At 36.4% G+C, this 121,896-nt stretch overlaps 1 protein-coding gene across 1 annotated transcript; it reads left to right on the top strand.

Annotated features, from left to right (window-relative positions):
• Nucleotides 1-472: 472 nt before the first annotated feature.
• LOC311170200 (disintegrin and metalloproteinase domain-containing protein 32-like) lies at nucleotides 473-120,244 on the top strand (the record flags this gene model as incomplete). The annotated part of the gene is made up of 20 exons (XM_084232594.1): nucleotides 473-530; nucleotides 13,512-13,588; nucleotides 15,949-16,010; nucleotides 18,262-18,337; nucleotides 21,130-21,206; nucleotides 22,372-22,549; nucleotides 27,457-27,525; nucleotides 32,565-32,636; nucleotides 32,830-32,996; nucleotides 46,691-46,772; nucleotides 61,426-61,562; nucleotides 65,839-66,028; nucleotides 69,582-69,677; nucleotides 70,747-70,945; nucleotides 78,570-78,675; nucleotides 80,323-80,506; nucleotides 83,271-83,354; nucleotides 98,296-98,404; nucleotides 100,963-101,001; nucleotides 119,811-120,244. 20 exons carry the CDS (start codon nucleotides 473-475, stop codon nucleotides 120,242-120,244), a joined length of 2,496 nt encoding a protein of 831 aa, XP_084088720.1.
• Nucleotides 120,245-121,896: the final 1,652 nt, after the last annotated feature.

The following is a 121,896-nucleotide window of genomic DNA, read 5'->3' as shown; positions in this document are numbered from 1 at the left end:
CTTTTTTCAATTTTAGACACCCAACTTTAGCAAATACAAATATGTATATTTAAGTGTGTACATAGTTTTTACTCCAGAAAGTATTATTACACGTTCGCCTTGTAAAGTACAGGGAAGTGTCCTTTGAAGTTCACCATCACGAAGCCGAAGGCTTGTGGGGCACAAAAACCGCTACGGAGGGGTCTGGAAGGTTGGGTAACTCCACAGGAACTGCGGGCGGCAGGGAGTGTGCAGGTTTCAGCCTGGGGCTTGCACCTTTCAAGCCCAGACGTAACTGCAGGCAACCAGGCCTCACGCTGCCTGCACCGGCGCACGCCCAGGTCCCGCGGCCTGGCGAGAGCCCCGCCCTCCAGCGCGCGGGAGGCGCCCCCGGAGTCCGGCCCGCTTCGCCTGACGGCTGGGAGGGCACGGCGGCTCGAACCCGCCCAACGGCTCTCGCCTCTCTACCGGCTTGGAGCCGGGAAGCCACACCATGTTCCCCTTCTTAATGCTGCTTGCGGGGCTCGGTGGCTCGCTAACGTCAAGACTTGGTAAGCCGGTGGAGACGCTGTGACTCCCCTCTGGGGCGGACGAAGGGCTTTCCTTTTATTTTTTTTCTTTCAAGGCCTACCTGCTTCTGTCAAATGGTAGCTCAACTCAGTGAAAAACCTGGTGCCGTCCGTGCTGTTTGGTGCCTTTTGCCCTTTCTGCCCGAGCTGAGACCGAGCTGTGTTTGGACGCTCCGCTGGGACAGAGGAGTGGCTGCAGAGAGGAAGCGAGCCCGAGGGCTGAGCTCTTACTCTGACGTCTGGGTTTGGGGCAGCGTTTCTTGTACTTAAAACTCCCTCGAAATTTCTTGCACGCGACACCCCAGAAACTTCTTGAATTCCACTCAATTTCCCCAAATCTGACTTTCCTTAGATATCATTTGCTCCAGCATAACTTGTTCTGCATACAGTAATAACTTGATTGGCAATACAATGCAATATGCTGACACTGACAGAAAAGCAGTATAGAAATGCAGTATAGAAAAAACAGTAAAAAGAGTCCGTAAAAATTTAAAGGTATCAGCGGAAGTTTAGAAGCAAGTAACATTTTGAGTTCTGTTATTTTTCTTATACAAGGTTCTGAATCTTGGCCATTCTAAGTGCAGGGACTCTCTCCTGCCCCCTTCTGCATTGTATTCCATTATTTGGAGATACCACTGTGTACTCAGACGCATCTCTTATTAATGGCCTTTGGATTGCTTTGGATCCTACTGCTGTTTTAGTGAATTGCTTACACTCGAACAGCCTTCATACCCTAGGCTGGGTAGCTTAAACAACTGAAATTTGTTTTCTCAGTTCTGGAGTCAGGAAGTGGAAGATTAGGGTGTCATCCTGGTGGGGTTCTGGTTAGAGCTCTCCTCCTGGTTAGGAAGCTATTGCATTCTTGTTGTGTACTCACATGGAACTCTGCGGTGTATTTTGCGAATGGGGAAGTCACCGAAACACTCTGGTGTCTCTTATAAGGACACTAATCCCATCTTGAGAACTCCACTTTTATGACCCCATCCACCCTAATTATCTCTGTCAGCTGAATCCCTGCTGTGTAACCATTTAAAGATAATTATTAGATATGCCTTTTGCAAATATTTTCTCACTGTAGTTTGTCTTTTCATTCTCTTGATGTATTTTTCAGAGCAGACATTTTAAATTTTATTGAAATTCAGCTTACCAGTAATTATTTTTATGCATTCTACCTTTGGCACTGTATTTAAAAAGTCATTGCCATGCCTAAGATCTTCTGAGCTTATTGTTATGTTATGATCTAGGAGATTTATAATTTTGTATTTTACATTGAGATCTATGAGCCATTTTGTTATTTTTTGTGAAGTCTATAAAGTTTGCGTCTAGATTCATTTTTTTAAAATGTGGATACCCAGATCTAGCACCATTTGCTCTATTGTGTTGACTTTGCTCCTTTGTTAAAGACCAGCTGTCTATATTTATGTGTATCTTCACCTGGGCTCTCTGGTTTGTTGCATTCACTTATTTGTTGATTCTTTCCTCAATACCTGAGTGTCTTGGTTACTACAGCATTTATACCAAGTCCTTAATTTGGATAATGGCAGTTCTTTCTACTTCAATATTGAGTTTGCTATTTTGGGTCTTTTGCTTCTCAAACTTTGTAATAAATGTGTTGATATCTACAAAAGAACTTGGAAAGATTTTGACTAGGATTGCACTAAATCTATAGGACAGTTTGGGGAGAACTGAAATTTTGACAATATTGACTTCCTTTCCATGACACAGATTATGCCTCCAAATTGATTTAGTTTTTCTTTGCTATTTTACATCAGAATTTTGTAGTTTTTCCACATAGATCTTATCCATATTTTATTAGATTTATATCTAAGTACTATATTTTTGGGGGCTAATGTAAAACACATTATGCTTTAAATTTCAAACTCCATTAATTTATTATTGTTACATAGGAAAATGATTCACTTTTACATGTGTTAACCTTATAGTCAGCAAACTTGCTATCTTTTAAGTGTACAGTTCAGTAGTGTTAATTATATTCACATTATTGTGTCATTTATTTCTAGAAGCCTATTCATTTTGCAAAACCGATACCTTAAGTCCATTATACAGAAAATTAAAAATTGTAGTAAAATATCAATGACATAAAATTTACCATTTTAACCATTTTCACTGATCCTTCCTGTTTATTCCTTTATAAATTGAAATCAATTGAGGGAACTATATTCAGTGTTCTCTTTATTTTTATGGATTAACTTTTTTCATCTTTACCAGTGAGTTACATATTTTCATATCCTTTAATGTTGTTCATTAGCATCCTTTGCTTTATCATAAAGACTCCCTAACATTTCTTCTAATGCTAGTGGTGATGAACTCCTTCAGCCTTTGTCTGGAAAACTTTTTTTTTGGTATTGTTTTTAAATTCTTTTTTTATTTTATATATTTCTTACATCATTTTTCATTTTTGCACAATGTGTGCAATTTCATCTTGGTTATACTCCCCATACAATTGCACCCCCCTTATTTTGACCCCAATCTCTCCTCTCCCTGCCCCCCCTTCTCCCACCTCCAGTGTGTCTGTGGTTTATACTTGCTTGTTGATTTTGATTTTTTCTTTTTTATAGTTTTTAATTTTTAAAAATTTTCTTTATTATAGATATTCTTTTTCCTGGTCCCTTATTTAAGTTTTCTAAATTCCTGCTATGAGTGAGACCATCCAGTTTTTTTCTTTTTCTTTCTGGCTTATTTCACTGAGCATGACCCCTTCCAACTCCATCCATGTTGCTGCAAATTGCATGTGTTTATCTTTTTTGATTGCTGAGTAATATTCCATTGTGTATATATACCATAGCTTCTTGATCCAGTCATCTATTTTTGGGCATTTGGGCTGTTTCCAAAGCTTAGCTATTGTAAATAGTGCTGCTATAAACATAGGGGTGCAGGTGCCCTTTTGAATTAATGTTTCTGTGTCCTTTGGGTAAACACCTAGGAGTGGAATTGCTGGGCCATATGGAATCTCTATCTTTAGTATGTTGAGGAATCTCCACACAGCTCTCCATAATGGTTGGACCAGTTTGCACTCCCACCAGCAGTGCAGGAGAGTTCCTTTTTCTCCACATCCTTGCCAACATTTGTTGTTGCTAGTTCTTTTGATATGTGCCATTCTCACTGGTGTAAGATGGTATCTCATGGTAGTTTTGATTTGCATTTCCCTGATTACAAATGATGTTGAACATTTCTTCATAAGCCTGTTGGCCATTTGCATTTCCTCTTTGGAGAAGTTTCTTTTTAGCTCTGGAAAACTCTTAATGTGCTTTTGTTTCTGAAGTACAATTTTGCTGGCTAAACTATACTTGGTTGGCATCTTTTTCTTTCAGCGCTTTGACTATATCATTCTACTCCTTTCTGACCTGCAGTGTTTCTCCTGAAAAATTCACTGGTAATCTTGTGGGATTTACCATCTATTGGGTTGTTGGAAAAGTCATGACACATTTTTTCTGTTTTTGTTTTTTTTTTAATATTTATTTATTTATGCATGCAAGAGTTGGGCATAGGCCAACTCTTGTGTGTGTTGGGGGAGAGGATTCACCAGAGACAGAGTGGGGAACAGAACAGGCAGACTGACTGAAGTACACTGCTGAGGGGAGCAGCGGGCGAGACAGGAGAGGTCTGCTGCGTCATATGTTGCTCCCTGGCCATCTGGGGATCGAACTCATGCTTCAGAGGCTGTGGATTGCTTCATAGTGCAGTGCTTAACCCCTTGCACCACCAGGGAGGCCTTCTATGTTCTTCGAAGAAAGAATACATCATGACTTTTCCCACAACCCAATATTAAACAAGTTCCTTTTCTCATCTTACTTTTAAAGATCCTCCTTTTTCTTTAACTTTTAACTGTAATTATAAAATGTCTTAGTGTGAATCTTTCTTTTTTGGGTCCACCATATCTGCTTCCAGTTTAAATTCTCTATAAGATTCTTTCAATATTGATGACTATTTATTCTCCACAAAATTCTAATATGTGTTGTAGGGGGGAAAGACAGTTAATGAACGGTGTCAGTAATGGTTTCAAACTGGGACAGTATATAAAAGTCCAACTACCACAACAGAAGACTGTTTTTGAAGAAATAAGACTCATTAGAGTAGAATGTTTGGCATCTAAATAACTAAAATGCTTTGAGACCAGAAGAATATTTATAGAATTTTGTCTTAGATGGTTTTAAATATTTTACCCTTAATACTCACAGTTTACATTATATGGTAACATGAAACATGAAAATTAAACTTCAGATAGTGCTTTAATTAAAATTTTGAATATATGATATACCCTCATCTTATTCTGTTTTATTAGAAAGGAAGTTTTATTAAAAAGAAAACATTTTTTTAATAGTCTATTTTTTCCTTATGTGTATTAAACTTCTTGATTCTACCTCCACATGCTCACTGAGATGCTCAGAGAAACTGCTTTCAATCTACCTGGATGTTCTAAAGGCACAAGCCAATTCATAATTTCCAAAGTAGGTAGGTAGGTAGAGATATAGATTTTCCCCTTCCACCAAATGACCCATGCTCATACCCTATCTGCTTCCCTCCCCCATTCTCCCACACTTTTCTCTATTCCCTCTGATAACCATTATCTTCCTTTTTCCTGAGTTCAAAATTTTATTTCTTCTATTGTTTGCATGTAATTTTTTTTGTATTTTTGCTCTGCAGATAAATGAAATCATCCAAAATCTGTCTTTTACTTTTTGACTGATTTCACTCAACATAATCACCTCAAGGTCCATCCATTTTGTCCTAAGTCACACTGTTTTGTGCTCACAGCTATAAAATATTCCATTTAATATATTCTCCACACTTTATCCATTTATCTGTTGAAAGTCACTTGGTTTGTTCCATGGTTTGACAGTTGTAAACAGTGCTGCTGTGTATATAGGTATAGATAAAATCTTTTCATATTAGATTTTTCCTGTTGTTTGGATAAATACCTAATTGTGGTATTGCCGGGTCAAACGAAATTTACATAGAAATTCTTGAGTAACTTCCATACCATTTTACAGAGGGACTGTACCAGTTTGCATTCCCACCAACAGTGAATGAGAGTTCCTGTTTCACCACAACCTTGCCAACATTTATTAAATCCATTCTTTTTTAGATGGGCCATTCTCACAGGGGTGAGGTGGTCTCTGTGTGGTTTTGATTTGCATTTCTCTTATAATAAGTGATGTTGAACATTTTTTTTATATGTCTTTAGGCATCGGAATATTTTTAGAAAAGTGTCTATTCAGGTCCTTTACCCATTTTAAAAAAATGGGTCATTTGTTTCTTTGTTGTTAGATTGTGTAAATACTTCATAACTTTTGGAGATTAATTAACCCCTGGTCAGATGTCTGGTATGCAAATACTGTTTTCCATTCTATAGGTTGCCTTTTGTTTTTTGTGATGGTTTCTTTTGAGGCACAAAAGCTTTTAAGTGTGATATGGTTTCTCTTGTTTATTTTTGCTTTTGTTTCCCTTGCTATTGGCATTGTATTCCCAAATACATCTTTGTGGTAGGTGTAGAATACAGCTGTGCATAAATCCTTTCAATTTAGTGTTTTTGCATTCCTTGGGTAAATATCTAGGAGTGGAATTGCTGTGTCATACGGTGAATCTTATTTTCTTAAATTGAGGTAACTTTGGTTTACATCACCATTTGTATATTAGGAATATAAGATCCCGATCCCCATCCCTTCTGCAGCTCAGGTAGTGTTACCACACTGCACTCACACCATGACACCCATAGTTCACCACCATAGTTCATTGTGCTCCTTCCTTACTTGCCCTTGCTCCTCCGCTACCCTTCCTGCTTTGATAGCTTCAGTTTTGTGGTCAATTTCTAGAGTTAATTCTTTGTTTGACATTGTCTCACCCTTTGTTTGATTTCTCTATATTCCACATATAAAATGACACATTCCAATATTTGTCTTTCTCCTTCTGACTTACTTTATTTAGCATAATCACCTCCAGCTCCATCCATGTTGTGCAAATGGCATGAGTTTATCTTTTTTTGATAACTGAGTAGTATTCTATTATATATATTCACCATATATGCCTCATCAAATTGTCTATATTTGGACACTTAGGTTATTCCTTAGGTTGGCTATTATTAATAGTACTGAAGTGAACATGGGAGTTCATGTTTTCCTTCAAATTAGTGCTTTTGTATCTTTTTTGCAGATACCTAGAAAATGAATTGCTGGATCATAATGGTAGATCTATTTTTAATATTTTGAGGAACCCTCATACTATTTTCCATAGGGGTTGGACTAGTGTACATTCCCATCAACAGTGTAAGAGGGCTTCTTTTTCTTCACATCCTTACCAGAACTTAACTGTTTTTTTGTCCTTTTGATATGGGCCATTCTCACAGGTGTGAGATGGTATCTCATTGTGGTTTTGATTTGTATTTCTCTGATAATAAGTGATCCTGAGTATTTTTTTCATGTGTCTGTTGACAATCTGTATGTCTTTGGATATCTGTTTAGCTCATCTGTCCATTTTGATTGGGTTGTTTTCTTTTTGTTGAGTTTCATGAGTTCTTTATATATTTTGGATATCAACCCTTTGTCAGATGTCTGATGTGCAAATATTTTCTGCCATTCAGTAGGGTGTCTTTTTGTTGTAGATAGCTTCTTTTGCTGTTCAGAATCTTCCTAGTTTGATGTTGTTCTATTTGCTTATGTTTTCTTGATTTCTCTTGCCATTGCAGATGCATTCACAAAGACAGCACTGAAGCCAGTGTCATGGAATGTTTTGCCCATGTTTTCTTCAATGTACTTTATGGTTTCAGGTCTTACATTAAAGTCTTTAATCCATTTGCAATTAATTTTTGTGTAAGTTATGAGAAGGTGATTTAATTTAATTTTTTTGGATGTGGCTGTCCAGTTTTCAGAACACTATTTTTTGAAGACACTGTCATTTCTCCAATATATGCACTTGACTTCTTTCTCATAGGTTAATTGTCCATATATATGTGGGTCTATTTTTGGATTCTCAATTTTATTTCATTGGTGTGTATGTCTGTTTTTTTCCCTCAGAACCATACTGTTTGACTATTTGGAGTCTTTTGTGTTTATGTATTAATTTCAGTAATATTTGTTGTAGTCCTTTGAAGAAAGCCATTGTTGCACTGGTACAAGAGAATAGCCTTTGATCCCATATCAACTACAATCCATGCCCAAGCTCATCAGTCTCAATATCTCTTTATAATCTTGTATTTCTATTCAAGGCTACATAACTCTGGTACCAACAGCACATTCCAAAGTTCAAATCCCTGAATTTACTGTAGGTGATCCTCTGGTGCCCTACTCCCTCTGTAGAGGCAGGTTGGGCACAGAGCAGGATCCCTATGACTGGAGCAGATGGGTGAAGGAGGAGTCCTGGAGCCCTCGGTGGCATTTGCAGGCTTTTATTGGGATTTTACCAGGTACACAGCAGGCAGGGGTGCTGAGAGGCCAGGAGGCTGGCAGGTTTCCCAGCTACCGGCAAGTCTTAACTCTTTCTGGGTTCTCCGGTGTTCTCTCGTGCCCTCTGCTTCTCTGCTGGTTCTGCTCTCCTTCTCTCTGCTCTGTTTCGCTCTGCTGGCATCCCGATGACACTGCCCTTATAAGCCCAGTCTCTCAGCCCAGGTGTACCCCCCTATGCATGCCCACACACCCCACTCCAGGTGTCCGCCATCAGGCATGCATTTATTCTAATGGCAGGATGGCAGAACGCCTGATACTTTACTTACCCTATGCCCCTAGTCCTCTCTTATACATATTATCCCTTGCTGGTATTAGTCCTCAGATTATTTCAACAGGTTCAAAGACAACAATCTGAAAAACTCCTTATTAAAACTCATAAAAGATTTAAAATGAAGAGACAGAAGAACATATCATAAATGTCAGACCAAAAATCTGCAAGGAGCCCCACCGACTCAGTGGAACTGCAGAGCATGATAGGAGGGGACTTCAGAGAAACAGTTCTGGTAATATATGGGACTCAAAAGAACAGCAACAACTCAGAGGATATAAAATAACAGAATAAAGATAAGGAAAATCTGAGGTAACTATAATTAGAAATAATGAAGCTAAGAAACACTATGGCTAATTTAAAAATACAATGAAAGCCTTAATAGACAAACAGAAGCAATGAAGAAAATTAAAGAGCTCAAAAGCACAATTTTAGATAACACAAAAACAGAACAAAGTAGAGAAGACAGAATTAAAAAAAATAATGTAAAAGGCCTTTGGGACAACTTAAAGAAAAATAACATCCACATCAACTTAAAAAGAAAGAATATCTGTGTTAGAAGAAGAGAAAGAGAAAATCAAAGAAAATTTATTTAAATAAATAATTGCTGAAAACCACTTAATTTGAGAAACCAGACATTGTGATCCAAGATACCCAAAGAGTTCAAAATAAAATAATACCAGACACACATATACCAAGACAGATACTAAGTTGCTGAGAAACAATGACAAGGATAGAATATTAAAAATGCCAAAAGAAAAACAAGTAACTTATAAGATGCTCACTGGACTTTTCAGTAGAAACATTACAAGCACATGGGAACTGGAAGGAAATATTTAAAGTACTTAAAAAGACTTCCTGCCCAGAATTCTTTATGTAGAAAGATTATCATTCCAGACAGAAAGGAAGAATAAAAAGCCTTACTGAAAAGAAATTATCAACACCAATGTGCACATGAAAGACTTAAAGGGGTTATTATAAAGTAACAAAACAATGACTTTTAAGCCAACAGACACCTAAATCACTTAACATGGATGAGAGAGGAGGAAAACAACAAAGTACCCCATCAGAATGAGTCAGATAAGACTGTCCACCAGGTCATAGAGCAAGATAAGAAGCAAGAGCGAATGACCAGCAAGAGCAAATAAGTTTAATATAGACACCTACAAAATACGCCACTGAAAACCTGCTACATACACTTTTTTTTCAAGTACACTTGGAAAATTTTCAAATATAGGTCAGATGCTGGGACACAAGTCAATTGTCAATAAATTATGAAGACTGGGGCCTCCCCGGTGGCGCAGTGGTTGAAGGCTGGGCTATGAAGCTGCCCGCAGCCTCTGCAGCGCCGGTTTGCTCCCTCGCAATTGGCGAGGGTCCCACATGTCACGCAGACCCCTCCTGCCGCGCCCGCTGCTCCCCTCAGCAGTTCAGTCTGCCTGTTCTACTCCCAGCTCTGGCTCTGGTGAATTCTCTCACCCTCCCATGCTTCTGACTTGTATAAATAAATAAATGCTTGTATAAATAAATAAATGAATATTAAAAAAAAACAATTATGAAGACTGAAATTATACCCAGTATTTTCTCTGACCATAATGCCATAAAATTAGAAATCAATTATAAGGGAAAAAAACAGGAAAAAATATGAGTATATGAAGATTAAACAACATGCTACTTAATAGCAGTTGGGTGAAAGAAGAAATCAAAGCAGAAATTAAAAAATACCTCGGGACAAATGAAAATAAGACAGTCTACCAGATGTATGGGATTCAGCGAAAGTGGTTTCAAGAGGTAAGGTAATTACAATATAAGCCCTCATGAAGAAGCAAGAAAAATTCAAATAAATAATCTGCTATCATACCTAAAGCAACTTGGTAAAGAGGAACAAACAAGACCCAAAGTTAGTAGAAGGAAGGAAATAATAAAAATAAGAGCAAAAATTAATGAACTAGAGATCAAAAGATGGCACAAAAAATTAATGAAACTAAGAGCTGGTGTGGGTTTCTATGAGCTGACCAACTCATGAGCAACTGTGACCTATTTGCTATCTACAAATCACAGCAGAACATTCCTTGACTACCTATGGAGTATGGCGAGGCAGTCCCGGTGACACCTAGGCTGCTTGGCCTGATTACGTGACTATCTTCATGGCGGTCTTGCAATAACTCTGCCTGCCATAACATAATTTGGTGACACAAATGTCTTTTGACATGTCGTCACGATGTCCCCTTCCCTATCCCTTGTAAAACTTTGTAAAATCCCTTGTGAAAAAATCCCCACTCCTATCCTTCCTTCTGGACCCTATTCCTCATACCATTGTCACATGATCAGCTTTTACTATCCTCTATGATTTCAATAAATGGCACAAGAACATCTGCTCAAGTAGCAGAGCCTTTCCTTGCAAACCTGCTTTATGACTGTTGTACCCCTCATCATGTTCCTGCCGCAAAGCAGCAACAAAGTTCCTGTTTCAACAAACTGGTTCTTTAAGAAGATAAACAAAATATATAAATCTCTAGCTATGCTAACAACAAAAAAGAGAGTGAACATTAATAAACACAATCCCAAATGAATGAGAAAAAATTGCTATATATAGCACAGAAATGTAAAAGATCATAACACCTTACTATCAATCAATGTGTGGCAATAAATTTGATAATCTTAAAGAAATGTATATTTCTCCATCAATATAATCTACTAAGACTAACCCAGAAAGAAATTGATGAATTCAGCACACCAGTTACAAGCACTGAAATTGAAACAGGAGGGCCTCCCTGGGGGTGCAAGGGGTTAAGCACAGCACTGTGAAGCTATCCACAGCCTCTGCAGCAGGAGTTTGATCCCCACCATCCAGGGAGCTACCCACATGGCACAGAAGACCTCTCCTGTCTCATCCGCTGCTCCCCTCAGCAGTGTATTTCAGTGTATTTGTTCTCTTTTCTTTTTCAGGAGTCTTATCCTGGGTTATTGGCTCTGGCTACTGGTAGGTGCTTGAGTTCTAGTTTGTTCACGCATTTCTTTGTTTCGGTTTTAGCCCTGGGGAAAGGGGTGGCAGGAGTTTTGGATATTTCAGCCTGGGCTTCAAGTAGTAGACTCTTCTGTAAGGAAACCAAAGTTTAGGATACAGCTGTCAAGTCAAAAGCACTCCCTATGTGCCCTAGCTCTCCAACAATGTACCCTCCATCCTGGGTACCTGCTCATACAACCTATTATACAGTGCTGCTATGATAAAGCAGCCCTGACCGTAAAATGGGGAAAAGACTGTGTCTTTAACAGATGTTGGTGGAAAAATTGCATAGCCACACATAAAAGAATGAAGTCAGATTATCACTAACACCGTGCAAGAAAACAAACTCCAAATGGATTATAAGTTCACATGCAAGACCTCAGTGATAAAATACACAGAAGAAAACAATGGTGATATAGTCAATGATATCAACAGTAAAGATATTTTTGGTGACTTGAACCCTATGATAAGGGAATTAAGACAAAAACATTTGGAATTACCTCAAGTTTAAAAGCTATACAGCAAAAGAAAAAATAAAATGATTAAATGGACATCTTATTGAATGGGAGAAAGTTTAATATATCCAATAAGTGATTAATATCCAAGATATATAAAAACTCATATAATTCACCACTAAAAAAAACCCAATTTAATAAATGTGCAGCAGATTTGAGCAATTAATAAATGAGATATCCACAAAGTCAAAAGAAACCAACAAAAAACCCATTTGTTCCACAGTGTTCATGGAAGCATTATTTAAGATAGCTAGGATATGAAAGCAGCCTAAATGTCCATTGATAGCAATTGGGCCAAGAAAATATGGTATAATCACACCAACGAGTATCATATAGTCAAAAGAAAGGATGAAATGCAGCCATTTTTATTTTTTAATTTTTTATTGTTTTTTTTCCCAAAGATTTATTTATTTATACAAGAACTGGGGTACAGTCAGAAGTGCTGGTGGGTGAGAGAATTAACCAGAGCCAGAGCAGGGAACAGAACAGACAGACCGACAAAATACACTGCTGAGGAGAGCAGTGGACACAGCAGGAGAGATCTGCGCGCCATGTAGTACCCTCACCGGCAGCCAGGAATCGAACCGGTGCTGCAGAAGCTGCAGGCAGCTTTGCAGCCCAGAGTTCAACCGCTGAGCCACCAGGGGAGGCCCTTTTTTATTGTTTTTTTTAAGATTGATTTATTTATACAAGAGCTGAGGTACAGGTTAGAGGCACGGGAGGATGAGAGGATTCACCAGAGACAGAGCAGGGAGCAGAACAGGCAGATGGACTGAGAGCAATGCTGAGGGGAACAGCAGGCGAGACAGGAGAGGTCTGCCGCGCCATGTGGGTATCTCCCTGGCTGGCTGGGAATCAAACCCGTGCTGTAGAGGCTGAAAAGCAGCCTTTTTTTTTTTAACAAAATGAAGGCAATTTGAGAGAATGCAGCAAAGTAATACAGAATGGTAAAAATGAATACTGAACATTTGCAATTTGATAATGTAAAATCCTTTCAGAAATCAGTGGCTATTAATAAACATTCTAAGGGCTCTGAGGTTAAGAGAGAGGAGGGAAAGATAGGGAATATAAGTGGAATACAAGGAAAGGTGGTGGGGAAAAATCTTCAGAAAATAATAATAGAGAAATCAAAGTTTATAATGTTTATTACATGTCAAGTATTTTTAAAAAATAATATTTCTCGGTGCATACTTTTCTTGATTTTTTGGGACTTTTTAAATCAATTTTTAAATGCTTTTGAATACTGCTATTAAATATTCTCAAGTCAGCTTGCTTTTCTCCCTAATGCACATTATGATTTTCTTGTTTTTCTTTTTGCTCCTAGGACTGTAGGATTCTTTATCTTAGTCAACTGACACCTTTACTAGAATATGTTCCAGTTTTGATTAGTTATTATCAGCTATTTCTGAAATTAAGAGTACTTCCTAGTGTATTGTTTCAAATCTTTTATTTCAGGAGTATTTTCTTGAAGTATACTTTTGAATTTTGGGCACCTATTCTATTTTCTGCAGGAAAGCAAATTATGTAATTTGAACAAATATTAAATTTACCCTGCTTTTTTGGGTTCTTTCATAATTATCTTGTCTGTTTTTAAATTAAGCATTTAAAGATATTTTTTATGAATATAAGTGATGACTCATTTGTGTATGTGAACCTTGTAAAAAACTGGAACAAAGTTTTAGTCTTTCTAAGACACTGTAATTTTTTTTTCAGGTTTTCAAAATTCATTTCTACAAATCATAGTTCCAGAGAAAATTCAAGCAAATACAAGTAATTCAAAAATAGAAAATGTAAGAAATGTTTTTATCAAAAATATTATATAAAATTTCTTGTTTTTATTAAATATCAATGAAATGTATACATTCCATTATGATATGTGTATAGTTAGTAATACTACTGAATAGGAATTGAAAAATTTCATGGATAAAGTAAATATATACATCATACTGGTATGTTTTGTCTATCATTTGTCATTTCTTTATGGTAAAGCTTTTTTTTAAATTCAAAATCAGAAAATAATGTAAAAGAATTAGGGTCTTGAGCTATCTAGATGATTCAGATTAATCACAATTTTCTCCACAATGGTTAAGGAAAATCACTTTTAATTGCAAAGCCTCCTTCCTTAATCTTCCATCCCTGTGCCTAACAGTTCTTAGGAGAAACACTTATTATTTTTGTTAGAAAAGGGGATTCTTACTCTTACTCATCAATTTATTTAGCAGATATTTCTCTGGAATTATGTGTATAAATATGTGCTAAGTATCAGGGGTTACAGATATATAGTAAAGCAAGTATGAAGTTGTCAATCTTTTGATAAAACCTTATATATTTAAGCTTTATTGAGGTATAATTTACACACCACAGAATTCGCCCATTGGAAATGTATGGCTCAGTGATTATTAGTACATAGAGTATGTGAACATCACTGAAGTTCAATTTTGGAACATTTCTATTCTCCTAAAAAGTTCTTTCATAACTATTTGTTTCCACCCCAAGCCTGTGATAACTGCTGTTCTGTGTTCTGCTTATATAATTTTGCCTTTTCTGGACATATCATTTAAATGTAAACATACTATTTATATAGACTTCTGCATTGGGCTTCTTTCACTTAGGTTTATCTGTTTTGTAACATCAGTACTTCATTAATTTTTATTACTTAATAGATGTAGGTATATCATGTTTTGCTTGTTTTTCCATTCAGCAATTGATGGTTGGGTTATTTTTCATATATTGTCTCATGAATACTTTTTTTATGAACATGTATGTGTGGATATATATTTTTCTTTACTTTGAGTTGATTCTAGGAGTGAAATTGCTGTGTCACATGGTAAATTTATGCTAAACATTTTAAGAAATGACCAAGCTGTTTTCCATGGTGACTGTATCATTTTCATGTCCCATCAGCTCTTCCAGCTGAAATGAACTGGTGAAAATACACATATTTTTAAGTTGATAGTTGGAATTAAAAAACTGTTTTTAGAGTAGTGCTTTGATTATAACATAAAAACTAAAGGAAAAGAGCATAAAATATACCTACTATGATTTGGCAACAAGTTCACATTTATGCTCTTATGTTAAGATGTGTTGCATTTACCCTCATTTTTTGAGGGTTTTCATCATAAATGGATGTTGAATCTTTTCACATTCTTGGCATCTATTAATTTGATCATATAGTTTTTATCTTTTTGTTGAAATGGTGAATTACATTGATTGATTCTATCTGTTGAACCATCCTTGTGTCTGTTATAAATCCCACTTGGTGGGTGTATAGTCCTTTTAATGCATTATAAGATTCTGTTTGCTAAGATTTTGTTGAGGATTCTTGCATCTGTATACACTAGGAAGATTGGTTATAGTTTTATTTGTTTCTGTTTTCGGTAGTATAGTCATGTTGGTCTCATAAAATGTGTTTAGAAGTATTCTTAAACTCAATTTTTTGGGAGAGTTTGAGCAGAATAGGTATTAGTTCCTCTGTGGAGGTTTTGTAGAATTTTCATGTGAAGCCTTCTGGTCCTGGCTTTGTTTTTGGAAGAGTTTTGATTACTGTTTCATTTTCCTTGCTTGTGGTTGGTTGTTCAGGTTTTCTATTTCTTCACTATTCAGCTTTGGATGATTACATAATTCTAAGAATTTGTCCATCTCATCCCAAAGAGTTTTCAAATGTAAAAGAGAAATGAGAAAGCTCACGTTGCATTTGAGTATCTTATATGGACTCTAACAGGTTTTTGAATTTGTTTCCATGTAATGTTCATAATAATCTCTTATTAGCCTCTGGATTTCTGCAGGGTTTATTGTAACTTTTCTGTAGTTTTTGATTCTATTAATATTTAAGCTTTCTCCCCTTTTTTTTTGATGAGCCCAGCTATAGGTGTGTCTGTTTTATTTTTTCAGAGAACCAGCTTTCAATTTCATTGATCTTTTGAACTGTCTTTTTGATTTCTATTTATTTCTGCTCTAATTTTTAGTATTTAATTCTTCTACAAGTTTTTGGTTTTGTTCTTCTTTGGCATATTGTTACAGATTTTAGATAACATTCTGATTCATTTTAATCAAGACATTTTAAGGATTTTTTGGGAGGGGATAATTTATGTAAATTGCTATTTTTCTTCCATTACATTGTGTTCATTCATAGTTGTTCTGGATTCTCTAGGAACAGATATCCTATATTATTCCAATAGACGAGAAACCATATATTGTGCATCTTAAGCAAAGGTAATATCTTATATTTAGTTTTGGATTTCACTTTATTTATATAAATTTTTAAACTTATATTAAAAATGAAATATTAAGTATTAAAATATATTAGTTATTAACATTTTTAGTTGTCTCACATGCTCATCAGTTCATTAATTAAAATTTTGGTCCTTATACCTTAAGTAATCTTTTGTGAATGGGGTGGTTTAGAATAGAAAATGCAGGGATTTGTCTCCTGAAGATTATGATTTTAAATTGGCAGAATAAGTAGGACCTGGTAATCAGGGCAGAGTGTCAATATAAGAAGTAAGGTAGTGAGTGAATATATAGTTGGGATTTGATCAGGGAGGCAGGTCCATCATGAGGGATATGAATAAGGGATTTAATATGCAAAGCAAATCATACACTGTTATGGGAACTGATGAATAATTTATGGAAAATAGTAGTAACTTTACACTACTTTTCAGAGAATTGAGAAAACAATTGAAATAATTTTCTGCATGATTTACTTATGTGATGGAAACTCAGTTGAGAAAGGTTGACTGAAAGTAATTTGTGACTTTCAAGAGGACAGCTTCAGTTAAATTTTGGGTGTAAAGCTAGAGAAGATGAATTGTGTGTAGCCAGAAGTAAGTGTAAGACACTTTTCCAAAGCATTTGGCAAAGAAAGAAGAAAGGGATTCTCAGATGAATGCTTTTTTAAGAAAGAAAAAGCAAAGTTTTTTTTGACTAAGGAAAGTTTTCTTTAAGACAGATGTGTAAACAAACGATATAATGTGTAAGATGCCAAAGAATGGTATTGAGGAAAAGGATAGTTAACCTCTTTTAGGCAGAAAGGAAGAATATGATGAATGACATCCCAAAGAGTTTTCAAATGTAAAAGAGAAATGAGAAAACTCACATTGCATTTGAGTATCTCATATGGACTCTAAACAGTGTAAGAAATATAGGGGCTGGCGTTTGGGAAATGGAGAGAGCATGTGTATATTGTTTTCAGAAATCACCTATTAATTATGACAGTGCAGTGACAGGAAGTTATTGTAAATAACCTATATGAAAAATAATGAGAAGAACTATGGCTGAGTGGAGGTAGGTGATTTTTTTTTTTGAGACCTGAGATGGCAGAAAAAAGATTAGCTGACAGATTGAATATAGTGGTAGCAGAGATTTGGTGGGGCAGTGAAAGAGAAAGGAAATATAACTGAGTCATTGGAAATATGGGATCATTTCTAGAAGAAATATCCTATTGATAGATGTAGTTTCGAACATGGGAGAAAGGTGTGAATTTCAATGTCATCTTTTTATGTAGGTATAAATGAAGCAGTAAAAATGAATAATGTAAATCCATAGAGGTAGGGGTAAATATTAAAGGTGAGAAGAAAAAGCAACCCAGAACTGAATACTGTGGAAACATTTAAGAGAAAAAACAAGAATCTAGATGAAGGGACTTATAAAAGTAGAGAGAAAGATATGAGGGAAACCATGGGGAAGTTCAAGAACAGATGTTTTAGGAATGGGGGAGATTGTGGTCAATAGTATGAAGTGAATCAGAGTAGTTTTACTTGACTTCAAAGTGCCTTTTGTATTTGACAACTGGGTGGGGAGGGCCATAAGTAAACCATATAATAGCAGTGTTAGTGGAGAATTTCCAGCAGTAGATAGTCTGAGTGGTCATGTTAACATTACGTTGGATACAAGAGTGAGCAATAAGTATGGAAGCAAAATTAAAATGGCAAACTAAGTATAGAGAATAATATCAGAGAAGACTGAACTTAAACTTGTAGTTTTAGTACCTATATTCAGATTAATGGCTTTTGTACAATACTCTTCCACCTCATTATAAAGATATTCATAGTAGTAAAATTTAGGAAGAATGAAAGAAGCAATACACATTGAGTAACTGTGTATTGCTTTGAATAAAAAAATACATGCATACATATATACACTACCTTTGTCAGGGGTTGGCAAACTTCTTCTCTATATCCATATTATAGTGACTACTTCAAGATTTTTAGGACCATACTATCTTTGTCAAAACAACTCCACTTGTCACTGTAGCCTGAAAGCAGCCATAGGCCATACATAAATGAATGGGTGAGGCTCTGTCTAACAAAACTTTATTTACCAAAGTAGAGAGTAGGTCAGATTTGTCCCAAAGTTGTTAGTTTACTAACTGATACTTTACATATTTGTTTTTTAAATATACTTTTAAGAATTAATATTTAAAAAAAATATATTTTAAAAAACTCTTACTCTTTTTTATATTCAGATTATTTTTAGCAGAAAACTTCATGGTTTATTTGTATAATCGAGGATCTTTGACTTCTCATCATTCAGATACCCAGGTAAGTTTTAAGTTCCATGTTTTATCGGATTTTTAAACCTATTCAAACGATATTGAATAGATGCTTTCCTAACATAGAATCCCAGGATTCATTGGGAAAGCCTTTATTGCAACAGGGATTGATTTATTGTCTCACTTCCCTTATTACACTTTTCTGATGTCTTGGTAAATTAAAGCGAACTAGATAGAGTTAGCACCTTCCGTATTACCTAGAACACAGCCATTATTTAATTATTTTATTAATTTATATTTTGCTGAATAAATAATTATAAATTAATTAAAGAATAAAAAAAGCAAACAAATGTTCTGGACACAAAAATGTTAGATGAAAACCTTTCCCTTTTTTTTTTAATTATTATTTTTTAGAGGCATGTTATTTATTTATTTATTTATTTATTTGTTTGTTTGTTTGTTTGTTTGTTTGTTTTGTTTATACATGCACTGGGTACAGTCAGAAGCGCGGGAGGGTGAGAGAATTCACCAGAGCCAGAGCGGGGAGCAGAGCAGGCAGAAGGACCGAAGTACACTGCTGAGGGGAGCAGCGGGCGGCAGGAGAGGTCTGCGCGCCATGTGGGACCCTCCTGTGGTGGCCGGGGAGCAGCCGGGATCGAGCTGGCGCCGCAGAGGCCGCGGGCAGCTTCGCAACCCAGCGCTCAACCGCTGCGCCACCCGGGAGGCCCTTTCCCTTTTTTTTTGACTTCCCATCCAACCCATTTACAAATCCTGTTGACTCTATACTTCAAATGATATAACCAGAAACTATCTTTTCCCTTGTCTCCATCTGCTGATACTACTCTTTTCAAGTAGTTTGGATTATTGCCATATATTTCCTGAATCATTTCCCTACTCCTTTACCTTGCCAACCTCTCACTCAATTCTCAACATGGATCTTGTTAAAACCTCTTCAAATTATTTAGCTTTTCTTCTCAGACCCTCCTGTAAATGACCTCTCATTGCTCACAGAGTGAAAACCAAAGTTACTTTAATATCCTAATATCTCTACACAACCGTGTCCCCTTTTACCTCTCTGACCTTATTTTTTATTCTCTATCTTGGTTACTGTATTCCAGTTACATTGGTGTCCTTGCTGTTTTTCAAATGTACCAGACATGTTTTCCTTTTATAGACTTTGCACTTCCTATTTTTTCTAATCCAGATTCTTGTTCTTTGCTAAGAACTCACTTTTTGCTCACTCCTCACTTTTTTCTACCTTATTCTCTAAAGGTCTTTGTTCAGAATTACTCTATTACATAGTTCTTGACTAATCTTCATTTTAAATTACAGTATTGTACTTTGTACTCTATTTTCCTTACCTGTTTTGTTTTTCTCTATGGTAGTTACCAGTTCATTATGTGCTGTATATGCGTCGACTATTTATTTTGCTTCCCCAGTGCAATATAATTTTCATGAGGGAAGGACTTTTGGTTTGTTTATCCACTGATGTATCCCTATTGCTTAGAAAAATGTCTGGAACATAGTATATAGTAAAAATTTATTGAAATATTGAACTCCATATTATTTCACTTATATTGGATAGGACTATCAGTTTCTTTTTTTTTGCTCCTCCTACCCTTATTTCCAACATTAAACAATGTGATAATAAGAATTCTTACATTGATTTCTATCAGTGTTTATAATTTCACTGAATCTTCAGATGTAGTCTTCTGGTTTTATTTTTGTTGTTGTTGTTGTTTGTTTCTTTGATGATGCTTGCTGTATCTCTAGTTTATTTTTACCATGGTCAAAGACCAACAGTTGTATGATTTTAGTACTTTAAAATTAATGCTGTGCATCATGGCCCAGAAGGTAGTTTCATTTTTTAAAAAGATTTATTTTATTTATTTATGCATACATGAGCTGGGGTGTGAACCAGAGGTGGAAGAATGGGAGGGGTGAGCATATTTACCAGAGACAGAGTGGGGACTAGTGGGCAAGAGGAGGAGGTCTGCTGAGCCATGTGGGTTAGCTACCTGGCCAGGGGTTGGACTTGTGCTGCAGTGGCTGCCTAACCCCTTGTGCCACCAGGGAGGCCTTGCCTATAGTTTCATTTTTGTAAATGTTCATATTCTTTGAAAAAATAGTGTATTCTACAGTCTTAAAATATGGTATTTTACCTATGGTAGGTTGTTTACATACTGTCCAAATTGGCTCTAGATTTCAAAAGCTTGATTTATCAGTTATTGACAGAAATGCATATTAAAAATTTTATTATGATTATGCATTTCTCTACTTTCAACTTTGGATTTATATATTTTGAAACTGTATCACTAAACGAATGCAAAATTGGAATATTTATGTCTTTTTGGTGAATTGAAACTCATCATTATGTAATGCCCCTCTTAATTTAAAGCCTGCGTTTTCTGAATTATTTTATGTTGGGAATCATCCTTTTCATTTGTGTTGGCATGCTGTAACTTTTTCTAGCCTTCAATATTCTTGTGCCCTTCAATTTTTAGATATTTCTTTTAAGCCAAATATTGGGTTTTTAAGGAAAAGCAGAATTCATAACCTTTGTCTTTTAATTGATTACCTAAATTTTTTGTATTGGAAAATAATTTTATCTAAGATATTAGATAATTTAGAAACAGCATAAAATAATCCTGGGCATTAATCTGAAGAGTAGTGAATGTAGCAAATATAGGGAGATTGTTTTCTGAATGTCATGTTATTCACAAATATAAACTATGTAGCCTATCAAAAGTATTTGGAAAGTTTTACTAAGTATAAAATTAAGAAATCATTAGAAATTATTTTTGTCAATTGCTAAGTGGCTTTGCTTCTTTTCTTTCCTAGACTCAGTGCTATTACCAAGGATATATTGAAGAACATCCAAATTCTGTTGTCACACTCAGCACATGCTCTGGACTGAGGTTATATGTTTTCTACCATTGATATGTGAATACCACAGTTATGATATTTGGCTTCAGTAAATTTATTATGTTTTTATTATAAGTGGAGTTAGAAGAGGATTTCTATGTGGAAGATAGTCCTCTAAAGGTCTTCTCTAATGTCTTCACTTTCCTCACTGACTAGAGACACTTCTAGTTTCCTTGAAGATTTAGAGTTCCTGGTCTCCTTGGTCTAGATCTTGTTTCTTCTTAACTACAGAAATGACAATTAAATAGACCTGTGTACAGCGAGTTGGAAGAACTAAATTTCGTATAGCTTATTTCTAGCAAGTGGTTTTGATATCTACCTTATATTAGCCTAGTGTTTGGAGATAAAAAGATACAGATAAAGGTATGCTTTTTCTAAAGGAAAACCATCATTAAAAGAAAAAGGCAAATTTTTTGTAAACAATTATTAATATTATACTCATGTTTTTCTAATAATATCATTGTCTTTAACTCCCTAAGAATTGTAGGTTTTACTCCGAATAGAGTTTTCCATTTTGTAAGGAAATTTTTCACTTATATCTTGTAGTCTGGGATCCTTGTTTTTACAAAGAAATGAACTAATACAACTGATTAAGGGGTGAATAGTAATAACAGTTGTTTACTCTTTAAAATCTTGCTATTCAGACTTGCTTTTCTTATTCAGATGATACAAAATAAAGTTAATAAGAAATACCTTCTCTTAATTACTGCCAAATTTTATTTTCAGAAATAAAATGGCTCATCATATATCTTTTTGTTATACAAGCAATGTAACCATTATTCAAAGGCAGTATAATCCAGAGACAAATTCATGATGCTTTCTATTTACTATTGCTTTTATTAAGTCATTTATTTGGAGGCCAGAGGAATTATTTGATCACTATAATGTTGTATATTTGTACACCTAGCAGCTGGTTACATAATTTTTGTTGCATTTATAACCATAGAGAAAATAAAACAGAAATTTAGTTCTGGGAATTATGGACATCTTTGTCTCTTTAGAGTCTGCAAAACATAGAGAGTCTGGGTCAGAACAACTCAGATATGTTCTGTATCTTTTACCTTTGTCTTTGCCCTCCATCTTTCCCTTTTACTATCTTAAAGTTTTATAACATAGAATTGAGGAAAAGCACTCACATTTTTATTCTTAATTTTACAGAGGAATACTACAATTTGAAAATGTTTCATATGTAATCGAGCCTCTGGAATCTGAAGTTGAATTTCAGCATCTTCTTTATAAATTAAGGAATGAAAACAATGATTCTACAATTCTTACTGCAAATAACAAAGGTATAAAACAAAATCCAATGGACTATAACATTTTTATAAGTGGAAAGGTGAGTTGCGTATGCTTTATTATTAATTTCAAGGAAGTTATTGCTTTTATTAAATATAGTTTAAAAAGAAATTTATTAAACTATTACATACCTATAACCTCTCCTTGAGACTAGTCTTACCTTTTCTTACCTTACAATTTTTTTTAAACCATGTAGCACTATTTTTCTCTTTGTAACATTTAATTATTTACATTTTTTTCTGGTTTGGCAATGACTTTTTAAAAATTGAAGTAACATTGGTTTATAACATTTTATAGGTTTCTCTTGTACAACATTAAATTTGACATTTGTCTCTACTACATTATGCTTTCACTGAAAGTCCACCTTTCACATCTCTTTTTCTTATGATTTGTTTTTTTAATTTTTATTTTATAGTTACATACTTACAACTTTTAGAAAATTAACTTGTGTATATTCAGTATAAACTTAAAAATTTCAGTTCATACTTTTACCATTATATTCTGGAAGTTTAATTTGATAAAGCCAATGTTTATGAAGGGTTGCATTAGTAACTAAATAGTCAGCATTAGTTTAATTATAAGTATAATTAAAGCTGATTATACGCAGGATTGTCACTTGTGGCTATGCAAATTGTTCATTATACACCCTGTACATGTGTTGATCCTCATAAAAGTAATTGTGAAAGATTTTTTTCACAATTTTTATGCCAAATGGCATAAGTATGTATAATTTATATAGGAGGTATAAGCTTAACTATTCCCAGTAAATATGCTCCCATCTTCTGTCAGTTTACAAAAAAATAAAATCCATCATAATTCATCTAGGTGAAAGAAGACTTCATTTTTAAATTTCCCTTGCCATGAGACAAAATTATGGCTAACTATATGTGAGCATATGTAAATATGTGTCATATCTGAATTAAATTATAAAGGAAGGGAGCTTATCCTCTTCTCCTTTTCCCTTTCCTGTTACCTACAGTGACGACATGTTGATACACGATAGGGAGATACCATAAGTTACAGAGCAATGAGGCAGAATGAGCTTGTCAGACTTTAATATGAAAGGAAAAAAATTCCAATCTTGTTTGATGCCCTGTTATTCTTATGTTTTTGTTTTAGTTTCTAACCCTATATCCTAAATAATACAGGACTAAAATACAGGACTATGTAATATCCATGTAGCACCAAAATATTAATGCTATCACACATGTGTTTAATTAAAAAATATTTTGTTGACTAAATACAAATTTACTTTTCCTTCTAAGAATTTATGGGGATAATTTACAATTGCTTAGATTACCAAGTATTGTATATAGTATTGATGCTGTTTCCAGATTCCCTTAGAAGCTCTTTTACCATATTATTGTGGATATTAGGCAAGAGGTTGGTGCACCCCGTCTTTGATTATGCTTTTGCTTTCAATACCTAGAATCTGTGACTCTTTGAAAAAAGTTACTTGTATATAAATTTTTCTTCCAGTTTTATTGAGATGTAATTGCCATATATGTAATATTTCATTAAAGTACATTATATGATTTGATATATGTCTATATTGCAAAGTAATTATTACTATAAGTTTGGTTATCATCAAGTACTTCGCAAATATCTTTTTCTTGTGATGAAAATTTTAATCATTTACTCTGTTAGCAACTTTCAAATATATATCACTGTATTGCTAACTGTAGTCACCATTGTACATTATAGTTCCAGAACTTGCTTTTCTTTTATCAGGGAATTGGTATCTGTTGGCCACTATCATTCTTTTCCTTTTGCCTCTGGCAACCACCAGCTTGTTTTATATTTCTGTGAATTCATTGTTTTTTTGTTTGTGTTTAACATCTCACATATGAGATAATACAGTATTTGTTTTTCCTTTATATGATTTATGTCACTTGGCATAATGCACTGAGATCTATTGTAGTTTTAGATAGCAAGATTTCCTTCTTTTAATGGCCATCATAACAAAATGTTACAGACTAGGTGGTTTAAACAGCACAAATTCATTTTCACACAGTACTGGAGATAGAAGTCTAAAATCAGGTTGTTTGATTTCTTCTGCGGCCTCTCTTCTTAGCTTATAGATGGGCATCTTTTCCCTGTATTTTCACACGGTCTTCCTCTAGCCTCTAGACACCAATGGCTGATTGGACCAATGGATATGAATGGACCATTATTTCTTATGTCTAGAATGTCAGCTCAGGTTTGTACAGATGTTACATAGGATTGCAAATGTTGGGGTGGTAGCATGCAAGACTTCCTGAGATTCAGGTTCACAACTAGCACACCAGCACTTACAATGTATTTATTATTTAATGCAAATAATTCATACAAGGCTTAGCCTATATTAAAGGGAGAAGAAATAGATTCATATCTTAATGGGAGGCACATGCAAAGTCGTGGATGCAGGAAGAAGTGACAAAACAAATATTTTTTCTATTTTCCACCTAAATTATTTTTAGAACAGAAATTTAGTTTATTTCTAATATGCATATATGAAAAAGATGATTATACACTAGTTGTTTTATCTTAAGTCACAAACTTAAAAACTGTATTATCTAATGAACTTTATAACTGATTATCTTATTCCTTGAGTAAACTGCAATGAAACTTAAAGCACTATGTATTGATATTAACCAATTGTAAAGCAAATACCAGTATATCCTGTAAGTACTGGAGTAAAATAAAGATTTAAAATGTTAAAGCCTGAAAGAGTAAAACTCTTAAAAGAAAATATAGGTAAAATAGCTTGTTTTTTTTTTTTAATTTTTTTTTAAGATTTATTTATTTATTTATACAAGCACTGGGTACAGTCAGAAATGCGGGAGGGTGAGAGAATTCATCAGAGCCAGAGTGGGGAGCAGAACAGGCAGAGTGATGAAATACACTGCTGTGGGGAGCAGTAGACGTGGCAGGAGAGGGCTGTGTGCCATGTGGGACCCTCGCAGGCGGCCGGGGATCTAACCTGCGCTGCAGAGGCTGTGGGCAGCTTCGCAGCCCAGTGCTCAACTGCTGCGCCATCAGGGGAGGCCCGGTAAAATAGTTTTTGACATTAATCTGGACAATGATTTTTTTTTTTGATGTTACCCCAGAAACACAGACAACAAAAGCAAAAATAAATGGGAATGCATCAAACTTAAAAGCTTCTGCACAGCAGAAGAAGCTGTCAACAAAATAAAAAGGCAACTTAAGAATGAAAATATTTGTAAACCATATGTCTGATAAAAGATTAATATCCAAAATGCATAAGAAACTCATGTAACTTAATAGCATAAAACCAAGTTCTTTGTAAGTGATTTGACAAAGAATGAAAAAAAAAATGGACTAAGGAACTTAGATCCATTTCTAAAGAAGACATAAAAATGACCAACGGGTACATGAAAAGGTGCTCAGCATCACTTATTATGAATTGCAAGTCAAAAACCACAGTAAGATAATGCTTCACACTTATTAGGAAGGCTATTAGCAAAAAGACAAAAGATAACAAGTATTGGCAAAGATGTGGAGAAAAGCAAATCCTTGTGCACTGTTGGTGGGAATGTACTTTGGTACAGCCACCATGGAAAACAGTGTGTAGGTTCCTCGAAAAAAGAGTTCTATATGATCCAGCAATCCCATTTCTGTATGTATATATACATACATATATACACACATATGCACACATGTGTGTGTATATATACACATACATACATACGCACACACACACCGACACACACACACATATATATATCCCCACAGGAAATGAAATCAACATTTTGAAGAGATATCCCCACTGTTGTGTTCAAGGAAATATTTTTCACCTTGGTGAAGATATGGAAGCAACCTCAATATCCATTGATGAATGACAGAAAAAGAAAATGTTTTATAAGGCATTTATTTAGCTGACAAACCTGGAACAGTTGTTTGCTGCCAAGGTTTCCACTACAGACGCAAGAAAAAAGTGCTCTTGCATTGTCAGATTATGGCAGCAAAGATCGAATAGGTGAAATACAGCAGAAAAGCCTGGAGAGAATTTTTGCAAGGCAGAAATAATCTTGTAAACAGTAGAGTCTGGGGCAGCCCTGGTGGTGCAAGGGGTTAAGTCTCTGCACTATCAAGCTGTCAGTCATTGCACCAGGGAGGTGACCCACATAGCACAGCAGACCTCTCCTGTCTTGCTCGCTGCTGCTTCCCTGGGCAGTATATTGCAGTGGATCTGCCTGTTCTGCTCCCCACCCTGTCTCTGGTGAATCCTATAAACCCCCCAACCCCCTGCACCTCTGGCCTGCACCCTGGCTCTTGTATGCATAACTAAATAAATCTAAAAAAAAAAAAAAACCAACAGTAAAGAGTCTGTTTTGTTTCCCCTCTTAAAAAAACAAGTTGTGACCCCCCCCCCACACACAGAGGAATATTAGTCTTTAAAGTGAGGGAAATTCTGCCATTTGTGACAATACTGTGTACCAGAGGACATTATGCTAAATGAAATAAACCAGAAATAGATTAATATTGCTTGATCTCACTTAATATGTTGGATTTGAACTGTCTGCCTTATAGATGCAGAGTAGAATGGTAGTTGTTAGTAGCTGGAGACAAGAAGAAATGGGGAAATATTTGTCAAAATGTACAAAGTTTCAGTTATGCAAAGTTCTGGAGATTTAGTAAGTAACATTACTATTGTTAACAATACTGAATTATAAACTAAAATTTGCTAATAGAGTTTGATCTTACACTTCATTACCATACAAAAAAGGTAACTTTGTGAGGTAATGCTATATTGATTAGCTTGATTTTGGCAATTATTTCATTGTATGTCTGTGTGTGTGTGTATACCAAGATATCAAGTCCTATATTTTAAATATACATGATCTTTGTCAGTTATGCTTTCAGTAAAGGTGGGAAAAGATTTTAAAAGTTCAAATAATTTGTGAAAGTTTTTATATTTTTAAATGCTGCTTTTCTTTTCTTTAGTCAGAACCAGCTGTTTCAGATTTAATTCCACTTTATCTAGAAATGCATATTGTGGTGGACAAAATTTTGGTATGTGCATTGTTTTTTTCTTTGCTTTTAAATATTTGGTGAGAATGTATGATTATCCCTAACTGGAAAAGATCTTAAATATTCTGAACCTACTCAAATGTCATAGAGAGAACAATGGAAAATTTGCCTTCTGAGAAACTGAATATTCAAATTTATACTAGTTCTGTCAGAAATGTTTTATTTGAAATCTTTATATAGCAGTCCTGCATAACAAATGACTTTTTGCTAGTACATCACATCTTTAGGGTCTATACCAATACACAATATTTGTTGTTAAAATTTAAGTGAAATTCTTGAAGCCTTTAATTCTTGCTTTTGAAGTATGGAGAAATTTGTTCTAAAAAATATTTATTGGCACAAGAGTGATGACCATATAACTACACAATAGCTGCTTACATTAATCTGTCAAGAATTATTTTTCAGCAGGTTTTAATGGTCCACCTTTTCCAGTCTATTATTTCCTGGTTTAAACATGCTTCTAGATTTCTGACTCCCATAAACTAATTTGAGGACCTGGGAACTTCAGGATCTTGGGGTAATAATGTAATTTGTACTCAACCAGGTGTAACTTTATTTTCCCTCTATTTCAAACATATCAGAAAACAGATATAAAAATGTACTTTCCGGGCCTCCCCGGTGGCGCAGCGGTTGAGCGCTGGGTTGCGAAACTGCGCGCGGCCTCTGCGGCGCCGGTTCGATCCCCGGCTGCTCCCCGGCCACCAGAGGAGGGTCCCACATGGCGTGCAGACCTCTCCTGCCGCCCGCTGCTCCCCTCAGCAGTGTACTTCGGTCCTTCTGCCTGCTCTGCTCCCCGCTCTGGCTCTGGTGAATTCTCTCACCCTCCCGCGCTTCTGACTGTACCCAGTGCATGTATGAACAAAACAAACAAACAAACCAGCAAACAAATAGGTAAAGCATGCCTCTATAAAAAAAAAAAAAAAAAAAAAAAAAAAGTACTTTCCAAGCTTTCTTCTGATAATAAGCATTTTTTTAAAGATTTATTTATTTATTTATACATGCACTGAGTACAGTCAGAAGTGCAGGAGGGTGAGAGAATTCACCAGAGCCAGAGCGGGGAGCAGAGCAGGCAGAAGGACCGAAGTACACTGCTGAGGGGAGCAGCGGGCGGCAGGAGAGGTCTGTGCGCCACGTGGGACCCTCGCTGGCTGCCGGGGAACAAACTGGGCAGCTTCGCAGCCCAGCGCTCAACAGCTGCGCCACCGGGGAGGCCCTGATACTAAGCATTTGATTGCCACACCTACAAAATAACAAAGAGAATATGAATCATACTATCATCAATGACATTAATAAGATTGTAGATCATGCCAGAAAGCCAGAATTGAGAATCAGAGACAGGAGAGATTTCAAGAAAGATATGAATGTATTAGAATATAGGAAAAGGGCAAAGGAACATTTAAGAAAAAACTAAGGTATTTCTAGGAAAGATGCCTAAATAATATTTTGGATTATGCAAATCATTTTTTTAAATAATAATTTTATTTTTATATTCCCCATACAATTGCAGCCCCCCCATTCTGCCCCCAATCCCTCCCCTCCCGCCCCCGCCCCCCCAAAAGGGTATGATACCCTTTATGGTTTCAGGACTTAGATCCAAGCCTTTGATCCATTTTGTGTTAGATTCCTGCTATGAGTGAGACCATCCGGTCTTTTTCTTTTTCTTTTTGGCTTATTTCGCTGAGCATGATCCCTTCTAGCGCCATCCATGTTGCTGCAAATTGCATGTGTTTATCTTTTTTGAATGCTGAGTAATATTCCATGGTATATATGTACCACATCTTCTTGATCCAGTCATCTATTTTTGGGCATTTGGGTTGTTTCCAAAGCTTAGCTATTGTAAACAGTGCTGCTATAAACATAGGGGTGCAGGTGTTCTTTGGAATTGATGTTTCTGTGTCCTTTGGGTAAATACCTAGGAGTGGAATTGCTGGATCATATGGAAGCTCTATGTTTAGTAGGTCCAGAAATCTCCACACAGCTCTCCACAGTGGTTGGACCAGTTTGCACTCCCACCAACAGTATGCAAATCATTTTATTTCAGGATTAGTTTACAAATTTTGAGTCATTTTATTTTTTATAGCAGTAAATTTTAATTAGAAAAATTGATCAAATGGATATTTATAAAGCATTACACCTAACAACTGCAAAATCTATATACTCCTAAAGCATACTTGGGTATATTCCAGGATTTGAATCATGTAGGGTTTTAAAGAGATTCTGAAAATTTTCAAATCGAAGAAGACATTCAGAGTAACATTCTCTATTTTCAATGAAACTAAACTATAAGAAAATCCCAGAGATATAACTAGAAAGTCCACATATTTTTGGCAGTTTTTTAACCTATTATTGAGATATTTTATTTTTTGAATGTGGACTTACTTATTCATTTTTAATCGAGGTAACATTATTTGACAACACTGTGTATGATTTATAGATATAGGCACACATCTCTTCAGATATATGTTACCACATCTCACCCACTAGCAGCACACATAATCCTCCCCAAGTCCGTTGGATCCCTCTCACTTCACTACCCACCTCCTGGTCTTCCCCTGGTAGCTTCAAATCTACAGTCAGAAATCTAGGGTTTATTTTGGCTGCATTATGTCTCTTCATTTGTTTTTTTTTCTTTGTATTCTATATATGAAATCATCTAGTATTTGTCTTTGTCCTTCTGACTTACAACATTAAACATAATCCCCTCCAATTCTGTTCCATGTTGTCCCAAATTGCAAGATTTAATCTTTTTTTTTTTTTTTTTTTTTTTTTTTTTTACAGCTGAGTAATACATTCATTTGTCATTGGTCACTTTAGTTCTTTTCCATATGTGAACTATTGTAAATTGTGTTGCAGTGAACATAGGAGTGCAAATATTCCTTTGGAGTAGTGTTTTTGTATTCTTTGGGTAGATGACCTAGCAGTGGAATTACTGCATCGTATGTTTAATCTACTGATATTTGGAGATACCTCTATACTGCTTTCCATAGGAATTGGACCAGTCTGCATTCCCACCAACAGTGTACAAGGGGCTCCTTTTTCCCCACACCCTTGCCAGTACTTGCTGATTCTGGTATTTTTGGTACAGGTCATTCTCATAGGTGAGAGTAATTATATCATTGTTTTGATTGAAAAGTGATGATGAGCTTTTTTTCATGTGACTGTTAGCCATCTATGTATTTTTTTTTTTTTGGTAAAGTTTCTATTTAGCTGCTCTTTTGCCTGTTTTTTGAATGAGCTATTTCTTTTCTTTCTGTTGAGTTATATGAGTTCTTTGTAGATCTTGGATATCAATCATTTGTGCAAATATCTTCTTCCATTCAATAGTGTGCTTTTTTGCTTTAATGATAGTTTCTTTCAATGTGCAGAAACTTTTTAGCTTGATCTTAGTCCCATTTGTTTACTTTTACTTTTGTTTCCCTTATCTTTGGAGTTGAGTCTCCAAAAATATCTCTGAAGCTAGTGTTGAGGTATATGTCTTCCTCTAAGAATTTTATGGTTTCAGGACTTAGATCCAAGCCTTTGATCCATTTTGTGTTAATTTTTGTGCATGATCTGAGTTGTCTAGTTTTTTTCTCTTGCACATGACTATCTATTTCCCCCTATCTTTGTAGCTCAGGTGGCCATGTTATCCCTGAGTTCAGTACATTTATACTGCAAGTGATTATTGTAAATGAGAATTTGCTACTGTCGTGTTTTCTTTAATTTTGTTTGTATCTATTTTCTTATTCAATTCCATTTTAATGTTTCTTTTTTAAAAAGATTTATGTATTTATACAAGATCTGGGGTACAGGCCAGAGGTGCGGAAGGTGAGAGGATTCACCAAAGACAGAGTGGGGTGCAAAACAGGCAGATGGACCAAAAATACTGCTGAGGGAAGCAGCAGGTGAGACAGGAGAGGTCTGCTGCGCCATGTGGGCATCTCCTTGGCCAACCATGAATCGTACCCATGCTGCAGAGGCTGTGGACAGCCTCACAGTGCTGCACTCAACCTGCTGAGCCACCGGGGAGGCCCAAATCTTTTTTAAAAAGAGGTCTAGCGTTGGCAAAGTGCTTCAGTTTCTATTTTCCTGGGAAGATCTTTATTTCTTGCTCATTTCTGAAAGATATAGTATTCTTGGTGGCAGTTTTTACCTTTGAATATTTTGAATATGTCATTCTTCTCAGTTGGGTCATATGCTAAGTCCATAATTTGTCTCCTCTCCCCTGACCTCTGCAGTATTTTTTTTTTTTAAAGATTTATTTATTTATACAAGAACCGTGGTATAGGCCAGATGCGCCGGAGTGTGAGAGGATTCACCAGAGACAGAGTGGAGAACAGAACAGGCAGACTGACGAAATATACTGTTGAGGGGAGCAGCGGGCGAGACAGGAGAGGTCTGCTCGCCATGTGGGTTGCTCCGAGGCCGGCGGGGATTGAACTGGCACTGCAGCGGCTGCGGACAGCTTCACAGAGCTGCACTCAACCGCCTGCGCCACCTGGGAGGCCCCGCAGTATTTATTTTGAACAAAATTGCTAGACTACTTTCAGTGTAGCTGCATGATTTTACATAGCTACCAGCATGTATAAGTGATCCAATTTATATCCATTTTTTAAATTTGTTACTGGCTTATTTTAAACGCAGCATCAAATCTCTGAGAGTAAATGGAGAGTAAATCTCAAATACAGGGGCCTCCCTGGTGATGCAGGCGATTGAGCGTGGTGCTGTGAAGCTGTCTGCAGCTACTGCAATGCAGGTTTGATCCCGGCTGGCTGCGGAGATACCCAAATGGCCCTGCAGACCTCTCCTGTCTCGCCCGCTGCTCCCCTCAGCAGTGTATTTCTGTTGATCTGCCTGTTCTGTTCCCTGCTCTGATTTTGGTGAATCCTCTCACCCTCCTGCACATCTGCCCTGTACCCTGGTTCTTATATGCATGAATAAATAAATCTTTAAAAGCAAATCTATGAAAATCTTATTAAAAAAACCTCAAACACATTACATAAGAAATTGTATTTAAATTTAAAATTAATTTTGTTTTTCAGTATGATTTCTTGGGCTCCGATGGCATGATTGTAACAAGTAAAGTCACTGAAATTATTGGCCTTGTAAATTCAGTAAGTAGTTTGCATTTCATACTAGTTAGAAAAATTCGTATTAGTTTTGAAATTACACTTTAACTTGATATGGCATTTCTGAATAATAGTCATCCATATAAGTTAAGTTTTGATTTGTCAAAATACTGAATTTCTTAGTTATTATAAATTAACAAAGATTAATTTTTCAAGTATTTGTCTTTTCTGTTTTTAGATGTTTGCCCAATTTAAAGTTACTATTGTGCTGTCGTCACTGGAGTTTTGGTCAGATAAAAATAAGATTTCTACAGCTGGAGAGGCAGATGAATTATTATATGCATTTTTAGAATGGAAACAGTCCTATCTTACCCTAAGGCCTCATGATATTGCTTATCTATTCATGTAAGAATAATGTTTCAGTATTCTTAGAAAGAAAACAAAGATATGTGATTATGATGTAGCTTAATTTAGGGGATTGTTATTCATTTCTGACTTCACACTTTGATTAATCATTATGTACTTTTTTCAGGCCAGGTATTTTCTTTTTTGTTATCAGATAATAAAGATTGCTAAAATTTATTTTTGTGCTTATCAAACCTTTACCACTGAGGAGATTGATATTTCATGAAGCTGAGCCACCTTAGGAATCTTGGATCTAGTAGTATGTAGTTTGAACCCAGTTTGTAACTCCAGAGCCCATAATCTTAACTACTACATAAAGAGAGGGGATTTGTCTTGTGAAGTTTATGTTTCTGTTAAGAGTTTTTATCAAAGGATTGGTAATTTATATTAAAAATTTATCCTAAAGAATTTTTCTGCATGATTTTAAAAAGTTAAATTATTTTTTGTCTAAATTAGTTTATTTGTTCACACCGATTCTTTCTTTACATTGAATAAATGTATCTGAAAGTAGCAAATTTGCCTCCGAATGAACAAACTTGGTATGTTTTAAATATATAGCCACAGTATCCTTCATTTCATGAGTTTAGAATTTCTGTAATATAGTTTATCTGTGGAATAAATAAATTCTGTTATTTCATGCATACACAGTGATTAAATAAGGTATAATATGCAAAAAATCACCCAGGAAAAAAAACTGTAGTATTATTATTTTTCTTTTTCTAGGTTTTTCTAATTAATTTGTTTATGTGTATTTTATGTCATTGTTCATTTTTGTACAATGTATGCTTTCTCCTCTCAGGTGTAGTCCCCGTAAAATTTCCAACACCAATTCACCCGTGCACCATCACCATGGTCACTTGTGTTCTTCCCTACCCTGTTTTGATCCCTCTCCCTCCCCTCCCCTGCAGATCGTCTCTGATTTATAGTTGCCTGTTAATTTTGTTTATTTACTTATTATTATTTTTTCCTGATACCTTATTTGGTTTCCCTATATTCCTCCAATAAGTGAAACCATCCGATATTTTTCGTTTTCCTTCTGTCTTGTTTCACTGAACACAATCCCTTCCAGCTCTGACCATGTTGCTGTGAATGGCATGATTTTATCTTTTTTGATTGCTGAGTAGTATTCTATTGTGTATACATACCACATCTTCTTGATCCACTCATAACTCTTAACAAGATGGGAGCAGGGCCTCCCTGGTCGTGCAGGTGGTTGAGCGCTGTCCGCAGCCTCTGCAGCGCTGGTTCGATCCTGGCCAGCCCGCGAGGGTCCCACATGGCATGGAAGATCTCTCCTATCTCACCCACTGCTCCCCTCAGCAGTGTATTTCAGTCAGTCTGCCTGTTCTGTTCCCCACTCTGTCTCTGGTGAATCCTCTTACCCTCCTGCACATCTGGCCTGTATCCCAGTTCTTGTATAAATAAATAAATCTTTAAAAAAAAAAACAAAAAATAACAAGATGGGAGCAGAAGGAAGCTATCTCAATATAAGAATGATCATATATCACCTACTTACAGTCAATATAATATTTATTATGAACAACTGAGAGCTTTTTCTTTATTATCAGGAACAAGGCAAGGATGTCTGCTTTTACCCATTCTCTTTAATTTAATTTTAGAGTTTTACCTAGAGCAATCATAAAATTAAAGGAATCTGATTGGAAATGAAATGAAACTATTATTATTTGAAGGTGTTATGATAGCATATGTAGAAAATCCTGAAGACTCCTAGACACCAAATAGCTATGAGAAACAATATAAAGGAATACAGTAAAATGTCAGGCTGAAACATCAACAGGATTTATTTCCATACATCTAATTCACTTATTTATTGTTATTTTAAGTTTTATATTGAAGTAACATTGGTTTACAATATTGTATATGATTAGGGTCTACTGTATAAACCAGCAATCTCATCAGGGTTCTCTGATATTCCTTTTGTTGAGTTCTGTGAGTTTTTGAAGATGTTACATACTAGCCCCTTGTCAGATATATGATTTGCAAATTTTTTCTCCCACTCAAGGATGTTTTCATTTTAATGAGTTCTTTCATTGCTCACTTTTATATACAAATAATGAGTGAGACTAAAAAGAAATTAAGATTGAAACCACAACTTGTAAAAAGATACGCTACAAAGTGTTTACTGCAACATTGTTTACAATAGGTCATGGAAACAACTGAAGAGCCCACTAATAGAGTTTTAGATTAAAAGATGTGCTATATCTAGACAATGGAATACTTTTCAGCTATAAGGAAAGACAAAATGTCACCACTTACATCAAAATGGAAGGGGTTTGAGGGATTATGCGTAGTAAAGAAAAAGATAAAGACACATATTGGATGTTTTCATATATATGAGTAAATATATGGAATCATAGTGATCGATAAAAAAATAATTATAAACTAGCAGACATCAAAAATGAAATGGTTTCTGATTTCAAGAGGGGGAGGAAGAAAGGCAAGGGGCAGAGTGTGGTTTAGGAAATGGGAAAAAAGAAAATGGAAAGACAAACCAACAATCACAGACAAACCAAATAATCACAGACAATATTTTCAAATCACACATCTCATAATAGACATGGACCTTAAAGTTAAAACAGCAGTTAAAATTCAATAATTAAAAAAAGCCTATTAAAAAGCGGACAAAATATTTGAAGTCAGTTTACCAAAGGAGAATATGGATAGTAAATAAACACATAAAAAAATCCTTAACATCATTACTCATTAGGGAAATGTAAATTAAAACCACAAGAAAATAATGGCAATTAATGGCTAAATCAAAGTGAACAAAACAATTAAAAAATTCTCCAGTGCCACCTTCTGGAGATTATGTAGAACAACTGGAATTGCCATGGCTGCTGGGAACACAAAATGACACAGTTCATTTGGAAAATGGCTTGACTGTTTCTATGAAATTAAACATATATTTAGCATGTAACCTAGTAACTCCACTTTGAGGTATACCCAAGCATAATAAAAACTTTTTTTAACATAAAAAATATGTAAGAGCATGTTTGTAGTCGCTTTATTCGTAACCACCCCAAGCTGGAAATATCCCAGATGTCTTTACTGGTATAAGTAAATTGTGATATTTATACAATAAATTAATACTCATAAATAAACAGAAAAAACTACCACTATGTATAATACCATAGCTGAATCTCAAATTTATTTTGCTGAGTGTAAGAATCCATTGTTTATATACAACACACATAGATACAGGTAGGACATAAAAAAGTATTTTTTGGAAAAGGGAACAAAACAAGATAGAAAACAGGTCAGAAATTTCCAAGGGATTGACATGGGGGGAGTAGTGTAAAGGGGGGTTGATAAAATTGCTCTATATCTTAATTTTGGCAGTGATATTCTTTGGTCAGAAAATACTGTACATTAAACATTGTACATTTTGCTGTAGTTACACACTTATTTTTAAAATAAGAGTTAAAATTGTGAATTTATATAGATAATTCTTTTTTTTATTTTATTTTTTTAAAGATTTTTTTTTTATTTGAAAAATTTTTTTTTAATAATAAATTTTATTGTTATATTCCCCATACAATTGCAGCCCCCCCATTCTGACCCCAATCCCTCCCCTCCCGCCCCCGCCCCCCTAAAAGTGTCTCTGGTTCATAGTTTTTTGTTGATTTTGATTTTCACTTTCTTATAGTTATTCATTTTCCTGGTCCCTTATTTAAGTTTTCTAGATTCCTGCTATGAGTGAGACCATCCGGTATTTTTCTTTTTCTTTTTGGCTTATTTCGCTGAGCATGATCCCTTCCAGCGCCATCCATGTTGCTGCAAATTGCATGTGTTTATCTTTTTTGAATGCTGAGTAATATTCCATGGTATATATGGACCACATCTTCTTGATCCAGTCATCTATTTTTGGGCATTTGGGTTGTTTCCAAAGCTTAGCTATTGTAAACAGTGCTGCTATAAACATAGGGGTGCAGGTGCTCTTTGGAATTGATGTTTCTGTGTCCTTTGGGTAAATACCTAGGAGTGGAATTGCTGGATCATATGGAAGCTCTATGTTTAGTAGGTCCAGAAATCTCCACACAGCTTTCCACAGTGGTTGGACCAGTTTGCACTCCCACCAACAGTGTAGAAGAGTTCCTTTTTCTCCACACCCTCGCCAGCATTTGTTGTTGCTAGTTTTTTTAATATGTGCCATTCTCACTGGTGTAAGATGGTATCTCATGGTAGTTTTGATTTGCATTTCCCTGATGGCAAGTGATGTTGAACATTTTTTCATATGCCTGTTGGCCATTTGCATTTCCTCTTCAGAGAAGTTTCTTTTTAGCTCTTCTGCCCATTTTTTGACTGGATTATTTTCTTTGTTGTTGTTGAGTCTCATCAGCTCTTTGCAGATTTTTGTGATCAGTCCTTTATCATTAGTGTTGGGTGCAAAAATGTTCTCCCAGTTGGTGGGGTTTCTCTTTGTTTTTGTTATTGTCTCTTTTGCTGTGCAGAAGCTCTTTAATTTGATGTAGTCCCAGCTGTTTATCTTTGCCTTCACTATCACTGCTTTGGGTGATGTGTCTGTAAAGATGTCTTTGATGTGCAAATCACGTAGTGTTTCGCCTATATTTCCTTCTATATATTTTATGGTTTCAGGTCTTATGTCTAGTTCTTTAATCCATTTTGAGTTGATTTTTGTGTATGGTGTGAGGTAGTGGTCAAGCTTCATTCTTTTGCATGTAGCGACCCAGTTTTCCCAGCACCATTTATTGAACAAACTTTCTTTGCTCCAATGCATAGTCTTTGCTCCTTTGTCAAAGATTAGTTGACCATAAATCTGTGGGTTTATTTCTGGATTTTCTATTTGATTCCATTGGTCTGTATGTCTGTTCTTGTTCCAATACCATGCAGTTTTGATGATTATGGCTTTGTAGTATAGTTTGAAGTCTGAGAGTGTGATGCCTCCATTCCCTTCTTTTTTTTTCAGGAGAGCTTTGGCTATGCGGGGTTTTTTGTGATTCCATATGAATTTCATCAATAATTGTTCTATTTCTTTGAAGAATGACATTGAAATTTTGATTGGAATAGCATTGAATCTGTATATTGCTTTTGGAAGGATGGCCATTTTAATAATGTTTATTCTTCCAATCCACGAGCAGGGGATGTCTCTCCATTTCTTTGTGTCTTCTTCTATTTCTTTTAACAGTGTTTTATAGTTTTCTTTGTATAGGTCCTTTACCTCTTTTGTTAGATTTATTCCCAAATATTTGATTTTTTTTGTTTCAATAACAAAACGGATTTTTTTTTGATTTCTTCTTCTTCAGATTTATTGTTTGTGTATAGGAAGGCTACTGACTTTTGCGTGTTGATTTTGTATCCTGCCACTTTACTGAACTGATTGATGAGTTGAATTAGCTTTTCTGTGGAGTTTTTGGGGTTCTCTATGTATAATATCATATCATCTGCAAATAGTGATAGTTTGACTTCTTCTTTTCCTATTTGGATTCCTTGTATGTCTTTCTCTTGTCTTATTGCTCTGGCTAGGACTTCCAGTATTATATTGAAAAGCAGTGGTGAGAGTGGACCTCCTTGTCTTGTTCCAGATCTTAATGGAATTGCTTTCAGCTTTTCACTATTGAGAATAATACTGGCTGTTGGCTTGTCATAGATGGCCTTTATGATGTTGAGGTATGTTCCTTGTATCCCAAGAATTTCAAGGGCTTTTATCATGAATGGGTGTTGCACTTTGTCGAAAGCTTTCTCAGCATCTATTGATATTATCATATGGTTTTTATATTTCTTTTTGTTGATGTGTTGGATAACGTTGATTGATTTTCGGATGTTAAACCATCCTTGTGCCCCTGGAATGAATCCTACTTGGTCGTGGTGAATTATCTTATGGATACATTGTTGGATTCTGATGGCTAAAATTTTATTGAGGATTTTTGGATCAGTGTTCATTAGGGAGATTGGCCTGTAGTTTTCCTTTTTTGTGTTGTCCTTGTTCGGTTTTGGTATTAGTGTAATGTTGGCTTCATAGAACGTGTTTGGTATTGTCCCTTCCTTCTCAATTTTTTGGAAGAGTTTGTGAAGGATAGGCACTAATTCGTCTCTGAATGTTTGGTAGAATTCATTTGTAAATCCATCAGGTCCTGGGCTTTTGTTTTTGGGGAGGTTTTTGATTACCATTTCAATTTCGCTAATTGTAATTGGTCTGTTTAGGTGTTCTATTTCTTCTTTATCTAGCTTTGGGTGATTGTAGAGTTGTAGGAACTTGTCCATCTCCTCTAGATTGTTAAACTTGTTTCCATATAACTGTTCATAGTAGTTACTGATTATTCTTTTGATTTCTGCTGTGTCCGTTGTGATTTCTCCTCTTTCATTGATGATCCTGTTTATTTGTGCTTTCTCCCTTTTTTCCTTTGTGAGCCTGGCTAGGGGTTTGTCTATTTTATTGATTTTTTCAAAGAACCAGCTCTTGGTTTCATTGATCTTTTGGATTGTTTTTTTAGTTTCAATTTCATTTATTTCTGCTTTGGTTTTTATTATTTCTTTTCTTCTACTGGTTTTGGGGTTTTTTTGTTGTTCTTTTTCTAGATCTTTGAGCTTCGAGATTAGGTTGTTTCTTTGAGTACTTTCTTGTTTCTTGATGTGAGCTTCTATTGCTATATATTTTCCTCTTATTACTGCTTTTGCTGCATCCCATACATTTAGGATATTGGTGTCCTCCTTGTCGTTCAATTCAAAATTTTTTTTAATTTCTTCTTTGATCTCCTCATTAGTCCAATGGTCTTCCAGTAGTGTGGTTTTTAGTCTCCATGAGGTAGGAAAGTTCCTTGCCTTCTTTTTATGGTTTATTTCTAGTTTGATGCCTTCATGGTCAGAAAAGATGGTTGATATGATTTCAATCTTGGTGTATCTGTTGATGTTTGTCTTGTACCCCAGTATGTGATCGATCCTGGAGAATGATCCGTGTGCGCTTGAGAAAAATGTGTACTCCGTTTTTTTTGGGTTTAGTGTTCTATAGATGTCTGTTAAGCCCAATTGCTCTAGGTCCTTATTTAGAGCTTTGGTTTCTTTACTTATTTTTTGTCTTGTTGATCTATCCAATTTTGATAGTGGTGTGTTGAAGTCTCCCACTACGTATGTGTTTTCTCTGATGTCTGTTTTCAGAGAGGACAACAGTTGTCTGATATATTTTGGTGCTCCTTCGTTTGGTGCGTATATGTTAATGAGTGTTATTTCTTCTTGAAGTATTGTCCCCTTGATCATAATGTAGTGACCATTGGGGTCTCTTTTTATCTTTTTGAGTTTGAAATCTGTTTTATCTGATATAAGTATAGCTGTTCCTGCTTTCTTTTTTGGTCCATTTGCTTGTAGGATTGTTTTCCATCCTTTAACTTTGAGCCTATTTTTATCTTTTGTAGCTAAATGTGTTTCCTGGAGACAGCAAAAGGTTGGGTTTTGTTTCTTAATCCAGGCTGCAACTCTGTGTCTTTTTATTGAAGAGTTTAGTCCATTTACATTTAGAGTTAATATTGATATGTTAACATCTGTATATGCCATTGTGTTTGTCTTTCCTTTGATTTGGTTTATTTATTCTTTTAATAACTTTTTTTTTTTTTGGCCTTCTTTCATTGTTATTCGTCCCTCTGAGATTCTGGCTTTAGGACTCCTTGTAGTATTTTTTGGAGTGGGGGTTTAGTTGCAATGAAATTCCGGAGTTTCTGTTTGTCTGGGAAGGTCCATATTCTTTCTTCAAAGAGGAAGGAGAGCTTTGCGGGATAGAGTATTCTTGGTTGGCATCTGTTTTCTTGGAGTCTGTTGACTATGTCCCTCCACTCTCTCCTTGCCCGTAGTGTTTCTTCGGAGAAGTCTGATGTCAGCCTGATTGGCTTTCCTTTGAATGTTATCTGTTTCTTCCCTCTTGCCAGCTTCATTATTTTTTCCTTGTCCTGATTCTTGGGAGCTTTACTATTATGTGTCTTGCTGTATTTTTTCTTTCGTCGTGGAAGTTTGGTGTTCTTCTTGCTTCTTGTATATCAATTTTCAGCTCCTTCTTCACATTTGGGAAGTTCTCTTCAATTATCTCTTTGAATATTTTCTCTGTTCCTACTTCTCTCTCCTCTCCTTCTGGTATTCCTATAACTCTTATATTTCCTTTCCTCATGGAGTCAGATAGTTCCCGAAGTCTTTCTTCATTCTTTTTCCTTCGTACTTCTCTTTCCTTTTCTGTTTTGGTTCTTTTTATTTCTGTGTCTTCAAGAGCACTTATTCGTTCTTCCATTTCATCTATTCTGCTTTCATTGCTTTTCCCAGAATTCTTTAGTTCTTCCACTAATTCTTTGATCTCCTGCATTTCTTTTACTTCCCTCTTTAGGGACTCAATTTCATTCTTCTGATCGTTGATTATTTTTCCCTTATCATTGTTTTCCTTTATGACTTCTGTCAGTTTTTTAATCACGGCAATTTTAAATTCTCTTTCTGGAAGGCTCAGAAGTTCTTCCAAGTTACTGTCGTTGCAATCTGAGGGCTGGTTTTCTTTTTGTGGTGTGGTTTTTCTCTGGAGAGTTGCTAGGTTGTGTGTGGTTCTTCTCCTCCCTACTGTCTGTTTTCTAATTTGCCGTATGCGTTGGGACACTGTGTAGTTGGGACTGGCCGGCATCTTGGGTGAGCTTCTCTGCTCCCCTCTGGTTCCTCCAGGAGTCATCTGTCAGTTTCAAGCAGTCTTTATTGGAGAAAGGTCCCTGTCCTAAAATGTCGATGTGGGGACACACTCCCCTGTGCGCCTGGTCTGCCCCGGCGGTGGGTTCCTGCTCCCCCTCTGGGCTTGGACTGTAGGCCAGAGGGGGTCTGGTGTGGGCGAACTTCCCCCGCTCACCTCTGGCTCCTGAGGAAGCCTTCTGCAGGTAGTCTTTACTGAAGAAATGTCCCTGTTCTAAAATGGTGATGTGGGACACACTCCCTGTGCGTCCGGTGTCAGGCACACTCTTCTGCGTGCCTGGTCTGCCCTGGCTGTGGGTGCTCGCTCTCCCTGTGGGCTCAGACTACTTGTTCGGAAGGGGCCGGGTGTGGGCTAACTCCCCAGCTGGCCACTAGCTCCTTCAGGAGCCTGTGCTGGCTTCAAGTCGCTAGGTGGCGCCAGAGATCTCTCCTAGAGCCCTTGGGGAGCTGATTTTCCACCCCGTGGGACAGGGAGCAGAGCGGGGATGGTAGGGTACACCTCAACGGCTTTGGGGTGCTGTGTCTGCCTTGTGCCCCACCGTCGTGGGGAACCCACGCCCCTAATTTCGTGCCCCGGGTCTCAGTTCCAAAGCCCTCAGTTCCAAGGACGCGGGCTGTAGCCCAGTTCAGTGGCGCGTGAATGGCGCCTTTTGCACCGCTCTGGTGCCTGGGCACCTGGTTCCTGCTTACTCAGGGAGGGACCTTCACCTCAGTGAGGACCTCCGAGCGTCTCCCCGCAACCCTAGGTCGTCTCCCAAGCCTAGGTCGCAGGCGCGGGGACCTGGGCAGCCGCGATCCTGGTCTGCACTTGCTTTTCAAGAAGCCGAGCGCGCAACTTTCCGCGCAAGCTTACCGGCAGCCCGGGCTGTGTGCGCGTCTCCCGGGGTCTTTGTTCTTCTCTAATGGCGCCCGGAGCCGTTCGCTCACCGCCGCGGCGAATCCTGCAGGGTTCGCCTCAGCTCCCGTTCACGGGGTGTGGTGGCTGCAATAGTTCCTTTCCACTCACAGTCCCGCTTGCTGCGTTGTTTGTTCTTGTTGGCCGTTTTGGTTTGTTGTTTTCCTCCTCTCTGCCGGTTGGAGAGTGCCGCCTCTGTGGGCGGGGGAGGGGAGCAGGGTTCTGGGCTTCCCTCCCTTCTAGTCCTCTTTTATGGCCACTTTCTTCTTCGGGTAGTTTGCTGGAGTCACCCGTTTATCTTCCGTGTCCCAGTTCTCACTGGGACCTGCCGCTTTTCCTCCCTATTAACTTTTTTTAATGGGAGATCTTACTCGCAGCGTCTCCTCGCAGCCATGTTGCTCCTTTTTTAAAGATTTTTTTATTATTTTATTTATTTATTTATTTATACAAGCACTGGGTACAGTCAGAAGCGCGGGAGGGTGAGGGAATTCACCAGAGCCAGAGCAGGGAGCAAAGCAAGCAGAAGGACCGAAGTACACTGCTGAGGGGAGCAGCGCGCGGCAGGAGAGGTCTGCGCGCCATGTGGGTCCCTCCTCCGGAGGCCGGGGAGCATCCGGGGATCGAACTGGTGCTGCAGAGCCTGCGGGCAGCTTCGCAACCCAGCACTCAACCGCTGCGCCACCCTGGGGGCCCTTATATAGATAATTCTAATTAGTTTAACTGATTTAATCATAATTAACATTATAGCATTTTTACATAAATTCTTTAATTTTATAATTGTGTTCTTTCTTTTCCCCTAAAAATGTAGGCTTCTCATTTCATTCTTGTGAATGTATTATGCTTTATACGATAATTGTTTTTTGAGTGTATCTCATAAAATATGTCCAAGGAAATTTGTCTTCAGATAAATTCAAAGAAATAAATTATTAACAAATTTATATTAAATCAGTTTGATTTATTTAGTTTTGTTTCTAAAACTTAATTTTACAACTTTGAATTGGTAACACATTTGCATTATTAAAAAATCAAACCTATTTAGAAAACTATACGCAGAAAACTGCTAAAAACATTTTTTTCTTACAATCTTCTTTATTACCTGTGCATTACAGAATAGTTATCATATCTACTCCCTGAAAGAATACTGTTCTCAATATAACAAGCATTAATGTAACCATCATTACAGAAAATTCTTGCTTCCAGTCTATAATCGCCATTCTTGCTTCTTATTTCCAAGGAGTAAAATGATTTTTTTTAAAGATTGATTTATTTATGCATACAAGAACTGGGGTACAGGCCAGAGATGGGGGGGTGAGAGAATCCACCAGAGACAGAGTAGGGAACAGAACACACTTGTTAGTGCATCAATATGTTAATCAATAATGTTTGAGAGGGTCTCCAGTGTTGCCAAGAAAATGTATAATATACAGTCAGTCATATTTTTCTTTTTGCTATTACAAGTGGGTCTTTTATCTACCAAATACATATTGTTTTTATGTATAAAAATTATTTAAATTTCTAATATTGACCTTATTTCCTACTGCCTTACTAGATTTCATTTTTAATAATTCTTAGATTCATTACCTTGGCTTTTCATTCATACAAAATATACCATCTATAAGTATAGATTGTTGATTTTTTTTCTTAATTTATGTCTTCAATTTCTTTATTTTTATTGCTTTGGCTAATTTAGTACAATGTTAAATAGCAATGGTAATAATGGTATATACATATGCGATATACATAAAGTGATACATACACATATACATGTATGCATGAATTTATTTTTCAGTGGACCCTTAAGAACTAGACTTTTTGGGCAGCATTCTGCATTTATTGGGGGCACTCTTTATGCTCTCATCTGCCCTTTGGGAGAAATCATGGCTCAGGTTGTCTCTCATAGAACTAAGCCCTGTTTGGGGAATGGTAACATGGGTAAGAAAACTGTTCTTACCTTCTGCAATGTGTCTGTCCTTGAAAATTTCCACTCCAAATGGAGTGTTGGAATCTGCTCTCCTGGGTTCCTATAGTGGTACTCTCACCCATAGGTAGTTGTCAAAAATCATTGTTTCCATTTGTAGATGAAGACTGGAAACTCCTGCCATTTTACTAATGTCACTCTGCAAGATTAGTATGTTATCTCTATTTGCTCATAATTTACAGGAGAAACCAAGAATGAGTGTGAGACTATGTGTATGAACATTAGAGGGATAAATATGGGGGTGGGGGTGGAGAGAGAGAAAAAGAAGGGGGAGGAAAGAAATGCATGATATGATGGCCAAATTTAAAAAGTGCTAATTCAATTAGAAGTGGGCACCTGTACCCCTATATTTATGGCAGCACTACTTATAATAGGTAAAACCTGGAAACAACCCAAATGTCCAAAAGTAGATGACTGGATCAAGTAGATGTGGTATATATACACAATAGAATGTTACTCAGCAATCAAAAAAGATAAACTCATGCCATTTACAGCAACATGGATAGAGCTAAAAGGAATTATGCTCAGTGAAATAAGTTAGAAGGAAAGAGAAAAATATCGGATGGTTTCACTTATAGGAGGAATATAGAGGAACCAAATAAGACATCAGTGTAAAAAAAACCAACAAAACAATTATAAGCCAAAGACATCCTGCAGGGGAAGAGGAGGGAGAGGGATCAAAGGGAAGGAGGAAGGAGCACAGGGGACTGAGGTGATGGTGCACGGGTGCATTGGTGAAGGAAATTCAATAGGGACTACACCTGGGGTGGGGAAGCAAATATTGTTTAAAAAAGAACAATGATGTAAAAAATAAATAATTAAAAATAAATAAATAAATAAATAAAAAGAAGTGGGAAGCAGAGATAGGCATCTTTAAATTCAGTAGGTGGAAAAATGAGGGGGGAAAGCAGTCCAGGTAACAAATAATGTGCTTAGAAGCATGAAACTGAATAATTTTGTAGTTCTTTTCTGAGCATGGAATTCATAATTTGCACTGGAACCGAACCTTTGAAGGGAGAAAGGATGCAAGAAAATAATGAAAAAGGCAAGACAGTAGACCTTGACAGCTGATTTTCACAACTGGTTTGATATTCTAGAGACTGGTGATTAGTAATAAGTAAAAAATAACTTTTGAGTGCAGGTCATCAAGAGTATATGTTGCATCTTAGGGGAAATCTTAAAACTTGTAAAGAGGATTCCTTAAAATATCTTTTGGGAGAACTTACTTGGATGAAGAAAGAGTGTAAACATTTAGACATTGGAACTTAAAACCAAAGTTGGGCATTCAGAGTAAATACTAGGAAAAAGTACTGGAGGGGTTAGGAATAAACAATATCAGAGAGACAAAAAGAAAGATAGCAGTAGGGAGATAGTGCAACTGTGAATTCAAGTGCAATTGAGACCAACTGGGGCATTTCAAATTGAGAATTGAGTACCAGCACATCTGGGATCTATTTTTTGGCAGGGCTCTATAATGGCAGGATATGTTTGAAGCACGTATACCTTAGTTGAGAGTATGGCTCTGGATTCAAACTATTCAGGTAAAAATCCTTCCATAGCACCTATTAATTGTGCTGTCTTGAGAAATTTACTGATACTTCCATCTGATGTTTGATTTGTTCACTGAGATAACAATAATATATATTTCACTGGCTTTAATTGAAGTTTCAATTGAATAGCTTATGTCCATCTCTCAGAGTAGTGCTATTATTATACAGCAATTGGTATCCTACTTAACTGGTGTTTTGTTCAAAGAAGAAATAATAACATGAAGTTGTAAAACAATAATGTAATGCTTATCTGTAACTGGTTAGTTTTTCTATATGAATGAAAAATTTTAATCCATTGTCATTTATCAAAATGCTTTTGATCAATAAACTTGATCAAATACCTCTGTAAATCTAACCAAATGTGATAAGAACAGTAAAGCCATCAAAATCTTGGACCCATTGGATATATTTTAGAAATCCAGAGTTCTTAATCTCATTTAATTAAGAATATCTTTCAAATTTGAAACAATTAAGGACACGTGGAAAGATTATATTCTCCATTTTTATGAACTACAATTTTTAGCAGGAATTTCCACATTTAAATTGTTTGTTAAAATTAATTATAAATGTACACTTATTTATTTAGCTATAGGGATTATCCAGAGTATGTGGGAGCAACGTTTCCTGGAAAGATGTGTGTTACTCAGCATTCTGCAGGAATTGTTTTGGTATGTAACTAGTTAATTTTATTATTAAAAATTATACATTTTAAAATTTCCCAACTTCGTAATATGTATTTTATATGGTTCACATCTATATTTATATTTAAGGATTGCATTTCTTTTCCATTTGAAGTGTGTAGAAGGAAGAGTACTTTATAGAATAATTGTTGCATTATTTGGAAGTTAAACTGGATAAAAAATATCACAAATGTACAATCATTTCTTAATATATAGATTAGTGCATGATGAAAAATGATCTGTAAAGAAATTTCTATAACCCAAATAGACTTTTGCTTATAGATACAAAATTGGAGAAATAGTCTCACAGATAAAAATGCTTAAAATATAAAGAAATGATCAACCAAAAAGTGTGATAGTTCTTTTTTTTTAAAAAAAAATTACTTATTTATGCATACAAGAACTGGGGTACAGGCCAGAGGTGCGGGGGGTGAGAGGATTCACCAGAGACAGAGTGGGGAACAGAAGAGACAGATTGACTGAAATACACTGCTGAGGGGAGCAGCGGGCAAGTCAGGAGAGGTCTGCTCCTCCATGTGGGTAGCTCCCTGGCCTGAGATCTAAACTCATGCTGCACTGGCTGTGGATAGCTTCATAGGTTGTGTCTTAACCCCTTGCACTACCAGGGAGGCTCCAAAGTATGACAGTTCTTTAAAATGTTTCAGATCTTCAAAGCACAGTATTTAATAGAACATTTTATGCCTGTTTTGAATACCTTGTGTTATTTATAAATATGATATATATAAATAAATTACTGGCATAAGTAGATGAGCCATTGAAAGATGAAGTAATTCATTGAGCCACCCCATTGATTATTTTAAAAAACAAGTTTAAGTACTCTACATATTAATTACAAAATAATTATTATTCACACCAAATTTTCAAGGTACATGTAAGGAAATTCATATAATCTGGCATCTTCCAGTGCAGAAAGGGGTAACTAAAGTAGTATTTTGATTGATATGTGTATTCTACTTTGTGTTTTTATCTGTTAATGTGACTCTTTCTCTCTTTATATATTGTTATAAAAATGGGTTTTTTTGGCACATATTTTGTATACCCTAAGTTATTTTTTATTATAGAATTTATGCATGTACATGGTAAAACAGTTTCAAACAAAAATTGATAATAAAATCTTCTCCTTTATCCTTGTCATGTACCCTATTCTAGAATTTATAATTTCAATTCCATTCTATTTTTTTTTATTTAAATAATAAATTTTATTTTTATATTCCCCCATACAACTGCACATGCCCCATTCTGACCCCAATCCCTCCCCTCCCAGCCCCCACCCACCAAAAAGTGTCTCTGGTTCATAGTTTTTTGTTGATTATGATTTTCACTTTCTTATAGTTATTCATTTTCCTGATCCCTTATTTAAGTTTTCTAGATTCCTGCTATGAGTGAGACCATCCGGTATTTTTCTTTTTCTTTTTGGCTTATTTCGCTGAGCATGATCCCTTCCAGCACCATCCATGTTGCTGCAAATTGCATGTGTTTATCTTTTTTGAATGCTGAGTAATATTCCATGGTATATATGTACCACATCTTCTTGATCCAGTCATCTATTTTTGGGCATTTGGGCTGTTTCCAAAGCTTAGCTATTGTAAATAGTGCTGCTATAAACATAGGGGTGCAGGTGCTCTCTGGAATTGATGTTTCTGTGTCCTTTGGGTAAATACCTAGGAGTGGAATTGCTGGATCATATGGAAGCTCTATGTTTAGTAAGTCCAGAAATCTCCACACAGCTCTCCATAGTGGTTGGACCAGTTTGCACTCCCACCAACAGTGCAGAAGAGTTCCTTTTTCTCCACACCCTCGCCAGCATTTGTTGTTGCTAGTTTTTTTAATATGTGCCATTCTCACTGGTGTAAGATGGTATCTCATGGTAGTTTTGATTTGCATTTCCCTGATTACAAGTGATGTTGAACATTTTTTTCATATGCCTGTTGGCCATTTGCATTTCCTCTTCAGAGAAGTTTCTTTTTAGCTCTTCTGCCCATTTTTTGACTGGGTTATTTTCTTTGTTGTTGTTGAGTCTCATCAGCTCTTTGCAGATTTTTGTGATCAGTCCTTTATCATTAGTGTTGGGTGCAAAAATGTTCTCCCAGTTGGTGGGGTTTCTCTTTGTTTTTGTTATTGTCTCTTTTGCTGTGCAGAAGCTCTTTAATTTGATGTAGTCCCAGCTGTTTATCTTTGCCTTCACTATCACTGCTTTGGGTGATGTGTCTGTAAAGATGTCTTTGATATGCAAATCACGTAGTGTTTCACCTATATTTCCTTCTATGTATTTTATGGTTTCAGGTCTTATGTCTAGTTCTTTAATCCATTTTGAGTTGATTTTTGTGTATGGTGTGAGGTAGTGGTCAAGCTTCATTCTTTTGCATGTAGCGACCCAGTTTTCCCAGCACCATTTATTGAACAAACTTTCTTTGCTCCAATGCATAGTCTTTGCTCCTTTGTCAAAGATTAGTTGACCATAAATTTGTGGGTTTATTTCTGGATTTTCTATTCGATTCCATTGGTCTGTATGTCTGTTCTTGTTCCAATACCATGCAGTTTTGATGATTATGGCTTTGTAGTATAGTTTGAAGTCTGGGAGTGTGATGCCTCCATTTCCTTCTTTTTTTTCAGGAGAGCTTTGGCTATGCGGGGTTTTTGGTGATTCCATATGAATTTCATCAATAATTGTTCTATGTCTTTGAAGAATGACATTGAAATTTTTATTGGAATAGCGTTGAATCGGTATATTGCTTTTGGAAAGAAGGCCATTTTAATAATGTTTATTCTTCCAATCCATGAGCAGGGGATGTCTTTCCATTTCTTTGTGTCTTCTTCTATTTCTTTTAATAGTGTTTTATAATTTTCTTTGTATAGGTCCTTTACCTCTTTTGTTAGATTTATTCCCAAATATTTGATTTTTTTTGTTTCGATAATAAAAGGGATGGTTTTTTTTTATTTCTTCTTCTTCAGATTTATTGTTTGTGTATAGGAAGGCTACTGACTTTTGCGTGTTGATTTTGTATCCTGCCACTTTACTGAATTGATTGATAAGTTGGATTAGTTTTTCTGTGGAGTTTTTGGGGTTCTCTATGTATATTATCATATCATCTGCAAATAGTGATAGTTTGACTTCTTCTTTTCCTATTTGGATTCCTTGTATGTCTTTCTCTTGTCTTATTGCTCTGGCTAGGACTTCCAGTATTATATTGAAAAGCAGTGGTGAGAGTGGACATCCTTGTCTTGTTCCAGACCTTAATGGAATTGCTTTCAGCTTTTCACCATTGAGGATGATACTGTCTGTTGGCTTGTCATAGATGGCCTTTATGATGTTGAGGTATGTTCCTTGTATCCCAAGAATTTCAAGGGCTTTTATCGTGAATGGGTGTTGCACTTTGTCGAAAGCTTTCTCAGCATCTATTGATATTATCATATGGTTTTTATATTTCTTTTTGTTGATGTGTTGGATAACGTTGATTGATTTTCGGATGTTAAACTATCCTTGTGTCCCTGGAATGAATCCTACTTGGTCGTGGTGAATTATCTTATGGATACATTGTTGGATTCTGATAGCTAAAATTTTATTGAGGATTTTTGCATCAGTGTTCATTAGGGAGATTGGCCTGTAGTTTTCCTTTTTTGTGTTGTCCTTATTCGGTTTTGGTATTAGTGTAATGTTGGCTTCATAGAACGTGTTTGGTATTGTCTCTTCCTTCTCAATTTTTTGGAACAGTTTGTGAAGGATAGGCACTAATTCGTCTCTGAATGTTTGGTAGAATTCATTTGTAAATCCATCAGATCCTGGGCTTTGTTTTTGGGGAGGTTTTTGATTACCATTTCAATTTCGCTGCTTGTAATTGGTCTGTTTAGGTGTTCTATTTCTTCTTTATCTAGCTTTGGGTGATTGTAGAGTTGTAGGAATTTGTCCATCTCCTCTAGATTGTTGAACTTGTTTCCATATAACTGTTCATAGTAGTTACTGATTATTCTTTTGATTTCTGCTGTGTCCGTTGTGATTTCTCCTCTTTCATTGATGATCCTGTTTATTTGTGCTTTCTCCCTTTTTTCCTTTGTGAGCCTGGCTAGGGGTTTGTCTATTTTATTGATTTTTTCAAAGAACCAGCTCTTGGTTTCATTGATCTTTTGGACTGTTTTTTTAGTTTCAATTTCATTTATTTCTGCTTTGGTTTTTATTATTTCTTTTCTTCTACTGGTTTTGAGTTTTTTTGTTGTTCTTTTTCTAGATCTTTGAGCTTCGAGATTAGGTTGTTTCTTTGAGTTCTTTCTTGTTTTTTGATGTGAGCTTCTATTGCTATATATTTTCCTCTTATTACTGCTTTTGCTGCATCCCATACATTTAGGATATTAGTGTCCTCCTTGTCATTCAATTCAAAGAATTTTTTAATTTCTTCTTTGATCTCCTCATTAGTCCAGTGGTCTTCCAGTGGTTTGGTTTTTAATCTCCATGAGATACAATAGTTCCTTGCCTTCTTTTTATGGTTTATTTCCAGTTTGATGCCTTCATGGTCAGAAAAAATGGTTGGTATGATTTCAATCTTGGTGTATCTGTTGATGTTTGTCTTGTGCCCCAGTATGTTAATGAGTGTTATTTCTTCTTGAAGTATTGTCCCCTTGATCATAATGTAGTGACCATTGGGGTCTCTTTTTATCTTTTTGAGTTTGAAATCTGTTTTATCTGATATAAGTATAGCTGTTCCTGCTTTCTTTTTTGGTCTATTTGCTTGTAGGATTGTTTTCCATCCTTTAACTTTAAGCCTGTTTTTATCTTTTGTAGCTAAATGTGTTTCCTGGAGACAGCAAAAGGTTGGGTTTTGTTTCTTAATCCTGGCTGCAACTCTGTGTCTTTTTATTGAAGAGTTTAGTCCATTTACATTTAGAGTTAATATTGATATGTTAGCATCTGTATTTGCCATTGTGTTTGTCTTTCCTTTGATTTTATTTATTTATTCTTTTAATAACTTTTTTTTTTTTTTGGTGTTCTTTCATTGTTATTCGTCCCTCTGAGGTTCTGGCTTTAGGATTCCTTGTAGTATTTTTTGGAGTGCGGGTTTAGTCGTAATGAAATTCCGGAGTTTCTCTTTGTCTGGGAAGGTCCATATTCTTTCTTCAAAGAGGAAGGAGAGCTTTGCGGGATAGAGTATTCTTGGTTGGCATCTGTTTTCTTGGAGTCTGTTGACTATGTCCCTCCACTCTCTCCTTGCCCGTAGTGTTTCTTCAGAGAAGTCTGATGTCAGCCTGATTGGTTTTCCTTTGAATGTTATCTGTTTCTTCCCTCTTGCCAGCTTCATTATTTTTTCCTTGTCCTGATTCTTGGGAGCTTTACTATTATGTGTCTTGCTGTGTTTTTCCTTTCGTCGTGGAAGTTTGGTGTTCTTCTTGCTTCTTGTATATCAATTTTCAGCTCCTTCTTCGCATTTGGGAAGTTCTCTTCAATTATCTCCTGGAATATTTTCTCTGTTCCTACATCTCTCTCCTCTCCTTCTGGAATTCCTATAACTCTTATATTTCCTTTCCTCATGGAGTCAGATAGTTCCCGAAGTCTTTCTTCATTCTTTTTCCTTTGTACTTCTCTTTCCTTTTCTGTTTTGGTTCTTTTTATTTCTGTGTCTTCAAGAGTACTTATTCGTTCTTCCATTTCATCTATTCTGCTTTCATTGCTTTTCCCAGAGTTCTTTAGTTCCTCCATTAATTCTTTGATCTCTTGCATTTCTTTTACTTCCCTCTTTAGGGACTCAATTTCATTCTTCTGACCATTGTTTTCCCTCTTTAGGGACTCAATTTCCTTCTTCTGATCATTGTTTTCCTTTATGACTTCTGTCACTTTTTTAATCAGGGCAATTTTAAATTCTCTTTCTGGAAGGCTCAGAAGTTCTTCCAAGTTACTGTCGTTGCAATCTGGAGGGTGGTTTTCTTTTTGTGGTGTGCTTCTTTCCTGAGGCGTTGTTAGGTTGCGTGTGGTTCTTCTACTCCCTACTGTCTGTTTTCTAATTTGTCGTATGCATTGGGACACTGTGTTGCTCGGACTGGCCGTCATCTTGGGTGAACTTCTCCGCTCCCCTCTGGCTCCTCCAGGAATCATCTCTGGCTTCTGGGGGGGCTTTCTGCTGGTTTTAGGCAGTCTTTACTGAAGAAATGTCCCCGTTCTAAACTGGCGAAGCGGGACGCAGTCCCTGCGCGTCCGGTCTCAGGCACACTCTTCTGCGTGCCCGGTCTGCCCCGGACGTGGGTGCCTGCTCCCTCTGTGGGCTCAGACTGCTGGTTGGAAGGGGCCTGGCGTGGGCTAACTTCCCAGCTGGCCACTGGGTCCTCCAGAAGCCTTCTGCGCTTTTTAAGAAGTCTTAAGAAATTTCTCTGTTCTATGGGGTGTTAGTGACTTTTTTTCTGGTCGCTAGGTGGCTCCAGAGATCTCTCCTATTGTCCTTGGGGGGCTGTTTTTCAACCCCCCCACCCCCGTGGGACAGGGAACAGAGAGCGAGAATGGTAGGGTAAACCTCAACGGCTTTGGGGTGCTGTGTCTGCCTTGTGCCCCACCGTCATGGAGAACCCACGCCCAGAATTTCGTGCCCCGGGGGTCTCAGTTCAAAGCCCTCAGGTCCAGGATGTGGGCTGTAGCCCAGTTCAGGGGCGCGGGAATGGCGCCTTTTGCACCCAGCTCCCGTGCCTGGGCGCCTGGTTCCTGCTCACTCAGTGAGGGACTTTCACCCCCGTGAGGGCCTCCGCGCGTCTCCCCGCAAGCCTAGGTCGCAGGTGCGGGGACCGGGCAGCAGAGATCCCAGTCCGTGTTTGCTTTTCAAGCGCGCCAAGTGCACAGCTTTTCCGCGCAAGCTTACCGGCAGCCTGGGCTGTGTGTGGGTCTCCCGGGGTCTTTGTTCTTCTCTAATGGCGCCCAGAGCCATTCGCTTACCGCAGCGGCGGATTCTGCAGGGTTCTCCACAGCTCCTGTTCACGGGGTGTGGTGGCTGCAATAGTTCCTTTCCACTCACAGTCCCGCTTGCTGCGTCGTTTGTTCTTGTTGGTCGTTTTAGTGTGTTGTTTTCCTCCTCTCTGCTGGTCGGAGAGTGCCGGCTCTGTGGGCGGGGGAGGAGAGCAGGGTTCTGCCCTTCCCTCCCTTCTAGTCCTCTTTTATGGCAACTTTCTTCTTCGGGCAGTTTGCTGGCGTCACCCGTTTATCTTCCGTGTCCCAGTTCTCACTGGGACCTGCCACTTTTCCTCCCTATTAACCTTTTTTTAATGGGAGATCTTACTCGCAGTGTCTCCTCGCTGCCATGTTGCTCCGCCCCCTTCTGATTTGCATTCTTCAGGTTGAAACCTAACAGTGAAATTGCTGCATCATATGGTAGATTTATTTTGAATAGACTGTGAAACCTCCATACTGTTTTCCATAGGGACTAGACCAGTATACAATCTAGATAAGAAATCCTTTGTCAAAGATTAGTTGTCCATAAGTCTGTGGGTTTATTTCTGGGTCTTCTATTAGATTCCATTGGTCACTGTGTTTTTTTTCCCAGTACCATGGATTTTTTTTTTTTTATAGAGGCATGTTTTATTTATTTGTTTGTTTGTTTGTTTATACATGCACTGGGTACAGTCAGATGCGCAGGAGGGTGAGAGAATTCACCAGAGCCAGAGCGGGGAGCAGAGCAGGCAGAAGGACCGAAGTACACTGCTGAGGGGAGCAGCGGGCGGCAGGAGATGTCTGCGCGCCATGTGGGACCCTCCTCTGGTGGCCAGGGAGCAGCCGGGGATCAAACTGGCGCTGCAGAGGCTGCGGGCAGCTTCGCAACCCAGCGCTCAACCGCTGCGCCACCGGGGAGGCCCACCATGCAGTTTTAATTATTATGGCTTTGTAGTATAATTTGAAATCAGGGCGTGTGATTCCTCCATTTTCCTTTTTAGTCAGGAGAACTTTGGCTATTCAAGGTTTTTGTGGTTCCATATGAATTTCATCAATATTTGTTTTATTTCTTAAAAGAATGTTATTGAAATTTTTAGCAGAATACCATTGAATCTGTAAATTGCTTTTGCTAGGATGGCCATTTTAATAATGTTAATTCTTCCAATCCATGAGCAAGAGATATCTTTCCATTTCTTTGTGTCTTCTGTTTCTTTTGACAATGTCTTATAATTTTCTTTGTATATGTCCTTTACCTCTTTTGTTAGGTTTATTCCCAAGTATTTGATTTTTTTTGATTCAATTATAAAAGGGAGGGTTTTCTTAATTTCTTCTTCTTCAGGTTGATTGTTTTCATATAGGAAGACTACTGATTTGCATGTGTTGATTTTGTATCCTGCTACTTTACTAAACTGGTTGATGATTTTGATTAGTTTTTCTGTGGAGTTTTTAGGATTCTCTCTACATATTATCTATCATCTGCAAATAGTGGCAGTTTTACATCTTCTTTCCCTATTTGGATTCCTTGTATGTATTTCTCTTGTTTTATTGCTCTGGCTAGGCCTTCCAGTATTATATTGAAAAGTAGTCATGAGGGCGGATATCCTTGCCTGTTCAAGATCTTAGGGGAAAGGCTTTCAGCTTTCCACTATTGAAGATAATACTGGCTATGGATTTGTTGTATATGGCTTTTATTATGCTAAGGTATCTTCTTTCTGTCCCAAGGATTTCAAGGGCCTTCATCATAAATGGATGTTGAACTTTGTTGAATGCTTTCTTAGCATTTATTCATATGATCATATGGTTTTTCTTTTTCTTTTTGTTGCTATATTGGATTACATTAGTTGATTTCCAGATGTTGAACCATCTGTATGTCCCTAGAAAAATCCAACTTGGTCATAATGTATTATATATATATATTTAAATATTTATTTATTTATGCATATAAGAACTGGGGTACAGGCCAGAGGTGTGGGTGGTGAGAGGATTCACCAGAGACAGAATGGGGAACAGGACAGGCAGATTGACTGAAATACACTGCTGAGGGGAGCAGCAGGTGAGTCAGGAGAGGTCTGCTGCGCCATGTGGGTAGCTCCCTGGCCAGGGCTCGAACTCATGCTGCAGTGGCTGCAGATAGCTTCATAGGTTGTGTCTTAACCCCTTGCACCATCAAGGAGGCACATAGTGTATTATACTTTTTTATTTTATTTTATTTTATTTTTAAGATTTTTATTTATTTGTTTGTTCATTTATTTATTTATTTATACAAGCACTGGGTACAGTCAGAAGCACGGGAGGGTGAGTGAATTCACCAGAGCCAGAGCGGGGAGCAGAGCAGGCAGAAGGACCGAAGTACACTGCTGAGGGGAGCAGCGGGCGGCAGGAGATGTCTGCGCGCCATGTGGGACCCTCCTCCGGTGGCCGGGGACCAGCCGGGGATCGAACTGGCGCTGCAGAGGCTGCGGGCAGCTTCGCAACCCAGTGCTCAACCGCTGCACCACCGGGGAGGCCCCATAGTGTATTACACTTTTGATGCATTGTTGGGTTCTGTTGGCTAAGATTTTGTTGAGGATTTTTGCATCAGTGTTCATAAGAGAGATTGGGCTGTAGTTTTCTTTTTTTTGTATTGTCCTTGTTTGGTTTTGGTATTAGTGTAATGTTAACTTTATAAAACATTGTTGGTGTATTTCTTCCTTCCCTATTTCTTGGAAGAGTTTGTATACAATAAGCACTAGTTTGTTTCTGAACGTTTGTTAGAATTCAATTCATTTGTGAAAGCTTCAGGTCCTGGGCTTTTGTTTTTGGGGAGTGTTTCGATTACTGTTTCAATTTCACTGCTTGTAATTGGTCTATTTAGGTGTTCTTTTTCTTCTATTTTGTTTTGGATGATTGTATAGTTCTAGGAATTCGTCCAACTCTTCTAGATTGTTGAACATATTTGCATCTCACTGTTCATAATCTCTGATTATGCTTTTGGTTTCTGCTGTGTCTATTATAACTTCTCCTCTTTCATTTATGATCCTATTTGTGTTTTCTCCCATTTTTCTTTTGTGATCCTGACTTGAGGTTTGTTGATTTTGTTTATTTTTTCAAAGAACCAACTTTTGGTTTCATTGATCTTTTGGATTGCTTTTTAAATTTTTATTTCATTTATTTCTGCTTTGATTTTTATTACTTCCTTTCTTATACTGGATATTGGGGTTTTTTGTTGTTATTTTTCTAATTCTTTGTGATTGGAGATTAGGTTGTTTATTTGAGTTCTTTCTTGTTTCTTGATTTGAGTCTGTATTGCTATATACTTTCCTCTTATTATTGCTTTTGCTGTGTCCCATGCAATCTGGAAAGTTGTGTCCTCATTGTTGTTCCTAAGTATTTTTAACATTTTCTTTGATCTTCTTATTAATCTAGTGGTCTTCCAGTACTGTGTTTCTGTCTCTGTGACGTAGGAGGGTACCTTGCTTTCTTTTAATGATTTATTTCTAGTTTGATGCCTTTATGATCAGAGAAGATAGTTGGTATGATTTTGATCTTAATGTATCTGTTGAGGTTTGTCTTGTGTCCCAGTATGTAATCAATCCTGGAGAATGATCTGCGTGCACTTGAGAAAAATGTGTACTCAGATTTTTTGGGTGCGGCATCCTATAGATGTCTGTTAAGCCCATGATGCCTAGGTCCTTATGTAGAGCTCTAGTTTATTGTTTATTTTCTACCTCTTGTTTATTTTTTTTGTCTTGTTGATCTGTCAATTGGTGCAAGTGGGGTGTTGAAATCTACTACATATGTATTTTCTCTAATATCTGTTTTAAGGGTACTAATAATTGTCTGGTATATTTTGGTGCTCCTTCATTTGGGGAGTATATGTTGAGTGTTATGTTTTCTTGACGTATTGTCCCCTTAATCATAATGTAGTGACCGTCTATGTCTCTTTTTACCTTTTTTAGTTTGAAGTCTATTTTATCCTATATAAGTGTAGCTGTTCTTGCCTTCTTTTTTGAGACTTTTGCTTGTAGGATTGTTTGCAGCCTTTGCTTTCAATCTATGTTTATCTTTTGTACTTAAATGAGTTTCCTATAGACAGCAGAAGGTTGGGTTCTGTTTTTTAAAAAATTTAGCCTGCAACTCTGTGTCTTTTTATTGATTGAGTTTAGTCCATTATATTTAGAGTTAATATTGATACACTGGTATCCATATTTACCTTTTTGTTTGCCTATTTGTGATTCTATTCCTTACCTTATTCTGTTCTTCCAATTCATTTCTCTGTTGGTTTTGGCTTTAGGGCTACTTGTAGTAGTTTTTGGAGTGTGGGTTTAGTAGTAATGAATTTCTGAAGATTGTTTGTCTGAGGAGCTCCTTATTTTTCCTTCATAGAGGAAGGAGAGCTTTGCAGGGTAGAGTATTCTTGGTTGACATTTGTTGACCTGGAGTTTGTTAATATGTCACTCCATTCTCTTCTTACCTGTATTGTTTCTTCAGAGAAATCTGATGTCATTTGATTGATTTTTCCTTTATAGGTTATCTGTTTCTTTGCCCTCATCATTTTCATTATTTTTTCCTTGTCTTAGACTCTTGGAAACTTTACTATTATCTGTCTTGCTGTAGTTTTCCCCCTTTTCAGGGTAATTTCCTTTTTTGTGGTAATTTCTGGCTTCCGTTGTATTTATTGTCATTTCCTTCTTCACGTTTCGGAAGTTCTCTTCCTTGATTTCTTAGTCCCTCTCCTTACCTTTTTGGGATTACTATGACTCTAGTATTTCCTTTCCTCATGGTGTCAGGTAGTTCTTAAATTGTTTCTTCATTCTTTTTCCTTTGTACTTCTCTTTCCTTTTCTTTTTTGGCTCTTTTTATGTCTGTGTCTATAAGAGTACTGATTCATTCTTCTGTTTCTTCTGTTTTCATGGTTTTACCCAGAATTCTGAGCTCCTCTACTAATTTTTGGATATTCTCCACTTCCTTCAATTTCTTCTTTAGGGATTCATTCTTATTCCTCAATTCATTGTTTGTATTTTTTTCCCCTTTCTACATTTTCTCTTAATTCTTGTATATATAGATATTTATTTATTTATGCATACAAGAACTGGGGTGTAGGCCAGAGGTGTGGGGGGTGTGTGAAAGGATTCACCAGAGACAGAGTGGTGATCAGAACAGATGGATCTATTGAAATATACTGCTGAGGGAAGGAGACAGGAGAGGTCTGCTGCACCATGTGGGTTAGCTCCCTGGCTGGGGATGGAACTCATGCTGCAGTGGCTGGTGACAGCTTGATAGCACTGAGACTTTAACCCCTACACCAGGGGAGGCCCCACCTTTCTTTTAATTCTGTAAGTGTTTTCATTGTGGCAATTCTGAATTTTTTTCTGCCAGGCAGAGATATTCTTCTGTGTTCATATTATTGGGTTCTGGAGGTTGACTTTCTTTCTATGGTGTATTGTTCCCAGAAGGGCCATTTTGATCGCTTGTATTTTTCTTTCTTCCTATTGTTTGCCTTTGGTTTTGCTCTGTTCATAATGCCCCATTACCACTGGTGCTGGCGGGCATGATGTCTGGTGCTGAGGCCTAGATGTGTATGCCTGGTATGTGAGTCACTGTGGCTGGTGAGTAGAGGTGTAGGTGGGGGTTCTTGTATTTCCCCCCCTGTTGTCTTCAGCTGTACCCCAGCTCTAGATAGGTGGTACTTCCTGTTGCTCTTCCTAGGGTGTTGGGGGCAACTGGATTTGGAAGTTGGGGGTTCCTGCAGTTCCCACTTGGGTACATGTCTAGGCACTCTTCTATTGTGGTAGATGTTGTTTTGAGCTGTGATTTGCTACAGGAGCCCTTGCTTTTTTGGTCCCCACTATGTAGAATGGGATCTAAAGTCTCAGCTTGTGGTAGTCAAGAGTCTCTTGTGGACTGCTGTACCTCCAGACACATGCTGCGGCCAAGTCCACTGGAAGGTGTTTCTAGGTTGGGTAGAATGTACTCTGCTGAGCTGCTAGGTTCCTCTAGGCGTGTCTTGGAAAAATACAGGACTCCAAAGAGAATAAGGAGTGACAAAAGAGAGAAGAGGAAAAAAAAGGGTGATAAGGAAATGTAAAAGGGATAAAGGCGGGGGAAGAATAAAAGGGACAAGGTAGGAAAAAGGAGAAGGGAGAGGAGGGGAAGCAACAGAAAGAGAAGAGAAAATAGTAATAATAATGTTAAATGGGAGAGAGGAGAAAACTAGAGTAAACAGAAAACAGAGGTAGTAAAGAGTGAGAGGCACAACACTCAACCAAATGACCCATAAACAAACAAACACTCTCACAGGCTGGGGGAGAGTTGCTCCTCGGGCCTTTGATGGCTCCCAGTGAGCTAGCATCGCTGTTTTAGTCTGTTCCGCTGGGGGGGCGCCGGAGGGCTGTGCGGGATCGTCTTCCCAGGGCCGCTCTCGGTCTTGTGTTGTGTGGAGGGAGGATAAAGAAAGAGCACTGAGTGCGAGGTGTAAACTGTGGCGTGCCCACCAGTCTCTGACAGTGTCCACTGCAGATGCGCGTGTGGGAGGGTCGGCACTCTGGGTCGCTGAGGTAGTTGGGCAAGTGCGGGGGCTCTTGAGGCCTCCTTCCACCTGTGGTCTTGGGGTCTCTAGTGGCCCCCAATGTAGGGACTTGCCCCGTGAGGCGCCATCTGATCCCCTCCCGCTGGTAGGTGCGACCCCTGAAGGGTGTGTCCTTCCTGGAGGCACCTCGGGGACAGCCTCCGGGTTTCCGGGGAGGTGGTTAGTGATGTAGTTCTGATCACTAGTAAACTTAGTAAAAACTCTGGTAAACTTCCAGAACTGCGCAGTTCCCGCCGTCTCTGGAAAAAGGCGGGAGGTGGGAGTGGGGTGTGGGGGGGTTTGGGGGGTGTGTGGGGGTGTGGGGGGCGTGGCGGGAGGCGCCACAACTGAGGGGCTGGCACCCAGCGCTGTGCGCCCACCCCGCGGCCTGGTTTCCCCCCTGGCACTTTCCGGAGTTCTCCGAGGTCTCAGGATTCTCCCGTGGCCTCCAAAACGCCTCGCTTCCTTTTCTGCTGGGTGGACTGGGCCGGCCTCGCGGGTGGTGGGGGAGGATTCTAGATCTATGATTTTCTCCCCTCCCTTCCCCTGGCGTTCCCACCTTCCCTCTGCCTCTGCGCGGGTCGCCAGTGTCCCCAACTTTGTCCAGCACGTCTGGGTCCCACCAGGAACCCGTAACTGCTTCTCCCCATCAGTTGTTTTCATGGGAGAATTTAATCCTAATGTCCCTTCGCCTCCATGTTGGTGATGTCTTCTGTGACTTTTCCTGACACCAGTTAATTGTGTCAAAATCTTGCAGGAAGCAGAGAGCAAACTTAAACTGAACTATTTGGTTATATGACCAATTTGTGAGCTGGGGAGGCAGGGTATCATGTAGGCTCCTAAATGAATATGAGAGCTGTTTATAAGAAATTAGGTAAGTTTAAAGTCATGATCCATATAGCAAAAAAAGTCTAATACAAAAAACAGTGCTTTTATACCAATATGGTAGCTACTTAGAAATGATGCTAGGCATGCTGTTGTTACATTGGGGCAAAACTGGGCATAGATTCAATATGCTTTTATCTCAGAAAATTTCGTAGGAAGAGCTTTAGTTCTCACTTGTCTAAAGAACATTTGTTTATTTTAAAGTATTGGAATAAAAAATGTTAGAATTATAAAAATAATACCACTTTTCAATGAATCACTTTTCATTTGAATTTTCTTTTTTGTTAATGTAGTATACCAAGAGGATAACTTTAGAGGCATTTTCAGTTATTGTCACTCAGATGCTGGGACTCAGTCTTGGACTATCATATGATGATCCAAAGCAATGTCAATGTCCAGGAGTCATTTGTGTAATGAATCCAGAAGCTATGTAAGTTTTTTAAAAAAATAAGGTTTTGTTATTGGTTGTTTTACTTACAACCAATATTTGAAGTGTGAATACTTATAGTATTAATTAGCTATAAATGGACCAAGGAATAGAAAATAGAAACAAAATTTTAAGTATAAAAAGAGTATGGAGGGAACTGTGCCATTAAGAACAGTGAGTGATAACAAATTTACTTTATTAGATACATTAGCAAAGGGATTTTCCTTAGCTGTGTATTTTATGAAATAATTTAGTAAGGATCTCTGAGAATATGTCACTGGCCAAAACAAGTAGCCTTTGTTTTTATTTATTTATTTTCTATTTTATTTTTATTTATATATTTTTTACATCATTGTTCATTTTTAAACAATGTTTGCTTTTTTTTTTTCCTTTCCCCTCAGGTGTAGTCCCCATAGAGTTTCCTTGCTTAGATTAATTTTAGATTAATTATCTTGCTTAGATTAATTTTTCTAGTCTTTAAAATAGGAGTGCTTATGCCTATTCTCTTACTTCACAGAGTGCTATAAAAATAAAATGAGAAGATAAAATGTGAAATAATTTTCAAAACTGTAAAATCTCATGAGTATGTGATGGATTAGTTAAATATTTGTCAATATTCCCCAATTAGTATCTGAAACAAAGGCTACAGGAGGTGTCATTGGTACTATTTTTTTTTTTAATTTGTGGAAAGGACCTATATTAAGTATGACGTATATTCATAACTAAACAATGAAAAGTGAAAAAGGCATTAACTTTGAAAATTTGCTCGTTTCATAATCACTCCTAAGCAGTATTTAAGGGTTAACTTATATAAAATTTAAAACTTGCTTAAACTCACACACATATACATATATATACACATATGCACACATATACCGCCAATTAGTTCTAAGCATATTACATATAAGTAATATTATGTGTGTAAATATATATATATAATTTTATTAAATATATTGAATTAAAATATATGCTTATTGAATCCAATATATAACTTATATAGAGATGAATTATATGAGAATTTACAATTCTGAATCTATTGTCCATTTTGCCAACTATTCTCAATTATGCTGTAATAGATATTTGCATAGGCCACTGAGAATCTAGTATTAATAATAATAATAATAACAAATATTTGCATTGTACTTATTTTGTGCTAGAGATCATCCTGAACACTTACATATATTAATTCATATGATTCTCAAAACCTATCTAAAGGAAAGGTCCTTTTATTCCCATTTTTACAAATGAGAAACAGAATTAGAAAGGGATAGTTATCCATGGTGAAATAGTTAATTTTTGGCAGACCCAAGTTTTGAACCCAGGGGTTCTGGTTTTTGAATCTATGTCAATAAACTTCTAGATTTATATAGTGTTTTATAATATTTAAAATGCTTTTATACATATTGTCCAACTTATAATTGGCTATAATTAGTTCAAAGTCAAAATATTATACAGTTTTTTAAATTTATTTTTTTTCCCTTTACACTGTTGTCCCCACAGTTCTCCCACCACTATATCACCTGGGCATCATCACTATATTCCCTTGTGTTCCTCCCTCTCCCTGTTTCTTTTTTTTTTTTTTTTTATATATATTTTTTTTTTAGAGGCATGTTTTATTTATTTATTTATTTATTTATTTGCTTGTTTGTTTTCTTTATACATGCACTGGGTACAGTCAGAAGCGGGGGAGGGTGAGAGAATTCACCAGAGCCAGAGCGGGGAGCAGAGCAGGCAGAAGGACCTAAGTACACTGCTGAGGGGAGCAGCGGGCACAGGAGAGGTCTGTGCGCCATGTGGGACCCTCCTCTGGTGGCCGGGGAGCAGCTGGGGATCGAACCGGCGCTGCAGAGGCCGCGGGCAGCTTCACAACCCAGTGCTCAACCGCTGCGCCACCAGGGAGGCCCCCTTCCCCTGTTTCACCGCCCCATAAATGTAAATGTATAGGAGGTGACATATAGTCTGGAGTTATTTCCTCTCCTCATAGGACTGAGACCTAGTCTTTGAGCCCCAGATACCCTTCACTCCTCCACCTGCCACCAAGGTGAAAAAAGAAGAGAAACAAACAAAAACTAAGTCTTTAGCACCCCAACTACAAAAAAAAGCAAATAAGACAACAAATGTGTAGGAAGTAAGGAACAGCTAAGAATGAAGCTTGACTACTACCTCACACCATGCACAAAAACCAACTCAAAATGGATTAAAGAGCTACACATAAGACCTGAAACTATAAAATATATAGAAGGAAATATAGGCAAAACACTACATGACATGCACCTCAAAGACATCTTTACAGACACATCACCCAAAGTAGTGATAGTGAAGGCAAAGATAAACAGCTGGGACTACATCAAATTAAAGAAATCAAAACTACAATGAGATACCATTTTACACCAGTGAGAATGGCACATATTAAAAAAAACTAGCAACAACAAATGTTGGCGAGGATGTGGATGTGGAGAAAAAGGAACTCTCCTGCGCTGCTGGTGGGAGTGCAAAATGGTCCAACCACTATAGAAAGCTGTGTGGAGATTCCTCAACCTACTAAAGATGGAGCTTCCATATGATCCAGCAATTCTACTCCTAGATATTTACCCAAAGGACTAAGAAACATTAATTCAAAAGGGCACCTGCACCCCTATGTTCATAGCAGCACTATTTACAATAGGTAAGCAATGGAAACAACCCAAATGCCCAAAAACGGATGACTGGATCAAGAAGATGTGGTACATATACACAATGGAATATTACTCAGCAATCAAAAAAGACAAACACATGCAGTTTGCAGCAACATGGATGGAACTGGAAGGGATCATGCTCAGCGAAATAAGCCAGAAAGAAAAAGAAAAATATCAGATGATCTCACTCATAGCAGGAATTTAGAAAAAACTAAATAAGGGACCAGGAAAAAGACTAATCATATAAAGAAAAATCAAAAGCAACAAGCAGCTATAAACCAGAGACATAGTAATGGGGGTGGGGAGAAAGAGGAGGGATCAGGGCCAAAATAAGGTGGTTGGGAATTGTACGGGGAATATAACCAAAATGAAAATGCATGCACTGTGCAAAAATGAAAAATGATGTAAGAATTATATAAAATAAAATATTAAAAAATAAAACAAAAAAATAAACTTATATCATCATTGTTTTTCTGTGAGCAATAATTTGTAGGCAATCACACACACAAAAATACAGTTTTTCTCTTTGGTAGATATATTTGTAATGCATGTAAAATTAAAATTGATGTGTTCTTAATTTATTCTTGTGATGGGAATACTTGATACTTTTGAAATATGTAAGATATTACTGTTAACTATAGAGACTGTTGTAGAATGAATTTTTAGAATTTATTCATCTTGCGTAAGTGAAACTCCATATTCATTGAACAACCCCGTTTTCCCTAGCTTCTGCAACTACCATTCTACGCTCTGTACTTTTGAATATGACTGTTTTAGCTATCTCGTGTAAGTGAAATCAGGCAGTATTCATCTTTCTGTGACTGGCTTATTTCACTTAGCATTATTATGACCTGGAAATTCATCCATGTTGTTGCTTATGCAGAATTTCCTTTTTTTAAAAGGCAAAACAATATTCCATTGCACATACATTCTACACTTCATTTACCTAAACATCAGTCACTAGACATATAGTTTGCCTCCATATCTTTGCTACCATGAATAAAGCTATAGTGAACAAGGGAGTATAGATTTCTTTGTGAGGTTCTGATTTTAATTTTTTTGATCTGTATCAGAAGTGGAATTTCTGGGTTATAAGGTCATTCCATTTTAGATTTTCTGAGGAATCTCTCTACTGTTTTCCAATTTATATTCCCATCAACAGTGTATTAGAGTACCAATTTCTCTATATTCCAGTCAACAGGTAACTTTTTTTAATGACTGTCTCAGCAGGTATGAGGAAATAGCTCATTGAGTTTTGATTTGTAATTCTCAGATAATTAGTAATGTTGAACACCTTTTCACGTATTTGATAGCCTTTTATATCTCTGTCTTTGGAGAAATGTCTATTCAAGTCTTGTCTGTTTTCTAATTGGATTGTTAATTTTTTGATACTGAGTTGTACTAATTTTTGTACAAAATTTTAATAAGGACATATATTCCAGTGAGTAAAAATCACATGTCCTTTCAAGAGTGATTTTAGCTTGTATTTGTTTTTAAACATTTATGTTAACTACTACATTTAACATTTTGAAATTAATTTGTGTAACAAAGAACTGTGCATATGGAAGTATTCTGTTAATGACATTATATGGATTCATGTTTAGGCAATTCAGTGGTGTGAAGATGTTTAGCAGTTGCAGTTTGAATGACTTTGAAAATTTTATTTCAAATATGGGTGCCAAATGTCTGCAGAATAAACCACAAATGCAACGTGCTCCGCAGCAAGTCTGTGGCAATGGCAGAGTGGAGGGAACAGAAAGCTGCGACTGTGGTAATTTTACAGTAAGTCTGTTAACTAGGAATTGATTAATAAATTTATTGTTTCAGTTAATCTCTTTTCTCTAGCACTATACATCTCAAATATGACTGAATACCATATAGAATATTGGCAGTAAAGGAAATCAGGCTCAAATACATGTAAGACTATTCTGTCTAAATTTTATAGATTGAGGCTTTTTAAGTAAATATAAAATGTGCTCCAAGACAAGATTCCTGATGGGAAAAAAGAGGAGTCCAACGTAACCTTCTAGATTCCAAACCTGTGCTTGATCTTATAAATGTCTTATTGAAGATTAGTATGTCAACAGACCACCGAGTATTGTTGGTATTACACCACATTGGAATCAGTAGTATGGTGAGAGAAGATTGTGTTAATATTAGTCTGAAATTTGGGTGTTTTGGGATGATTTACTTTATAGGGAAGCCCTGAAAAATGTAATTGTTTTATGCCACAGTAATTTCTTTGCCTCCCACCCCCAGTAGTATTTAATTGTTTGGATATATCAAAATCTGTTTCCATTCCCCTGCTAGTGGACAGTTGAGTTGTCAGCAGCATTGAATCATTATGCTGAATTCCTAAAAGAAGGATTTCTGAGTCATGTGATAAGTGTATGTTTGTAACAAACTTTATCCTAAGTGGTTGTATCATTTTACACTCCTCTCATTAACATATAAACTTTTTATATCCCCCATATCCTTTCCAGAATTTGATAATGTCAGCCCTTTAAATATTAGGCATTCCAATGGTTTTGATTTGCGTTTTTTGATAACTGTACCAATGTTGAACATGTTCTTATGTCCTTATTGGCTATTTGTTGTTTGAAAAAATTTTTCATACCTTTTAAAAGTTGGTTTTCGTTATTATTGATTTATAAGATTTTATTTTGGGCCTCCCCGGTAGTGCAGAGGTTGAGCGCTGGGTTGCGAAGCTGCCTGCAGCCTCTGCAGTGCCGGTTCGATCCCCAGCTGCTCCCCGGCCACTGGAGGAGGGTCCCGCAGACCTCTTCTGCCGCCCGCTGCTCCCCTCAGCAGCCTTCTGCCTGCTCTGCTCCCCACTCTGGCTCTGGTGAATTCTCTCACCTTCCTGCGCTTCTGACTGTACCCAGTGCTTGTATAAATAAATAAATAAATCTTAAAAAAAAAAGATTTTATTTTATAGGTTGGATATCAGTTCTTATTTATGTTTATTAGAAATATTTGTTTCCAACATATGGATTGCCTTTTCAGTTTCATCAACATTTTTGAATCGTAGGCATATTTTATTTTTATTATTCTTTTCTTCTTTGGTTATGCTCTTTGTGTCCAAAGAAATCTTTGCTTGTCCAAGGTCATGAATATTTTCACCTATGTTTTTTACTACAAGTTATACAATATGTCTTTCACTCTATTTTGAGTTTGCTTTTGTGTTTGGTGAGAGATTTATTGTAGGTTTATTAACCTCCATATGAATATCAAATTTTTCTAGCAGTATTTGTTTTTTTTTTTTCTAGCAGTATTTGTAAAAGTGGCTATCTTTTCATCATTGCATTATCTTAGCATCCTTATGAAAATAAATTACCAGACATGTATGTGTATCCCTGGATCTTTTTTTAATTTATATGTCTGTCCTTATGCCAATTCCACTCTGTCTTACTTAATGTACATATTATAGTAAGTGTTGAAAACATAGTGTAGATAACTGAACTTTGTTCTTTTTCAGGATATTCTTGCTATCCTAGGACTTTTGTATTTTCATATAAATTGGAGAATCAGTATGTGTATGTAGGAATTTTGCTATATCTATATACCAGTTTTGGGAGAATGACTATCTTACCAGTTTTGAATCTCTCAATCTAGGCACACTATTTCCATATCTTCCCTCCCTCCTTTTTCACTATTATATTGATTATTCTGGGTCTTTTGCCTCTCCATACAGATTTTAGAACCAGTTTGTCAATATTCACAAAACAGCTTTCTGGAATTCTGATTGGAATTGCATTGAATTTATAGATAAAGCTTTATATAGTAACATTTTATGTAATAACTGTTAAGAGTTTGTCAAGTGATTTTTCTTTTTTTTAAGATTTATTTTATTTATGCATACAAGAGCTGGGGTGTAAGCCAGGTGTGTGTATGGGGGTGTGAGAGGATTCACCAGAGACAGAGTGGGGAGCAGAACAGGCAGAATGACTGAAATACACTGCTGAGTGAAGCAGCAGGTGAGATAGGAGAGGTCTGCTACACCATGTGGGTTATCTCCCTGGCCGGGGATTGAACTCATGCTGCAGTGGCTGCAGATAGCTTCATAGTGCTGTGTCTCAACCCCTTGTGCCACCAGGGATGCCCTCAAATGCTTTTTCTACATCAATTGTTACAGTCTTATGATTTTTCTTACCATCCTATTGATATCATTGATTATGTTAATTGATGTTTGTGTGATGAGCTAGCCTTGTATACTGGGGATACATTTCACTTGGTTGTGGTATAATATTCTTTTTATATGTTGTTGGTGTGATTTACTAATATTTTATTAAGAATTTTGTTACCTATGTTTATGAGAGAGACTAGTCTCTCATAAATTTTCCTTTATTGTAATGTCTTTGTCTGGTTTTGCTATTAGAGTGATAATGGCCTCATAGAATGAACTAGGTAGTTGCATCCATCAATGCTAGGAAAATAATGTGTCTGTGATTCCATGGGGTGAAGGCAATTGGAATTCCATGTTTAGTGCTTTTCCTGGATTCTGTCCTTAGTACTTCTTCTTTTGACTGATTTAAGTTTGTATCCTATACCTATAATAAATCATAACTGTAAGTGTAACAGCTTTCAGTGAGGTCTATGAGTGCTTCTAGTATATTAGCAAATATGGGATTGGATTTTGGAATCTGCTAAACTTGTGATTGATATAAGAAATCAAGACAGTCTTGGGGATTGTTTCCTCTAACTTTGCTTAAACTCTGCACACTCTTCTCTCCCCCATCCCCTAAGTTTTATTTAGGTCCTGTTGAAAAATAAGATTGGTATATATTTACAATGTACAACTTGAAAATTTTGATATTTGTATTAAAATACCCATCACCTCACATAGTTATACATTTTTTGGTGTCTCTTGTAAGAAAACTTCACCTGTCCTCTTAGAAAGTTTTCAGTATTACAAATATAATGTTCTTAACTATAGTCAGTATGCTGTACATTATATCCTGAGAAGTATTTCATCTTCTAAATAAAAGTTTGTACCCTTTGATCAATAGATCCCTTTTCTTCCCATTCTCAAGGCTTTGGTAGCTAGCCATCATTCTACTCTGTCATTATTATCCAATTTCTGAAAATATTTGTTTCATCTTTTTTTTTGCCCAGTGTTTTAATTAAATAGAGAATTGGTAGGGTGCCAGTTGCTCTGTTTTGACCTGAAGTAAAATTCCTGCCTTGGTATATTGTTTAATTGTTTAGAGATGCAAAAGTCAACAAATGTCAACAGTATGCATAATCTTATCCTTCCACAGAACTAAAAATGCCCAGTTAATATAACTGCTTCCAAAGTTTATAGTACTGTCATGATGTATTTTTACTTGTGCATTCCTCATCATAGCAATGTGCAGGTAATATCTGTTGTGACCCTCGGACTTGTAAGCTGAAACCTGGAGCACAATGTGATGGAGGACTGTGCTGCAAGAAAGACTGTAAAGTATGATTTAAGTTTTTAATACCTTCCAAATTATGTCAGGGATTCTTTAGAACTCTTGGACCTATATCTGCGAGTCAAAATAAATGAACTTTCAAATAAAATCAGAATCAGTTTCTGATTTTATGAACTTTAATTTGGTCATGGGGTCTCCTTCTAATGCCATTATTCTCCCTGACTTGTTGCTGTCATTTTAAAGCCCTGTTTGAGTGCAATTATAGATTTCTTCAATATAGATGATTCCTATTAAAAGGTACTATTTTAGTTCACACTATCCAGTATTTATATTTTTTTTTAATAAAAATGTTTCCCTAAGTGGGATAATGAAACTCACTAGAAGTAAAACTTTCCAAATGCTGCAGTGTTAGTACAAAAGTCAAGCTATTAACTTACTATGCAAGTTCATTTGACTGAAAGATATTTTAATGGCTCCTGTCACTGTCTTCATTTGATTTTAGTGTCAAGTAGAAGTCATCAAGTAGTGTGAGAGCCCAATATGATTCTTTATACAGATTTCCAGAATTGTATACATAGAGTATTAATGAATTAGAGTATTCAGGAAAAAGGTTACAACTGAGTTCTTTTTCTCCAAAGACTTGTGTAGTTGAAGTGCTTCCTTAATCACTTGTTGGTTTCCCTTTTTTAATTCTCAATTACTTATGTTTCACATCTGTCATAGAAAAACAAATATTTCAGATTTACAAACTGGTTTGAATAAGTATATTTTCTTTGGAACTTGTCAAGTAACACACTGTTTTCATCAAAAATAATAATTATCCCAAGCTAAAAGTGATTTTTCCTCTCGCACTGAAACACAAAAAAAACTTTGACATTCCTCACATCATTTTTGTGCCATAGTTTTCCTTGCACATATATTTTATCTCTTGTTTTAGTTGATAATATTCAAATTTTAAAAATAATTAGTATAATGCTTTATATAAAGAAACTAATAGCCATTATTGAAGAAATAAAGTATAAATGAATTTAATATAATATTGAAATTAATGTTGATAAGCACAGCATTCTTATGTATAGATAATGCTTTTTTTTTTTGTATTCTAATTTCTGTTAGTTTCAAAGTTCAGGATTTGAATGTAGGCCCACAGCGCATCCTGAATGTGATATTACTGAATATTGTAATGGAAGCTCAGGCAACTGTCAGCCTGATATAACTGTACATAATGGACATTTGTGCAAAAAAGGAAAATTCATGTGTTATGATGGAGAGTGCCATGATCTTGATGCACGTTGTGAGGCCATATTTGGAAAAGGTATATGATTCTGTAACATCTAAATAGTTCTTAGCATTTTTACTAACATTACGAAGGCTATGGGCAATTCTTTATTAATATATAGAATTAAAATTTTCTCTATATACAAGTTATTCTCTTTCACGTCTGTTTTTTCAAATTTAGTATGCTATAATATGATTCATTTATTATTATTTATATATATTTGCATCATTATTCATTTTTGTACAGTTTGCTTTCTCCTCTCAGGCATAGTCTCCATAAAATTCTCAGAAACAAGTCACCTGTGAACTGCCATCATAGTCTCTTGTGCTCTTTCTGCCCCTATTTTAATCTGTCTTCCTCCTTCTCCCCTGCAGAATGTCTCCGATTAATAGTTGCCTGCTAATTTTGTCTATTTTCCCCCCATCCCTTGTTTAGTTCCCCTATAATCCTCCTATAAGTGAAACCATCTGATATTTTTCTTTTTCCTTCCGACTTATTTCAGAGGGTAATCCCCTTCAGCTCCAGTTACGTTGCTGCAAATGGCATGATATTTTTTCTTTTTTGATTGCTGAATAGTATTCCTACCAGCAGTGTAAGAGCTTTCCTTTTTCTCCGCATCCTTGCCAGCATTTGTTTTTACCAGTTTTTTTTTTTTTTAATATGTGCCATTCCTACTGGTATAAGGTAGTATCTCATTATGGTTTTGATTAGCATTTCCCTGATTACAAGTGATGTTGAGCATGTATTCATATACCTGTTAGCCATTTGCATTTCTTCTTTGGAGAAGTGTCTTTATCTGGTCTGCCCATTTTTTGACTGGATTGTTTGCTTTTGTTTTTGTGAGTTGTGTGAGCTCTTTGTAGATCTGTGAAATTAGTCCCTTATCAGTTGTGTGGCATGTAAATATTTTCTCCCAATCAGTAGGGTGTCTCTTTGTTTCGGTTATTGTCTCTTTGCTGTTCAAAAGCTTTTTCTGTCCAAACTCTACACAGTTTGATGTAGTCTCAGCTATTTATATTTTCCATCACTTTCTTTGCTTCAGGGGATGAGTCTTTAAAGATGTTTCTGAGATGTATGTCATACAGTGTTTTACCTGTGTTTTTTCTATATATTTGATGGTTTTAGGTCTTATGTTCAAGTCTTTATTTTGAGTTGATTTGTGCATAGTGTGAGATAGTAGTCTAGTTTCATTCTTTTACATAATGGTGATCCAGTTTTTCCAGCACCATTTATTGAATAGACTATCCTTGTCATAGATTAATTGTCCATATATGTTTGGCTTTAATTCTGGGTTTTCAATTTGATTCCATTGGTCTGTGTGTCTGTTTTTGTTCTAGCACCATACTGATTTAACTATTATGGCTTTGCAGTATAGTTTGGGCATGTGATGCCTCCATTATCCATTTTAGTCAGGAGTGTTTTGGTTATTTGAGTTTTTTTTGTGTGATTCCATGTAAATTTCACCAATATTTGTTCTATTTCTTTGAATAATTTGCCCTATTTCTTTGAAAATTTTATTGGAATTGCATTGAATCTGTAAATTGCTTTTGGCAGGATGGCCATTTTGATAATGTTAATTCTTCCAATTCATGAGCAAGGCATGTCTTTCCATTTCTTTCTGTAGTCTTCTATTTATTTTAACAATGTTTTATAATTTTCTTTACATAGGTTGTTCACTTCCTTTGTTAGGTTTATTCCCAGGTATTTAATTTTTTTTTTTTTGGTACAATTGTAAATGGAATGGTTTCTTAAAATTTTTTCTTCTTCATATGGTTTACATATAGGAAGGCTACTTATTTTTTGTGTGTTGATTTTGTATCCTTCTACTTTACTAAACTGGTTTATTATTTTAATTAGCTTTTCTATAATGTTTTTAGGGTTGTCTATATACATTAGCATATTGTCTGCAAATAGTTGTGGTTTTACTTGCCTAGCTAGGACTTCATTATTATATTGAGAAGCAGTGGTGAGAGTTGACAACCTTGTCTTGTTCCAAATCTTAAAAGGAAGGCTTTCAGTTTTTCACCATTTAGAATGATATTAGCTGGGGCCTCCCCTGGTGGCACAGTGGTTGAGTGCTGGGCTGTGAAGCTGCCTGCAGCCTCTGCAGCACTGGTTTGATCCCCGGCAAGGGTCCCACATTGTGTGACAGACCTCTCCTACTGCACCCACTGCTCCCCTCAGCAGTGTATTTCATCAGTTTGCCTGTTCTGTTCCCCGCTCTGGCTCTGGTGAATTCTCTCACCCTCCCGTGCTTCTGACTGTACCCAGTGCTTGCATAAATAAATAAATAAATCTTAAAAAAAAGAATGAGATTAGCTGTGAGTGTGTCATATATTTTTTTTATTATGTTAAGTAATATTCCTTATATCCCAAGAATTTTGAGGGCCTTCATCATAAATGGATGTTGAACTTTAATCAGATGCTTTCCCAGCATCTATTGATATGATTATGTGGTTTTTACTTTCTTTTTGTTGATGTGGTAGATTACATTAATTGATTTTTGGATATTGAACCATCCTTGTGCCCCTGGAATAAATCCTACTTGGTCATGGTGTATTATCCTTTTGATGCATTGTTGGATTCTGTTTGCTAGGATTATATTGAGGAATTTTGCATCTGTGTTCATTAGGGAGATAGTACTATAGTTTTCTTTTTCTGTATATTTTCTTTGTTTGGTTTTGGTATTAGTGTAATGTTAGCGTCAGAAAATATATTTGGTAGTATTCCTTCTTTCTCAATTTTTTGGAAGACTTTTTGTAGGATAGGCTCCAGTTCATCTTTGAATATTTGGTAGAAGTCATTTGTGAAACTGGTCCTGGGCTTTTATTATTGGAAGGGTTTTGATTACTCTTTCAATTTCATTGCTTGTAATTTTTTTTTTTTTGGGTTTTCTGTTTCTTTTTTGTCCAGCGTTGGATGCTTGTATAATTCCAAGAACTTGTCCATATCTTCTAGATTGTTGAATTTGTTCGCATATAAATTTTCATAGTAAATCTCTCCAATTATCCTCTGAATTTATGCTGTGTCCATTGTAATTTCTCCTCTCTCATTTCTGATCCTGTTTATTTGAGTTTCTCCCTTTTTTCCTTTGTCCCATACATTCTGGAAAGTTGTATCCTCCTTGTCATTTGTCTCAGTGTATTTTTTAATTTCTTCTTTGATTTACTCATTAATCCAGTGGTCTTCCAATAGTTTGTTCTTCATTTTCTATGTAATGAGGGGGTTCCTTTCTTTTCATAGTTGATTTCTTGTTTGATGCCTTGTGGTCAGAGAAGATAGTTGGTATGATTTCGATTTTCATGTATTTGTTGATATTTGTTTTGTGGCCTAGTATGTTGTCTATTCTGGAGAATTATCCATGTGTTCTTGAGAAAAATGTGAATTCAGTTATTTTAGGATGCAATGTTATAGATGTGTGTTATGCCCATGTGGTCTAGATCTTTATTTAGGGCTATGTGTCTTTGTTTATTTTTACATCATTGATCAGTCTCTTGGTGAGAGTGGGGTGTTGAAGTCTCCTACTACATATGCATTTTCTCTAATGCATCATGTCTGTTTTCAGAGATGACAGTAATTATCTAACAAATTTTGGAACTCCTTTATTTGGTGAATATATGTTAATGAATGTTATGTCTTGGTGTATATCCCCTTGATAATTATGTACTAACCATTTATGTCTCTGTCACCTTTTTTTAATTTGAAGTCTACCTTATTTTATATAAGTGTGTCTTCTTTTGGGGGCCATTTTCTTATAGAATTGTTCTGCCAATGGGCAGAACTCTGGTATTTTTTCATGAAGTATTTGATAAAGGAGAGTGATGTCAGCAACATGGCTAAATAAAATGTCCCTTGTGTTCCTTCCCCTGGCCCCACAACAATAACTTGGAATCTATCCTTAGCCGAAAGTACATTTGTAGGAGCTCTGTGACCCAGTACCATATGCCACGGGACCTAGGAGGTATCTCATCCCTACCTGTGTGTTGGGTAATAGGTCTTGTGCTTGGACTCTGGTTATGGTACAGCAGTACCTGGAAAGCACTCTTAGATAATCACCAATAGACAAGATAGTTTTTGGGAAGACAAGGTCTCTAGCAGAGAGTTTCCAGTACATCTTTCGAACAAAAAAATAAAGAAAAAGAAAAAGAAAGTGAGTTTGGAGAGCTTTAGTACCACCCTTGGGAAAGCAAAGGCAGACAGTCTGTTAGTATTCAGGCTGGGATGTTGTAGGATGCTTAGAAATCATACAAGCTTAAAAAGTTGGCCACAAGAGGAGCAAGAAGAGGGAAGCAGGTATATCCATAGAAAGTATGAAAATCTCAAGATTCTTGCAAGTGTAATTCATGTCGGAAGTCCTGATTTTGGACCTTATACTCCAGAAAGAAGATAGACTATGGTATATAGTTACCCACAGTGTTGATTTTTTTTATTCAGTTAATATTTATCCCCTTAAATGGGTAAGGCACTCTTCTAACACTGGAATCTAGCAGCAAAAATATCCTATTCTTGTGGAGTTTATATTCCAGTGAAGGATTCAGACAGTAAACCCTAAAAAGTAATAAATAAATAAGCAAATGTAATCATTTTCATTAGTGATGTTACAATAACCGAAAACAACAAATCAACAACAAGCACAAAACAGGGTAGCTGGATGAAGGGAATTTATAGCTTAGGTGAAAGTGGTAACATGAAAAAGGTAGAAGTGATCCTGTTCAAGCTGTTTATAGGACAGAGAATCAGTAAAAATTGGATTAGATATTGAAAGGTAGTGAGGAGAAAGAATCCAGGTTAATTCCTAAGTTATGAGCTGAACATTTACTAATGATTCTTTAAACTGAAATAAGGAAAACAGAATTTATTTTAGAATATGTTCAATTGTAATTTACATATTAGGTCATGAATTGGAGTGAAGATGATGTTAGGTTATGAAAGATGAAATTTTAGTTAACATTTAAGTGGTTTTTTCCAGTTGATATACAGTAGCTTTCTGTTACTCTCTAATAGTTGCCAAGGGCGAAAATAAAGTCAAACTCCCTTTTGCTCATTGCTATTTATGAGAATTTCCTAAATTATTTGCAATAATTTTCCAGCACCCACATTACTGCCCTTACACTAGCCATGTAAAAAATCTATGAAAATGCATCCACCACTTTACTGCCCTATAGCATTTTATACCAGGCAAGAGACTCTAAATATACTATTTGGACAGAGAAAGTTACTTTTCTTTTTCAGTAGACTTGATGAATTCACTAGAGTGAAGAGAACATTTGACATGGGACTTCATCTTTGTAAAATGTTTGCCTTTTTAGTATTTCCACACCACACTGGAAAACTCAGACTTATCTGATAGAGAGTCAATAACACTAATGAGAACGGGGTATTCAAGGAGAAATAAATTCAAGCTAACTTTAGATACAATAAGAAGTCTAATGTTAATTGGTCTATATGAAAAACATAATTTTCAACAGAAATCATTTAACTGTAACTGTGCATATTCTTTTACGTTAACTATCCAAGCTGGACTGAATTATCCAATTTCCCATTTTCCTGGATAACATCTAGGTGTTTAATGAACCCTGTGTTGTCATTTTTAACCTGGTAGCTCAGATTGATAACTGAACTCATTAAACATTGTGAATACTCAGAAATAACATTGTATATTCTCGTGGTATCTATACAATCACCTTTGATGGACCAGTGTTTAAAAATTGTGAATAGAGATAGAATTAGAAGGAAAGAATTAAAAACAATAGAGGGAGAAAAATCAAATTCATGAAAAGTGTAGGAAAACAGGAGAAACCCTCTTGATCTTCAAATGGAAGGTAGATGGGAATTAGCAGTGAAAGATAAATAGTACCTTAGTTTCACACTTGATCTTAGCCAAAAGGCCAAGAAGCGATAATAGTACCTTAGTTTCATAACAATCCATGAGGTACATATAATTGTCTAAAGTAGTTGCCCTTATTGGGGTGGGGGGATGTATTCCAAGACCTCTAGTAGATGTTTAAAACTGTAGAGAATACCCAGCCCTAGATATACTGTTTTTCCATATACATACATACCCATGATAGAGTTTATAAATAAGGAAGAGTAAGAGATTAAAAACAATGATCATAAAATAGAACAATTATAAAATAATAAAAGTTAGGTTAATGTGGTAACTCTCCCACCCTCCCACCACATCCCTCTCACTCTCTCGAAATCTTTTTTTTTTTTTAAGATTTATTTATTTATGCATACAAGAACTGGGGTACAGGCCAGAGGTGTGGGGGATGAGAGGATTCACCAGAGGCAGAGTGGGGAGCAGAAAAGGCAGATCTACTGAAATGTACTGCTGAGGGGAGCAGTAGGCGAGTTAGAGAGGTCTGCTGTGCCATGTGGGTCAGCTCCCTGGCCAGGAATCGAACTCATGTGGCAGTGGCTGCAGATAGCTTCATAGTGCTGTGTCTCAACCCCTTGTGCCACCAGGGAGGCCCTTGTCTTGAAATCTTATTGTAATATTTTCAGTACAGTTATATGGGTAACTGAAACCACAAATAAGGGGAGACTACTGTGCTTCTGTACTTGAGGTAGTTAGGCTTAGAGAGGTTTGTTTTGGAGAAAGTAACTGTATTACTTTCTTCAAAGTGTATTGCTTTTCACTGAATACTAAGACAACCCCCACCCCCTGCCCCAAGACTCTCCAGTGTACACATCTCAGTTTCTTCCCTCTGAGTTGGGGCAAAACCAGTGAATATATGATGGAATGTTATTCATGTGATTATATTATATAGTAAAGATGAAGGGCTTTGAAAAAAATGTAATTAAGGTCTATAATCAGTTTATTTTGATTTAATCAAATGGGAGATCATTTTTAGTGGACTTGACCTAATCATGTGAGCCCTTAAAAGGTGGGAAACATCAGAAAGAGTCTCTTTCTTTGTGATCAGTCCTTTATCAGTTGGATGGAATGCAAAGATTTTTTTCCCAGTAAGTGGGTATCTTTCTGTTTTGGTTAATGTCTCTTTTGCTGTGCAGAAGCTTTTCAGGTTGATGTAATCCCAGGTGTTTATCTTTTCCTTGACTTTCTTTGCTTTGGGTGAACATCTTTCAAGATGTTCTGATTTGGGTGACATAAATTGCCATGCTGTGAAAGGTCTTTGTTATGGAACTTAGGGAATTTCTTAGGAGCTGCTAAGATTTTGGTAATTTTGCACACAGTGATAATAAAATAATACAATAACAAAGGAAAAAAATAGTTTGGTAGTTTTAGTCTTTTTACTTAAGACATCCTAAAGAATCCATGACATTTATTCATTGTGATTTTGTTAAAGGCCTTGCCTATTATGAGTCCACACTCAGAATCTAGAACTAGTATATTTTTATTGTATTATCCATTTATTACCTTCTTTCACAGAGCTCTTTCCTGGTTTACACTTCTATAACTCTCCCCTCTTCTTATTTTATGTTTTATGGTGGAAATGACTGAAAATGAAAGCAAAAGGAGGAATAACCATATGAACATTACCTTTCATTTTCATTCTTTCTCTTGCAAGCTTTCTAGGAAATCTTTTGAATTCTGTAATAGAGATACAAGCAAAAGAAACAGAATATATTAAGGAAATGAAAGATTATGAAATAAAATGGAGTTTTAATTAAAATATATTTCTAATTTTGACAGGTTCAAAAAATGCTCCATTTTCTTGCTATGAAGAAATACATTCTCAAAATGATAGATTTGGGAACTGTGGTCGTAAAGTAGCCGGATATGAAATGTGTTCTTGGAGGTATGCTATACAATTATTAAAGATCCTTTTTATGTTCTAATAATATTCTATTTTTAGTTTTTTCCTCTATGGAACAAAGTCATTTTTTAAAAAAGATTAATTTATTTATCCATACAAGAGCTGCAGGTACAGGCCAGAGATGCAGGGGGTGAGAGTGTTCACCAGAGACAGAGTGAGGAGCAGAAAAGGCAGACTGACTGAAATACACTACTGAGGGGAGCAGCAGGCGAGTTGGGAACATGTGGGTTGTTCCCTGGCCAGCTGGGGATTGAACTGGTGCTGCAGCAGCTGCAGATTGCTTCATAGTGCTGTGCTTAACCCCTTGTGCCACCAGGGAGGCCCTAAGAAAGTCATTTATTACAATGGTATCAAGTATCACATATGTATGGGAGTGAAACTCAAAATAAAATCTGTAGCCCCTATGTCTTTCTTGTGCTGCAGGCTTAAATTTCCATATAATTTTTAAACATTTATTTGTTAATGATCACTGGAGTTCTAAATCCAGTTCAAGGTGGAAACTAGTATTATAGTCATTGCACCTTTCCTCTATGAACCTGATCCTTTTTCTTTACAAAGTTCTACCTTAATTAACTCAGTTGCTTACCCAAGCTAAGGGCTTGCCAGTGTCTATAAAATGATGTTCAATTTCCCCTCTAAAAGAGTCATCTTTTTGATATTTGATCATGAATTTATTTTAAAAAATATTTATTAAGGAATTGCTATGTGTCAGATACAGGACTAGATATTAGTTAGCAGAGCATACATGGTTTATGTACTTATGGAATTGTAGACTGGCAAATATACTTTGTAGTTTTATGTTTTCTTTATTTGCTTATGCTGTTACTATTGTTTAGAAATAACATACTCTGCCTGTTGAAACCTCACTAATTTTAAGATTTGACTCACTCTTGTCTATAATTTTGTACCTAATCCTAAATTAGAATGTGTCCTCATCTGAAATCTCCGTGTATTTCATTTGTGGCACTTTTAATGGATTTTGTATGACCTTTAGTGTTACGCTGTAAGAACCTTGAGGGTAGGTGTCACTGCTCATTCATCTTTCTATCCCTCTACAGAGGAATATAAAATGCTTGAGTGAATAATTTGACAATAAGTATGTAAGTCTTCACAGTGAGTAAATACCACTAGTACCAATGAAAGATAAGCTTATATCATGGCTTTATTTTTTTATTTTAGTTTATTATTTTTTTAAAGATTTATTTATTTATGCGCACAAGAACCGGGGTACACGCCAGAGGTGTGTGGGAGGGTGGTGAGAGGACTCACCCACCAGAGACAAAGTGGGGAGCAGAACAGGCAGATGTACTGAAATACACTGCTGAAGGTAGCAGCAGGCGAGTCAGGAGAGGACTGCTGTGTAGTGTGGGTCACCTCCCTGGCAGGGGATCAAATTTGCGCTGCAGTGGCTGTGGATTACTTCATAGTGCTGCGTCTTAACCCCTTGTGCCACCAGGGAGGCCCCTATGTTTTTTATTTTAAATGCTAGTATTAAAGCATATTTTCTCTAGATATGTTGTCATAAATGGAGAACCATTCTTTATTTTTTTGTTAAAGAAAGCAAATTTAATGCAGTCCTAATCAATACCTGATGTCTAATAATCATATAGTTTTATGATTCCCTTGCAGGAATCTTATGTGTGGAAAATTAGTTTGTACCTACCCTACTCGAATTCCTTTCCAGAAGGAAAATATTTCTGTGATTTATGCTTATATACGAGATACTGTATGTGTAACTATAGACTACAGAGTGCCTGACCGAATTAATGATCCAATGATAGTCCGATCTGGTTCTATTTGTGATACTGGGAGGGTAAGTGATTTAAAATATGTTTTCTTTTTCACTTTTTTTCTCTGAGCTATTTAATTAGTTTTGCTTTCAAATTGACCTTTTTATTTTGAAATCAAGTGTAGATTCACGTACAGTTATAAGAAATAATACAGAGATCTGTGTGCATTTTACCAGTTTCTTCCAGAACTAGAGTACAAGATTACATTTACTGTGTTTACTAATGTTATTCAGGTTTCTCCGTTTTACTTGTTCTCATAAATGTAGTTGTAGTTAGACATGGATCTGCCACCACAGTCAAAATACAAAATTGTTCCATAATGACAAGCATCCCTCTTGTTCCTCTTTTATATTTTAAATGAATTGTCCCAGTTTCCTTTCCCCACCACCATCCTTCATGTCCCTTTCTCATAAACTATCTCTTTTCTCCTTTTAACTGAGATAAATCTTAACTCATTCATTCAAGTCCATTAATTTTTATAAGTAACTTTTGTAATTTGTCTAATCTCCATAGGAATGTCCAATAAATATTTGTCATTTTGACTGCCTTACTACACTAATTCCCTTGAACTCCTTCCATCTTAATGTAAATGGTTCATCTTCCCTTATAGCTGAACAGTATTCCATAGTGTGAATATACCAGATTTAAGTCTTAACCCAAATGTCTATCCATGGGCATTTCTTCAGGTTGCTTCCATGTCCTTCCATGTCCTGTAAACAGTACTGCAATAAACACTGTAGAAATGTAGTTTTTTGAGTTGCTTGTTTCACATTCTTTGGATAGATGCCCAAGAGTATGATTGCTTGGTCATGTGGTATTTCCATATTTAGTTTTGCAAGGCATATCCAGATTGCTTTTCATAATTATTTGCGCTGGTTTACATTCCATCAAAAGTGTAATAGGTGCCTAATTCTCTGTATCATTTCCAGCATTTTTTGGGGGGGTCTTCTTAATACGTGCCATTCTCACAAATGTGAGAGGTTATCTCATTATATGGAAGGGGAGGGAAATGAGGAGGAGTGAGAACAAAGAAGGGAAGGGGAACACAATGTCTGTGGTGGTGGACTATGGGTTTTTTGATGGTAGATACGCTCTGGCAACAGTATCTGAAGTGGGGATTGTACATTTCTATTATGGAAACAATGATGTAAACCAATATTAATTCAATAAAAATGCTAAAAAAAACTCCACAAAAAAAAAACCCTCAAATCAACTGCATCTGTCTTGGTAGAGATGATTTTGAATATTTTTTTCATGTTTCTGTTTACCTTCCAGATACCCTCTTTGGTGAATTGTCTGTTCAGATCTGCTGCCCATTTACAAATTGGGTTGTTTATTTTTCTATTGTTGATTTGTATATGTTTTTAAATACAACTTGGATGTTAATCCCTTGTGTTATGGGACATTAACCCCTTATCTTATTTATGTAATGTGTAAATATTCTCTCTTATTCAATTGGATGCCTTTTTAATATACTTATCTTTTCTTTCACTTTGTAAAACCTTTTTCATTTTCGGTAATCGGTAATTCTTATTGTTTATTTTTGCTTTTATTTCCCTTGCCATAGTTGTTGAGCCTCTAAAGATATCTTTATCACTTATATCATGGAACATATTATAAATGTTTTCTTTTACATATTTTATTGCTGCGAGTTTTATATCTAGATTTATTCCAATTGGAATTTATTTTTGTGCATTGAGAGAATGATTCAATTTCATTCTTTTACATGCGGCCTTAACTTGCCCCAGCACCATTTATTAAAGAGACTCTCTGCATTATATGCTTGTGGCTGCTTTATCATAAAATTAAGCGTTCATATGTATGTAGATTTATTTCTGGGCTTTTGATTCCATTCCATTGATCCATGTGTCTGTCTTTATGCCAATACTATATTGTTTTTTGAATTGTTGTTTTATAGTGGTACAATTCATTTTTTTTTTTTGTTATTGGGATGGAGTGATAACTTCTAAGCTGTTTACATGTAGAATCAGATGCTTGAAACCTGAATCATTTTTTAAAATTTACTAACTTTTAAAAATAGACTTTAATTTGTATAGCAGTTCATATCAACATTTGCAGAAAATACAGGGAATTCCCATATATTCATTACCCCTACACAGTCACAGACTCCTAACACTATCCGCGACCCCACAAAGTGATATATTTGTTGTAATTGAGCAACCTAGATTGAAGCATTGTCAACCAGAGTCCATAGTTTATAGTAGAATTATCTGGAAAATCACAAAATATTTGGAGATCATTCCATACACTTTTTTTTTTTTTTAAAAGTTTTATTTGTTTATTTATTCAAGCACTGGATACAGTCAGAAGCGCGGGAGGGTAAGAGAATTCACCAGAGCCAGAGCAGGGAGCAGAGCAGGCAGAAGGACCAAAGTACACTGCTGAGGGGAGCAGCGGGCGGCAGGAGAGGTCTGCGCGCCATGTGGGACCCTCCTCTGGTGGCCGGGGAGCAGCCGGGGATCGAACCGGCGCTGCAGAGGCTGCGGGCAGCTTCGCAACCCAGCGCTCAACTGCTGCACCACCGGGGAGGCCCCATTCCATACACTTTTAAATAATACGTGTACCATAGGATAAATCTCAAAATAAATATTTAGAACTAAATGAAATTGTAACATAAAAAATTGCAGGATGCAGCACAAGCACACTTAGAAGGAAACTTGTTTTGCTCTGAATGGTTATAATTTTATGTTGTAAAATTACTGATTGTAATGTTAAGATAGCTGGACTCTTCTGACATGAAAAGAATTTATCTGCATTTTTCTTTAGGTTTGTGTGCTTACTCAGTGTGTAGAAGCACGGTGGCTTGAGTATAAAGAGAGAGAGTGTACAAAAAAGTGCAGTGGAAATGGAGTAAGTAAGCACATGATTTGCATTTTCCTATGTGATGTCTATCTTGAACACTTTTTAGCATGGTTCATTAAATTCAGTTTTGAGTTGCTACTATGTACTATATCTAGTTGTATCTAGTGTCAATATAGAGCTAATTGGGTTACTGCATTTGTACTCATATCAGTCTTAGAAAAAACTGAGAAAATAATAAATTTTTATACTTGTTATAATCGTTAAGTTGCTGAAGACTCAACAAATTATAGTTGGGTACTTTTCAGAAGTTGAAAGTATTTCAATAAGTATATTAACCTGTTCATTAATGCAAGATAAGATAATTAAGCTATATTTTGAGTGTCTGAATTATTATGATAATAGGAACCTATTGTTTTCATAGACTTTATTTTGAAAACTATTTTAGGTTTACAGAAAAATTGAGCAGAAAGTACAGAAATTTCCCATAATATTGTTGACCCCAATAGGCACACTTTTCCCCCACCCCCATCGTGTAACAGAGTGGTATATTTGTTATCATTTTTAAATCCACATTGACTCATCATCACCCAAAATCTATAATTAACATTAGGATTCACTTGTGGTGTGTTGTACATTATGTGGGTTTGACAAATATATAATGACAAGTATTTATGCTTATTATTATGATACAGAGTAGTTTCACTTCTTTAAAAATCATTGTGCTCTGCCTGTTTATTCATCCATCCTTTCCATCCCTGAAACCATTGATTTTTTTAGCCATTTTCATAGTTTTGCCTTTTCAGAATATTAGGTAATTGTAATCATATAAAGTGTAGCCTTTTCAGATTGGTTTCTTTTACTGAGTATTTGAAGTTCTCTCAATTCTTTTTTTTTAAAAAAGATTTATTTATTTATGCATACAAGAGCTGGGGCACAGGCCAGAGATGCTGGGGGTGAGAGGATTCACCAGAGTCAGAGTGGGGAACAGAACAGGCAGACTGACTGAAACACACTGCCGATGGGAGCAGCTGGCGAGACAGCAGAGGTCTGCCTCGCCATGTGGGTTTCTCTCTGGCTGGCCAAGGATCGAACTCATGCTACAGAGGCTGCGGTCTCCCAATTCTTTCATTGACTTGATAGCTCATTTCTTTTTAGTGCTAATGATTCCTTGTTTGGGTGTACCACAAACATTTTTTATTTTGGCTTCTTCATTTGGCAGTTATAAATAAAGCTACTGTAAACACTTAGTGGGGGGATTTCGTATGAACATAAGTTTTCAGTTTTTATGGTAAATATCAAGGAATGTGATTCTTGTATCGTATGGTAAGAGTATGCATTGTTTTGTATGAAACCATCGAACTATCTCCCAATAGGGACATTATCATCAGTAGTCCTGTTGCTCCTTATGCTTACCAGCATTTGGGGTAGTCACTATTCTGGATTTGGGCCATTTTAATGGCTATGTAGTGTTACTTCATTATTGCTTTGGAGAGGTGTCTATTGAAGTATTTTGTATATTTTTTAAAATTTTGTTCATCTTATTGTTGAGCACTAAGGTTTACATTCTCCTCATATGTGTGTTACACTCTCACCATCAAAGAAACCATAATCCTTTATCATAGGCCATTAAACTCACTTACCCCATTGTCCCTCCCTCTCCTTCCCTTCTAGTAGCCTCAATTCTGCAGTCACATTTCTAGAGTTTGTTTTGAGAGTTCCTTTTTTTCTCCTCTGTATCCCACTCTGTATCCTAGTGAAATCATCCGGTATTTGATTTTTTCCTTCTGACATTTCACTTACTACAATCCTCTCCAGTTTCATTCATGTGGTTACAAATGGTAAGAGTTTATATTTTTTTTAATAGCCGAGTAGTTTTCATAACTTGGCTATTGTAAATAATGCTGCAGTGAACATAGGAGTGTATATATCATTTCACATTATTGTTCTTACATTCTTTTGTTAGATATCTAGGAGTGGAATTATTCTGTCATATCATGAAAACATTTAAAAAGTAAACTTAATGTAGCCTAAATGGGGGATGATGGCATCAAAGGAGGTTCCTTGCTTCACTCCCAGGAGGATAATCTAAAATGGTCCAGAAGGGCACTGGACTGAGAGGATCTTGTGACTTCAGGCAAATGTGGAGCAACTCTTGCACATTGGAGACCAATAATGACCAGAGTAGAAGGGATAGTGATGAAATTCAACTCTTTACAGCAAAAAGTGTAAAGAGCCACCTAGAGATTGTGGCCTTGGTAGGAGCCTGCCATGCAAACCTTAGAACTGTCCTCCCAAGTTAGGCCAGAAACCCTGGGGAGAGTAGAAATTATTAATGTGGAGGCACGTCAGTAACTTTGAGGATATATGTCTGGAGGTACATGGGTATCATAGACTGGCAGAGTCCCTAGAGAAGAAGACAGTACACAGAAGAGCATTACCTATTCCCAAGCTCTCAGTCTTGAGCTGAACCTTTGAAGTGTTGTGGAAAGCCTGTTCTACGACTGTAGAGACACAGGTTCTGGAAACTCAGAAACTATCAGCGTTACCACAAACACAAGCCACCTTCCCACACTATGTTTATTATTCACTGGGCCCATATACTCACTTAACAGATGCAATTAATTTCTTCCTAACATATAGTGCCATACTGTGAAAAAGTGGAAGTTCTTCTGTACCCTTAGGAAATTAGATTAGATAGCAACCTGGAAAATTATAACATGTGGAGGTGGACCAAAAAAAACCAACAAAAAACCAAAAAACCAAAACCACTCCCCCCCCCCCCCCCCAAAAAAAAGAACAACACATGTTATCTGAATCCTCAGGGGATATTTCAATAGAGACAGAACAAATCACCAGAATCCAACATCAAAGACATGGAAGATCTTTTCTTCCTACCAGATAAAGAGTTTAAATTTGCCATGACAAAAAAAAAAAAAAAAAACATTGGAAGAAAACACAGAAAAACAGATCAGAGTATATACAAGAAAACACAGAAAAAGGAATGTCCTGAGAAATATAATTAATGAGCAGAAGGTAGAAATTTAAGATTTATAGAAGAAAATAATGGAGATGTGGGATGTAAAAAAGCTCTGGAGAAAGCTATGGAGGTAGAATACATCAAATGAAATATCAAATCAGTGGCCTTGAAGCTGGTCTATTACAAAGAATCCAAGAGGAAGAAGAAGAAAATATGATTAAGAAAAACCAGAGCACTGAGAATTTTCTGACTGAACTAAGGCAATATAAGAAAATTAAAAAATACTTTGAGACAAACAATAATGAAGACACAGCTTTTCAGCATTTAAGGGACAGACACAGCAAAAATAGAACTAATTGGAAAGTGTATACTAATATGGGCCCACATCAAGAAAGAAGAAAATTCCCAAATAAATAACCTACTCATTCATCTTAGGGAACTAGAAAAAGAACAAAAAACCCAAAGTGATAGAAGGAAAAAAATGATAGACATAAGAGTAAAAATAAGTGAAATAGAAATCAAAAGAACAAACACAAAGCAGGTTCTTTGAAAAATCAAATTGACAAACTTCTAGATAGGTCATAAAGAAAAGAAGGGAGAAAACACAAATAAACATAGTCAGAAATGAGAGAATTTACAGTAGACATTGAAGAAATACAGAGGATCACAAGAGATTGCTATAAACATCTCTGCCAGTTTGTTGAAAACCTAGAAAAAATAGACAAGTTCTCAGAATACACAACTTTATGAGACTGAATCAGGAAGAAATATAAAGCTGGAACATACCAGTAACAAGTAAGGAAATTGAAGTAGTAATCAAAAGTCCCCCCAACAATAAAATCCAGGACCAGATTGTTTCTATAGTGAGTTCTACCAAGCCTTCAAGATGAACTTGAGAAAGCTGCCGCGGACCAGCACAGCAGTAGGCAATGAGGCCGTCTCAGGGTTGAGAGACTGCGCAGGGTGGTCAGGGATTCGGTTAAAGAAATGACAAACAGACACACTTCAAGAGAGAGTGTAAATCTGAGTGCATCTTTATTAAGCTAGTGGTCAGTATATATATGTTTTTCTAAAAGCATCAAAGAGATCAGTTTGCTCATAAATTTAGCTTAATTGACAGGGCAGTGATTTATGTCCGAAGTTACATCTAGCCTCATTCCTAATTGGACAGGCTATAAATTCTTTTTACTGTTTTATATAATTATTTTCTAGTTGCACTAACTATCATAATTAATTGTCATGGGTGAATTTATTTTATAATGCAGTTAATATCAAAGGTACTAAAGTTAAGCACATAATAGAAAGATTATTAAACTAACAATTCTATTATAACACAGTGTTTAGTAATGTTTCATTTGCATTAACCTAATTATTAAATTAGGTATGTTTTTTAATTAGCAATCAATGACCAGAAAAAGGAAAGATTTTAGAAAGACAGTTGTAGCAGAATAAAGTTTATGGGCCTTGAGAAAGCGAGATAAGGTTCCAAGTGGTCAGCATTTCTTTTAATCATCTTTGTGGCAGCTTCTGGTGGTCGTTATCTCTTGGCAGGCATTCGGCTTCTCTGCATCTTAGGGAGTTTGCTGTTCTCCCCCTGCGCGCATGGTTCCTTGCCCACGCCGGACCTCAGGGACCATGGCAACAGCCATTAGCCCTGAGGGTCACTGCAGGGGGGGGTGCAGCAGAAAGCTATGAAAGAATATTAATTTTTTTCAAACTCCCCCCCCCCTAAATTAAGAGGGAACACTTCTAAATAGATTTTATGAGACCAATATTACCCTCACTAAAGCCAAAGACAACACACGCACGCAAAAACTACCAACCAATTTCTCTGGTGTATACATAGATGCAAAAATCTTCAAAAAATCTTAGCAAACTGAATTGAACAATGCATTTAAAGAGTCATACACCATGACCAAGTGCAATTTATTACACTGACACAAGGATATTTCAACTACAGAAAAACTAACATAATTCACCATCAACAAAAAGGAAGATAAAAATCTTATCAATAGATGCCAAGAAAGCATTTGATAAGATTCAACATTTATGATGCAAAAAATGGATAGATAGAACATAAAATACAATAATTAAGACCATATATTCAAACACTGCTAACATCATTCTCACTGGTGAAAAACAGAAAGCTTTGCATTAAGATCTGGTACAAGACAAAGTTGTCGACTCTCATTACTACTCTTCAACATAGCTTTTAAAGTCCTAGCTAGAGCAATCATTTTAAAAAAATATTTATTTTTATTTATTTATGCATACAGGAACTTGGGTGTAGGCCATAGGTGTGGGGAGTGAGAGGATTCGTCATAGATGGAGTGGGGGAGCAGAACAGGTGCATCTACTCAGTACACTTTTGGTGAAAGAAAAGCTTTTTCAATAAATGGTGACAGAAAAAAAGGACAGCCACCTGTAAAAGAATGAAATAAGGGCCTCCCCCCATGGTGCAGTGGGTTGAGCACTGTGCTGTGAAGTTGTCTGCAGCCTCTGCAGCGTGGGTTTGATTCCCAGACAACCAGGGAGATATCCACATGGCATGGCAGAACTCTCCTGCCTTGCCCGCTGCTCCCCTTAGCAGTGTCTTCGGTCTGTCTGCCTGTTTTGCTCCCCACTCTCTGTCTCTGGTGAATTCTCTCACCCTCCTGCACCTCTGACCTGTACCCCAGTTCTTGTATAAATAAATAAATCTTAAAAAAAAAGTTAAACAAGTTTTCTGTCACACACTATATATAAATATGACTCAAATTGGATAAAGGACTTAAATGTAAGATGTGAACTCATAAAATATATAGAAGAAAACATAGGCAAAACATGCCACAATCAATATAGGCTTCTTTGTGGAACTTTATGATGTCTTTGTGGATTCATCTTCAACAACAAGAAAATCAAAAGGGGAAGAAGTCAAACTATCACCATTTGCAGATGATATGATAATATACATACAGAACCCCAAAAACTCCACAGAAAAACAAACTAATCAATCAGTTTAGTAAAGTAGCAGGATACAAAATCAACATACAAAAATCAGTAGCCTTCCTATACACGAACAATAAATCTGAAGAAGAAATCAGGAAAACCATCCCTTTTATTATGGAAACAAAAAAACCTCAAATACTTGGGAATAAACCTAACAAAAGAGGTAAAGGACCTATACAAAGAAAACTATAAAACACTGTTAAAAGAAATAGAAGACACAAAGAAATGGAAAGACATCCCCTGCTCATCGATTGGAAGAGTTAACATTATCAAAATGGCCATCCTTCCAAAAGCAATTTACAGATTCAATGCTATTCCAATAAAAATTTCAATGACATTCTTCAAAGAAATAGAACAAATATTGATGAAATTCATATGAAGCCACCAAAACCCTCAAATAGCCAAAGCGCTCCTGAAAAAAAGAGAAGGGAATGGAGGCATCACATGCCCAGATTTCAAAGTATACTACAAAGCCATAATAATCAAAACTGCATGGTATTGGAACAAGAACAGATACACAGAGCAATGGAACCAAATCTATTTTTGGAATTTGGGTTGTTTCCATAGCTTACCTATTATAAACGGTGCTGCAATAAACATAGGGGTGCTGGTGTCCTTTTGAATTAATGTTTTTGTGCCCTTTGGGTAGATCTGTAGGAGTGGAATTGCTGGATAATATGGAAGCTCCATTTTTAGCAGATTGGTGAACCTCCACACAGCTTTCCATAGTGATTGCACCAGTTTTCACTCCCACAAGCAGTGTAGTATAGTTCCTTTTTCTCCACATCCTCGCTAACATTTGTTGTTGCTAGTTTTTTTAATATTGCCATTCTCACTGAACACAGTTGTTGTTCTCATCTTGCACCCCTTTCATGTTTTTTGACAATTTATCTCTTTTCATATTGTATATTTACTAACAAATTACAGTCACTGTAATTGTATTTTTATTTTCCTTTAGTTAGTATTCTGTTGTTATGTGTTGAACATACCATCCCATTACAGATTTAGAGATTTCTAAGTATAATTGTGTATTTACCTTTATCAGTATATTGTGTATTAACGTGTTTCTTATTACTTATGTATTGTAGAAACAGTCAATTCCTAATGTTATGATATATATGTATGTTCACATATATATCATAACATTAGGAATGTGTATGTACATACATATGTATGTACATACATATATCTAATTCCTTCAGCAAAGACATATATGCAGAAACCTTTGATTAAAAAATAAACAAAAGTAAACAAAATAAAATCTGATTCTGGTCTAAGACAATGTTATGTTCATAAATACCAGTCTGGGTGAGGGTTAAGTCCTCATATGTAAGTGCAATTACTTCAAACTACCACATGATGTCACTAAACTTGAAGATGGAAGGAGCTGTGGACAATCAACTCAGGGAACTTCTCTTAGCTGACTCCAGGTCCCCACAGGAAGGGTCTCATTTTCATTAGAATTTGTGTTTTTGAAATTACACATTAAATATTCAGCTAAATTTTCTTGATGTGAATCATGGGAGCCTCACTTTATACCTTGTTTTTAGTTGTTTCTAGTTATGTGTATGTATGTATTTCTCTGTGTGTGTGCATATTTTAAGCCAAGAAACTAAACATTTGATTTGTAGGATTATATCTCCAAGTAAATCAAACAAATAAAAGTACACTGATGAAATACAAATATAAACTTGATAATTCATCTGATTATTTTCTAGAGAAAATATTTTTAAAATGTTTGTTTACATTTTTAAAAACAATCCTAGGTGTGCAATTCCAAAGAAGAATGTCATTGTTTTCCTGGCTTCGAACCTCCCAATTGTGTAGTACGCAGCAGAGTATCTTCTGAATTGCCTGGAAAGCATGGCAAGTAATGATCTCTTTACATATTCAGTTAATAAAATTCTCAAATTACATATCTTCAATACAACAGTCAGATTTTTGCTACTTCAAAAGATGCTAATATTTATAATAAAATGGTAGATGGGTTTCCCTGAAGAAATGGAAAACAAATATTCACTTTAAATCATGCTGTCTTTTCTAATATTAACTCTCAAATAGAATTGAAACAGTATTTTTAAAATTTCATTTACTGTTACCATTAGTTTTCTCCCTTAGACTTTCTTTCAACCTTTTCACCTTTGTGACTGACCTTTTAATCTCAGCTCTACACAAAAAAAAATGTACTGTGTCTGAAAGTTGTATCCATTACAGAAGGAATGAAAGAAATTGAAGATGTTTTTACTCTGAAGTATCTTATAGTTAAATGAGAAAAATCCATAAATTGCTTCTAGAGACATGACTGAAGGGATGATGGCACAATGTTCTATTTGTATCTTCGGTCTAATTTCAGTTTTGTCATATATTTATTGATTTAACAAATATTTATTGTACTCTTATATATGCAAGGTGTTTTTCTAGGCACTGAGGTGGTACAGTAAACAAAAGCTCCTCTCCTCATGTTGCTTAAAGAGTATGTTTAGCTTGCCACATTCAGTGCTAATTTGTGGCAGAATTAGGGTTAGGAATCAAATTTCCTAATTTTTGTTGTGGTACTCTTTTATATAAATGGCTTCATATATAAAGATAAATACTTATGTCAGTAATCTAGTAGGGAAAAACAAGATAGGCACAAATATGGTGAAATTGTGTGCTAATGTACCTTGCAGTTTACAAATGCAAATTTGCCAGATAATCTTGCAATCATGTAATCCCACATTACATATTGTCAGATCTTTGGGCCCCACTTAAGTGAATTTTTGCTGTAGCTGCTGAGACTTTATTTCTGTTCTTTAGAATGAGTAGTTCTGGTGATAGTCCTAAGTATTGTGATTTATTGTTATTTTTATATGTTCCTTGAATAACAATAAAATTAAGAACATTGTAATTAATTTGCTGCAAACATGAATGTAAGTTAGGTAGCTTAATTATTTTTTAGTCTGATTTTTAAATCTATTTTTATTTTTAGGTTTAATCATGGAAAGAACTTTTGGGAATAACCCATGGCTTCTAATTGTTTCCACTGTTTTACCTGTCCTCATCATAGCAATCATAATAGCTGTCTCATGGAATAGTCTGAAAAAGTGGTTCACCAAGGAAGAGGAATCCATAAGTAGCAAGTAAATTAAATTTGTGTTCTGAAGTTAAACTTTAGTGCTATGGGAATCTAATCATATATAAAGCAATAGCACAGGCAACAATACTTTACATTTTTTAGGGATATTGAGTACTATATCAGTTATCTCATGTAATCTTGTGAGATAGTTGTGATTATTCCTATTTTAAAGATGCAGAAATTTGAGAGTGTAGTTTAAATAACTTGCTATAGTCATTGCTAGGCAATTTATCCATATCTATTGCTTTCAGATTCCCTACTAGTCCTTAAAATGTAATCAGTTTTCTGAGCACTCTCACAAAGAAGTATTTCAATTTACTTTGCTGTCTCATGTAAGGATAATTTTAAATTTAAAAAATATTCTCTGTGTAAAATCTTCAGAAGGAAAATATAATTTAGCTTATAAAATATTTTTATTAAAATTCGAACACAAAGAATGAGAACAATGACAAACATTCATTTGCACAATACTGGAAATAAATACTTTTGTATTTACAGTTACATTCCCCTTCTAGTGTTATCTCCGTTCCTGCTGAGAACTAGTACTGCACTGGAAGTTGTTGTATATTATATAGTTCTACTTGGCTACATCCATGTGCCATATCTACAATGATCTTATATATATAATTCCTTATATATAATTTTCATCTTCTAATTCTAATTTGTAATGTGGTTTTTATTTTTTATGAGCAGTCTTCTCAGGAATTTATTTTATTAGTAGTTCAGAAAATATAGCTTATTTTGGTTACATTTCTTTTGTATTGTTATTGCTAAGTTTTGCTCTTTTCCTCCTTTCTGCTTTGTTATTTTTTTTTACCTTAGCTCTGTTTTAATTCTAGCTTTCCTGAGTCAAATGCTGTGCTTATTAATTTCAAGCTTTCTTATTTTCTATCATATGCTTTTAAAGTTAAAAATTCCTCCCTTATGTATCATTTCATCCACACATTTACATCTACAGTTTTTGAGGTAGCAGTCAATTCAAAAAAGTAGAAATTTTTGGTATGAATTCTTGTTTAAATCATAAGTAAACTGTGGTCTGTAGTTTCCAATTATATGATTTATTTTTGTTGCTGTAAAAATAATTTTCCATAATCGGAAAGCCTTGGTGCTATGATTTAGACTCTTAAATGTTGGAACCAGTGAGGATCGTAATTTTTAAAATATATTTATTACATTGGGGCCTCCCTGATGGTGCAAGGGGTTGAGACGCAACCTATGAAGCTCCACAGCCACTGCAACACGAGTTTGATCCCCAGCCAGGGAGCTACCCACATGGTGCAGCAGACCTCTCCTGACTCGCCCGTGGTCCCCTCAGAAGTGTATTTCAGTCGATCTGCCTGTTCTGTTCCCTACTCTGTCTTTGGTGAATCCTCTCACCCCCCACACTTCTGGTCTGTACCCCAGTTCATGTATGCATAAATAAATAAATCTTTAAAATATATTTATTACATCATTTTTCATATTTGTACAATGTATGATTTCCCCATGAAATTCCCACCACCATTTCACCGATGCACCATTGCAATAGTCCCTTGTGCTCTTCCCACTCTGTCCTGTTCCTTCTCTTTCCTCCTCCCCTACGGAATGTCTCTGATCTATAGTGGCCTGTTGATTTTGATTTTTACTTTATTATAGTTACTTTTTTTTCCTGATCTTTTATTTGGTTCTTTTTCATTCCTCCTATAATTGAAACCATCCGATATTTTTCTTTTTCTTTCTGTCTTATTTCAATAAATGGTGCTGGGAAAATTGGACTGTTTCATGCATAAGAATGAAGCTAGACCACTACCTCAGGCTATGCACAAAAACCAACTCAAAGTGGATTAAAGAATTAGACATAAGACCTGAAATCATAAAATATATAAAAGAAAATATAGGCAAAAAACTACATGACATACATCTCAATAACATCGTTTAAGACACATCACTTAAAGCAAAAAAAGTGAAGGAAAAGATAAACAACTGGGACTACATCAAATTAAAGATCTTCTGTACAGCAAAAGAGACATTAACTAAAATAAGGAGACACCCAACTGATTGGGAGAAAATTTTTGCACACAATACTAATGACAATGGACTGTTCACAAAGATCTACAAAGAGCTAATGAGACTCAACAAAGACAAAGTAAACCACCAGTCAAAAAATGGGCAGAAGAGCTAAACAGACACTTTCCCAAAGAAGAAATGCAAGTGGCCAACAGGTTTATGAAAATATGTTCAGCATCACTTGTAATCAGGGAAATGCAAATCAAAACCACAATGAGGTGCCACTTTACACCAGTGAGAATGACACATTAAAAAAACAGGAAACAAGAAATGTTGGCGAAGATGTGGAGAAAAAGGAACTTTCATTTCTATACTACTGGTGGGAATGCACACTAGTCCAGCCACTATGGAAAGCTGTGTGAAGGTTCCTCAGTCTGCTAAAAATTGAGTTTCTGTATGATCCAGCAGTTCCACTCCTAGATATTTACCCAAAGGACACAGAAACATTAATTCAAAAGGACACCTGCACCTCTGTGTTTACTATTTATAATAGGTAAGCTTTGGAAACAACCCAAATGCCCAAAAATAGATGACTGGATCAAGAAGATGTGGTATATATACACAATGGAATGTTACTCAGCAATCAAAAAAGATAAACCAATGCCATTCGCAGCAACATGGATGGGGCTGGAAGGGATTATGCTCAGTGAGGATGGCAATATTTAAAAAAAATATAGAGGGCCTCCCCTGGTGGCGCAGCGGTTGAGAGCGGGATTGCGAGGCTGCCCGCAGCCTCTGCAGCGCCAGTTCAATCCCCGGCCACTGGCGAGGGTCCCACAAAAAAAAAAAAAAAAAATGGGTGCTCCAATTATTATAATATAGTATGCTTTTTTTTTTTTTAAGATTTATTTATTTATTTATACAAGCACTGGGTACAGTCAGAAGCGCGGGAGGGTGAGAGAATTCACCAGAGCCGGAGCGGGGAGCAGAACAGACAGAATGGCAAAATACACTGCTGAGGGGAGCAGTGGGCGGCAGGAGGGGTCTGCTGTGCCAAGTGGGACCCTTGCCGGCAGCCAGGGATCGAACCGGCGCTGCAGAGGCTGTGGGCAGCTTCACAGCCCAGTGCGCAACCGCTGCGCCACCGAGGCCCTCTTTGTTTCTTTTTAACAAACTTTTTGATTATGTTGTTTTAAATTATCTTTATACTTACTTTTTTTCCTTGTCTGTTGGTTGATTTATTTTTTGTGTCAGTTGCACTTTCAAAGTAACCTGTGTATCTCTCATTCTTTGTGATTTCCTCATTTCACCAATTCTTCTTCAGTCTTTCTTATAGATTTATGAATTCTACTCTTGTGAAAATCTTTGGAGATTCTAAATATTGTTATATTAAAAGTTCTTTTTTCTTGTTCTTTGAATTTGTTCTTTTGTTGTGGCTTTTAGTGGTTTGTAATCATAGACTCTGCCCATGGTGTCTATGATTTTCCATGAGAATGTATGTATGTTGTTTTATTTTTCTTAAAGAAAAAATATTTAAAACAATTGCTATGCATGATGTCTAGGAATTTATAGGAGTGTGAACTGAGATCCTGACTGTAATTTTTGGAAGCTTGGAATTCCTCCTTGTCTCAGTGATGCATTTCCCCCCTCCCCCATTTAGGTATCTTCATTTCAACGCTGTATTCTTAACCCAATGGTCAGAATTTTTATTATTCCCATGTAATAGGTAGCATGATCCTTCGTGGCTCCCACATTTGGTTAAGTTGCTCATTTAGTTTTCTAACATGCAGAGAAATCTCAACCTCAACTCTTTCTAAGGAAGGGCTATTAAATCTCCAGCCCCAAAGGTTTATCGCTGGTTTGGATTCTCCTGCAGTTGTTAGTTTTAGCTCCTATTTACCATTTGAAATCTCATTTCCTTAAATTTTTTTCTGACTCAGTTATGTGTAGTATGTTTGTGCTATCTTTTTCAGCATTCCCCTATGTGAGGAATGGAAAGGGAAAATTGTCCTGTCAGCTCACTCTGCCAGGTTGTCTAGAAGTCAGTATGGATTGTAATTTACAAAATGTAGCATATGAATAATAATTTAAAAGTTGGGGTATGGAAATCAGAATCAGGCTTTCATCATCAAAACTATATTATGTATTCAGATATATAAGAAAAAGAAAAATAAGTGCCTTCTTGACCCTCTTCTCACTGTGGGATTTAAAATTTGCACTCTCTGAATAAGGTAAATGTGTATATAAGAATGCTGTTTATTTGCATTGTTCAGGGACCTTGGGAATTGTTTTCTTTATTTGTAGCTAGTCTTTTAAAAGAAATAATACTGCTTATAAAATAGCCTGATTTTACTTCATACAGTTGGCAAGATTTCTTAGGACTAACGATATACTATTTTTCCATTTCTTAAAATATCCAGATCAGAAAGCAGCAGTCACACATATACCAGCAGGTAAGTAAATCAGAAGATGTTTTGAGATACATGTTGATAACTAAGAATGCATTAATATCACAGTAAATTTTTAGATATTGTTTCAACAACTACATTTGTAAAATAATGCACTGAAATCCAGGCTACTAACAGGTACTGCTTTGGTTTCTAGTAAATTAGGTTTTTATCCATTTAATAAATGTTTATTGGTACTCTCCTTCAAGGTATAAGAAAATCATTAACTCTATAAGAAATAAGATGGGTATAATTAGTAAAGAACAAAGCTGTATAGTGCCTCAAAATGACCCAACTTGGGTTAAAGTCATGTATTACTTGAATAAAGAAACAAAGAGATCAGTTGGCATGTTCCTGAAATTGTGATAGAGTCTATTTATAAAAATCTATAACAATTTTGGTTTGAGGAGAACTAATTATATTGACCTAACTGTGCTGTTCATTTTGGGGAAGTTCTCTTCAATTATCTCCTTGAATAGTTTTTTGGCTCCTTGGTATCTCTCCCTACCTTCTGGGATACCTATGACTATTGTATTTCCTTTCCTCATAGTTTTGGAAAGTTCTTGAAGTGTTTCTTCATTCTTTTTCCTTTATACTTTTCTTTCCTTTTCTTTTTTGGTTCTTCTTATGCTGTATCCTCAAAGGTACTGATTCATTCTTCCATTTCTTCTATTTTTGTGGTTTTTCCAGAATTCTTGTGCTCCTCCACTAATCTCTGGATATCCTCCACTTCTTTCACTTTCTTCTTTAGGATTCCTTCTCATTACTGAGTTCATTGATTATATTATTATCTCTTCCTGTGTTTTCTCTTAACTCTTTAATTGTTTTCATTATGGACTTTTTGAAGTCTTTATCTGTTAGGTGATATTCTTCCGTGTCCATATTATCAGGTTTTGGAGGTTGACTTTCTTTCTGTGGTGTATTGTGCCCAGAAGGGTCTGCTTGACCATTTGTGTTTTTCTTTTTTCCCATTGTTAGCCTTTGGCTTTGTTCTGTTCATAGTGCCCCTCTACTGCTGGTGCTGGTGGGCATGACATCTTATTTCTCTTGCTGAGACATGGATGTGCCTGCCTATTGTCTGAGCCACTGTGGCTGGTGGCTAGAGGTGTAGGTAAGGCTCTTGTCGTTTTCCCCTCCTCTCTCTTTAGCTGTATCCTTGGTGTAGGCAGGTGGTAGTTCCTGTCACTCTTCCCAGGATGTTGGGGGCTACTGGACTTGGGAGTTGGGGGGTTCCTGCAGTTCCATCTGGGTGCACATCCAGACACTCTTCTATTATGATAGGTGTTGTTCTGAACTGTGATTTGCTCCAGGAGTTCCTGCTTTTCCAGCCCTCTCGGCGTAGTATGAGCTTCAACGTCTCAGCCTGCGGTAGTCTAGTCTCCTGCAGAGCGCCACACCTCCAGACACATGCTGAGGCCAAGTCCACTGGAGGTGCCTGTAGGCTGGGTGGGATGTATTTCTCTGTTGAACTGCTAGGTCTCTCTAGGCATGTCTCAGAAGAATACCAGGATTGAAAGAGAATATGGAGTGAAAAGAGGGATAAGAGGAAAGAGGAGGATGATGCAGAGATGTGAAAGGAATGAAGGTAAGAGAAGAAAGATAAGGACTCGATAAGGGGAAGAGGGAAGAGGAGGAGGAAGAAGAGGGACTATAACAGAAAGAGAAGAGAAAGTAGTGATGGTAATGTTAAAGGGGAGATAGGAGAAAGATGGAAGAATCAGAAAACAGAAATAGGAGAGAGAGAAAGGAACAACAGAAAACTAACTGGCCAATGAATAGACACACAAACAGATGCAGGGAGAATTGCTTCTCACAACCCTGATGGCTCCCAGTGGCTCCCATTGCTGTTTTAGTCAGTTCTGCTGGTGAGCACCGTAGGGCTGAGTAGGATGGTCTTCCCAGGGCCTACTCTCTCCCTTGTAGTGTATTGAGGGAGGATTAAAAAATAAATGAGCATATTTCACTGAGCATGATCCCTTCCGGCTCCATCCATGTTGCTGCAAATTGCATGAGTTTATCTTTTTTTGATTTCTGAGTAATATTCCATTGTGTGTATATACCACAATGGGCATTTCACTCATAGCAGGAATTTAGAAAACCTAATAAGGGACCAGAAAAAGACTAACTAAAATAAAGAAAAAATTAAAATCAACAAGCAATACACTACAGAGGGGGAGACACACTACAGAGGGGGGCGGGGAGAGGAAGGATTAGGGTCAAAATAAGGGGGGGTGCAATTGTATGGGGAGTATAACCAAAATGAAAATGCATACACTGTGCAAAAATGAAAAATGATGTAAGAATTATATAAAATAAAATATTAAAAAATAAATACAAAGATCTTTTTAAAAAAAATGAATAAATGAGCACAAAAGGGGCAGATTGAACTGCAGCTGTGGTTGTGGAAGGATCAGCATTCTTTCTGGGCCCATGAGGTAGTTGGGTGGGTGTTGGGGGTCCTGAGGCCTCCTTCCACCTGAAGGCTTGGGGTGCCAAGAGGCCCCCGATGTAGAGACCAGCCCTATGAGACTCCTCCCTGATGTCCTTCCAGCTGGTTGGTGTGACCAGTTAAATGGTCCTGCTGGTTTCCAGGAGGGGAAAGGGGAGTGAAGCGCCACAACAAAGGGGCTTGCACCCAGCACTGTACACCTGCAATAAGGTTCTGTTTGCTCACCTGTCTCTGACCGGACCTCTCAGATGCCTCAGGCTTCTACAGGTGTCATGGTCTCCAAGCTTTTCCCCTTCTTCTGCTAGACCAAGTGGGCTGGCATTGTGAGTGGGAAAGGGAAGAAGGGGTCCAGATGATTTTCTCTCTTCCTTTCCCCTGTTCTAACTTTCCTCTGTCTCGGCAAATCACCGGGTGGCCAGTTTGTCTAATGCATCTGGGTCTTGTTAGGAACTTGCCATTATTTCTCCCTATCAGTTGTTTTTATGGGAGAACTTGATCCTATCATCTCTTCGCAGCCATGTTGATGATGTCACTCCAGTAATTTACTCAACATGAAGAGAGACACAGGGCAAGGTCTGGAACAAAGCAGCTTGTCCTCATGGAGTTTGGGACCTTGCACAGTGGCACAGTGGCAAGCATTCTAGCTCACCAACCTGGAAGCTATCCCCTTAGTGCCTCTTTTTTTAAAAAAAAAATTGTAAGACTGCCTTAAGTTGTTATGTCTCATGGGAATTCTCTATACCCTGCTTTGTAGAGTCCTTCATGAGATTATTTTGTTTATCCCTCCTAAGTCATACATTTTTGTTATACTTGGAGATCTAAATTTCATAAGAAGCATGAGTTGGTATCATGAACCTATACTGGATTAAAACTTAAGGTTTCTGTTTCTTTATGTAACATTTTTTCAGTTCCTTTCCCTAAGCCGTTTTAAGCACTTGGATTCCTATGTCTCTCTTTCCCATCTATACTGCTGCATTTTAAAGCCTAATGGTAACATTTTTTACTATTTCCATGACATGAGTGGTATGAAGTTTTATGGCTTCCAGACTTAAAGAAGGAAATCATTTCCAGCTTTGTAGGAAGTCTCAATTCCTTACAAACTGATGTTTACAACTCAACTGACCCACCTCTAGAGTCATTAGCTGTAGTTCCTATTTAGCGTTTGTGTTTTCAGTTTCCTTTTTTTCATTCAAACTATTATTGGAAATATTTCTGTCTTCCTTCAAATTTTGGTTAGTATTTTGTGTCATTTTTTCACCATTTCTCTACATGTGGGGTAGGAGAGACATATTACTCTCCCAATATGTCTAATTTTCTTCAAGTCAGACCTGTAATAATTTATCAGTGGGTAAAATATTAGGTTGGAACCCGAAGGCCAAAATGAGACATTCAAAATCGAGCATATACATTGTGTTGGGAAGTGATACGGAGAAAAAAACCTGTTTTCTTGCTCTGCTCCCAGTTGTAGATTTAAAATTTAGAGTTTTTATAGACATGGTATGTGTGTAAATATGCATGTTACTTATTTGTGTACCCAAATTTAGTAATCTTTTGAAATGTTTCATTCATGGTGTTTAGTGATAATCACCATAAAGGGCTTATTTAAGTTATTAAATGGTCTATGGAGGCACTTTTTTTTTTTTTTTTTTTTTTTTTAGTATTAACTTGAAAGCATTATTTTCATTCTGTTCTAGGTCCAGATCAGAAAGCAGCTACCAAACAGATATTACCAGGTAGGTAAATAAGAAGGTATTTCTTTTTTAAATATTGTATTTTTATTTATTTTTTTAGTAAGGTATTGTTGGTTTATAACATTGTTTTTGATTTGGGGAGATAGGTCACACCTCTTTAGATGTATGTTCCCACACCAGGTTCACCACCAAAGCACCCCTAAACTTTCACCATAGTCCATAGGGCTCCCTCCCCACTTTGCTTCCCAACCCTAGCCTCAATCTCTGATAAGCCTCAAATGTGAAGTCAGATTTCTAGGGTTTGTCTTGGTTTAGTTTTATCTGTTCCTTTGTGTTGTATTTTTATCTTGCATAGATGAAATCATCTGGTATTTATATTTCTCCTTCTAACCTATTTTATTATCATAATTCCCACCAATTCCATCCATTATTTTGCAAATGGCAAGATCTCATCTATTTTTGTAGCAGAGTAGCATTCTGTTGTGTATATATGCCATATCTTCTTTAAGCACTCACCTGTTGTTGGGTCCTTAGGTTGTCTCCCTAACTTAGCTATTGTGAGTAGTGCTGCAATTAACACATGAGTGTATATATTCCTTTGAATTAATGTTTTCACATTCTTTGGGTAGATACCTAAAAGTGGAAGTGCTGAATTTTATGGTAGGTCTATTTTTAATATTTTAAGATAATTCTGTACTGTTTTCCAAAGGGACTAGACAGTCTACATTCCCATCAATAGTGCATAAAGTACTTTTTTGTCCAAATCCTCATCAACCTTAGTTGTTTCTGGTCTTTTTTATTTGGCCATTCTTGCAGTTGTGAGATGATATCTCATTGTGGTTTGATTTCTTGATGCTAACTGATGATTAACATTTTTTCATGTGCCTGGTGGTACAGCTGCATGTCTTCATTGAAGAGGTGTCTATTTAACTCTTCTGCCCATTTGAAATTAAATAAAATTAATATACTAGTTAATTTATTCTTGTTCGGTTGTAGATATTGGGTGTTAGCTACTTGTTAAGTGTATGATATGCACATTTTCTCCTATTCAGTCTTTTTTTTTTTAGTGATAGTTTCTATACAGAAGCCTTTAGTTTGATGTAGTTCCAATCATTTATTTTTCCCTTTATCCACCTTGCTGTTGGAGTCAGTCATTAAAGACATCTGTAGAGACAATGTTGTGGTATGTTTTGCCTATCTTATCTTCTATGTATTATACAGTTTTAGGTCTTATATCCAACTCTTTAATCCATTTTGAGTTAATTTTTGTACATAGTGAGATATAGTTTTTTCTACTTTAATTCTTTTCATGTGGCTGACCAGTTTTCCAACTCCATTTTTTGAAGAGATTTTCCTTTCTACAATGTATATCTTGACTCATTTGTCATTGATTAACTGGCCATTTAAGTGTGGGTTTGTTTTTAGGCTCTCAATTCTGTTTCTTTGGGTGAGTGTCTGTTTTTGTATTCTTGATTACTATAGCTTTGTAGTAGAGTTTTGAAGTCTGGGAGTGTGATACCTCCATTTTAATTTTTTTTCAAGATTGCTTCTCCTCTTTTTGGGGGCTCTTTTGTGGTTCCATATAAACATCATTAATGTTCTATTTCTTTGAAGAATGCCATTGAAACTTCGATAGGTATTGCATTGAATCTGTATATCTTTGTGTAGGATGGCCATTTTAACAATACTGATTCTTCAATCCATGAACAGGGATTATCTTTCCTTTGCTATATGTCTTCTTTTTTTTTTAATGGTGCATTAGAGTTTTCATTTGTACACGTCCTTCACCTGTTTTGTTGACATTATTTCTGGTGTTTTATACATTGTGATTTGATAGTAAATGGGATTTCTTGATTTCATTCTTGTCTAGTTTGTGTTTGTATATACTGTCTTTAAGTTGCAAACTGTCAATTTACTCTACTGATTATTGCTTCTAACGGGGTCTAATGGCATATTTAGGATTTCCCATATATATTATCATATTGGCAAATTGTGATGTTTTCCTTCTTTCCCCATTGGATTCTTTTAATATCTTTCTCTGGCTTAAATGCTCAAGCTAGAACTGCCAATAGTAGTGAAAGTTGAATAGTAGTAGTGAAAGTGGACATCCTTGCCTTATACCTGATCTTAGAGGAAAAGCTTTTACTTAGTTACCATTTAATATAATGTTAGTGGTGGCTTTGTCATATGTAGCTTTATTATGTTTAAGTTTTTTCTTTTTGTCATAATTTTTTGACAGCTTTTAAGTGGATGTTGAGTCTTCTCAAATGTTGCTCTCTATCTATTGATAAAGTTTTTATTTTTCCTTTTGTTGATACTGTGAATTATGTTGATCGATTTTTGGTTGCTGAACCATCCTTACATCCTTGGAATAAACCCATTTGGTCATGATGTATGAACTTTTTAATGTACTATTGAATTTGGTTTGCTAATATTTTATTGAGGATTTTTGCATTTTCGTTCATAAGGGATATTGGTCTGTAGTTTACTTTTTGTAATATCTTTGTCAATTTCCTTTTAATTAGTCTTTTTTGGTTTTCTATTTCTCCCTCATTTTGTCCCTCAAGGGTGTATACTTATAACAACTTGTTGGTTTCTTCTAGGTTATCTAATTTATTGAGATGTTTATTGATACTTCTTACTTTTACTTCTATTTGAATATTCTCCTTTTTTGTGAACTTTGCTAAAGGTTTGTCCATTTTTAAAATTTTTTTCAAAAAACTAGACTTGGTTTCATTGATCTTTTGGATTGACTTTATTATTACTATTTTGATGATACTTGTTTTAAAATTTTATTTCCTTCCTGGCTTTTGGTTTTGATTGTTTTTCCACTTTTCCTAGTTCCTTAAAATGTAAGGTTAGATTATTTATTAGAACTCTTTCTTGTTTCTTACTGTGGACCTGTTTTGCCATATATAGCCCACTTAGTGCTGCTTTTTCTGTGTCCCATATGTTCTGGTAGATGTACCTGCATTTTCACTTATTTACAGACATCTTTTAATTTCTTTTTTGCTTTCTTCATTATCCCAATATTCATTAAGTAGTATGTTGTTCAGTCCCACAAAGTAGAGGATTTCTCTCCTTTCTTTTTGGAGTTGCTTTATATTTTGATACCATTGTATTCAGAAAGATACCAATATCTTCATGAGTATGTTGACACTTGTTTTGTGACCCAACATATTGTCCATCTTAGAGAATGTTCCATGTGCATATGAGAAGGGGGTAGAGTATCATACAAATATGTATTAATCCCATATGTTCTATTTCCTTGTTTAAAGATATTTTTTCTTGTCGATTTACTGTCTGCTTGATCTTAAATTGATGAGAGTTGTGTGGTGACCTACAACTGTTGTATGTATTATTGTCAATGTCTGTTTTCAGATTTCTAATGCTTGCCTTATATATTTTGATGCTCCTTCATTAAGTGTGTGTGTATTTTATGTCTTCCTTATGTGTTGTTCAGTATCTTTATAAAATGTCCATACCTGTCTCTTGTTACCTTTCTCAAGTAAAAGTTTGTTTTAGCAGATATGGGTGTTCCTGCCTTTTTGGGAAGGATTGCTTTTGCTTGCAAGATTGTTTTCCAACCATTTACTTTGTGTTTGTGCTAACTTTGGGTCTCCTGGGGACAGAAGAAAGTTGGGCTCTGTTTTCTGCTATAACCAGCCACTCTGTGCCTTTTGATAGATGAGTTCAGTCCATTTTTTCTGAGAGTAATTGTTGATAAATGAAAATTTACTGCTGCCATTTTGACTTAAATTCTGTGGTTTTATCTATTTCCTTATTCAGTTTTTGTGTGGACATTCTTCCTTTCAATATAAATAATAGAATTTCTTTCAATTTTTCTTATAGCGGTTGTCTAGTGTTTGAACATTTCAACTTCTGTTTATGGGAAGGCCTTTGTTTCTCCCTCATTTCTGGAGGAAAGTCTTGCAGGATATAGTTTTCTTGGTGGACAGTTGTTTTCTTTAATATTCTGAATGTTACTGCATTCTGTCTTGGCTTGATGGGGCACCTTTGTAAGTTATCTGCTTTCCCCCCACAACCTCCTTCACTATTCTTTCATTTTCCTTGAACTCTTGGAAATATCACTACTGTATGTCTTGGTGTAGGTCTATCTGCTGTTCACTCAGTTTCATGGATTACTATATTTAATTCTTCCCCATGTTCGGGCAGTTCTCCTTTATTATTTATTGGAATAAATTTTCTAATCCTTTCTCTTCCTCTCTCTCTCTCTCTCTTTCTCTCTCTTTTTCACACCCCTTTGGAACCTCCTTTAATCTTATATATCTTTTCCCGATGGTGTTGGATAATTCTCAAAGTGTTTCTTCATATTTATCTTCCATATGGTGCTTTGTACATTATCATCTTCAAAGTCACTGATTTGATTTTTTATTTGGTCTGTTCTACCATAGGTTTCTTCAGATTTTTAAAATTTCTTCTATTCATTTCTTTACATTCTGCATCTCTGCTATTTTCTTATTTAAAAATTTAATTTCCATTTTTCTTGATTAATTTTATTTCTCAGGTCATTCATTTTTTTTTGTGAGGTTTCTTGTTTCTCTTATTAGCTTTTCTATGTTTACTTCCGTTTTTTAAATTTCTTTATAATGGCAATTTTGAGCTCTATTTATAGGAAGATACAATCTTTCATGTTTTTGTTGTGTGATTCTGGAAAATTGTTCTCTCCTTGTGATGACCTATAACCTTGAGGTCTCAAGATGTCATGTATTGTACTTTTTTGCCCATTTTGCTACTTTAAATTACCCCCCTTTTTTTCAGGTATCTATAACTGTACCTTATAGCAGATTGGCCTTTCTAGGCTTCCATATGCCGGAGACCTTGCTGCTGCTGAATAGGGGCTTGAGAGAGGGACCTGCAGAGGTTTGGTTTTTGGTGGGAGGGCTGGCTCATGTTTGTGGCATCATCAATATGCCTCCTCTCTGGAGTTCCAGATCTGAGTATTTACAGTCTGAATGTTGTCAATGCACTTCACAAGATCAGTGCTAATCCCAAGGGGGTACAAAGAGGAGTGATGCCGAGTGCGTTCTACTTGGTTTTTTCACCAGGGATCTGACCTGCTGGGAACACTTCAACTCCTCTCAACATGTCTCCCTTCTGATATGGGCATACAAGGCTACAAGGCAACAAGGCAGGAGGCTGGATTGAAGTATGGAAATGGCCACCCACTTACCTGGGCTCTGAGACCAGAGAGCCACCAAAAAGCCCCAAAAGGCCAAATTCAAACCAAGGGCTATAGCAATACAGCACCCACACAATAGGGACCTATAGGCTATAGTCTAACAAAGGATAGTGCCCGATAAGAGGACAGGTCACTCTCTGTGGGTTCTCACCTGTGTGCACAATTGCAAGAGGCCCCATGCTCCAGGAGCAACCATGGGGTTTATTTTACAAACAGGGGAAACAAAGAGCTTACTATATCCACAAGTGGCAGACTATCTCACCCAGATACCACCAGTGATGGTCACCACTGGTCACCAAGAGTGTTGGACAGCAATGGCCAGTAGTGATAGTCATTACTGGTCTATCAGAGGCAGTGTCAGAGACACCCAGTGTTAATACCTCTTCGAGAGTTGTTTGGTTATACCAACAACAAACAGCTCTTTGAGACACCAGGCCTAGGGCCTTTGGTGCTCCTTTCAGGCATTGTCAGAGACAGGACTGGAGGCCCAGTTTCTGACAAAGATCTTGGGCTTCTCTTCCCTCTCGGAAGTCGGCTGCTGGATGCTTCTTTTCTTCTTTCTTCTTCAGAGGCCAGGAACAGAGTCCTCCCTTCTTTCTTGCCCTTTGGAGGCTGGCATCATCTCTCTTCTTTGGGGGCTGGCATTGTCTCCCTTAGCTCCCTCCAACCTTTTTCGTATAATTTTCTCTCATCATAAAACCATGTTAACATAATCACCTTTCTTAGAGTCATTATTCAACTCTGTTAAATTAGGAATGGTATCACCAGCCATATGTATATTTTAATTAGAGTACTATAATTTAAAGTATACTCAGCAACCTAGTCTTTTGACTTGGTATGTATGAGGGAAATATTTTTAGTATATTTATTTTAATTTTAACAAATTGCCACTTGACACTACTGCTATCTATTACTGATATAACATCCACTATAGTTTTCAGATATTTTATCTTTGGAATAATCTTTAGGTAGTGAAAAATCTGTGGGGCAGACTATTTGATGTCAAAGAATTTAGAAATGGGATGAATTCCAGTGAGTTATAGTAATATCACTTTATTTTAATTAATTTTAAATTTTCTAAATTCAATACTTATTTTCCAAAACAATAGAAGGACCTTAACACTGCTTAACAGCAAACTCCAGTAATTAATTACTTACATTTTGTCATTTAATCTTCTTCTGAGTTTTGTTAATGTATGTAACTCTGATTAGTTATTGTTATTATTATCATTTTAATATTAAATGAATACTTACCTAAATTTAACAACATATTTATCAATTTCTTTGCTCACTATTCATTCTTCAATCATTTTTCCGTTTTTATTTCAATTTTCTTTTTCCTGAAGCATAACCCTTTTGTTTTAGATAGTTTCTGAGTGTTAAAAGCATTTTGTAGTGCCTCTCCTGGTGGCGCAGCAGTTGAGTGCTGGGCTGCGAAGCTGCCTGCAGCCTCTGCAGCGCCGGTTCGATCCCTGGCCACCTGTGAGGGTCCAACATGGTGCGCAGACCTCTCCTGTCTTGCCTACTGCTCCCCTCAGCAGTGTATTTTGTCAGTCTGCCTGTACTGTTCTCCACTCTGACTCTGGTGGATTTTCTCGCCCTTCTGCGCTTCTGACTATACCCAGTGCTTATATAAATAAATTTAAAAAATTAAAAAAAAGCATTTTGTATTAAATACCTAAAAATGTCTTTAGTTACCTTCATTTTTGAAAGCTAGCTTACATGGCTGTAGACTTTTATTTGAGAGTCACTTTCGATTAAAGAGAGCCCCGCCCCCAGGAGGAGACCAGCACCAGCACACAGCCCCGGCCGCCTGGTAAGCTTGCGCAGAAAGCAGCGCGCTGATCCGATCGGATCATCAGATCGCAGCTGCCCAGGTCCCCGGGCCTGCGACCTAGGCTTGCGGGGAGACCGCGGAGGCCCTCCCTGAGTGAGCAGGAACAAGGCGCCCAGGCAGGGAAGCGGGATTCAAAAGGCGCCATTCCCGCGCCACTGATCTGGGCTACAGCCCGCGTCCTGGAACTGAGGGCTTTGGAACTGAGACCCGGGGCACGAAATTAGGGGCGTGGGTTCCCCACGACGGTGGGGCACAAGGCAGACACAGCACCCCAAAGCCGTTGAGGTGTACCCTACCATCCCCGCTCTGCTCCCTGTCCCACGGGGTGGAAAACAGCTCCCCAAGGGCTCTAGGAGAGATCTCTGGCGCCACCTAGCGACTTGAAGCCAGCAGAGGCTCCTGAAGGAGCTAGTGGCCAGCTGGGGAGTTAGCCCACACCGGGCCCCTTCCGAACAAGTAGTCTGAGCCCACAGGGAGAGCGAGCACCCACAGCCGGGGCAGACCAGGCGCGCAGAAGAGTGTGCCTGAGACCAGACGCGCAGGGAGTGTGTCCCACATCACCATTTTAGAACAGGGACATTTCTTCAGTAAAGACTACCTGCAGAAGGCTTCCTCAGGAGCCAGAGGTGAGCGGGGGAAGTTCGCCCATGCCAGACCCCCTCTGGCCTGCAGTCCAAGCCCAGAGGGGGAGCAGGAACCCACCGCCGGGGCAGACCAGGCGCACAGGGGAGTGTGTCCCCACATCGGCATTTTAGAACAGGGGCCTTTCTCCAGTAAAGACTGCTTGAAACTGACAGATGACTCCTGGAGGAACCAGAGGGGAGCAGAGAAGCCCACCCAAGATGCCGGCCAGTCCCAACAACACAGTGTCCCAAGGCATACGGCAAATTAGAAAACAGACAGTAGGGAGGAGAAGAACCACACGCAACCTAGCAACTCTCCAGAGAAAAAGCACACCACAAAAAGAAAACCAGCCCCCAGATTGCAACGACAATAACTTGGAAGAATTTCTGAGCCTTCCAGAAAGAGAATTTAAAATTGCCGTGATTAAAAAACTGACAGAAGTCATAAAGGAAAACAATGATAAGGGAAAAATAATCAACGATCAGAAGAATGCAATTGAGTCCCTAGAGAGAGAAAACAATGGTCAGAAGAAAGAAATTGAGTCCCTAAAGAGGGAAGTAAAAGAAATGCAGGAGATCAAAGAATTAATGGAAGAACTAAAGAATTCTGGGAAAAGCAATGAAAGCAGAATAGATGAAATGGAAGAACGAATAAGTAATCTTGAAGACACAGAAATAAAAAGAACCAAAACAGAAAAGGAAAGAGAAGTACGAAGGAAAAAGAACGAGGAAAGACTTCGGGAACTATCTGACTCCATGAGGAAAGGAAATATAAGAGTTATAGGAATACCAGAAGGAGAGGAGAGAGATGTAGGAACAGAGAAAATATTCAAAGAGATAATTGAAGAGAACTTCCCAAATGTGAAGAAGGAGCTGAAAATTGATATACAAGAAGCAAGAAGAACACCAAACTTCCACGACGAAAGGAAAAATACAGCAAGACACATAATAGTAAAGCTCCCAAGAATCCAGGACAAGGAAAAAATAATGAAGCTGGCAAGAGGGAAGAAACAGATAACATTCAAAGGAAAACCAATCAGGCTGACATCAGACTTCTCCGAAGAAACACTACGGGCAAGGAGAGAGTGGAGGGACATAGTCAACAGACTCCAAGAAAACAGATGCCAACCAAGAATACTCTATCCCGCAAAGCTCTCCTTCCTCTTTGAAGAAAGAATATGGACCTTCCCAGAAAAACAGAAACTCCGGAATTTCATTGCAACTAAACCCCCACTCCAAAAAATACTACAAGGAGTCCTAAAGCCAGAACCTCAGAGGGACGAATAACAATGAAAGAAGGCCAAAAAAAAAAAAAAGTTATAAAAGAATAAATAAATAAAATCAAAGGAAAGACAAACACAATGGCAAATACAGATGTTAACATATCAATATTAACTCTAAATGTAAATGGACTAAACTCTTCAATAAAAAGACACAGAGTTGCAGCCTGGATTAAGAAACAAAACCCAACCTTTTGCTGTCTCCAGGAAACACATTTAGCGACAAAAGATAAAAATAGGCTCAAAGTTAAAGGATGGAAAACAATCCTACAAGCAAGTGGACCAAAAAAGAAAGCAGGAACAGCTATACTTATATCAGATAAAACAGATTTCAAACTCAAAAAGATAAAAAGAGACCCCAATGGTCACTACATTATGATCAAGGGGACAATACTTCAAGAAGAAATAACACTCATTAACATATACGCACCAAACGAAGGAGCACCAAAATATATCAGACAACTGTTGTCCTCTCTGAAAACAGACATCAGAGAAAACACATACATAGTGGGAGACTTCAACACAACACTATCAACAATGGATGGATCAACAAGACAAAAAATAAGTAAAGAAACCAAAGCTCTAAATAAGGACCTAGAGCAATTGGGCTTAACAGACATCTATAGAACACTAAACCCCAAAAAAACGGAGTACACATTTTTCTCAAGCGCACACGGATCATTCTCCAGGATCGATCACATACTGGGGTACAAGACAAACATCAACAGATACACCAAGATTGAAATCATATCAACCATCTTTTCTGACCATGAAGGCATCAAACTAGAAATAAACCATAAAAAGAAGGCAAGGAACTTTCCTACCTCATGGAGATTAAAAACCACACTACTGGAAGACCATTGGACTAATGAGGAGATCAAAGAAGAAATTAAAAAATTTTTTTAATTGAACGACAAGGAGGACACCAATATCCTAAATGTATGGGATGCAGCAAAAGCAGTAATAAGAGTAAAGTATATAGCAATAGAAGCTCACATCAAGAAACAAGAAAGAACGCAAAGAAACAACCTAATCTCGAAGCTCAAAGATCTAGAAAAAGAACAACAAAAAAACCCCAAAACCAGTAGAAGAAAAGAAATAATAAAAACCAAAGCAGAAATAAATGAAATTGAAACTAAAAAAACAATCCAAAAGATCAATGAAACCAAGAGCTGGTTCTTTGAAAAAATCAATAAAATAGACAAACCCCTAGCCAGGCTCACAAAGGAAAAAAGGGAGAAAGCACAAATAAACAGGATCATCAATGAAAGAGGAGAAATCACAACAGACACAGCAGAAATCAAAAGAATAATCAGTAACTACTATGAACAGTTATATGGAAACAAGTTTAACAATCTAGAGGAGATGGACAAATTCCTACAACTCTACAATCACCCAAAGCTAGATAAAGAAGAAATAGAACACCTAAACAGACCAATTACAATTAGCGAAATTGAAATGGTAATCAAAAACCTCCCCAAAAACAAAAGCCCAGGACCTGATGGATTTACAAATGAATTCTACCAAACATTCAGAGATGAATTAGTGCCTATCCTTCACAAACTCTTCCAAAAAATTGAGAAGGAAGGGACAATACCAAACACGTTTTATGAAGCCAACATTACACTAATACCAAAACCGAACAAGGACAACGCAAAAAAGGAAAACTACAGGCCAATCTCCTTAATGAACACTGATGCAAAAATCCTCAATAAAATTTTAGCTATCAGAATCCAACAATGTATCCATAAGATAATTCACCACGACCAAGTAGGATTCATTCCAGGGACACAAGAATGGTTTAACATCCGAAAATCAATCAACGTTATCCAACACATCAACAAAAAGAAATATAAAAACCATATGATAATATCAATAGATGCTGAGAAAGCTTTCGACAAAGTGCAACATCCATTCATGATAAAAGCCCTTGAAATTCTTGGGATACAAGGAACATACCTCAACATCATAAAGGCCATCTATGACAAGCCAACAGCCAGTATCATTCTCAATGGTGAAAAGCTGAAAGCAATTCCATTAAGATCTGGAACAAGACAAGGATGTCCACTCTCACCACTGCTTTTCAATATAATACTGGAAGTCCTAGCCAGGGCAATAAGACAAGAGAAAGATATCCAAGGAATCCAAATAGGAAAAGAAGAAGTCAAACTATCACTATTTGCAGACGATATGATATTATACATAGAGAACCCCAAAAACTCCACAGAAAAGCTAATTCAACTCATCAATCAGTTCAGTAAAGTGGCAGGATACAAAATCAACACGCAAAAGTCAGTAGCCTTCCTATACACAAACAATAAATCTAAAGAAGAAGAAATAAAAAAAACCATCCCTTTTGTTATTGAAACAAAAAAAATCAAATATTTGGGAATAAATCTAACAAAAGAGGTAAAGGACCTATACAAAGAAAACTATAAAACACTATTAAAAGAAATAGAAGAAGACACAAAGAAATGGAGAGACATCCCCTGCTCATGGATTGGAAGAATAAACATTATTAAAATGGCCATCCTTCCAAAAGCAATATACAGATTCAATGCTATTCCAATCAAAATTTCAATGTCATTCTTCAAAGAAATAGAACAATTATTGATGAAATTCATATGGAATCACAAAAAACCCCGAATAGCCAAAGCTCTCCTGAAAAAAAAAGAAGGGAATGGAGGCATCAGACTCCCAGACTTCAAACTATACTACAAAGCCATAATCATCAAAACTGCATGGTATTGGAACAAGAACAGACATACAGACCAATGGAATTGAATAGAAAATCCAGAAATAAACCCACAGATTTATGGTCAACTAATCTTTGACAAAGGAGCAAAGAATATGCATTGGAGCAAAGAAAGTTTGTTCAATAAATGGTGCTGGGAAAACTGGGTCGCTACATGCAAAAGAATGAAGCTTGACCACTACCTCACACCATACACAAAAATCAACTCAAAATGGATTAAAGAACTAGACATAAGACCTGAAACCATAAAATATATAGAAGGAAATATAGGCAAAACACTACGTGATTTGCACATCAAAGACATCTTTACAGACACATCACCCAAAGCAGTGATAGTGAAGGCAAAGATAAACAGCTGGGACTAAATCAAATTAAAGAGCTTTTGCACAGCAAAAGAGACAATAACAAAAACAAAGAGAAACCCCACCGACTGGGAGAACATTTTTGCACCCAACACTAATGATAAAGGACTGATCACAAAAATCTGCAAAGAGCTGATGAGACTCAACAACAACAAAGAAAATAATCCAGTCAAAAAATGGGCAGAAGAGCTAAAAAGAAACTTCTCTGAAGAGGAAATGCAAATGGCCAACAGGCATATGAAAAAATGTTCAACATCACTTGTCATCAGGGAAATGCAAATCAAAACTACCATGAGATACCATCTTACACCAGTGAGAATGGCACATATTAAAAAAACTAGCAACAACAAATGTTGGCGAGGGTGTGGAGAAAAAGGAACTCTTCTGCACTGTTGGTGGGAGTGCAAACTGGTCCAACCACTGTGGAAAGCTGTGTGGAGATTTCTGGACCTACTAAACATAGAGCTTCCATATGATCCAGCAATTCCACTCCTAGGTATTTACCCAAAGGACACAGAAACATCAATTCCAAAGAACACCTGCACCCCTATGTTTATAGCAGCACTGTTTACAATAGCTAAGCTTTGGAAACAGCCCAAATGCCCAAAAATAGATGACTGGATCAAGAAGATGTGGTCCATATATACCATGGAATATTACTCAGCATTCAAAAAAGATAAACACATGCAATTTGCAGCAACATGGATGGCGCTGGAAGGGATCATGCTCAGCGAAATAAGCCAAAAAGAAAAAGAAAAATACCGGATGGTCTCACTCATAGCAGGAATCTAGAAAACTTAAATAAGGGACCAGGAAAATGAATATAAGAAAGTGAAAATCAAAATCAACAAAAAACTATGAACCAGAGACACTTTTAGGGGGGCGGGGGCGGGAGGGGAGGAATTGGGGTCAGAATGGGGGGGCTGCAATTGTATGGGGAATATAACAATAAAATTTATAAAAAAAAAATCTCTTAAAAAAAAAAAGTCACTTTCTACAAATCTTTTAAAATATTCTGTTGTTGTAAAGTAACATTTACTGTCATTGACAAACCCTCAGTTATCAGTCTGATTTATTTATTCCTTTCCAATTAATCTGTTTTTTAAAAATGGTTTCTTTATTATCATGAATATTTTTGTTTTATTTCAATATGATATTTTGATAGAATTTGTTTTTATTCATCTCGTTCTGGGTTTAATCACATCTTTAGAGATCATCAATCAGGTCTTTAATTCTGGAAAAAAATTCAGTTATTATCTTTTCAATTATTGACTCATCTCCATTCTTCTCTACCTAAAATGACTATATTAGGAGAGTGTCCTCATTTTATTCTCATTTCTTAACTGGGAAGTTCATGTACTTTACTTTTTTACCTCTCTGTCTAGCATTATTTTCCTTCTATTGGTTTCTAAATCACCCATTCTCTTAATGGGTGTCTTTTTTTTTTTAATTTTATTCCCACCTTGATCTCTGTAAAGATGTAAGATATTTCTATTAAAGGTTTTTGTATTATCTATTATCTAATGAGTGAATTTTTTTGTTTTGTTGTGCTGTGGCTGTTGACATTTTCACAGAATTTGTCATTTAGACTTATAAATTTGTCTTCAGGGCAATAAAGCTCTTCCTCATGATAATTCTGGAAGCTCTGAGGTATGGAAAATATAGAATATATATATGTGTTAGAAAGAAGGAAATGTTTCAAATTTACTTCTGGGGCATGAACATTTTAATATTTTCTGTGCTTGCTGGTTTAGGTTTCTGGGTAGTGGAACTGAAGAATTGAGGTCCTGATCCTATACATGGTACAGGCTTGGGGTCCTGCATCTCAGCTATTCAAATGGCTGAGACAATTTGCCTTTTGTGTTCCCAGTGACCATAGTTATCCCTTTTCTAAACTATATGGCTTTGTTTGATCTCTCTGACATCTAAATATCTGTGCTCTCAAATTTTTTTCATGCCAGGGTTATTAAAACCGTATCCCTTATAGTGAAAATAATTCTGGTTTCTTTGGTTGTTCATATGTTGCTTCTGTTGTCTCTCTAAACTTTTTTACTCACACAGGAAAAACCACTTATAACTGTCAATCTCAGCTGTACATTCAATTTTTGTGCTATTTTCTTCACCTTTCTGGTGAATCCTCTCACCCCTCCCACACCTCTGTCCTACACTCCAGTTCTTGCATGCATAAGTAAATAAATCTTTATAAAATGGCCTGATCTTCAGTCTTAAACTAGGCAAATTTCTTAGTATTAATTTTTAGACAATTTTGTTTTTATTTTCATTAGATCCAGGTCAGAATTTAGTACTCACATGGACATCAGCAGGTAAGCAACTTAAGAGTTTCTTTAAAAAAATTAGATTAATTTTTAATATATTTTTTATTTTTAAATTTAAAAATATTTCTTAACTTATTTTTTATTAATTAATTTTTTCCCCTTACATCACTGTAGTCCCCATAGTTCTCCTGCCACCTTATCACCTGTGAACCATTGCCATATTCCCTTGTGTTCCTCCCTTCCCAGTTTTGTCCCTCCTCCTGTGCCCTCCTTTGCTGATTGCCTCAGTTCCATGGTCAGCTTGCTAGTTTTGAATTTTTCTTGACCTTTTTTTGGTTTCTCTCTATTCCACATATAAGTGAGACCATCCAATATTTATCTTTTTCCTTCTGACTAATTTCATTTAGCATAATCCCTTCCAGCATCATTCATGTTGCTGCAAACAGCATGAGTTTGTCTTTTTTGATCACTGAGTGATATTCCATTGTGTAAATATAACACACTTTTTGATCCATTCATCTATTTTGGGGCATTTGGATTGTTTCCATAAGTTGGCTGTTATAAATAGCTCTGCAATAAACATAGGAGTACAGGTTTCCTTTCAAGTTAGTGTTTTTATGTCCTTTGGGTAAATTCTTAGGAGTGGAATTGGTGGATTATACTGTGGATTCATTTTTAATGTTCTGAGGAACCTCCACACAGCTTTCCATAGTTGCTCAACCAGTTTACATTGCCACCAGCAATGTAAGAGGGATTCCTTTATCTCCACACACCCTCTAGCAGTTTTTGTTTGCTTGTTTTTTTGTTTTGTTTTTGTTTTTGGATGTGGGCCATTCTTACTGGAGTGAGATGGTGAGATGGTATCTCACTGTTTGATTTGCATTTCCCTGATAACTAGTTATATTGGACATTTTTTCACATGCCTGTTGGACATTTGCCTTTCATCTTTGGAGAAGTGTTTCTTTAATTCTTTTGCCAGTTTTGACTGGGTTGTTTGCTTTCTTTTTGTTGAGTTCTATAAGCTCTTTGTAAATCTTTGATATCAGTTCCTTATCTGTTATATGGTGTGCACATATTTTCTTCCATTCAGGAGGCTGTTTTTTTGTTTTGATTATGTCTCTTTTGCTGTACAGAAGCTTTTTAGTTTGATGTAGTCCCAGCTTGTTATGTTCGCCTAGCATCTGGAAAAGAATCCTCAAAGATGTTTCTGAGGTTTATATCATGGATAGTTTTGCCTATGTTTTCATTTATATATTTTAGGATATCGGGTCTTCAAGTTTTTTATTAATTTTGACTTGATTTTTTTAATATGGTGTAAGATAGTAGTCATTTCATTTTTTTGCATGTTGTTGTCCAGTTTTTCCAACACCATTATGAAGAGGCTTTTCTTGTTTCAATGTATATTCATTGCTCCTTTGTTGTAACTTAGTTGACTATATACATATGGTTTTATTTCTGGGTTTTTAATTCAATTCCATTGTTCTGTGTGTTTGTTTTTATTCTGGTACCATGCTGTTTTTAATATAATGGCTCTGTAGTATTGTTTGAAGTCTGGGGGTGTAATGCTTCTATTTAAGAAGTTTCTTATAAATTGTTATATGTTAAAAATAAAAAAGTGCTAATAATTGCTTATTTTTTTGAGCAGACACAATTAATACTGTATGAACCAAAACCAAAACTTATTCATATTTCCCATTCTAGGAATGAGTATTAATTTTCAGTTAGTTTTTCTTTCATTAGTTGACTAACTTTATTGCTTGACCATTTTTCTGATCTATAGGGGAAAAACGTTAAATCTAGTAAGACAAGATATGTAATTATTTTATGAAACAAATTCATAAGTAGGGCATTTATGTATCTTTTATGATGGGATATACAAAGGGAAATAATACTTTTAAAAGTTTTTCTTATGTTACTTAATTTGACTGTTAGTATGAGTCAATTTTTTTTTTTTTAATTGAGAGAGTGTTGGTTTACAACAATGTATATGATTTGGGGGAGAATAGTTTATACCTCTTTAGATGTGCTTTAGGACACCAGTCTTATCACAAAGCATCCATAATCTTTCACCATATTCAATGGGCCACTTCCTTTATTCCCCAACTCCATCCAGCCTTAGCCACTGGTAGGCTCAAATCTGTAGTCAGATTTCTAGGGTTTGTTTTCATTTACTTCTGTCTATTTCTTTATTTTGTGTTTTATATTACACAAATGAGAGATATTTTTGAGTATTTGTCTTTCTCCTTCTGAATTATTTCACTTAGCTCAATCCCTCCCAATTCTATCCATGTTGTTGCAAATGACAGAATTTCATCTTTTTTTTTTTTCTATAGCTGAATAGTATTGCATTATATATCTATAACACATGTTTTTTACTTATCAATTGTCAGGCACTTAGTTGTTCCCATAATTTGACTGTTGTAAATAGTGCTGTCATGAACTTAAGGGTAAATAGATCCCTTCAAATTAGTGTGTTTGCATTCTTTGGGTAGATACCTAGGAGTGAAATGTCTGGATCATGTGATAGATCAATTCATATTTTTAAGAAAACATCATTCTGTTTTACAGAGGGACTGGACCTGTCCACATTCCCACCAACACTTCTTTTTTTCTCCAAAAAAATTTCTCCAGAAGTCTCAGTCTAGATATATATATATCTCTTTATTGGTTTGGGTGAGATCTACCTATATTGAATAGGTGTGTTTCCTGGTGAAAGTACTGAGGAAAAAATCTACCATAGGTTTTGAAGATATAAAATAGCAGAGTTAAGAAATGAACAGGAAAGGTAAATTTATACCACTTTTCTTACTGAAGTCTCTCACTAGTCATATTATTTTTTTTTTTGTCAACCTCTTAAATTGTCTTCAATTTATTATTTTTCTCATTATTTTGATGGGGGATTCAAAATAAGAAAGCTGTGGATATAAAAATGGAAAAGAAGCTCAGAATTTGATTCTTACTTTTATTAATAAGTAGTATATACTCAAAATTTGACAGATATTTCTTTTTTACTGTAGTTTTGAAGGGAAAGAGGTGGAAATTGCTTTTACAAGTGTTAGTTTGTTGGATATATTGTATCAAAGTAAAAGTTTTATTACCTTATTTATTTAGATCCAAATCACAGGAGAGCACTTAGACACCTGATAGCAGGTAAGTACATTAGAGGGTGTTTCTTAAATATATGTCTGATCACCTATCTGTTTTCTATTATCTATGAATTCAGGTTTTCTTTTTTTAGATTCCACATATAATTGGGATCTTATAGTAATAATATATATGTGTTTAAAATTAAAATGAAATTCATAATCTATAGTTATGTATTTATTGGATAAATTAATTGGTAGACTAGGACAATAAAAAGTAATAAATTAATCTTTACTAATCTTGTTACTGATGAATGTTTAAAATACTTAATCTTTTTTTCAGTTTAGTAAAGATCTCTGGGTTTTTTCCTTGCACTTCCTCTTGTGGATAAAATGGAATTAAAGCCTTGTCTATTAGTCTATAAAATGAATTCTTAATCAGGGCCACTTTATCCATCATTGTGGCCTCTTTTCCACCTAGGGCTTCTGCATCTGTGTGATGGCCTCTCTATGCACCTATGTGTGTAAAATATTTGGATAAGGCACTCCCCGCATGACTGCCTTGAGACAATGGCCCACATAATGAGGTAGCCAGGGATGCCTAGGTAACCGTTGGCTGATTGTGTGGTCAGGGTCCAAGGTGGTTTTGGAGTAGTGTGAAAATTATACCAAGCACCTGCACTGGAAGTTGTTCTCCCTGTATACGTGGCCAACAAGACCCTTCCTTTTTCCCACAAAGTTGATTACCCTTTGTCTCCCCTGGACCCTGCTCCCATAAAGATGAATACCCTTTGTTCCCCCTGGACTCTCTTCTCCTACCATTGTCACATAATCAGTCATGCTTGTTCACTATTACCAAATAAATAGCAAGAGTTCTGCTCACTCAGTAGCAGAATCTTGCCTTGCAAGCCTGCTCTATGACTCTTCTCTCAAGCATGCCCCCAGGAGCATGCTGGCCACCAGACATTATAGGCATAATGCTTAAGTCCTATAAATGTCCAAATGTAAAAACACTGTTTACAAAATAAAAAACCAAAAATACTTAGCTATAAGATACAGAAAAAGTAAAATTAACATGTATTTAAAATTTTAAAACATGCATACATTTACTTGTAGTATTCATGAATATTTCATTGTATTTGGAATAAATGTTAGAGTTTCTCATTTGTAAATACTTTTAATTAAACATCATGGTTCTCCAGAAATCATGGAAAATTACAGTGAAAAGTTATATATAAACAAATTATTTTATGAGTAAAATTGTAAAAATTCTCTCTAGAATTTATTTTTCTGCCATATTTTCATTTGACCAGCTTTTTGTATGTTTTGCAGTGTAATTGTATTTATTTGTTATCAGTATCTTGAGCCTGTCTTTGTTCTTTTCCACAGTAACCAGTAATTCTTTCAGAAGGCAAAGGATATTACTGAGAAGTGAAAATATCACAGAGAAGTGAAAATACTGCCTTTGCTCCCCTGGTCATAACTGAAGGAAACAATAAACCAAATGTGGACCGATTTGCAGGCTTGCATCTGTTTTTCGCCCCTGAGGCTGTAGTTCTGCCATTTCAGGCCCCATCCCTGAAGATAAGTCATCTCACTTTGGGTGTCTGTATCCCTCCATGGCATCTCGAGTTCTTCTCTGTAGCTCTCCCACCATACTGCCTGGGCCTTCAGGTGCTGAAGAGCTGCCTTAATTGCCCTTACTCAGGAAGGATTTGGGATTGGTGGGCCATGTTCCTCCTCCAGATCCTCCCAGCTAACTTGATTGACTGCATGCAGATCTCAGTAGATCCAGGTATTTGTCCACTTTACTCCATAACCCCTATTTGGGCTTCTGAAGGGAGCTCTGTTTTCTTTGGAGACTGAAGTTTATAATCAGGATCTCTCACGCTCTCCCCCCACCTTTATCTTACCTCTTGACTGGGTGACTTACAGGGCGAACCCCAGAATATAGAAGACCCATAGAACTTGGGGTTGGGTCTCAGGTGCTAGATTAACACTTTTATCATTTCCGTACCAGGATTGTTAAAATGAGTTAATGTTTCTCTCACTTTCCATTTTTAGAAAGAGTTTGCATACAGTTGTTTAGTTTTTCAATTAAATACTTGACAAAATTCATCCATTAGCAAATCTTGGAATTTTCTTTATGGAAAGACTTTAAATTATGGATTCAATTTCTTTTGCAGATAGTGAACTATTCATGCATTACAAATATTGTTATAATATCCTTTGTTAATGTCTATTGAATGTATAATTATGTCCTCTCATCATCATGATACTTGTTCTCTCTCTAGTCAGTCTTTTTTTTTTTTTTTTAAGATTTATTTATTTATGCATACAAGAGCTGGGGTACAGGCCAGAGGTGTGGGGGGTGAGAGGATTCACCAGAAACAGAGTGGGGAGTGAACAGGCACATCTACTGAAATACACTGCTGAGGGGAGCAGCAGGCGAGGCAGGAGAGATCTGCTGCGCCATGTGGGTAGCTCCCTGGCCGGGGAATGGAACTCATGCTGCAGAGGCTGTGGGCAGCTTCACAGGCTGTTTCTTAACCCCTTGTGCCACGAGGGAGGCCCTCTGGTCAGTATCAATAAGAGTTTTCCACTTTATTTAATCTATAAATCTCTTCAGATCACCTCATTGCTTTGCTGTTTTTCTGTATTGCATCTCTGTTTTATGTTTTTTTTTTCCCCCTAACTTCTTGAGGTGAAAGTTTAGATTATTTATTTTAAATTTTTTCTTTTCTAATTCAATAAAGGTATAATTGTGCTCTAAGTACTTCTTTAACTGCATTTTACAAATTCTTATATGTTTTATTTTCATTAATCTTTAGGTAAAATATTTTCTTATTTTCATTTTGACTTCTCTGAGTTATGGGTTATATAGAAGTGTGCTGTTAGTTTCCAAATATTTGGATATTGTAATTTTTCTTACTGATTTCTAATTAATTTGGATATGGTCATAGAACATACATGATTTTAAAGCTTTGAAATATTACTATTTTGCTTCTGACCTAGCCTTTATGGTCTGTTTTGGTGAATGTTACATCTGCACTAAAAAAAAGCTGCTTTTGCAGTTGTGGAACTGTTGTAGAATAGTTGTGAATTAAGTCAAGTTTGTTAGCAATATTTCCAAAATCTTAGTGTTGTTTTCTTCTCTTAGTCTATCTTTTCTTGAGAGAGGTTGTTAAAATTGGTAATTTGTTGGGGTTTTTTTGGGAGAGCTTCTTGGTTAATTAACATGTGAAGACTTAGGGAGAATGGTATACCTTGAGAAGGCATGGAAGTTCAACACGTTTTCCCCATTCCTTGCCCTATGCATGTTTTCCACCTGGCTGTTCCTGAGTTACTTCTATAATAGTAAATCAGTGATCTAATAAGTACATGGGCTTCCTGTGTTTTATGACCCATTCCAGCAAATTAAATATGAGGAGAAGGGTCATAGGAAGCTTTGATTTATGGTCTGTTATAGACACATATAATAGCCTGGGTTTGCTATTGGTGTCTGAAGTAAAGGGGGT

Source organism: Talpa europaea (assembly GCF_964194135.1).
Source record: "Talpa europaea genome assembly, chromosome: 4".
Lineage (NCBI taxonomy): Eukaryota > Metazoa > Chordata > Mammalia > Eulipotyphla > Talpidae > Talpa > Talpa europaea.
Note: the sequence above shows the minus strand (reverse complement) of the source record. Positions and strands in the feature narration are given on the sequence as shown.